The 124,447-nt window shown below is 50.7% G+C and overlaps 8 protein-coding genes across 10 annotated transcripts in view; 4 read left to right on the plus strand and 4 right to left on the minus strand.

Moving 5' to 3' along the window:
- The window catches only part of UBL7 (ubiquitin like 7), a 7,021-nt gene extending 1,589 nt beyond the window's left edge, over positions 1-5,432 (minus strand). For 2 of the 3 annotated variants that reach the window (XM_082489064.1, XM_082489062.1), the window contains exons 1-8: positions 5,385-5,432; positions 4,796-5,029; positions 3,512-3,631; positions 2,757-2,839; positions 2,551-2,635; positions 1,792-1,849; positions 1,124-1,257; positions 621-670 (exon numbers count right to left, since the gene is read on the minus strand). In XM_082489064.1, the coding sequence (XP_082345190.1) occupies positions 621-670; positions 1,124-1,257; positions 1,792-1,849; positions 2,551-2,635; positions 2,757-2,839; positions 3,512-3,631; positions 4,796-4,979 (714 nt within the window). In that variant the 5' untranslated portion in view covers positions 4,980-5,029; positions 5,385-5,432. Of the gene's footprint in view, positions 1-620; positions 671-1,123; positions 1,258-1,791; positions 1,850-2,550; positions 2,636-2,756; positions 2,840-3,511; positions 3,632-4,795; positions 5,030-5,287 lie in introns of all 3 variants that reach the window. The other variant, XM_082489063.1, reaches the window with a different exon arrangement.
- An 845-nt stretch (positions 5,433-6,277) lies between these two features.
- LOC309676398 (actin, alpha skeletal muscle-like) lies at positions 6,278-6,599 on the minus strand (the record flags this gene model as incomplete). Its single annotated transcript, XM_082488936.1, has 2 exons — positions 6,278-6,470; positions 6,526-6,599. The coding sequence occupies 2 exons, from the start codon at positions 6,597-6,599 to the stop codon at positions 6,278-6,280; spliced, it is 267 nt and encodes an 88-aa protein (XP_082345062.1).
- Positions 6,600-13,944: 7,345 nt separating this feature from the next.
- On the plus strand, positions 13,945-47,417 carry ARID3B (AT-rich interaction domain 3B). The gene is made up of 9 exons (XM_082488882.1): positions 13,945-14,062; positions 16,882-17,561; positions 26,787-26,858; positions 28,486-28,558; positions 41,367-41,550; positions 42,724-42,983; positions 43,203-43,460; positions 46,290-46,391; positions 47,134-47,417. The coding sequence occupies exons 2-9, from the start codon at positions 16,971-16,973 to the stop codon at positions 47,286-47,288; spliced, it is 1,695 nt and encodes a 564-aa protein (XP_082345008.1). The 5' UTR covers positions 13,945-14,062; positions 16,882-16,970; the 3' UTR covers positions 47,289-47,417.
- A 5,898-nt stretch (positions 47,418-53,315) lies between these two features.
- Positions 53,316-57,490, plus strand: LOC309676400 (synaptotagmin-5-like; the record flags this gene model as incomplete). Its single annotated transcript, XM_082488938.1, has 5 exons — positions 53,316-53,328; positions 54,898-55,730; positions 56,213-56,378; positions 56,917-57,083; positions 57,335-57,490. 5 exons carry the CDS (start codon positions 53,316-53,318, stop codon positions 57,488-57,490), a joined length of 1,335 nt encoding a protein of 444 aa, XP_082345064.1.
- Positions 57,491-59,146: 1,656 nt separating this feature from the next.
- On the plus strand, positions 59,147-69,515 carry CLK3 (CDC like kinase 3). Its single transcript, XM_082488515.1, has 13 exons — positions 59,147-59,227; positions 59,802-59,950; positions 62,278-62,485; positions 64,702-64,795; positions 65,071-65,137; positions 65,964-66,080; positions 66,617-66,783; positions 66,959-67,053; positions 67,438-67,567; positions 68,047-68,129; positions 68,504-68,583; positions 68,736-68,826; positions 69,110-69,515. Exons 2-13 carry the CDS (start codon positions 59,802-59,804, stop codon positions 69,293-69,295), a joined length of 1,467 nt encoding a protein of 488 aa, XP_082344641.1. The 5' UTR covers positions 59,147-59,227; the 3' UTR covers positions 69,296-69,515.
- Positions 69,516-73,056: 3,541 nt separating this feature from the next.
- Positions 73,057-98,792, minus strand: EDC3 (enhancer of mRNA decapping 3). The gene is made up of 7 exons (XM_082489065.1): positions 98,767-98,792; positions 96,124-96,305; positions 94,325-94,638; positions 85,752-86,087; positions 76,655-76,808; positions 74,770-74,987; positions 73,057-73,615 (listed from the first exon to the last, which is right to left on the minus strand). Exons 2-7 carry the CDS (start codon positions 96,285-96,287, stop codon positions 73,281-73,283), a joined length of 1,521 nt encoding a protein of 506 aa, XP_082345191.1. The 5' UTR covers positions 96,288-96,305; positions 98,767-98,792; the 3' UTR covers positions 73,057-73,280.
- A 3,231-nt stretch (positions 98,793-102,023) lies between these two features.
- Positions 102,024-105,753, minus strand: CYP1A1 (cytochrome P450 family 1 subfamily A member 1; the record flags this gene model as incomplete). Its single annotated transcript, XM_082488514.1, has 6 exons — positions 102,024-102,564; positions 103,274-103,360; positions 103,969-104,092; positions 104,181-104,270; positions 104,533-104,659; positions 104,896-105,753. The coding sequence occupies 6 exons, from the start codon at positions 105,751-105,753 to the stop codon at positions 102,258-102,260; spliced, it is 1,593 nt and encodes a 530-aa protein (XP_082344640.1). The 3' UTR covers positions 102,024-102,257.
- Positions 105,754-112,276: 6,523 nt separating this feature from the next.
- LOC309676401 (cytochrome P450 1A5-like) lies at positions 112,277-115,580 on the plus strand (the record flags this gene model as incomplete). Its single annotated transcript, XM_082488939.1, has 6 exons — positions 112,277-113,134; positions 113,586-113,712; positions 114,259-114,348; positions 114,437-114,560; positions 114,958-115,044; positions 115,274-115,580. The coding sequence occupies 6 exons, from the start codon at positions 112,277-112,279 to the stop codon at positions 115,578-115,580; spliced, it is 1,593 nt and encodes a 530-aa protein (XP_082345065.1).
- Between the last annotated feature and the right edge of the window lie 8,867 nt (positions 115,581-124,447).

A 124,447-nucleotide genomic window follows, 5' to 3' on the forward strand; every position in this document is an offset into this window, starting at 1 on the left:
ACTTGAAACTCACAAGTGCAGAACTTTTAAAAAATAAACAAGACAGAATGGGATCTGCTTTTTTCCCCCACAAACTCAGCTATTACAAAGCTGCGGAAATTGGCAGTAAACCTTTTAATATACCATCTATCAGCTTAAAACCAAAATGTTATTAGCCTATAACAAAACAATTAACTATTGACAGGCACTTTTTTTGCCTAAACGTGTAATTTCTCTTTACAAAATACTTTGTTCTTTGGAGAGGAAAACCTTCCCACATTACAGAAGATAGGCAGGGACTAACACTCCCATCCTTCTCAGCCATGCTCATCCGCACACAACTCTGGCTCTGCGTCAATTTGACTATGAAGGTGTTCGCTCCGAGGACAAGTGCTGTTGCGAGCCGTGCTTCTGCGTTCTTCTGTCATGACCCTACCTCAGCACTCAAGAAAATCCAAACATGAGCAGCATCCAAGCACGCCAAAATCAACATGTCTGTCTCCACAATACCCCTAGGAGCCAGAGCAGCTCACGCTGTTCATGAGACAGGAGGAAAGAAAACCTTTGGAGTCTTTAAGGGCTACAAGTTAAACCCACGCTGCAAGTCCAAAACAGCCATTCCACCCAAGCTGGCTGCTTACCTGGTGAAAGTCATCTTCATCATCAGAGAGACCTTCAAACAGAAAGCCACCTGCAATAGAAAGGCGAATCAACAGATGCAGAAAACCGGTTGCTGGCAGGAGGTAGGCACCAGAGGAGAATCCTGCGGAGCCCTGGGCCACGCAGCCAGGCTCAGCCCCAGCTAGCACCCTGGTTAGAACAGAGGCCTCAGCCCCAACAAGTCCACGTGCAGCGGGTCAGCGGAAGACAGGTCAGGCCCATCATTTGCACAAAACAGAGGCTACAGCATTCTGCTACCACCAGTCACACTTGGTTGGGAGAGGCCCTGAGGCTGAAGTGGACCAGATGAGTCTCACAAGCACAAAATCTTATCAAACCACAGCACATGTTCCTATCTCAGGAACCCAAACTTCTTTTCCTTCCAGTCTGACAAAGACTGTGTCAGTAGAGCACAGATTTGTCTGCAAATCCTACAGCGCATCATCTCTGCAGGTTCCCTACTCATCCGGGTGGCTGAACATACCTGGCATGTCCCGGTAGGAGCCAGAGGACATGCCTCGTGAGGAGGTCTCTGGGGCTGGGAGCGGGGTGCTGCCAGCCACTGAGTGCAGAACAAGGACAATGGCATTCACAAGTGCGGGGTGAGCTGGGATTAGCCTGGAGAGAAAGAGTGGAGGAAGGAATCATGTACACAGGGCAGCTAAGAAATCAGCAGCTCGATACCAGCAAAGAACTTATATCAGGAATGGCAGAGCCATCCTCGTTGGTTGCGCCAGCAGCACCTCAGATATTGCCTTTGGCTGTCCACCAACAAACGCCTCCCCACAGGCAGAGAAACTGGAGCTCCTTCATGATCCCATGTTGACCCCCCCATTGTATACATCTGCCATATGCTCTCATGGGAGCAACCCTCTGCTGTGAGCGACCAGATTGGGATTTGAACCCATGATCTGGATGCGATTATGACCCTGTCTCCCACTAAATATCCCCTGGTCTAATCCAACAGTGGAGGTAGATGTGTATCAAGCTATCGGTTCCCTCTTTCCTGCTGCCGAGGAAGAACAGTCCCATCCTGAATTTCTGTAATGGCAGGCAGGAGCAGAACTCTCTCTCCCACCTAGAGAGAAATGGTCTCATACAACAGCAAACAAAGGCATTGCTTAGTCACTGCATCAGCTTGTGTGAACTTACGTGTCCAGCATGTTGGGGTCTGCAAATACTGAAAAGAGATCCTTGTCCTGCAGGACTCCTGGGAGGGACCAGGAAACATGACGAGTAAAAGACAGGATACCAGAAACAGGAGCCAGTCAAACAAGAGCCATGAGAAAAACCAAAAGAATTAATTGTTTTTCAGGAACTGAGTCACTAGCAGACAACATAAATACTCTATTATTGTTCTCTCTGAAGACTTTTACGTCTTCCCAGAGAGACTCTCGATCACAGCCACGCACACCCAAGGGCTGGGGCTTTCCCAGCATGGGTTGTGCTCCAGCACAGACAGCTCCACCTGAAGGGCAGGATCCAATCTGGCACCCAGGTCAACCCAGCCAGCTGCTTGCTCTGAGAAGTTGCGACTGTATCCCATATTCCACCTGCCTCATAGCAATGTGCCAAAAGAGCTGCTAACATCCCAGGCCAGAACAAGCAAGCTAGATTTACTGAACATTTTTGTAACACTTTACAGCAGGGAAAAAGCATCCATCCCCACCCACTGCTTTCCTCTGGGCTCCACATTCCCTAATCCTTTCAAAGCGAGCGACCATCCCTAGACGTTCCCAACAGAGCACAACTCTGACACCTGAGCGGGCACTTACTCTTATGCTCCACCAAGGAACCAAAAAAGACACTTTCTCCAGAGAAGGGAAACTCTCCCTCCCTCGTTTCAGGAATTAAACACAGACTATCTTCATTTGGCTTTTCTGAGATCCTCTGGATCACATCTGGACTCACCCAAAGCAACAGGGTCACTGCTGAGGCCGGGAGTAGCTACGATGATCTGATCCAGCGACTCCTTGTTTCCCAGCATTTTGAAGACCTGCCAGAGAAATCAGAGCAGATCAGCAGCGTCGCAGAACGAGGAAGCACTCAAGGACTCTCTTCACAGAGAGGGGACAGACAAAAAACACCCAGACAGCAAAGTATGAAGCCCCACTCACTGCATCTCTGTAGGCAGGACTGCTGTGCAGGGCAGTGTGAAGGACCCGGAACTCTCGTACTGCTGCCACCTTATCCACAGGCTCTGAGGGAGGAAAAATAGCAGAACAGAACACGGTTCTCCCTCTGTCAGCTTTACTAGCCATTTTACATGCCACTGGGACTTCCACACTGTAATAGCGGGGGTGATTTTTTCATTCCCTTGGATTCGACTGACCAAGAGAGGAAGGGCACAGACTAATGACTGCGAATGTCTCAGTACATTTACCACAGCATAACAGGGAACTGCACTCTCAGCTTCCAGACGTATAAAAATATATAGATATATCCTGCTACACATACAAAAGGAGTTGTATTAAAGTAACAACTCTAAAGTAACACATCTTATTCTACAGTCAGGCAGACCAGGAACACACACAAGCCTGCTCATCCCTCGAGCTGAGTAATCAGTCACTTTGTTCCCAATTCTCTGGCAACACCCTAAAATTGGTCACGGTCAATTAAGGAAGGGATATTCACTCTCCACATTACATAGCTCATTCCTTAACTCTCCCATCAGCAAGAAAACATAACACCCATTTGCTGCTGTTAGAGGTGGAGAGTTCCCACACAAACACATCGATCAATTCCTCCTCCAAACCCCACATCAGCAACCCAGAAACAAATCACAAGAGAAGCTGTTCCTCTGTCACAAGGGACTCCCACCAAACACAACCCGAGGAGACCTAAGCGGTAACCCACGCTGTCTCCTCCTCACCTGGTTTCTGATCAGGCTCAGGCCAGGACTTGCGCAGGACATGAACAGTGGAGCCAGACTGGATGCCATAAAAATCCAGCGTCTGGTCATCTCTCAGCTTACGGCCACAGTAGATCAGATCTAGGAGAGAGAAACATCTAAAGATACGTATCTACTGCACGCTCAGAAATGGCCCGGGGTCTTTAAGAACTGAGGACTGTCTGGGGGTTATTGCTCTGCCTGTGTAGCTGCTTCATCTGGTCAGCAGCACAGGGACTCTGTAACACAAGGAAATCATGGAGCTGAGATTCAGGGAGGAAATCACGGAGTTGAGACTCACAGAACGTGACTTTGCCAACTCCTTTAGAATCGCAGAATGGTCAGGGTTGGAAGGGACCTCCGGAGATCATCTAGTCCAACCCCCCTGCCAAAACAGGTTCACCTAGAGCAGGTCAGACAGGATTGTGTCTAAGCAGGTTTGGAATATCTCCAGAGAAGGAGACTCCACAACCTCTCTGGGCAGCCTGTGCCAGTGCTCTGGCACCCTCAAAGCAAAGAAGCTTTTCTTCAGCTTGAGATGGAAGTTCCTGTGTTCCAGTTTGTGGCTGTTGCCCCTTGTCCTGTTGCTGGGCACCACTGAAAAGTCTGTCCCCATCCTCTTGACACCCACCCTTTAGGTATTGATAAGCATTGATGAGATCCCCACTCGGTCTTCTCTTCTCCAGGCTAAACAGACCAAGGTCTCAGCCTTTCCTCATAACAGAGATGCTCCAGGCCCCTGAGCATCTTTGTAGCCCTCCAATGGATTCTCTCCAGCAGTTCCTTGTCTTTCTTGAACTGCGGAGCCCAGAACTGGACACAGTGTTCCAGATACAGCCTCACCAGGGCAGAATAGAGGGGGACGATAAGGTCCCTTGACTTGCTCACCACACTCTTTTTTACACGCACCAAAATACCAGAAGGGCTGACCTCTCTCACAGTTCTCATACGAGAACTCCCAAGGACACACTGGCCTTAGCAAGTCAAAAGATTTCATAACAAGGGCACCAACACTGCAGGAGCACTGTGATCCCAAGCAATCACAGAACAAACTATCCAAATCACAAGGTACTAAGATTGCTGCAGCGTAGCAGGGTCTCTGGAGCAAGCTTTGAGCCCCAACGCCATGCTATCTGGTAATGCCAAGTCTCCCCCTCAAAGCCTGGCACCACTAACAGCAGGACGTTTGTGTCCCCACCACCACACAGAGAGAAGAGGATGGCCCCAAGTGGCAGGACTTTGACACGATCCACGCAGGGCACCTACCGATGAGCTCAGGGTCTGGGACGGACTCCTGAAGTTTGCCAGTGATGAGCTGCTTGAGGTAAGAGATGCTGCACCCTCCCAGCGGGCATTCTCCCAGCTCTGTCTCCGGCAAACGTAAGATGGATTTGGGAGCCAGCGGCTGATCTGCCAGCTTCACTGCAATGTGCCACTCCGGCAGGGACATGGCAGCCTTCTCACTGAACACAACCAAGCCACCTTAAGACCCACAAAGCTCTGGAAAGGGAGGAAAACAAACCAAAGTGAGATTCTCCCCCAACCAAACCATTAGTTATCAAACCCTTTCTGAGAAGCTGGAAGGAAACCCACAGGAGGCCTGGCCGACGCACAGCTATGCTTTTTAGGTTCCCACCTCAACTCTAAGCCACACCTGGAGCTACAGGGAAGGCAGAAACACCCCTACAGGCCTCAACACTCAGCTGAGGGAGAAGACACGCCGAGAGCAAGGCCCGGCCCGGTTCTCCTGGCACTTACGTGCCCCAGGCCAAGTTTCAGCCCCCGAAACCCCCATTTGCCCGGCACAGAGACGGTGGAGCTGAGAGGGAGTGTAGCCGCCGCCCGTGATCCGCACCTCCCGTCGCGCAGCCCCCCGCCGCCCCGCTTCACTCGCATCCCACGGGCCCACCGGAAGCGGAAGTGCCGCCCGGCCGCAGCGGTGCACCCTGGGAGACGGAGTCCGCCGCAGGAAGGCGGGGCGTAACGCTAAGAAAGCTGCCGATTGGCTGGCCCTACCAAGACGAGCCAATAGGCAGCCGGCCGGGGCTTTAAAAGCTGGAGCGCGGCGGAAGTTGGCAGTCGGGGCGGCGCGCCCCGGGCGTGGATTGGGACCTGCGCTCCCGAAAAAGCAGAAGCCACAGCTTTTTCCGACAAGGGCCTTTTGCATTGTAAAAATAGCCACTATATACAGCTGCCCCAGCCATATACCAACCACGCTTTCCTCCCCAACAGCTCTTAAAATGGTCTGCACAGCCCAAGGTAGCTTTAAAAGGTGCCGTTACATGGTTTAGTTGAGCATTTACCCCAAATTTTTGTTTTCTAAGTTTCAAGCAGGCCAGGTTGGACTCCCAAAACCATGTATTGCACAACAATTCTTTGCAGCAAGGAGATTGAGAGCCCACCCCCAAAAGAAAGCAAAATAACCTCTTACAGTTTTTACGTCTAAGAGAGTTTATCTGTTTTCCTACAAAAGACTCAGTTGTGACAAACCTAAAGGTGACAAGTCTAACAGGAGAAGCAGACAACCCTCTGGAGAGGCCAGAGGAGGAGGAGCAGCAGCAGCTAGCCAGCCCCAGGACAACTACAGCTTAACAGGCCATCAACACACACATGCCACTACTTGGTACCTCAACTCATCAGTTAAAAAAAAAAAAAAAAAAAAAGAAATAAGTAACACTCAAATGATTCGGGTCCAACATGGGAGAAAGAGGAGGAGATTGACTCCTCAGATGACTGCCAGGAATTCCTCTAGAAGCACTTGTGATGGACGATGGAGGGGCCAGACTCATCATACTCCCACTTGCTGATCCACATCTGCTGGAAGGTGGAGAGCAAGGCCAGGATGGAGCCCCCGATCCAGACGGAGTATTTACGCTCCAGCAGGGCGATGATCTTGATCTTCATGGTGCTGGGTGCCAGGGCGGTGATTTCCTTCTGCATCCTGTCAGCGATGCCAGGGTACATGGTGGTACCACCAGATAGCACGGTTGGCATACAAGTCCTTCCAGATATCCACGTCACAATTCATGATGGAATTGAAGATGGACTCATGGACGCCAGAGGACTCCATGCCCCGGAAAACTGAAAGATGGCCTCTGGGCATCAGAAACACTCAGGGGACACCTTCCGCTAGACCAGGTTGCTCCAAGCCCCATCCAACCTGGCCTTGAACACCTCCAGGGATGGGGCATCCACAGTTTCTCTGGTCAACCTGGGCCAGTGTAACACCACCCTCATAGTGAAAAATTTCTTCTCAACATTTAACCTAAAACTACCCTCTTCCAGTTTGAAGCCATTACGCCTCATCCTATTGTCACTGAAATCAGGAATGAACCTCTTTAACACCAATGTAGTCTTAAGAAGCAGGAATTCTCTTTATTTGGCACCAGGGACATGGAGGATCTCTTCACCCAACATGTCCACCAAGTGCCAGATCCACAGAGACTTACAACCATACAGAATACGAGTAGTCGTTACATTTCCCAGAACTCATTATAATATTTACATCACCCTGGCACATGCACATCAAGTCCATTAGGGGCTTCATGGAGGGTCTTGGGTGGTCCCTAGTGGTGTTCGGTGGTCACACAGGAGTGAACTCTGTGAAGTCCCGGTCATTCTTTCCACACAAGGCCTTGACTTGGAGTGTCCTTCTATTCGTCACGCTCTTTGACCACTATGGCTGGTTTGAGCTTATAATGGGGGAACTCTTCACATGGATTGGGGGAAGATAAACGCAAAAGCTTTTTCCAACTCCTCCATTTATTTTGCAAGCTTATAAACTAGTTCTTTCTGGTTCTTCGAGGCACTGTTTGTTCTCGCTCGTAATTGCAAAAGGTGCTTTTAATCCTTTAGTTACACATTTACATATCCACTAGACTCTCAGCTCCTGATTGTAACAATTACTCCTTTTGAGACTTCCAAAGTTCATCCTTTGAGAGTCTCGCTTAAATTGGACAGTTATAATATTTTTGACCTTCAGGGTTGCATAGATGAGCACAACAGGAGGTGATTCAATGTCTACCACTAATAATTATCATGTCTTGTCTAATGATGAAAACTATCATAATAATAGCAACAAACAGCTGTTCAGCTCATGCAAAGTTTAAAAGCCAGTTGGTTAACCAAGACCAATCAAGTTCTTCCCTTTAATTCCTGTGGTCAGATCATGTATCCGTTTAATTTTCCCTTCAACTATTTCGGACTTATCAGTTAAATTGAAACAACACATTCCTTGAAATTCTTCACATCCATGATTATATCTTAACAACAAATAGTCAATCACTGCCCTATTCTCCCAAGTGGCCTGTCTAAGCTGACCTAATTCTTCTTCTATCGCCGACAACGCTCGTGAAGTATAATTGATATTTTTCACTAAGGCACAGGCTAATCTCTTCATTGTCTGATAACTCATTTCAACTCCGACTCCCGGAGCTAAAAAAGCTGCTGCCGAGATCTCAGCTGGACTAAAAAGCGTTACTTCAGACTCACAAGCTTCATCCAGCTGATGGGCTGATCGTTTAACACGTTTGTCCTGGTTATCCTGGTCCTCGGGTTTATTAATATTTGGGACTAATCTTCCAATAGAACAAGGTCCCCCAGTACTATTTGCTGGGATGTAGGTATAAGCCATCCTTCCACACAATAAAAACCACCCCGAAGGTAATTTGGTGTGGACTAAACTAGAGTTTACATCAGAGGTGCTATTACAAGACAAACGTGGCACAGACTTAGATAAATTTCTACAAGATTGGGTACAATTGACAAATCTTACACAACTTTCTGCAGGAAAAGAGTTCCCAAATCTCACTTTAATCATCTTTCTATCTAACTGATTGCTGTTCGGCCCTAAATTTTCAAAATTAATATTACTATAGCTTGTAGAAAGATGACTGCTCCAGCACAGAGTTTCTCCAGTGGGGAGTAATGCGGTTTCCTGAGGACAAGCCTCATTACTAATTTCCCAACTAATGGTATTTCCATCCGGAAGTTTAATGCTATACTGGAAAGTATAATTTCTAAGAGTATCTAACGGAGTTGGTACTCCAACTAAACATGATGTGAACACATCAGTGACAGATTTCCCTGACTGTAGACAAAAGGTAGAAGTGTTGACTACTTTGGTAGCTAGTTGTTCCCATAGATTTGCCTCTGGGTTCCACAAGGGTAACTCTTGTGGATGCTGCCCTGATTCCAAATCCTCCCTCTTCCGGCGTTGCATCCCCAAAGTTCTATACTTTAACAGCTGAGAGTAATAAGGGTCCCCTGTTTGGTCCTCCCATTCTATTGCTCCTGAACTTTTCCGATCAATGAATCGCATAGTCCCTATTACCCATTCTTTTCCTTTGCTTTGGGCCGCAGAGACCAAAGTAGCATTCATGCATACAACCACGGCAATAACTACAGCCCAGGTCCTCATCTTCTCCAGAACCTCAGGTTTAATGGGTCTTCAGTTACAGTGGATGTCCACCTTACCAGGGCTGATGCTGGCTTTACTGGTGTGTAGTGGATCCAGGGTTCTATTCCTTCAACTTTAACAGCAGTATATGTTGTCAGGAGCACCTGGTAGGGTCCTTTCCATTTTTCTTGGAGACGTTCCGAGTTCCATGATTTTATGTACACCTAGTCTCCGGGCTGGTGCTGGTGAACCAGAGTGTCTAAGACGAGAGGTTCCACTAGTATGATGTGCTTTTGGAGAGCTGCAAGAGTTTTTCCTAAAGAAACCAAGTAAGATTTTAAGTCCATTTCCCCTTTTACATGGTCTTCTCCTGGGACTATTGGCATTTGATATCATCTTCCATATACTAGTTCATAGGGGCTAATATTATTAGACCCTGGTTGTATCCTAACCCTTAAATGTGCTAATGGGAGTACCTCTGGCCATTTCAAATAAGTCTCCTGGCATCTTGCTTATTTGTCATTTCAAAGTTTGATTCATCCTTTCTACCTTCCCACTCGATTGAGGTCTCCATGGTGTGTGTACACCCCATTGAATTCCTAGGACCTGGTTCAACTTACAGATTATTTCTGCTATAAAATGTGGACCCTGATCTGATGACATTCCTATTGGGACCCCAAACCTTGGAACTGTTTCCTTTAATAGTATCTTAATCACTTCCCTCGCCACCTTGGTGCGACAACAAAAAGCTTCTGGCCATCCTGAGAAGGTATCCACCAGGGCTAACAAGCCACTTTGCCTTGGTAATTCTGAAAAATCAGTTTGCCAGTAATCCCCTGGTACTTTTCCCCATTTGGTTACTCTGGGAGGAGGTCTCTTCCTGTTCACCGGGTTATTCTTCTGGCAAGTTACACACCTTTCAGTCACAGATTTTAGTCATTCTTACACTAATAACCTGATCACAGAGGCTATCAATCATGGCCTCACTTTCCCAATGTGTTTCTTTATGTTTTTCCTTTACCATCTCAATCATTACCTGTGGAGGTACTAAAACTTGCTTATCAGGGGTTATTAACCAACCCTTTTCGTTCACTGTTGCCTTCAGATGCAGTGCTAGATGCCCATCTGCCGTACTATAACTAAGCTCTGACACTAACAGTTCTATCTGCTTGGCTGGTACTAACGCGAGGATGCTTTGTTCTTGTTACCTCCTTAGCAGCTTTATCGGCCAAACGATTACCCACATCTACCAAAGCTGCATTTTGCATCCAGTTGCGGGACTCTCCCATTTGAAAGCAAATATCTCCTGGCTGCTTTTATCTAGCAGTATGCAGAAGAAAGCATCCTTAAGATCAAGAACCGTAAACCACTTATATTCCTCTCTTAAAGATGTTAACAGGGTATATAGGTTGGCTACTAGTGGATGTATTTCTTGGGTGATCTGATTTATAGTTCTTAAATCCTGAACTAACCTATAGCCTGTACTGTTCTGCTTTTTCACTGGCAAAATTGGAGCATTGTATTCTGACTCATTCTATCAGCAATCTGTAACTTAAGACTTTCTTAATTAACCCTTCTAAACCTTTTCTTGCCTCTGATTTAATAGGATATTGTTTTGCCTTACTGGTCTGGCTCCTGGTTTCACAATGATCTTTACTGGATCTGCCGGTTTTGATCGTCCTGGAACTTCACTGGCCCAGACCAGAGGTATTACTCCGTCCTTCATCTCCGTTAGAATTTCCTCCTCCTTTTGTTGCATATTCTGTAACATAAAAATTCTTGCTTTCACAGCCTTTGATTCTGGTATTAACAGTTTGACCTGTCCTTCCTTAAAAGTTATCTGTGCATCCCACTTACTCAACAAATCCCTCCCCATGATAGGCATTGGACATTCAGGCATGTATAGGAACTGGTGAACCACCCAGTGCTTTCCCAATTTAAGTTTTAGAGGTTTCAAAAAGGGCTGGTTTTCCTGTAGTACCAACAACTCTTACAGTCTCACAGTCAAGGCTCCCTTTACAAATATTAAGTATGGAATAAGTAGCTCCTGTGTCAATTAAAAATTCTATTTTATCATTCCCCAGCTCTAATGTAACCAGGGGTTCAGCTGGGGATGCCTCTTCCAGTCCTCCTCAGGACTCTAAACCCATCACCTTGACGGGCTGCAGGATTGAGCCTTGGTTATTGACTCTCGGACACTCACTTTTCCAATGCCCTCACTATTTCCAGATTCCACACTGATCTGCCAAACAAGTTCCCTTCCGCCTCCCAATCCCTCTGTAGCCTCCTCTACCTCCCCAGAGCAACTCCCATCAACACAGCAATTAGTCTCCCCTCTCTTTGATTCTCCCTGCGGACCTGGTGGATCTCCCTCTCTCTGTTATTATAGAGAGTCCAAGCCACCTCCAACAATCTTCCCGAATCCCTCAAATCTGCTCCTTCTAACTTTTGGAGTTTCTTTTGTATATCCAGGGCAGATTGTCCCATAAAAATAGAGGCTATTTGCACAGCCTCCTCCAGCTTCTCAGGGTCCAAGTTCATATATTTCCTAGCAGTATTCTTTAGCCATTCCATAAATGCAGACAGCAATTCTTTTGGTACTTGTTTAACCTCAATTAACAATTTTGACCAATTAATCAATTTTAGCATAGCACGTCTTATTCCGAATAGCAACCATGTCTGGTATCTGGTTAAGAGCCCCTGGGGTCCCAGTTGATTAGGATCCCACCCCAGGTCTGTAGTAGGAAAATACTGGTCTACTGTTCCCTGCAAGTCTCCATTAGCACATGCCCCCTCTATCTGTTTCCAGGCTACATTCAATACCATGACCTTTTCTGTACTGTCCAGTAGTGTTCCCAAAATCACCTGCAGATCATTCCAGTCAGGGTCTTGGGTTCTAATAACAGTCTCAAATACCTTAGCCACTTTCTCCAGATCCTCCCTGCAAACATCCACCGTTTCCTCCCATGACCACGGGTCCATTATTGAAAACAGTACTTTTACTCTTACCAGATCATTATTTCCAACTCCTTGTCTCGATGGCACCTGAACAACCCCCTCCTGCCTGCCCCTGGCTCTGCCTGCAATTGGGTTAAATCCCCCTGCCCCCTCAAACTGCCATTTACCCTCCCAGCTGTGGCTTCACCTTCCTCTTGCCCTTGCCCTGTCCTCATGGTCATCCTCCCAACCAAGTCTCCTTCTCTTCCCCTTTGTCTTGGGGCCACAATTAACTCTAAGTCATCCTCCTCCCTCTCACAGTTGAGGCATCTTTTCCCAATGCTACATGGCAAGCAACACCTCCTCAGGTTTTTATTCCCTCTTTCTTTTTCCAGTGCCAGGACCATAGGGTCCTGTGGAGTTCACCCACAATCCATCTGCCACTCTGGGTGGTTTCTTAAAGTAAAAAAGAAATCTACATACAGTACTTCATCCCATTTGTTTTCCCTTCTACAAAATTACATAAGCTGTAAAGTAGTATTATATTTTAAAGTCCCATTCCTTGGCCATTTTCATTGATCTTCTAAAGTATAGAACAGCCACCAATTATTACAATATTCAATCAGTTGAATATCAGGGGGCTCCCTCCTATTTGCTTCCAGTGCTTCAGTCCACAACCTAAAGGAGACTTTGTCAATAACCCCTCTTCCACCAAGGGCTTGTTGCCCATTATAAGATAGTACAAGTACAATCAATCAACACAAAACAAAAGGAAAAATTACACTGACTACACAAGACAATGACTTAACACTTAATACCAAGACGTTAGGGAGTCCAACCTTTTATACCATTATTCGTGTATTTCCAACCTACTGCCTTTTCGTGGGACTTTAACCCACTACCTTTTACCTGGGTTTCTCACAAACTTTTGTCCAGTGAGACCAAAGCCCTCTTTTCAGCACCGTTATAGCCCAACCCTGTGGGTCTTTCACCATGCCTTACAGGTATGGCAGCCCTTACCCTAGCTCTTGGTGTGGGCCTTTTCCCACCACAGCATTAAGAGCAAATACTCGGGATCATTCCTTTTAAGAAAAAGAACACCATTCTGCCATTTAAAAGAAAAGAAGGCCATTCTGTTTATCACGTTCTTTGACCACGATGGCTAGTTTGAACAGATAATGGGGGAACTCTGTGTGGATCGGGGGGGAAGATAAATACAGAAGCTTTTGCAACTCCTCCATTTATTTCAGAATCTTGCAAACTGGTTCTTTCTAATTCTTTGAGGCACTCTTTGTTCTTGCTCATAATTGTAAAAGGTGTTTTTAATCATTTAGTTAAACATTTACACATCCACTAGACTCTCAGCTCCTGGTTGTAACACTGTCACTACATACCCTTGTAAGAAGTCCCTCTCCAGCTTTCCTGTAGACCCTTTAGGGACTGGAAGGGCCTATAAGGTCTTCCCAGAGCCTTTTCTTCTCCAAACTGGACAATCCCAACTCTCTCAGCTTGTCTTTATGTATATATACATAAAGCCCTAAGGAGACACGGGGAAGACAAGCACTGATGCTTCCCAACCCCTTCCCAGCGACCTGAGAGGATCCCCACCACAGACACCCCCCCCCCACCCCAGACCTGAGGGAACAAAGGAGAATCAGGGCATTAAAACCTCCCTCGCCTTCCTCAGGAGGACCCGAAGGAGCAGCAGAGGCCCCTAATTCCACGCCAGGGGACAGAAGAAACAGTCACCGCCCCAGCGCTCACCTGCCCGCGCTTCCTCCTCCCACAACAACGCCTCCTCAGCGACTGCCCGCCTTGCGCCGGCGCTCCCCCTTTTATAACCTTCCTCAACCGGAAGTCGCGCCTACGCTACGCTATTTCATTGGCTTTCGGCCCCCAGTGGCCCCGCCTCATTCCCTCCTCAGTAGTTATTTCCGGGTGCTGGGCCGCCGCGCTCGCTTTCCGTTTGAGCTTGTAGGCCCAACCCGGAAGTAGGGCGGGCGCTTCCGTTGCTGGGCACCGCCTCCGCCGCCCCGTTTCCGGCTGGGTTGAGGAGGGGCGGAGGAGGAGGAGGGTTGAGGCGGCGGCGGCGGCGGGGGGGGGGGAGAGGAAAAGGAAAGGGAAGAGGTTGTGCTGCGGGCGGAGCCGAGGCGGCCGCGCACGGGCCGGCAGCGACCCGCTCCCGGGGCCCGCGGGAGGTAACGGCCCCGGTGGGGAGGGGGGGAGAGTTTGGGGCGGCTGTGGGTGGGTGGGTGGGAGGGAGGAGCTGAGGAGGGAGGGGGTGCCGCTGGGGGAATGGGAGTGGGGGGGTACTGGTGTTGGTGTCTAGGCCTGCACCGGGGGCCGGTACCGAAGCGGGAGGGGGTGGGCGGGAGCTCACCGGTTGCTTAGGCGGGGGGGGGGGCGGGGGAGCGGGGCTGGCTGCCGGTAACAGCCCCCTTGAGGGGGCAGTCGGTGCTTTAGTGGTGGTTACGGGGCATGGGAGGGCTCCGGTAAAACCGGGGAGGGGATGGGGTGGGGGGGGTTGATGGAGTTGTTTACCACCCCGGGAGACCTCTCCCCTCCCCGGGGCTGGGAGGCAGGCGGCTCATCTCACGCTTTTAACTCTTTCAGGTGGTTTCGACTTGGGGGGGAAAAAAAAAAATCCGCTTTCCAAGCGCCGTTGGGGCCGAGGCAGGCGTCGGCCCGATTCCGCCGCACGTAGAGCTTAGTTAAAAATTCAAATCGAGGGGCTTTTTAATTAAACTGCTCTCCCAGGGATTAAAAGCCGCACAAAAGGCTGGTGCGTGAGGACCTGAAGGTTAAACCGAATCCCTTCACTGCCTTAGCTGGGAGAGGCACAAAAAGTAAGCAAATATACACGCCGAGAGTAAAATGGGTGTTAAAACCAGGAAAGGTTTAATGTTGTGAGTCTAGTTGCAGCTCTTTTAAGCTCTTTTCGTGATGTCATGACTTAATTATTTGCTGTGAGCAACACATCTCCTCGTTGGCTGTAAAGCTGGCTGTAAAGTTGGCTGCCGCCCCACAGTAACACGAGGGTGTGTTTGCTGTGTTTGCTGTATCCAAAAATCCATCTTTTTTTGGGAGGCTCGCGAGGTTCGTGCTGGGTTCTGGTGAAAACCCTCGGCAGCCAAGCGGAAATCCTGCTGTAACCTGTCACATGCTATTGTACCTGATACTCCAGGAAATCCACGGGCACCCGCATACCTGGGTGCTGCTGCACCCAAGGTGTGTTTGCTCGGCGTGTTAACCCGTGTATTGGGTCATTTATTGTCGTTAATGTACCCGAGGCGTGTATTAACTGCACTGCCCTGCTGAATATCCCCCGGGCGGGAGAGGTGACACCTCACCGTGCCTCAGGTGCAACAATATACAGCAAGGTGTGGGCTGTAGGTTCTCTTTAACACCCAGCTTGGCTTATGGTTGTTGTTGCAACACCCGTACCAGTTCATTGTTGCTTTACTGGGTGAGTGTGTGTGTGTGGGAGCTAGGCCAGATGGTGTATTGTGCCTCCTGAACGGAGCCTAAGTCTCTTTTCAGCTGGCAGGTAATGTGTTATTGCTCCTGACATTCAAACCACTAATCCACTTTATATTGTTTCATTTGCAAGCTAAAGCGATGCCACTTGCCCGCTAGATAAAAACGCAAGCGCACAGGCTAGGCTTTTCATTTTGGCGCTGGGCTGTTATTTAGCGCGGGGAAGAGTTTGCAGAGAGAAAAACGATTTGGGCATCGGAGCTCACAAGCACTTTGTAGGAGAGAGGCGGTCTGACCACCTTAGAGGAAGACTCGGAGTTACAGTAAGGATGCTGGAAGTTGTCTTTTGCTTTTAAAAAACTGGTGTCTGGTAGGTTATTTGTTGTTTCAGAGCAGAATTGTGTCTGTTTTGAAAATGTGTGTTAGTAAAATAGTCTCTTCCCTCCTCCCCCCCCCCCCCAAGTATGTGGCTCAAATAGCTCAGTGCTGGTTGTAAACAGGGTGGTGGGAGGTGGCCAGGAGACTCGGTAGCTTGTTTGTAGTTGGCCTTTCCTTTGTTTCTCTGTATTTTGATATCAATGAACCTTGAAGGGTGGCAAGTGAGATCTGTTTAAGTGTCTTACGTTAAAAAAAAAAAAAAAGCTGAGGAGGACCGTCTTTGTCAGCAGGTCCAGTTTGTGACACACAGTCCAAAATGCACATGCAGATTTTAATGGTTGGGGATTAAAGGTGGTGTCATCGTCTTTCTAAGGCTTGCCGTAGATCCGAGCTGCGTTTCTGACTGTGGTCTGTTCTGTTGGTCTTTGCTCAAGAGGAGGCTAGTGCTGGCTCAGCATGGGCTTGCTGTGGGTCAAAATGGAGAGCTGGGAAGGCTGTCGGATCCTTCGGCTGGGAAAATCAAAGGGAGGCCACCACCAGGGCTTGAGATGCGCTGGCAACTCTGGGAACCGGAGGCAGGAGTTCCTCAGTGCTCAGCAGTCCGCTTCAGGCTACAGCCTTTGCTTTACTCACATCTCACTCTCTTTGGGAAAATGATGGCTGAATATGAAGTGTAAAGAGTTTAGTAACATAACGAAAGCATAAAAGAATTGAGACATAACCAGTGCGCGATAAATTCCTGCCCATTTTTTAATAGAAATATGGTCAAGCTTATCATGCCGACTATTTCCTTTTAAGGTAGTGGTTTGAGAAGCACCAAACCCTAGATGTTAAACCTAACATTTCAAAAGTGATTCTTTAGGAAGTGTGGAAGGATTCTGGCAAAAATGAACTGCTGGGACAGTGGACAAAGGCATTTCAGATGCTGTCTTTGGGGTATATGAAACTGAGGTTATAGCAAATGTGTTCAGCTTGAAAATACAATTAAACAGTCTGAAAATTGAATGCAAGTTTGAGCCTGAGGCTGTTAAACATGAAGCTGATTGTTTCACGGTCTCCTGCACAGGAAAGAGTATTGGCTTTGCACTCTATTTATCCTCTTCCTGGGGAAAAGATGAAAGCATTTTATATTCATACAGACAAATATTTGTCTATCTTTCAGATTCTGCCAATCTCCCAAGGTCGGGGCTTGAACCCTGCCAGATAAAGTCAAAAACGCCCCCCTCTCTTCCCAGCCATGCAAACTGCGGGATGAAGCTGGAAGCTGTGGTCGAGCAGCTGCAGAAGCAGCAGCAGAAGCAGCAAACGCCTCTGCAGATGGATTCCAGGGAGAGACAGCAGAGGCAGATGAGGGAAGCCCAGCTGCTCTACACTCAGCAGCTGGCCGTGCAGCAGGCTGTCCTAGCAGCCACATCTGGCAGGGCTTCGGGTGGCTCTGCTGTTGGTCCCTTGGCCAGAGGCCCACCTGCAGCCGGAGCTACGCGGGCTTTTGATCAGAGCAGCATGAATTCAGAGCCGGAAGAGGAAGAAGAGGATGAAGAAGAGGAGGAAGAAGAAGAGGAGGAGGAGGAGGAGGAAGAAGGGGGTTTGGAAGGCGGCGATCTTGAGGATGGCGCTGATGTGACTGGAAAAGAAACCTGCTCTGCTCTGAAATATTTTCATGCTCCCAAAGTTGCCCATCACAACCAAAGAGTGGCCTCTACCTCTAATCCTCTCCCAGCTTCGGGGCACCAGCGGGGACAGCAGGGCAAAGAAGAACAGGGTAAAGACACTACTAAGCAACCGTATTCCGGTTCTCCGTCTGGACGCCAGAACTGGCGGTTGGATGAGCAGCTCAAACAGGTCAGTGTTAACATTGCTTCTTTCTGAGTAAGAATGACCATATTCAGTCAGACCGAGGATTTCTTTAGCTCTGTGTCCTGTTACAAGCACTGTCTGTTTGCAAGTGCTTTGGGAGGAACGAGACGTGCAGAACGATGCTTTCCTGGTGTACTCTTCCAGGTTTATTCTTTTATAAAGAGATTTGCTTTACAGCTACAAATTTCCAGTTAATGATACAGAAACCCCGATCTGTGAGAACCTTTGTGTGGAGGTAGAGGTTTAATCTTTGGCTCATTTATCTTCTATGTCGCTGCTGCTGTGCCGTTCAGAATGGAACAGGCTGGTGTTATATTTACTTTTGGTGCAGACGCTTGCCTGCTAATGTCTCGCTCAAGTTATTTCGCGTATGACATCTGTAACCCCTTTTGTGTAAGACCTCCGGGATGCAGTGACTGTGGCTGGATTTCTGGTTGGTGGTGTGGTTAGGCGGGGAAGAGCACGTCCTGCCACCGATCCCGTGAGTAAGCACAGCCAACTTTATATTTCGTGGGTGGGAAGGAAGGATCTGACTTGCTACTGCTTGGTTTTGGTAGGAGGTTAATTCTGTGTTTGAATAAAGAATGACTACTCCTTCTAGATAAACGTCAGAGGATCAAGAATTCTTTTCTTTGTTGTAAGTGGGTATTTCAGTTAATGTCGCACTCCTGTGCTGTTTTGTTAGAGCTGACTTGAGCAGGCTTTCAGAGACATTCACAGCATTTCTGCGTATTGAACTTGAGCCAAAGGACTGCACGGTTTAAGTAAAGTGGGAGGGAAAAAAAAAAGTTGGAATTAATTGTCCTTTTCTTGCCTGAGTGTGGAGAGGGTTAGGTTTTGCTTCAGATAGGGTCCTTTGAACTAAGAAACCTTCTATGGACAAAACCAGAGCTGTTTTTTCCTTCCCTCCTGCAAACCCTATGAAGCAGAAAAGCTGGAGCTGCTTCGTGGTGACTTGAAGGCTTGCTGTGGGCGCTCAGGGCAGGCTCTCCCCTTAGCTGTTGGTTGCATGCAGGAGATGATGCGGTTTATGCTGTCAACAGGCAGTGGTTCGAGGACCAGTTGCTGCTGTGTTTTCTCCGTGCTCGCTTCTCAAGAGGGCTCGGGTTGAAGAAAAAGTGTTACTCAAGCTGTTGTAGGGAAATGAGGTGGGTACGTCGGTCAGGGGACGGTCGCTGGAGAAATTGCTTCAGAATTTACTGGGTTGGAGTGACTGGTGAAAACTTCCTCTTTCAGGTCTCTGGGTGGAGAATAGTAGGCGGGACTCTGGTGTTAGGGGGATCACTTTCTAAAAAAAAAACCACCCAATAAACTTAGCATTAGTCTTTGGCTGTTTTTATTTCTAGCTGGGCTGGTGCAAACAAGTGTGTCATTGTGCTTCATTGCAATACTTGCTTATCTTGTGAGAGTCCTGTGAATCTTACTGAATTAATAGGCTTGATTCCTAGGTCATTTGCCCTCTTCTGGGAAGACAAATGACCATAAGCATGCCAGATCTGGTCTTAGCTGATGTGGAATAGCAAGATAGAAGGAAAAAAAAAATACTGTTTACAATTGGTGTACTGTGCACTAATACTGCTCCAGTTACTTTGGCCCGTTTCAGCAGCAATCAAGTATTTTGGTAGTAGGTTGCAGCTTAGTCTGATTTCAGGCTGACTTATTCTGGAAGCCAAAGAGCACAAAGCTTCACCAGGAAGCAAAACGCAAAGAAAAACTCTTTTGCTGCTGTGTTGAAAGTACTCTGTTTCACTGCTGGGAGGCAGACAGTAAAAAAAAAAAAAAAAAAAAAAAAAAAAAAAGGAATTGGAGAAATTAATGGACATCAAGTTAAGGAGTGGATTCTAAAGGAATATCAGGCATGTGCTGTGCTACAACGCTTCTGGATGGTGGGAAAGTATGGCAGAAAGTGGGCAGGTTCATGTGTTGTCCCGAAATACTGTCTGCTGGTGGTGTCATTGAAGATGGAGTACTGGGCTAGATGGTCTGCCCCAGCAAGGCACGGCTTGTCTTCCGAACAGTGCTGGTGAATGGTGTTATTAAGGTGCTGCAGCGTGCTCGAAAGGCCACGTTGAAGTGCCCCAATATTAATGATGCTGGTGCCGTATATTCACCTTGAGTAGGGTAAATATTGCAGATCAACTTGTTTGCATTCGCCAGTGGAGTTTGCATACCAGGGAGTAAAAATTTAACTGGAGTATACTGGTTCAGAGCTGGTGAGCTGGGGGCTGCGTGGAGGTAGGAATAAATTGGGGAGGGAGGCAGACAAGATCTCTTAGCTGGGAGAAATGCGTGTGCAACTGCAGTCCATCCATGTAATTTGGTATGCTGAAAGGTAGTGCGCTGCCCCGGTGCCAGCCTTGCTTGGAATTTTTCATTTCAAAGGCGTGCTTTAAAGACACTGGGCTTTTTCTTTCGTCTTTGTCTAAAACTGTTGCGTTAAGCAGAAAAACCAGGCTCAAATGCAGAAGTGCCCGCGTTCTCCGGTTTGTTTTCGAAATGATTCCTGAACTTGTCTTGTTGTCTTTTTTTTTTTTTTTTTTAAGCTTCTGTTGAGATGGAGGCTAATAACCAGTCAGCATACACTGCTCCCAGCTAGCTCTGCTCTGGGAGTATTTGTGGTATGCATAATGGCTGGTGCTTGCGGAAGAGGAGGGGGGGGAAAAAGTCATTTCTATTTCTTCTTTCAAGTGTGGATTGTTCTTCTGAAAGTGACGCCCTTGGAGAAAAATGTATCTTGCAAGCGCAAGGCTAAGATTGCCTGCAGGGTACGTGGTGTGAAGATGGCCGAAAGATGGAAACTACCAGCAAGATGAAGCCCCGTTCTGTTCTGTCCCGCACAGCCAAGTAAATAATTGTAGAACAAGCCGGCAGACAAAAGAGCTGGCTCAGCTTATGACACAGGGGCGGTGGGAATCCTGTCAGCACAAAACAACAAGGGAGTGGAGTTGCTTGTAGGGGAGTTAGCTGCAGTCCCGAAAGAGGAGCCGGGGAGGGAGGGATGTGTGTGTGTGCGTTCAGGTCGCTCCTCCGACTTGCTCAAATCCCCTGCAAATCCATCACGGCTCCGACAGCTGAAGGCTCCCGCAGCCGTCCTCGAAAAGGGCGTTGTGGGCTGCCTGTCTTTGAAGAAAAATGAGTTTTTAATTCCGCGGGTGAAAATGTTGCTTTTAGCAGATGGTTGGGTGTGGGTCATCATCCCGTGGGTTCTGGCATTGCTTGGCGATGTCTCTGGTTACCAGGGAGAAACCGGCATAGGAAAGGCAGGACCGCAGCCGCCGTCTTGCTGGTGCTGCTTGCACCTTTTCTGCTCAAGGCTGGTGCGCAGCGCGAGCAATTTCGTCGGGCTGTTACTGCAGCACGCACATCAGTACACGCGTTCCTTCGGGGAACATAAAAAAATAAAGCCAAGGTTTTCAGGCATCAGCTGATACTTAAATGCCTTCTTAAACGCAGCGAGGTAAGTCTCCAGAAAGCGGCTGTCTGACTTTCAGAGAGTGGTTTGTGGTCCGGTTTTTGGGGGTGTCTCATGTTAGGGTCTCAGAAAATCACCAGTAGTCACTCCTGAAAATCCTGACCTAAACTTTTACAAAGGTCATGGCATTTACTAAGATAAGTCAGCTTAAAATAATTACTTTGCTTTTGCTCTAGGGTCTAGGAATGAGTGGCTGAGATTCCATAACCTTAAGTATGTGCCTCAAGTGGTGTGTGTATCGAGGTATTGCTCAGGAGATACTCATTAATCTGGAGGGGGTGAAGGTCCCAGGAATAAAAAAAAGTTGCATTTCACATGGTGCGCTTTTTGCCTACTAGTTATTTCAGATATCCGGGGCCCAAATCGAGGATTTTTAATTCCTTATGCAGGTCACTGGCTATTTTTATGATGTAGTGGGAGGAGAATTCTTCATTAATAGCTGATGTTAGATACTTGGTTTCTCTTTTACTGGAAGCTGTTTTCCATTTACCAGTTGCTGCTTCTCCTGATTTCATGGTTTAGGTTTGTTTTGATGAAGTCTTCATCCCCGTGACAGCCTGCTTCTGCTGTAACACCTAACCTGGAGTTCATGCTGACACGTAACTTAAAGTACAGCATCGGTGGCTGGAGCAGAGCAGGGTCTTGGTAACAATCTCCTTTTTGTTTAATATAACTAATAATGTATGGGAGAAGAGAAGCAAGAAACCGCTTGCGGTAGTGACTGTAGGCAGCAGCCTGCAAACAACTTGCATTAGGCATCAGAGAATTCCCCCAGATCTTCATCTCAAGGGGCGATTCATCAAGGTTATGATGCTATATTGCAGCGCCTGTGCTATATCTGGAGGCGCAGAGCAAAGGAGCAGAGCGAGGGGCTCATTTATATCCCAGGGAAGATAGGCTCATTTCAGGATTTGTTCGGGCACTAAATTTATCGTTAGGAATAGTTGCAGCTTGTCTCCTTCAGTGCCAATTTATAGAAATTCTAGCTAACACTGGAGAACGGTAGGTGGAAAGAGCTCCAATGTGTTGTGGTCTTACGCTTCTGTTTTTCTCACTTCAGGGTAAATCTGAGACTCTCGTGTGGCAGCGAGAATTTCTCTTCCCACAGCCATATAGCACTGAACAAATCTTCTTGTCACTTACGTTTTAGTTAATTCCTCTGAGTATTTGTGAATAGGAGTCATTCACAAAGAGTGCGACTTTTCCTTAAGGATAAGGAAGCGGATTCCTGTTTTGCAAGGAATTGTGTTGGTGCTGCAGTCACTAGGTCGTGGGAGCACATAAAAGACTTAATAAAAAAAGGTAATTAATCTGTTAACTTCAGGCCATTCTTTTTCTTGCCTTCCCCATCCTCCCTGCCATTCCTGAAATCACTAAAATGTTTTCAAAACCCGTCTTTGAAGCTTGCAGATATTGAATTGAGCTCTGTTATTAGTAAGACTGGGAAGGGTTTATTCCAATTTCAGCGGAGCTTTACCAGGCAGCTTGTGCACGCGGTAATTATAACTTGGTTCTCCATGCTTGAGAACTTACAGCTCAGGGCAGTAGTCCTGATCTTATCAGCGTTTTGTAGTACAACAGTTTTCTTTATAATAGCATCTGTTTCACTTCCTAAGGCTTAACTCTACCCACAAAAGGAATTTCTGTGGATTCTCTGATAATCCTGAAATTGCTGCCCCGGTACCTTTTCATTGACTCGGTGCTTTCAGTTAACCCATGGGGTAGGGGAGGAGCCGCCTTTTTCACTGAAACATTTAGCCTAGTCCCAAAGAGGGTATTTCAGCAGATTTCTGAGCTAAAAACTCTCTCAAAACTGCAGGGCTGGTGTGAAACTCGAAATCATTCTGCACCTCCCTGCTGCAGAAGGTTTTTTTCCCTCTTTTCTTTTACATACTACAGCTTTCCTGGGCTCTCTCCAGCTCAGAGTTTGCCATTTGAATGTGACGTTGTAGTCCAGGAAAACCTCATCGGGCTTTACCTGAGCCCCTCTCAAACAGCTGTATGAAACTGGGGTGGGGGAGAAGGGAAGGGACTGGAAAAGGAGCATTTCCAATTTCTCGGCAATGTCCCTCTTTGCACACTAACTTTAATTTGTGCAGGCAAAATTGGTGAAGGAGATAAGCTGCTGTTCTGTTTGCCTTAATACTTGGCTTTTTTTTATTGAGCACAGAAGTTTTGATGAGTTCTCTAGTTTCTGGGAGGGACAGACATGTGAGCTGGTAGTATTTGAGAGGTCGGTGTCCTGCAAGGGGAGGAGTTGAGTTTGCTTGTTTGTAAGGTTTTTGTCTTCAAAAGAATGGGCTGGACGAAGCAGGAAAGCGTTTGTCACCTCTTTTTCTGTCTGCTTGGCAACTCAGGGTTAACTCTGCCTTTTGAATGCGGGCTTGGAAACCAAAATTGCTCTGGACATCTGAGCTTCCCTCTAATAAGATATTCCAGGTGGTTAGGGAGTAATCCTAAAATAGCTCCAGATATAATTGCTTCTGAAGCCGGGGCCCACAGCCTCTCGGGGAGGGGGTGGTCCGGGAAGGGGGGCTGATGGCCTCCGAGGTGTCTGCGGCGCGGGGAAAGCTTCCCCGGCTCGTGAAGGTGGCCGTCCCTTCCCAACAGCCGCTCAGGGAAGCATCGGGGGCTCCAGCACAGCCGGTAGCACTTCTACCGCTTTTCTCCACAAGAAAGCGGAGAAACTCTTGCCTGTGGTAACGCAAGGGCTGTTTGTCAAACATCAGCAAATTCCCTTGATGCAAAGGGGTGGAGGGAGAGGCAGGACTCTCTCCCCAGAGAACGACCTGCCTCTCAACAGTGTTTTTTCCTTCCTCCTACTATTGCCTGACTTACACAAAGGTCTTTTAACGACTTGTGAGGATATATTGATTTCTCAGGTTCCTGCTGTTCATACGCAGGAGGGCTTCTCAGCATAGGGTAACTTTGTTTTCCGAGGAGGAATGGAAAAGGAAGCTCGATATCAAAGCTCCCGCCGAGCTCTCTTCGCTGTGCAAAATGTAGTTTATTCTGCGTACGGAGCACCTCCAGCTTCAGGAGCTTCGTGGGGCTCTTTACCGATTTACCTGTTCGGGTTGTGCTCGAGTCGCTGTTCCGACCGCTCCCCATGTTTGGGTGTCTTTGTCGTAGCCTTGGCACGGACCCAAAGGTTTCGGTGAGCGGAACAGTCCCTCAAGATCAAAGCTGAGGCCTGGGAAAGTGCCCGTCGGTGCTTGTGCTCTGTTCTCTGAATAAATAATGGCTTTATTCCCCGGCTGCTGAGCTGACATTTCACGCCAGCCCGAGACTTTGCTAACTCCGCTACCCAAAACAAACCTGGGCTCCGGCCTCGACGTCTCCGCCACCCACGTGTCGTTTTGGTGCGACAGCCCTTGCTGATTTACACCCTGGCGGCCGCTGCTCGCAGCAGGGCTGGATGAGAAGCCGCTCTCCTTATCTCTGCTGATAGCTTAACGTGGGGAGCGGTAAGTGGCTATAAACCTTTCCAGCTATCGCCGGAGGAAATGCTAGTGCTGTCGGCTGTCTCTCACCTCAGATCACTCCTGTGTCATGCCAGGTGATACCCAGCTCGCCATATGTCCAGAAAATTGGCAAAAACGCGGATGGCTTCAGCCAGCTTTAAGCTCCTTTTCACTAGCGAGGTGGGGGGGACCGTTACTTCTGTGCTCTCGTGCATCTCGGGATGTAGGGAGGGGGAAGTAGGGTGCATCCCTTCTGGTTTTTCCTCTGTATCAAACTTTAATCTTTATTTTTCCCCGATTACTCCTTTTTCTTCAAAGAAAACAAGTCAAACAGCTTCTAAAGAATCTTCAGTCTCACGGAAAGTTTTGTTCCGGGAAACTTTATCAAGTTCAAACCCACTAGCAGTAGAGCATTGTGTCTCCTTTAAGCCCTCTTCTCTTTCCTGTCCCTGTCCTCAAATGTAGCGGAATAAGCTCTCAGCGTGACCAAAGTTCCCTATGAAAGCAAGCGTTTTGCTTCTTGGAGCACCCAGTTTAACGCCACGAGCGGTTTTGCTCTCCGGATTTATAACCGAGTAAGTACGAACTGGGGAAGAAAGCGTCTCAGCCCTCTACGAATCGGAGTGTGTAAAGTTGAGAATGGGAAATAGCTGCTGCTTTCTGAAGAGCTGCTCTGTCTCTTATTCTGACTGTTCACAGAGGTTTGTTGAGCCGAATTAACTGTCAGTGGGGTTTTAGGAGCAGCTGGATGTTACCGTAATTAGCAAAAAAACCTGTGTTTTTAATCTCTGCGAGCAAAGGACACCCAGATGAATCCTCCTGTGAACAAAACCGGTCTTCAGATCTCTTCCTAGAGAGGGCTGGGAATTGATCTGCTGTAATAAACAGCTGACATAACAGAAGTGGCAATAATCCCCCATTAAATATCTTTCAGTTGATGGGACTCACTGGATAATTGACTTTCCAGCAGGAATTACTGGCTCAAACTAAATCAGCAGGCATTAGGGCAGCTCACTGCAGTGTTTTTTAAAGGGGGAAATGTAGCTTTGCCTGGCCTTGACAAGAGCTATTCATCTCTCTAATTCAATGTATGTGTCACAACCAGATGACTCCAAGATTTCAGATATTGGACCACCTCTCTAATTCGTGTGCTGCTTTTTTTTTTTTTTTTTTTTGTGCGGAAACCTCTTGCTATCTTCAGCGCTTTTCTAGCTGCGTTAGGATGCTGTGTGTTTATCGGGACAGGGTAGTCCGAGCTACCTCTCCGGGTAGATTTGGCTGTTCTCTTTCCTTTAGTGGCTCTGGAGCACTTGCTCTACCAGCCGGAGCTTTATGAAGTTTATGGTTTAAAGGTGCTTCAAACAGTTTTTCCAGAATCATTCTTCTGGTCCTGGTCCTGCCGTACAGCTGGTTTGCAGCCCCGGTGATCGCTTCAGGATGATGATTTACGAAGTAGAATAGGCCTAACTAGAGTAATCCTTTTAATGCCTAAGAAGAATGAACCTTTAATCCAGCAAAGCCGAGCTTTCCATTTCTTCGAGGAAAATCCAGATCCAGGAGCTTGCAGGAGTGTAAGGGTTCTGGGTTGGCCAGAAGCTTTCCAATGGGATTATTTCCCTCTCTCTTTGGCGTACTCTGTTTTGGGGTTTGTGGGCAAGCCGGGGGGAGGACAGACGCGTTTCCAAGTGTGTTTGGTGTCATCTGGTGAACAGAAAGGAAGGATGCCTGGGTGACACCTGCACCTTTCAGTAGGGGCTCTGGGATGTGCACTTGGTAAAAAGCTGGACATGGAGAGCAAAAGCAGCACCTCTTTGCTTAGGTGTTGGACCTCGTCACAGCAAAGCACCTGCTACAGGGAGGTTAGCGGGCTTCTGTTTAGCAGATGAAGGCAGGCGGCTGGTGAAGGTGTTGAGGACTTTCCACTAGAATAGTTTTCCCTGGTGTCAAGACAACTTTTTCTTTTTTTTTTTTTTTTTTTTTTGAGATAGATATCTGCAGGAAAAAGCTTAGAGCTGAAAAACTTCCCCTACTTTCAGCGGTTGCCTGGAAGGTGAAATGCCATGTCCCATTTTAGGCTGAGCGTCAGAGATTTCGGGAAAGAGTGCTGTGACAAATGGACAAATGTCCCCTGTCTTTCTAGTCGTCTTGGTCTAAGCCAGCAGCAGTTTTTGCGCACGTGTTTGTGCTGAAAATTGCATATTTGCAAGCTTTCCGGAATTGTCTACAAAGCTTTTCCCTGGCGATCTGTTCACCCTTTCATTTCTCTCTCCCTAGAACGGCAACGTGACCTGGAGCGATGAAGGTGATGGATGCCGAGGAAGAGAAATTTCACGAGACTTTGCCAAGGTCAGTCCGATCATGGGGATTTGGGGGAATGGGTAACTTTGGGGAATCCTTCCCCTGATCTGTGACAGACGGTGACTATGGAGCCCTCGCTATTCCTTAGTGAATTTGTAAGAAAACTGTTTGGTCCTGCAGCCCTCTGCCTGCAAACCTGTTGTTTTGTTGGGCTGTTTGGGGCTATTTTGTTGCCTTTGGTCGCTGGAATACAGTTTGGACTAAGACTTAATAACCAGACTTTTGACATTTTAAAATCTTGGTCAAGTTTCTCCAGCTGGGGGAAAGAGTATTTTGTTTCTTGAACCTGATTAGCATTGTGGTCGTGGATTTGAATGTGGCAGCTGTGTGTCACATCAGCCGGAGGAATTCATTTTAAACTAAGCTGGCCCTTTCTGAAAGGGTGCAGCTAATTGCTCTGCAAATACACTGCTGCGTTTTCTTCCCAGAGCTCAGTGTGTGAGAAAGCGGAGAGCTTCATAGGAAATGAGCCCAAAAAGCCCTTTTTTTTTTTTTTGTGAACTAGATGAATACCAAGTAGCTAGCAGCACCTACGGAGAGGCTGAAATAGATATTTCCCAGCGAATCTTTGCTTTTCCATTGAGCTGCTCCACAAGAGTAGCTACAGCCAGCAAAAAAATTCCCTGGAGTGATGCAGGATTCTCCCTCAATGCAAACGAGAGAAGGAATTGAATTCTTCATGTATAGCATCGTCTTCTGTCTTGTTCTGTATCCTCCTGTATCTCAGTGAGAGACTGACTTCAGCCCTTTCAGCCTGTCGTTCTGCGGCCCCGCAGGATTCTTGATAGGTGAAAATTGGATTTTTCTGTTCAAGAGGTAGTTGTAAGATGACACTCGTGCTTGTCCCTTCTGAAAAATTAGTGGATAAAACTAGAGTACAGTGCCTCTCCTTTGGAATAAGCTGCCTGTGGAACTTTATTTTAAATGCTTGGGTTTTTAAGACTTTTGGTAAAATGATTTCTGCAGCAAATTGGTTCCAGGCTGGTTTCTGATTATTTTTTTTTTTTAAGGTTTTTTTGGCTTAGTTTAGAGGACCCTTTCCTTCCAGGCATTAGTAGTTACAGGAAAGCTTTATCCTTTCATCTCCTCCTTCAAGGGGCTTGGAGTTTGTCACTTATGTGACAATCCCTGAAGGAGGGAATCATGAGGCTAGCAGAAGCTGCAGAGAAGTTTACCTCCCTGTTGCCTCAAAGGTACGGACCGCTAACCTGCCCTGAACCGCTAGGACCTTCCTTTTAGTTGTCTGCTCTTTCTTTCCAACTTGTCTTTATAGTTTCTCTCCCCTTTGCTCTCAGGTGGTTTCAAACCCTGCTCTGAAGCAGTACTGTTCGCTGAGTTGAATCCTGTTCCCTTCAGGGGACCAGTCTCTGCTGTGCCTGGATAAGTTACTGAGGGGCCGAGCAAGGCAAGCCATAACGAAGGTCCTCAAACCATCACCGCAGCCTTGTCCACCACCTCACTCAGGAATCCTTCCCTCTTTTGCCTCTCTGCCTGTAGCTGCCTTTCACCCCTCCAGTACAAACACCAGATCACCCATTGGAAGAAGCTGATATAATTATTGCTTTATTTACTGTCTCATTGTGGATTGTGCCTTCTTTTTTATCTTTTTCCCCAGCTCTATGAACTGGATAGTGACCCTGAACGGAAAGAGTTCCTGGATGACCTCTTTATCTTCATGCAGAAGAGGGGTGAGTGAGCATTTGTTTGAACTCGATAGGGTAAAATAGGGCAGAGGGGTGCTGCTGCCATTTGAATTCTTCCCTCCTGAGTCTGAAAGAACAAATCCGGCCCTTGAACTGGCAGGTCAGGTGGAAGAGCAGAGGTGGGGCTCGAGATATTTGCCTTGGGAGAGAAGGAGCGCAGTAGGAAAGAACTCTTCTGCCCTGTAACTTAATTTCACAACTATTTCTTTACCGTCCTACCTAATACTGATGTTGTCCGTGCACTGAAGAGCCCAAAAAGCCTGGATCCCCAAGGATTTTGGAACTAAAGCTGAGTACCGCTGGGGATTCTCTGGTCTCCTCTTCAGGTAGCATGATCACACATCTTGTGTTGGGTTTCAGTGGCATGTGGAAGCAGAGTATGAGTTGCCTTCACAGTCTGCATAAGGTGGTGGCACACAATCTGGGGACTGGGAAGATAGACACCGAGCCACGTTTTTCTGTAGATTTTTCACAATGTGTCAGCTTTCCGTTTAGTAATTTTGTGTAACCCAGTGCGGAAGCACACGGTTTCTCACATTCCTCCCTGTGGTGTCAGCAGCTTGCAGCTCTCCTTGCTACAGGAGCGGCGATGCATGTTGTGAAGTAGCTCAGCTGGGATGTCACGAAAGTCTCGGTGTCCCCTAGTTATCAAAGTTCAGGTCCCTCGTTGCAAACTATTCATAATAAAAACGCACGTATATGTGGTATTGTATAAAATCTCTGTTTCTGAACATCTGTGGTGCTTTCTTCTGCCCCTCTGAGCACGCCAGGCCAGACAGACTCTTGCGACAAAGACGCTTCTGACAAAAAGTGTGAAATTGTGCTATAGACCTTTTAATTGTTTCCAAAAACTCTGCTGAAGGTAGGTGTGAAGAGCCAGACATAAAAAAAGGACCTTTTGCTCCCTGGTGGCGTAACGCTCTCTGTGTGTGCTGGACCAAACAAGCCAGGTTGTGCTTATTTGGAAGGGGGACTGCCTTAGTGTCACCAGCAATATTGTGCCCGGAGAGTCTAATAAAGCATAAAGACTCACCAGTTCAATCGCCTCTATTAGAAAATGATCCGTTTGCTGGGTTGGAGTTAGAGCCTTATTTCCAGTGGTCTTTTGAACCCTGCATCTTCAGGTGCGTCCCCCTCTGGATGACTAGATCACAAGCAGAGGAAAGGCTGTCCAAAATGCAGCTATTGCAGTTGCTCTTCATATCCGTGCCCGTTCTTCCTGGCGTGGCTGGAGCTGACAGCTGACCTGTGTGAATTTTCCCTCTCCGGCAGTTTGAGGTTATGCTTCCAAGCCGGTTAAAAAAATTAAAGCTGGGTTTTGCTGATATTTTTGGCTTTCGTGTGCAGAGGCATAACTGGGCTTAATTAGTTTACTTGCAAATGTGAACCTGAGCTCGCCTGTTAATGTAAGGGCAGGGATGACTGACAGACAAGACAATCATCTGAAAGGTGTGATTGGCAGCAATGGAAACCTCCAGATACCTAGAGAGAAATCTGCTTAATACTTCAATGTCTCCTTCCTATTACCTTTTAATTATTTATAATTGACATGCTCCCCGTGCAGGGACTGAGCTGGTCACCAGCTGGTTGCTGTAGGAGTTTAGCTTTTAATCATCTGGGCGTTTCCAAGTGTATTTGTTTTCTGGAGACTCCCCTTGTTTCCTTGCTTGCTTAGAAGGCTGAAAATGAAATAGAAGAGTCCGGCATCCATGGGAGAGAGATGCCATGGACTGACAGCCCTCTGCCAGAGGGGCTGGAAATGTTTGGCCCTGCTTTCAGGAACTGGCTAGATTGCGGGTTACGAGACAGTTGGGGCTTGCTTTCTATTTTTGCACCCCCAAAAGAAATAAGCAGAAGGACTCTGGGAAGGTATGGTTCTTCAGGTTGACAGGAGAACTGAACAGCGTACGTTGAGCTGTAGGAGGCAGCTTCTCTCCTGTCGTTAATCTGAGCTGCCGTGCCTCACTGCAAAGGAGATCTGTTGGCTTGGCGCGGTTTTCCAGAAGCTGTACTGTCCACTTTTCCCACACCTGCTCTCCCCACCTCTATCTACAGCAGCGCTTTGGGTTTCTAGCGAGCCGATGGACTTGCCCGCTGTGTCTTGTTCTGGGATCGTCAAAAATCTGGGAGCTTCTACAGCAAAGTTACCATAGCGTACCATTCGGGCTTTCATTCCTCCTCCCCTCGCTTCATGTGCCAAATGAGCATCCTGAACCAAATGAGGCTGAACAGCTGCCTTGTTCTGAAAGGGTCTCCCGAAGATGGATACAACCGAGGGCTCATTGCACCTGAGAGCAAAGTGCTCTGTTTCTTAGCTTGTACATGTGAAAAGCTGGTTAATTTGCACCTCGTGTCTGAAGGGAATGGAAAGCAGCTCTGGTAATAAACGTTGCTAGTGTAAAAAAAAAAAAAAAAAAAAAAAAAAAAAAAAAAATGGGGATTTTGCTGTTGTCCAGCAGAAGCTGGAGAAGTGCCGACCCTTGTTTGGGGCTGATGGATTTGGGGCACAGATTACTAACGGATGCTGAACAAAAAAAAAAAAAGCCTGATGTGAAAGATAAATGCCAGATTTCACAGGAGCTACTGAGTAGTTGGAGGGATGAAAAGATTCGGTTGTTGGTGCTGCTGTTAGGAATGTACCTAGAAATGTGAAGCCATGAAGCGGGCTTAATGCAGATCAAATGTGCAGGTCTCATCTGCCTCTGAGCACAGCAGGTTGTCGCTGAATGACCACAGCTGCAAGTGATAAAATGGCCCTTCAGTGGCAATAATGATGGAAGAGGGAGATGAGAGGAAAGCTGTAACTCTTCCTTTGTTGGATGTTTTATTCCTTGTATGTGTTTAGGCGAATGGGTCCCACCATGGCTGTGATTGAAGGGGCAGATGGGGAGAGGAGGGGAGACCGGCCGATGAGAGCAATTAGTGCGCAGGACTAGCTTCGAACCAGGCCTACGATGGGACCGACCTGATGCAGCTCACCAGGGACGATGTATTACCGCTTCCACCTTCCCTTTTCTCAGCTCTTCTGCAGCCCTGAACCGAAGGTCATCTCCCCTCAAACCAAGCAGGGATAAGCAGCTTCAGCAGTGGCTTCCCTCCATCTCCACTGCTGATCTGGTGTCTAGTGACATGCTGAGCCTTGATGTCTTGAGGTCTTGTTTCTCAGAAGCTGTATTTTTAACCTCCTGCTGCATGAGGAGCTGCTCTTCGGGCAAGTTTGTGGCTCAGGGCATGGGCTGGGTGGGAGTGTTGATCTGCTTGAGGGTAAGAAGGTTCCACAGAGGGATGCGGACAGGCTGGATTGATGGGCTGAGGCCAACGGTGTGGGGTTCAACAAGGCCAAGTGCCGGGTCCTGCACTTGGGTCACACCAACCCCATGGATGCTACAGGCTTGGGGCAGGGTGGCTGGAGAGCTGCCCAGCAGAAAAGGACCTGGGGGTGTTGGTTGACAGTGGCTGAATGTGAGCCAGCAGTGGGCCCAGTGGCCCAGGTGGCCAACAGCATCCTAGCCTGTGTCAGGAATAGTGTGGTGAGCAGGACTAGGGGAGTGATTGTCCACCTGTACTCAGCACTGGTGAGGCCCTACCTTGAGTGCTGTGTTCAGTGTTGGGTCCCTCACAACAAAAAAAGACATTGAGGTGCTGGAGCGTGTCCAGAGAAGGGCAACGAAGCTGGTGAGGGGTCTGGAGAACTTATGAGGAGTGGCTGAGGGAGCTGGTTGTTCAGACTGGAGAAAAGGAGGCTGAGGAGAGAACTTATCACTCGCTACAACTACCTGAAAGGAGGGTGTGGAAAGGTGGGGGTTGGTCTCTTCTCCCAAGTTACAAGTGATGGGACAAGAGGAAATGGCCTCAAGTTATGCCGGGGAGGTTTAGATTGGATATTAGGAAAAATGTCTTCACCGAAAGGGTTGTTGAGCATTGGAACAGGCTGCCCAGGGAAGGGATGGAGTCACCATCCCTGGAGGTGTTTAATAGATGGATAGACGTGGTGCTGAGGGACATGGTTTAGTGGTGGTTTTGGAAGTGTTATGTTAACAGTTGGACTCAGTGATCTCAAAGGTCCCTTCCAACCTAGATGATCCTATGATTCTCCGCTAGTGTGCGGTGGAGTGGGCAGGAGGCTGGATTTGGTCTGCTGGCCGCTGAGGACACTGCAGGCAGGAGCAGTTTTCTACGTGCCCAGGCCAGGGCTGCGACCACTACCATAACTCTGGGTAATCTTGTGTTCCCCTGGCTTTTGTGTTACTGGAAAGAATCTCATTACAGAAATGTGCGTAGCCTGATGGGCAAGTTCCCTTACTCAGATCAGACTCAATGTTTGAGATGATGACGACATCTTCCACTTCTTTTGAGGTCCTTCTCATCCTGTGAACGTACCCTGAGGCTAAATTTTGGCTCCATCTTTTTTTTTTTTTTTTTTTTTTTTTTTGGTGAGTGCTAGAAAGGCATAGGTGTCATGACTAGTAGAAAAACGTAGCTATTAGCCCCGTAGCCTGTACTAGGTGGCATAGCTAGACTGCTTTTTGTCCCCAGATAGTGAAGGACCGTTAGCTGCGTGACTCTTGGAGCCACTAAGGCAGCCACCAATAACTGAGCTGATTGTATTCCACCAGCGCTGGGAAGGAGTAGTGGGACTGTTTCATCCCCGGGAAGGATCGGTAGTGTTCGTGCGAGACATTCCCCTTGAGAAAAGGTTCGATGGGGAAGAGATCTGACTGCGTGCTATGGTGTATTAGGGAAGGCTCCCTTCCAAGGGAAGCTGTTTTGTTCATTTTAAGTACTGCCTTTGTGAAGACCTCATAAAACGTCTCCAATTGTACAGCTCTACTAATTTTGTTCAAGGTTTCGGCGTGACCTTGGTTTTCCCAGATGGCTTGACCATTCTGGGTTTTTTTTTATGTGTATATACATAGAAGGAGCTTTGTACGTCTGACCGTGTGGTTTTAATGTTTTCCTGCTGTTGTATGCTCTGTCTGCGCATTTTGGATGTGGAAAAACAACAAATCCAGGGTATCGACAAAAGCATTTACTGATGGATTCTTTTATCTATAGGCCAAGTGGTGTTTATGAAATGTTTGTCCGGGGAATATGCTCCGTTCTTCTTCTGATTCAATTTTGCAGGTTTCTTCTTTTGATCCTCTGGAGATATTTTTGAATCTGAATTAAGCAGTGTAGTTCGCTAAATGAGACATCGATAGACATAAATTCGCAGCATCCTTTGCTCCTGCTACCTGCTTAATGCTGAGCCGCAGCAAATGCTTCCCGAAATAGCAGATGATGTTCTGCAGTGGAAAATTCTCACTCAAAGCACTGCAAAGGTCTGTTCTGGGTGGTCCAAATCAACCGGGCAAAGTCCCTTTCCCCGTTATAGGGCCTTGGATTTGTACACGGCTAAATCTCTGCCTCTTGTACCTCCTTTAAAGAACCTCTTTGGTCAACTGGTCCGACTTAGACTCGGGGAAAAATGGTGATTAGTGTTTTGTGTACACGGTAAGCAGTGGGGATCAGTGAAATATTTTAGGCTCTCTCTTTTATATTGTTAGAAAGACTGACTTTTCCTTAAGTTTTAGGGGGGGACCTGGCATTCTGGTATACATTCCTCTGTATTCTTTAAGTGGTTTGAGCCTTTCGGAACAGGGAACAGAGAAGGCGCTCGTCCGTATTCTTAAACCCTTTTAAGTGATGCTGGGATAAAAACAGGTGCAAAGCAAAGTGCTTGGGATCTCTCTTTGTTCAGGGAGTGACTCGCTCATCAGCCTTAGGTGCCAGATGACTAAAAGCCTTCCCCAGATATGTAAGTTGATAGTCTGTGAGAGTTTACCTTGGGTCAGCGTGGGATAACTTAGGAGTAGTTAAGAGCACATCCTTCCAATAAGAAACTTTCTCCCCCTTCTGTTTTCTCTAAATCAAAACATTAATTCTAGTAATGGAGGCAGGAGGGTTTTTTTTTTTCTCTAATTTGAAAAAAGCCTGGAAGTTTCCCTTTGGAAAGATCTAAAAAAAAAAAAAAAAAAAAAAAAAAAAAAAAAACTTTTCTGGGAAGATACCCAGCACAGTTAATTTTTTCAGTCCGAGTAATTAATATCCCTGGCTTTTAAGCAGCTGAAAAAAAAAATAATGGTGGTTTAGAGTGATTATCGCTTTAGCTCCAAAGATAAATCATATTGGAAGCTGCAGTTGTAATTAACGGGAAAATAGTATTAGGAGTTTATTTGGTTCTGTCTTACAGGAGGCTTGTTTTAAATTTAGCCAGCATGAAGAATGTTTTAGCAGCTTAAATCTTTTGTTATGAACAGAGTTGGCACCGGACAGAGTACAGAAGATGTTAATTTGAAGCGATTGGCTGGTTTTGCTTTGCATGAACCTTTCTCTAGCTTATTCACCTCATACCTCTCTGCTGTAGTGATTGCCAGCTGAGGATCTCTGAATCCCAGGTGCTCCTTCCTGGGTGTACAGACCTGAGGGATGGAGTCAGAGGGGGTTTTTTCCTCACTTCCCCTGAAGATTGAGATTGTTAAATCGTCACATGTTTCTCCAGCATCTCAAAGACTGGATGTTTGTCTCAAATCCTGGTTTTCTCAAGCTCTTTCGTACATTGGTACTTCCTCTTTGCTATCGCTGTTCTTGACTGCAGTGGAGGTGGCTCAGCATTGAAGAGACGACCCTGTAGATATCCAAGCAGAAGGTGGAACCATCTAACATGAAGATGCTCCAATTTTTGGCTTTGTGCGTGCAGCCTGCCTGACCTACCTTTATTTTTCCCCAGCTGCCCTTGTTCCTCTGCATTGCCTCCTGTATTTGTACCTCTCTTTGCCTAGAGAAGAAGAGTTTGTCCACTTGGTTCAGAGGTCATATACGTATGGAAACCCACCACCAGTTGCATGGCGCTTCAACATCTGGTGAAGACATTTGCAATAGCCAAATATATTAGAGCCAGCTGTGTTGGTGGCAGCCGAATGGTTGGACTGTTGTCGAGCTGGGTACAAGAGACCAAATCTCCGTGGGATCTCCCGTTTGGGGGGGATGGAGGAGCACCCTGTGCGGGGAGGTTAACGTGGCCGGAGCCTTGGTTAATATAAGCGGGGCACTGGGGTGCCAGTTAGGCTGCCTCCAGTTCAGCAGCCGAAATCTGATAAGGGGCTGCTGTCAGCCTCCCTTATTGAGGAGGGAAGCAGAAACCGATGGCGTTTTGAGGGGTGCAGATAAGAAGTGGGCCTCCTGTCAAATAGAGCATGATTAATTACCCTCCTATCCTGGCTCCCGCTTTGATAGGAGTGTCTTAATGGTCTGCAGGCTTGTGGATCAGGTGGTGACATTCCTGTTGGGAGGTGAGAATGCCTGCTGTGGAAATGCCCGTGCGTAGGGAGAGATTAGATCAGCTGTGGCACAGGCAGAGGGGAGAGGTTGTTTCCCTCCTGTATACCTTTTTATTTTAACATGGAGCACTTGGGACAGACTCAAACCAAATCAACAAATAAAACTTTCACGCCGAGAGCTGGGGCAGCTTCATGAGAAGCCAGCCAGGGTTTGTCCTGGGAGAGGAATTCAAGCAAACTGGGAACTGTGACAGCGCAGGGTTCAAGTTGATTTGCTCCTATCCAGCACTGCTGATTTGTTGTTGAACTGATTTTTTTTGAGCCCTGTTTAGCCCGGGAGAGCGGGGAGATTATTCGTACCAAGTAATTACGCTGTCTCCTTTCAAAGAAACATGAAGATCCCTTCAACACTTGGTTCAAAATTATTTTAAATTGCTGTGGACTTCCCCAGTCTCCTGGAGAAAACCTCTTCCTTTTGGCTGTCTGATACCATTTCTCTTCTGAACATATTTAGAGTGGAAGCTGGAAAGAGCAGCTCTTTCCTTATCTGTACAGGTTGTGGCTTAAAAATGCCCCCTCTATGCCTATTTTTCACTCCAGAGAGTGCTTTATTGCACTTTGAATGTTGCTCTGCAGAATAAGTGTTGGGGATTCTTGCCTCCTTTGTTCCGTACTCAAAAATGGACATTTCTGAAAGTAAATTGGATGGGGGGGGGGGGGGGGGGGGGAAGGAATGGGAGGTGATTGAAAAATGAGTGCTCCAGGCTGGGTATAATTAACTGCTCTTTGTCTCTTGCATGCAGGACAAGTTATGGCTTAGGCTGCTTGCTGGTGGGGAACTCCGTGCAGTGGGCACGGCTCAGCAGGAGGAGAGGAGAGAGCAGCTCTTGGTAGGGGATCCCCACCGTGGTGGACTTGCAAAGCTGAGCAAACCCCTGCAAAATGAGAGGGGACTATGATTTGGTTAAGAACTGTCTTAGGGGCGGTTTTCCTTGTTTACGTCTTCAGAGTTAGGTGTAAAGCTGAAGTCTGGCTAAGGTAGGATGAAGAGCAGGGAGAAACCCGTCTTGGGTGGGTGAGGAAGATGACGGTCCAAAGCTGAGGTCCCTTTTAACAAGCGGGATGGCTGAGCCCCAGCACCGAGCGAGTGGCTGTCGTAGCAGCGGAGCCTGGGGGTGCCGATGGCCCAGCCAGCACCCCCAAAATACTGGTTCCTTGCCAAAAGATGGAGAAACAGTCATTCGAAGAGTATCTGGAGTTTACAGCTTCCTCGGACCCTTCTTAAAGAGTTCTTGAAGGGTGAAAATCAAACAGTTGCTCCTTCAGCCTCTCCAGTGTTGGGGGGCATAAGGGACATTCAAGCCTATCCGTATAAGCCCTGTAGGCTTCTTTTTCGTCTGTGTGAAACAGAAGAGGCTTTTGAGCGGGGTGAACCAGCTTGGCAGAAGGGGGCTGCTTATTTCCCGTGAAGGACAGAGATGTTTATAGCCCCGGTCTGACTTCCTCCAGGGAAACACTTTATTCCAGAAATCTGAATTGTAGTTACAGCTGTCTTCAGAAAAGCAGGAGCCCATGGGTTATGGGATGATTCCTCCTTCTCCTTCCAGTGTCATTCTTGGGCTTTTTGTCCTCTTCATAACCCTTCTACTTGGCAAAAGGGGGAAGTAGGTTGTCTGGAGTCTTACAGCCTCTTACTCTTGGGCCGTACTCCCACCCTTGGGTCTTTGGCAGCAGGAGTTTGCCTGCCCTAGAGTTTGTCTTCTTGAGGTCTCCCACGCTCATCAACTATGCATCATCCCTTTTTCCAGTAGAAACAGACTCCTTGTCCCCCCTCCCTTTGGCTGATGCCTTGCGGGAATGGCTTGTACTGGGGTACAAGCTGTACTGTAGCTAGGATTATACTACAAGGAAGAAAAGTCCTTTACCAAGAAAACTGGGAGAGGAGCCAGGCGTCTTCCTCGCCCTCTTTTCAAGCCGGGCAAGGCTGCCGGCTCTTTGCAAGCACAGTAGGTACAGCATTTCTGAGAGCCGGCAGAATGGAGAGGCTTGAAAGTACAGTAAAATGAGTTTGCCATCAAAAGGCAACAAGTCTTATGCTGTGCCCCCGGCTGCTGACCTTTCCCTCTGGAATTCTCCCCTCTGACCTCCGGATCATTAATCCTGATGCTGCCAGATGACAGTAATCCATCATGGCCCCTGACAAGCCTTGCAGCCGCCTGTGAAAGGATCCGCTCGGCTTCAGCATCCAATCGTCCCATGATACTCGTTTTTCAGCCTTTCCTGTTCTGAGCGCTGGGGGTTTCCAATAAAGACTTTATCGCTTTTCCTCGGAGCGGGGCTGGGGGAGGAGAGGGCTGGGGGGAGCAGCCTTTCCGTGCTTCTCAGCTCCTACGAAACGTGCGGAGCCCTCTCTTGCTCTGAAAAGTACGCTTAATTTACCAGGTGCAAACCCCAAATCGCTCTTTGCTAGCTGTGGGGGCTCTCACTTGGCGTGGTACTCGGAGAAAGCACGGGAGGAAAATGATTTGCGTCTCCACGCTCAAGTGGTAGAAGGCTGGAAGTAGTTTTGTCCCTGCTGTAAAGTTTCTCAGCCTGCGGAAGGAAATTTTAAGGGGGAGGGAAAAAAATAAGCTATAGGATTTAGCTTAATTTGTAAAGGTACTAATTAAATTTCGGGGCACTTCGGTCTGTGGGTCTTGTTGAGAAGCAAACTTGAGGAAGGGAAGGTGTCAAAGGGGTAGTAACGGGAGGCAGGGAGGTCAGATCCGATTGCTGTTTTGGCTCCAGCTATGAGCAGGCTCCCTGGAAATATATTTAAGCCTTTATTTCCCACTGATGTAAATAACGTTTGTCCCTTTCACAGGAGCATTTGGATAAATATACTTGTGTACCTATTTGAATACTGAGATGGGAGAATCTAGAGAAGAGGAAAACTGCGTTTAGGATGAATGCAGGATATTAAAAAGGAGATGTTTCCTTATAGTTCTGCATTAGCGGCTTGTTTGCCTGAGGAGCCTTACCCATGACCCTTCCCTTTCACTCCCCATCTGGTCACTGTCCGAAGTGAGCTGGATGAAAGTCCCTTCTGGAGGAGTTAATGCCATTCCCTAAATTGGATTGGGGAGAAGTTGGGTGGCTTTGAGCGGCGGGGGGGTTGCTGGAGGAGTCGGGGAGAGGGTCTTCATCCTTTCCCGGCAGAGCAAAGGCTTTGTTGGCAACGCGGTGCTACTTAGGACACCCCGGCTTTCCTCGCCGCTGGGGCAGAAATGCTAAACTATTAACAAAGGGGCGTTTTGGGGTTGCAAAAAAATCACCCCTGGCTCTTCCTAGAGACCTCAGAGATATATATTTCTGCGCTTTTCATTTGGAGCGGGCTGGGTGTAACTGGTTCCCGTGGCTCAGCTGATGAATGATAACTTAAGGCTGGTAACATGATCGCTCCCGGCCCTCCGTGTGTCTGAAATGACGCTGTTAGTGTGTTCTTAATCTTTGCAATAACACAGGGAGACAAAATGGTGGCTGGGGCGGGGGGTGGGGGAAACAAACCCGAAGCTAAACCGAGGATGGCGTTTAGGCGAGCCGGCCTTTCGGGAGGGACCAGCTCCTGGCTTGTGGCAGCCGGTTGGGATGGATGGAGCTGCAGCGAGTTTTAAACCAGTTTGGAAACGTCTCTCTCTCTGCTCCCCGAGGGAACTGTCGTTTCTGAAATGCAGGAAGAGGATCTGATGCAGTTTGTGAAATTACTGCTTTGTGGACTTTTCTCTTGTGGGTAGGGAGGGGGTTGTTTAGACAAGGCGAGGAAAAGAGGATATGATAGATATAAAATGACGCGGCGTGCAGACCAAGCCCGTTCAGGTTGCTCTTTGTGTTTTCTTACGGTTTAAGAGTTAGTAACTTGGTGAAATTGAAGGTGACCCTTTTAAAGCTGGAAAAAGTTTACTTTTTTTATCTAACATCTCGTTAACCTGTGGGAATTGGTACCGTGAGCTAATGCGTAACAGGCTTCAAAAAGAAAAGTGAGACAAAAAGGGGGGGAAAAAAAAAAATTACACTTACACGTATAATGAGGACATCTGCAGAGCTGAGCTGAACTCCTTTTCACTAAACAGAATAAAACCCATTTATAAGGGCCATAAACCGCTGTGCTTCGGGGCATTAACCGAATGGCTGGCTGATGAGCAGTGGCAGAAGTCTCCCCTGTGGGTCGGGTATTCCATAATTGTCCATTACAGCGCTTCGCGGGCTTTCCTGTAAAGGCCGGTGCTGACCATTGTGGCAGACAGGATACTGACCTCAGATGGACGGCTCTTTGATCCACGACACTATTTCCTATGTGAAATAAAAGGTTTGCTACGTCAGCATATGTGGTTTTTTTTTTTTTTTTTCCCCCCCCCGTCTTCCTCTCCTTGCCTAAATCTCATTAGTTTGACCTATTCAAACCCCGCATGCTTTATCACTTTAAGATGCTGCTAAAAGGGCACTATCGGGTTAAAAATCCCTATTTTTCTTACCTGTTAACTCACAAGATGACAAAATTGAAGAGGAAGGATGGAGCTGTTTCCCTGCCTGCCCGGTCTATCCTCGTGAGGATAGAGCAGGACCTTGGTTTGGGCTCCAAAAAATGCTTGGATGCCTGGTGCTTCTCCCAGCAGCCGGTGAGGGATGCCTGGCTTTGCTGGCGTCTGCAATCAGGGACGCTGATGCTCTGTTAACGCCGCTCGTTTTTCGTTCGCCTCCACCATCGACACCATTTCTCTCACGACAAGTTACTGCTCTGGCATTGCAGTTGCTGCCAAAGTACACGTGTGGCCCATCGGTGTCTCGTTTTGGGAGTGTGTTTGGGGGGTGGGGAGGGAAGGAGTGGGAAGGTGAAAACACTTCGTGAGAGCAGATGCTGTAGCAAAACGTTACGCATGTGCGTGTGAGGGAGGACAGAGGTAAATGTGCGTGGGCAAGGGAGATGCTCTCAAGTGCCACGTATCCTTTTCTGTCACTGTTCCCGAGTGATATAGGATAGAAAATCCGGGGAAGCAAGGGAGCTGAATCCCAGCGTACGAGTCGCTGGCGCTGCCTGGCTGCTCAGCCCCTTCCTGAGCACGAGCGATACAGATTTTTATCTGAGATTGCCCTGGGAGCTCATAAAAGATGATTCCTCTGCGCTGCTCACTCACCCCTAGGATCAAATAGTCCCTACTTCCCCTCTTTCTATTTTAGAAGTTGCTTTTAGCTGCAGGTTATTATTTGTCTGATAATTGCTTTTGCCTACAGGAAAGGAGTTTTTCCATGAAAAGGACGTGCCATGTAGCTACACTTCTCTGGCTCATTTACTCACCCTTAGAGAGGCCTCAAGTCAGCCTACAAATAGTTGCCTGAATTTCCAATTGGAAAGAAGATCGATAGCCCCAACCTGCCGGTTTTCTTGGCCTCGTTTTCTCTCTGACTCCCCGTTTCCTTCCCTGCTGTTTCCCCTGCAGGAACTCCCATCAATCGGATCCCCATCATGGCAAAGCAGATCCTGGATCTCTACATGCTGTACAAGCTGGTGACTGAGAAAGGAGGGCTGGTGGAAATCATCAACAAGAAAATCTGGCGAGAGATCACCAAAGGCCTTAATCTGCCCACCTCCATCACCAGTGCCGCATTCACGCTTCGAACCCAGTAAGTCTAGAAGGTCTAAGAGCGTGGACGTGAATGCAGATTGCAAAGCAGGGACTGGGCTGGAAAAAGTGAGACCAAATTCTACTCTGTGGGCAGAGAGGAGCTGAGGAATTGCTTTATTTATCCCCCTCGCCCAAGGCTTGCCTGTTTTCTATTCCTTCTCTTATTTTTCTTAGCAGTGATCCTTCCTGAACTCGTTCCCCTTCCTTCCCTACGATCTCTGTGCCTCCCTCCGTCCTGTGCCTTTCTCCCCTCTTCGCAGCTTAAACTCCTCGGGGCAAGGAGGGTCTTGCTCTGTCTCTGAAGAGTACTTGGCACAGGGAGGAGGGAAGGAACATCAAGTATGAACTTGATCATTTAACGTCTGTTATCTCCACCGAAGTTGTGGAAACTTGCGCTTAGCACCTACTTACTGTGAGGATTGTTTTTCTGACCTGCAGTACCTCGGGTTGATTAGGCAAGTAAAAAAAAAAAAAAAAAAATAGAGGCAGAATAAGCAGAGGAGAAAGAATGGTTAAAGTAAACCTACTTTAAAATTTAAGCAGCGGGCTGAGGCTGCGCTTCAGCGAGCGGAGTGTGGAAGGGTGGGCTTTGGGAATCCGCACCCACCCAGCTCTTCTGCGGACTGGGTTTTCTTGAAAGTTATTAGAGCCCCTGAGTCCCAGAGAGGGAAGGTCCTTGCTATTTCTACAGCCTTTGGCACCGACAGGCTCTCTCCGCTGCAAACGTGCGTGCCAGAATTCAGGAGAAGCGGTAAAATTTGATGCTGCCCAACACAAATGACTTAGACAAGGGTAATTCCTCAGACTTCCTTCCTTGCGTGAAGCATTACAGCCCAAGATCTTAATTCTTACAATTTTAGATAGTATCTCAGTCGTAAAGGCATTCTGGAGGATTCTTTCCCGTGGGTGGAGCAGTATGTAACTCTGTTCTTCGCAATAAACATTGAGTAACCTCAGAGTTTCTTTGAGCGCGCTGTGCTTTGCATCCAAACTGCGCAATGCTTATCAAACCGAGCGCCACGGTGGTCATGATACGCAGACAGAGACTCCAGATCTGCAGAGGATCTCGGCCTGAAAGTCTTCCTGAATGTCACTCTTGTTGCTGTAGCCTGTAATTTCCCGTTCTATTGAGAAACCTACTTGACTTTCCCTGCGCTCGCCTCTCTCCCAGGTATATGAAGTACCTATATGCCTACGAATGCGAGAAGAAATCCCTCAGTTCTCCTGCTGAGCTCCAGGCTGCGATCGATGGCAACAGGCGGGAAGGCAGGCGGCCCAGCTACAGCTCCTCTTTGTTCAGCTACTCGCCCACCACCACGGGGCCTCCTTCCCTCCTATCTCCCCCAAAGATCCGCTTCCCCATCATCGGCGTCGCGCCGGGCAGCGGGACCAGCAATCCTCGGGTGTCTCCAGCAGCAGCTGTCAGAAAAGGTCAGCTACTTCTACCCGCGGCGGAGAGGGTGGCTGGGTTAAGAGGTCCAGGCACTGAAACACAATTATTTTTCCATTTGGTTCACCCAGACTAGACTTGAGAGTAGCAGAACTCGGGTGGCTCGGGGTTTGTAGAATATTCCGCCAGGGGTTTAAACCTTTGCGTGCTCGCTTTAGGAAAGGCTGTGGGAGGGACTAAGTGACTCTGTCCTTTTCTAGGTGACGGTGTGCCCTTGACCGTGTCTATGCCAAATCGTATTGCCGTGCCAGTGACCTTGGCGAGCCAGCAGGCGACTGTGGCGGCGAGAACAGCCACCCTGGAGCAGCTGAGGGAGAGACTGGAGTCGGGAGAGCCTCCGGAGAAGAAGGTCTCGCGGATGACGGAGGAGGAGCAGCGGCTTGTCCAGCAGGCTCTTCAGCGCAACCTGTTCAGCATGGCGCGGCAGATCCCCATGAAGATCAAAATCAACGGCAAGGGTAAGCAGCACCTCTAGATAACGCGAAAGGTCTCTGCAGACTGCAGCAGGGAGGGAACCGCTCCCAGTATAGCGTCTCAGACACCTCTTTACACACGGGCGTGATTGTCTCTCTGGATACCTGGCAGAGGTCACCATCAAGAAGCGGTTAAAATGGAGCACGGTAATGGCAAAGCTAAACTGTAGCAACATTTTGTTAGGTTTTACTTGCCGCTGCTGGTTTTGTTCTGTTCCTGTTGATGCATAATCCAGCCTGAATGCAGAAACACCCTAGCTGTGTTCCGAAAGCTCTGCATCGAAGCTGGTTAAACCCACTTGACCCGTACAACAAGACCCTCGCTCTGAGCTTATGCCCCTCCCGTGTCGATCACGGCGAGATGGCTTCAGGGATCAAGCTGTTACGTCTCCACCGAGCTTGCGCTGTGGGGAATCACCAGTTGCAGTTGTCGCTAGCTCAGTTGTCCTTGCATCCTTCCTTCATGGGGAGCACGTGGGTTGGCTGAAATTGCTTTGGGCCACATATCTGACCCTCTCACGTTTAATTTCTGGTGCGTACTTCAGATGCAAGAGAGTGGTTTAGCCCAGCCAAAGGCAGCCCTGTGGCTCTGCAGTCAATAAGGTGACTTTTGGAGGGGAAAGCTCATCATGTGCTGGATGCTCAGATTTCCCCTGCCCTGCTCTCATCTGAGCCTCACGCCAGCGTTGTGCTGCAGGGAATGCTTTTCTCTCCTTTCCTTGGCAGGAACCCTTTTAATTGATCATGGAGGTAACAGCTTTTTCCATACGGGTAGCAGACTGCAGGAGAGAGATGCTCAGCTTTTAGGAATCCTTTGTCAGGTGTGATGAGGAGGCCACAGAGACCCACGTATCTGCAGGGTGGCCCTACGCATCCCGGGGCTTTTAGCGAGTCAGGTGATTTCTACCAACATCTGCCGCAACCCTGCGCGCAGCCTCCGGGCAAAAAACTCCTGGCAAGGCTGGGTTAGAAGGTCACGTATAAGCAGCATTCATGGCCTGGAAAATGCACTCCTGAAATGCTTTGTAAAAGGGGAGTCACCCTGTAAAGGTCACATTGTCAAAATCAATACTGTTATATAGTGGCTTCAAAAGCTGATTAAGTGCCGTTGGCTCCTTTACCTGTCCTGGGGGCTGCACTTCACCGGACAGCAAAGCCTCAGAAAATGTTCAGTCCCAAACAGCTGCTTCCTCTAAACCTTTTGATCCGTTAAAATTAAAGGTCTCGGACCCCCTATTAATTGTACATTTGGATGCAGGTACAAGGCCAGGCAGGTTTGGCACGGCGTAGAAGAAAGGGAGGAGTTGTTCTTGAGACCTTTTGCTAGCAATGCTGGTAAACGCTTTATTGAGGTGCTTTGCCAGAAAAAAAAAAAATATATATATATGGCAAAGGGTCAAAGGGGGTTCCCCTTTGAAGGGGTAGCAGCTTGCTGCGGAGTTTAACGGGATTGGGACTTCACATCGCAGTTCCTGACAGCTATGTGTCCACCCAATTTTCACATTTACATAAAAACAAAACAAACCCAAAAATAGCGAGTAAAAGGGAATACAAATTTTATTGAGTAATGTTCATTCCCTCTCATCTCACTTTATTTTTTTTTTTTTTTTCCTCTCCACCCTGAACTTCCTAAATCAAAATGCCAGGAACAATTTTAGTCTCTACAAATAGTAACAGGCGGAGGGCTGAGCCCTAAAGATTCCATGATACTATTCCCACCTTCGTTAGCTGACTGCAGGCAAGTCTGTCCCGTCTTTCGTGCCCTAATTTTCCCAATTGCAAAATAAAAATACCAACTATGCTTTGTAAGAGGTGCTTTTGAAAAGCACCACGTGAGCTTCTTGTACCTTGATAGCAACGTTTAGGTTAAATGTTAACGATATCCTTTGCATTCTTTGCAGGGACAGCAGACTTGCTGTCCGAGCAGACTTGAAAGGAGCTAAAAACACGCACTTCACATGCAGTGTCAGAGCCTGAGTGGACAGTCTGCATAATCTCTCGCTCTGTTTTAATAGCCCAATGCCCCAAAACCAACATCGGCTGGGCTGGTAACCATGATACGGCTGTGCAAACTCTCACCGTGCATTCGTGAGCGGCAGAGAAGCAATCCTACAACCTGGGCTCACAGTTATGGGTTGCTTAGGTTGGAGTTTTGGAGGTCTCTGGAAGAGTTTGATGTTCAGCTCCCCTTAAACATCAGCGCAAACTGAACCCCTGCTCTGCGTTGGCACTTCCAGAGCTGCTTAGAAAGGAGTCTCTAGGCTGAGGACGCAGGGGGAAAAAAAAATCAGATTTCAGACTCGTTATAGGGGAAGCTAGGCGTAGCGCTCCTGGATTGGAGTCCTTGGTGCTGTGTCCCCTCCCTCCAGTGGCCGCGGGACCTGCTGCGGTGTCAGCCCTGCACAGGGAGTCCCACCAGCTCCCCGAGAACCTGCCACCCCTCAGCCCACGGGGGAGAGGACTGTGCGTGTGCTCCCGGTCTGCTGCAAATGTGACCGCAATCCAGCTGACGTAAATGGGGTCTTGTCTCTTCCGCTGGCGTCCTTTTCTTTGGATGGGATGTTAATTTGGCCCTCCAGCGGGCAAGTCTGGGAGAGGTTTGCTAATGCCAGTGGGCTCCCAGCCCATCCTCGGTTCACACCTGAGCACTTAAACACCTTTGTAGACTTAAAATAGGACTGGAAGTGGACATGGTGTGGGGATTTCCTCACCAAAGAGGAGACAAACGGAGGGCCGTGTACACCTTTTGATCTCTGGACAGTGCAGGGAATGGGGTGGTTACTCTCTAACACTGCGTCTTTTCTTTCTTGAAAGAAGATAAACCAGACTCGGCGGCGGCGGCAGCACTGAACTTGTCACCTAACGGCATTGGGAGTATTAACATGTCGGTGGAGATTAATGGCACAATTTACGCAGGTGAGAAAGAATCGCTGTCGGGGATGGGGAGAGAGCCGGGCTGGGGGCACGGAGCAGGAGGTGGAGGGGGTGGTGTGTTCCCAGGGGCTGGGCTTTCCCAAAAGCACCGCACGCACAGCCTGGCTGGCTTGGGAAGCTCAGCAGGAGATGATTTTTGTTCTCCTTTTTGGTGCTGGGCAGTCAAGGTGAATGAACGCCCTTTCCTTTTGGTGGTGGTGGTTGCTAGTGTGTTTAAAGCTTTAAGGGAAGAGACTTCTATGGAAGCGTTAATAGGAAGGAGTGTTATCCCTCTTCTCCTGAGGAGTGGCTTTACTCGGCTTTTCCTCAGGCATCTCTGGGAAGCACAAATTGGCCCCTGTGCTTGGCTCAAGCCGTTTCACTTCTTCAGGTCACACACGTGTGTCCCTGGGCAAAGCCCACGCGGGGAGCCTGGCACTGCCCTGCGATGAGAGTTGCTTCTCTCCTCCAAAGGCGTTGAAGCCCTTTGGGACCTCTCAGTCCTCTGTAAGCAAAACATCCCTGTGACAGAGGCTGCCAGAACAAGTCCCGGGGGATCCCTTCTTATATCCTGGTTGACCTTCTCATCTGTCTCCAAGCCTGCTTGTCTTGCGCTGAGCCCCTTTCTGTTAGGATGAGGTCTTTGGGGTTGCATAGACTACTCTTTGCTCTGTTGGCTGTCCCTCTCAGCCGTGCCGCCTCGTAGTCCCAGTAACCCTTCTCTTTCCCCCTCTGTGCCTTGCAGGAGTGCTCTTTGCCCAGAAGCCAGTCGTCCATCTCATTGCAGGCTCCAGCACCCAAAGCTCCTGCAGCAGCAGCAGCAGCTCCCACTGCTCTCCCAGCCCTACCTCATCCCGGGGAACCCCCAGCGCAGAGCCCTCCACCAGCTGGTCTCTCTGATGGACGGCCGAGCCTGCTGTCTCTCACACTGGCCTCCGGCAGCTCTTTCTCTCTGCTCTCGGCAGGGAGCGAGCCGGGAAGGAGTCGCACAGATTACCTCATCTCAAGGAACCTGCTTTTGTGGTTGGCCAACGGCAAGATGATGATGATGCTGAAACCTTTCCATGCCAGCGAGTTTTTCTTCATCGTCTGTTTGTCCAGCCTTTTTTCTTTGTTCTCCCCTTTCTTTCCTCCCTTTTGCTTTTTGGTTTCTTCCTCCTCCTCCTCCTCCTCCTCCCCCCAGGGTTTGCTGTGTTCCTGTTGGGGGGTGGGACATGGAGGTGTGTGTGGGGGGGGACACGATGGACACATGCCTGGCGTTTTTCAATCAGGGATCGTCTCTAGGAGCTGCGGGTTGAGATGGCTGAGACGTCACCAAGGCAGGTGGAAAGAGCTGGAGCAGGGAAAAGGGCCGGGGAGGGGGATGTTCTCCTCCAACCAGTAGCCACAGGACTCTTTCCACAAAACAACGTTGTTGTGTTGACAATCCCAAGAGCCGACGGGGTGCCTTGCCCCTGTCCTCCCGTGGCTTGTGCTGCAGAAGGCCGTGCGGCTGCAGAGCAGGCAAGCTTCCTCGCTTTCCTTCTGGCTCTGTCGTGGTCCGGTCTTGGTATGTCCTCCCCTAAAACACATGCTCTTGGCTTCTGAGCCTCCTTCCCTCCTCTCTGAGGTCTTGGCAAGAGGGGAAGGACTTTCTCACCGCTACATTTGACCCATAGACATGTTAAAAACCTCTCCATCAGCTGCTTCGTTCTCCTGGCTGGCGCTGCCCTCTCCCTTACTGTTGCCTTCTTCAAGCTTTCAGCCAAGTTTTAAATGCCCTCGACCTTGTCTTTCTCTCTCCTTGAGGAACTCATCCCACTACCATTTACCCTGACAGCCTCAACTTCTTTTGGCTCGTCGTTTTCATCCTCTGCCCCCTTGCCACAAAAGGGCTGTCGTTTAGGTTGATCTGGGCTTCCTGGAGCGACTTCCTTCTCCTAAGGTGTCTTTTGGTAGCCCCTGGAAGCGCTCCACGTCTGTGTGCTGAGAAAATAGGAGGCGATAAGTGAAACCTAATTCAGTGGGGCTGTGGGGTGTGTGTAGGTATTGCGGTTAATGTTACGGGCGCGTCTTTTCCTTGGTCTCTGAACAAGCCTACGGATGCCCCGTCCCCTTCAAATTGTACATGAGTAGAAAGAAAGCGGCGCCCGCTCAGTCGAGTAAGACCTTTTGCTCTCCTGGGTGGCAGCAGGGAACGGGAAATCGAGCCCTTCCTCCCTTTTTCCCCTCAAACCTCGTGTTGAAAGCAGCCACAGGCTGGCCACGGCTCTGACTTAGTGACTGCTGGAACTCAGCTCCTGCTCAGGTGGCCTCATTCTGTCCTCTCTCTCCTCCTGCTTGGCCTGTCCCCCGTGTGCTCTCCCCAGCCTGGAGATCAGGTCCAAGCACCGCTAGCACCATTTCATCCTGCCCTGGTGACGTCCTTCCCATCCTCCGGGCCCAAGTCAGGTTTTTTTGAGCAGATGAAATACCTCAGATATGTACTTGTTGTTGGGGTTTTATTTTTTTTTTGTTTGTTTTGGGTTGTTTTTTTTTTTTTTTTAACCTCTTCAGGAAGTATTGGCATATCTTATCGCTTGTTTTTTATATGTGGTTTTGCTGACATTGTGTTTATTTTTTTTAATTATTATTATTATTATTTTTAATTGTATCACCAAAGACAGAAAGAAAAGCTGAGCAAAGAGGCAGCGGCTTCCCCATCCTTTAGGCTAGCAGGGGACAAGCTGAGCAGCATCATCCCAGGACATGTGCACCGATGCCGGAGGATGGGTAGAGACGGGCAAAGAGGGCAAGAGCGGGTGCTGACTTAGTAGATCCTTCATTTTGGACATGAGGGTGTCTCCAAAGTCCCTTTTTTTTTTTTTTTTTTTTTTTTTCCCCAAGTTCCAGGATCTTTTTGCAAAGCTGTTTAGTGCAGTGGGGAGATGACGGCGCTGCTTGGGCTGCAGAGTGGCCGGACCTCTCCCCGGGGAAGTGGTGGCTGACAGCCGAAAGCACAGCGTGGTCTCGCAGTGCGGCACCCAGCCACCTCCTCGGCTGTGCTGGGACTCTATCCCAGACACGTCTCCTTCTGTCCGCGCTCCAAGACTAAGCCATGTTTGGGTGGCCTTTGTAAGAGGCACCAAAAGAAGTAATTCTAGTTTTTTCACCTGTGCGTAGGTCCCTACGTAACAACCACCTGAGCCAGCAGATATACGACAACCCAAACAAAAACCTCGTTACGCCTCCAGAGGTTCAGCCTCCTACAAACCAGTTTGCTGGCGTGTGGTGGGTGAGTTGCCGTGTGTCATCCCAGTATGAGAAGCAGAAGGTCCCCTTTTATCCGCTCCCGCGGGTGAGCCGAGCTGGCGGGAGCGTTTAGCTCTGCGTGGCAGGGGATGCTCGAGCTGCGTCTGCCTGTGCTGCTCAGCCCGGAGGGGTCTGTGTCTTCCCTGCCCGGATGTTTCTGCGACGTACTCTGAGCAACTTGAGCCTGTCCTGGCGCTCTGGGAGACTTACGAGCCCTCCTCTTAATACCTCTGCTCAGCCGTGGCACGGTCCCTGTGCTCCCAGGATGTCCTGCTCCCCGAAGCTCTTATTTTATACTACTGAAAAAGAGCATGGCTTAAAAATAAAAAAAAAATAATAAAAAAAAAAACCACCACACAAGCCCTGTTAGCAGCCTGAGGATGGGGCTTAAAAATGGACACAGAAAACAAAATGAATAATCTTTTAAACTCTCAAATGTCAGGTTCTCCTTTTCCATCTCCTCAGCTGCGCTGCTGCCCTGTCCTCGAGAGCCGAGTCCTCTCGTCTAAACCCTTTTAGTTGCGAGAGGCTCTGTGCTCTCTATACATTAGTTTATCCGTTATAGCCTGAGTTTGCCCCCTGCCCAACATCAGGAGGACCTGGTGGGAGGAAGAGGGCGAGTGGGTGAGAGGCACATGTCCCGAGATAGATGCTGCTCCACCGCGTCCCATCTCTGCCTGCTTTTGGCTGGAGGAAGGACCCCCCCCTCTTCCCCAAGCGTTTGCTTGGCAGATCCCGCAGGCCTCCACAGCATTTCATCCTCGCAGGCTCGGAGAGGGTTTTCCGGACTCCGGGGCTCATTCAGATTGGAATATTATATTTTTATTTTTCCCTTTTTTGTTTTCGGTTGTTTGTTGTTTTGGTTTTGTTGGTTTGTTGTTGGTTTTTGTTTTTTGTTTTTGTTTTTTTTTTTTATTATTATTTGGGGGTTGGGTTTGGGGGGCTGTTTCCTATGTGTGGGACTGGGGGACTTCTTGCTTTTTCCTTACGCTTTCTTCTCTGGTCCTGGGGAGCAGAGGTTAGTAATGGGGTGGGTTTGCTTATGTATCACATGCTAACATTGTGTTTTCTTGCACAGAAAGGCACTCGAATCACTGAACTGCTAAACAGCTTTGACACTACTAGAGTATTAATGTTTATAAGCTTTACACAACTAGACTGGAAATAGACAGGGACTAACAGATTGTTTTTGTATCCAATTCAGGGAAAGAATCAAGTCGGGATGTGTAACAGATACCTCAGTAAAAAAAAAAAAAAAAAAAAAAATAAGCTGCAACAATAAAACTGGTCCTTTCTCGGCGCGCGGTGACAAGGACCAGCTATTCAGACTGTGAAGAGTAACCCTTTTCCCTAAGCCCGGCTTTGATACTGGCGGTTGGCTTTAATTGCGTGGGTTTTGCTGAGCTCCAGGTCTCCTACTGAGCTGCCAGGTTTTTGGGGACAGGGTTACGGAAACCAGCAGCGGAGGCAGGGCGGAGGAGCCGGGGAAGGCTGAGCGAGGGTGGTGGATTCTTCCTGCCCACCCCCCCCCATCTATTTTCCCTGGCTCTGCTTCATTTCACTCGACCGTGTTCGATTGTATAGTTACTCAGGGGTTTTGATACTGCGGGTAGGACTGTTCCTCGTGTGAAGTGCTCCGCTTTGCAGTGTGGCTAATACTCTTTCAACTCCGGACCAGCGAAATGTTTCGCAGCGAGCAGCCAAAAAAAAAAAAAAAACCAAACAAGCAAACAAAAAAAAAAAAAGCCCCCAGCTTGCTTTTGTGCAGCCTCCATACTCCTGGGGTTGTTTTTTTTTGGGGGGGGGGGAGGGAGATTTGCCAGGTGGGTTTGATGCCCACCTCAGGGGAGAGGGGAGGGGGGGGAAAGAAACAAAACCGAACCTCTGTTCATCCTTTTCCAGCAGATCCCGGTTTACGCTGGGAAGGCACAAAGCTTGTGAGCTGGGAAAAGGGGAAGAGGTGAGGGGGAAGGCTGCGCGCCTGCTCCGCTCCCAAAGTGAATGTGAACGTGTCACACCAAGTCCTTTTGGCCGCTGCGTTGTGTGTGTGCGTGCGTGTGCTCCAAATGGGTTCAGATCCGATGTTTTCACCAAACAGCTGCAGCAGCCTTGCTACTAGTTTTCTTACCTATTTAAAAATAAAAAAAATAATAAAATAAAGAAATAGGAAAAAAAAAAAAAAGAAATGTGATAGCCTAGGCGGTGGATAAATACCTCAACGTCTCCTTCCAACAAGTGTCTGTATATGTTGTTGTTGGGTTTTTTCTATCTTACACGTTATCTGAATGTTTATATTCCAATAAACTTCTACCTCTTCACATGGTGACCCCGCACGCCTGATTTGTGACCCCCCCCCCCCCCCCCCCCCCCCCGCTGTTGTGCTAAATTGAGAGTCGAAAGATTTCTCGGCTCCTTCTTCATCCCTGGGACATTCCCTTCTTCATCCTGGCTCAGCCCTGGTGAGGTCCGTGTCCTTGCAGGTCTTCGTGCTCCCAGTTTGTATCTTCCTGGGAAGAACTGGGCTGTAAGCCTGGTCTGGCCTGATGCGGTTTTGCCCTCTGTGGGCAGAATGGTCGTTAAACAGCTGAGTGATGCTGGATCTCCTTTCCCAGGTGTCGCCCAGGGCTCGCAGTTGCCCCTCTACCTGCCTTTTGTCCCTCCTTTGTCACCTTCTCTGCATGGAAAGGACATTTAATGCTTCCCAGCGGTTTTGCTATTTACATAGCACCTGACGTTGTTTTTTCCAGTCATTCAACCAGTTTGGCGGTTGGAGTGGAACTGGTTTCCAGCCCTTTTCGTACCAGCGTTTCCGAGGCCCCGGTGTCTGCGTTTGTTTTGGCTGGCGGCCCCGTCTGTGGGTGCTGGGATGGAGCCCGGTGCGCGCCTGCAACTCACCCTGTCTCCGGCATCCCCACGGAAACCTTCTCCCCTCCTGCCCGCAGAGGCTCCTCCGTCAGCATCTGGCTGCCCTGGAGATGCGTGCGCGGCTGTGAAACGCCTATCCGAGGGGGATGGCTGTGCCAGGACTGCGGCACACGCCGGCACGCATCCACCCTGGGCTTCCTTGCCGTGCCCCGTGGCCGGGATGCTGTAAAACAGGTTGCGTGCTCTTTGAGCATCCCCGCTGCCCCTCTGCAGAGGACGGACAGAGCCTCTTGCTGCTCGATGGGTGTGGAGGAGCTGACGGGAAAACAGAGACGCTGAGAACCTGCTTGTTCCTCCTCTCTTCGCAAGGCAGGCGTGTCCCTGAGCTCGTGCCGCGGGTCCTGCCCGCTGGGTGCCCCCGCTGCAGGCAGGGCACGCGGTGCCCATCACCAGAGTGGCGAAATTCAGCTGCCCGCTGGCCTCTCCGGGGATTTCACTCTGTGCCGTGCGAGAAGAGCTGCTTCCTGGGTTTTAGGACCCTCCCCGCCACCCCGAGGATCCCGGTTATCGGAGGAGAGCGGGCTGGCAGAGCCGCTCGCCTGGCCTGGGCTCCGGTCCCAGCCTATCCCAGCAGCGGGCAGGTGAAGGCAGAGCTTTTTCCCCACCGCGTTCCCTCCCCTCCTGCCCACCGGTGGGTTTGGCTTTTCCCAGCTCCAATTTTTCCCCAGGTGAGCTCAGCTGATACGGCGCCTCAAGGACTCGCCTCCCCTCGCCGTTCACCTTAAAAGCCAGATGCCCGAAGCAGGTAAGGTGGGTTCTGGCAATGGGGAGGGGGAGCAAACACCCTCGGTGCGCGCTGCCATGGGGTTTATCCGCCAGCAACCTTAAAATCGGAGATAGGAAGGTGCCGGCCCCGGTGGTGGGCTGGAGGAGGGTCTCCCCCTGGATCTGGGGGTGCTCAGAGACCTGGTCTCATATGAGGGGGAAGCCCTGTGGTGGCCACCCTGACCTCATTGTGGGCCATCCCTGCAGCTCTCCCGGCCTCCAGCCCCCGTTACCTGCTTGGTGCAGCCTGTCCCTGCGCAGCATCCCCCGGCCCCGCTGCCCCAGCACCCAAAACCAGGCACCCAAAGGGATGCCATACACCTTCCCCGCTTCCTCCCCAGCCCTACGGACCAGTGGGGGTCCGTATGCCCTGGGTGGCCACGCTCCAGCCCTCCCAACTGGCTTTCCCAGGGCTGGATGGCCACGGCATTGGCAGCCGTTGTTTGGGATGGAATATAATCCTCCAGGCGCGTTCCCATCCCAACCCCCTTCCCTCCATCCCTCCCCTAAACGCCGCCATTCACCGCTTATCCCAGCCACAACCTGCCTTCCCTAACAAATAACAAAGGGCGAAAGAGAGCCCAGCGTGGATTAAAGCATCTGGGTCGGAAAGCTCAGCCCCGCGGTGTGAGACGCCGCTTGCTTTTCTCTCGCAAACATTAAGATCCCTTTAACGAACCCAGGTCAGGCTCCGGCAGAGCTTTGTCCAGACCCTGTTCTCCATAATCCCTCGCTGCAGGGCTGGAGGAGAAGCCAGCGCCGGGCACAGGGAGGCTTTGCACTGGCACAGCGATGTTTGCATCGCCGTTTGTTGCCCACTTCTGAAAGCCTAAAAAGTTTCCGAAGAAACTTCAGCCCCAATGTCCAGGATTTTGGTTCTCTGGTCCTTAAATTACCACTGTGCGGAGACGTCACCCTGCTCAGCTGCTGGGGAGCCCCAAACCCCGCGGGCATCCCCGCCGGGAGGGAAAAAGCCCAGCCCATTGCCTGCAGGACACCGGTCCTCTGGACACAGCTCGGGGAGAAGGCTCCCCCTCTTTTTGGGCCAGACTTGGGTATACAACACCTCAGGGACCGCTGCCACTTTGAATCCAGCTCGGACACCCCCCCTTGAAGGTGCCCCCGCTCCCCTCCAGCGGTACCGGTGCCTTCCTGTGCGTTTCGTGTCCCCGTCAAGCAAGCGGCTAATCGTCAGTGGTGCCCTACCTGCGTCAGCCCGGCAGTGGGGCTGATAAAAGCCGCTTTTTTCCATAACCCTTATCATCCCCGGGGGTGAGGCCGGGTTTGTTTTAGCCTCGCCAGAGCCAGACCGATGTCAGGCTGCCCGCGCCCACAGATGCCGAGCCTCCCAGCACTGTCCCGGCCCCGCCAGCTCCTCTCCCACCTTCTGGTTTTCGGATGCTCCAGTTCAATCCCGCCTTGCAAAGACGGCAGGGGAGGTGGGCAGCCAGGTTTTGCTCTTCTCCGTTGCTCCATTACCCATGGAGAGCCATGGCGGTGCAACCCTGGTGAGATCCGCCGTGCTCACAGTGCCTGTCTCTTTCTCCAGCGCATTTGCAGGTCTTCCTTGGTGCAGGACTGGCCGTGCTCTGCCTCAGCATCCTCCTGGGCTGCGCCATGTGCTGGCGGCACCGCTGGCGCCTGGGCCCCCACCTTGGCTGGAAGTGGGCGACGGTGGAGCTGGGACCCTCTCTGCCCGCCGGGACGGTGCCGGTGCCTATCCAGCAGCACTATGAGGAGGTGGCAGGAGAGGTGCTGGGTTCCCGGGCCGAGGAGGGTCCCCCAGTGTCACCTGTGTCTCACAGGGGTTTGCTCCACGGCAGAGCCTCCTTGCCCAGCCTCCCCTTCTCCACGAAGCTGGCAGGAGCATGGCAGCGCCACTATAGCATCTCTGGAACCAACCTCCTCTGCAACGAGGAAGGCCCGCTGGTCTACCCCGTCCTGGGACCCTCCACCCCGCTGTCCTCCGGCACCGGCCCCACACAGCGTCCCCGGCTCCACTGCGACTTGTTCTACTCGCCAGCCAAGGCCACGCTCACCGTGATGGTCCTCGGCATCACCCACCTGCCCAAGGGGCTGCGGGGTGGACGGGGCTCCTACGTCAAGGTGTACCTTCTGCCACGGTTCCCGGCGTCCCGGCACGTGGCATTGCAGCGCGGCAGCCTCCACCCTGGCTGCCGGGAGCCGTGCCGGTTCGGCCGGTACAGCCTGGAGGAGCTGAGGAGCTTCACCCTACGCTTTGCTGTCTACACCAAGTTTCACAGCCTCAAGGACTCCTTTGTGGGAGAGGTCCTCTTCCCCTGTGCTCAAGCCACCTGGGACCCCCAGGCACCTTCTAGCTACAGCTGGGAGCTGTCAAGCACCAAAACCAAGCTCAGAAAGGTCAGGAAGACAGTGGTCTCCAATGGGGGGGGGTTGCCCTCATGTTTTGGCTGAGGTCCGCTTGGTCTCAGAGCCTTAAAACTCCATGGCGAGAACCAGAGCCTCCTCCAAGAGTCACCCGGTGGGAGGCAGCAGGAGAGACTGAAGGTGCTGAGATGGCAGCCTCCTGTCCCCAGGGTGCTCTCCCTTCTGGTGCGGGTTCATGAGCTGCCCACAATTAATATCCATCAACCATAACAACTGGCAGCATCTCTGCTCGGGGCCTTCGCTGAAGGTGGGGGTGCTGGGGGTGGAAGGGTCAAATGCAGAGCTGGCACCATCCTCATGGTGATGGTAAGCATCCAATTCACCTTCTTGACTCATTTTTGCCTGTTCTTGACCCACCTATAGCATAGGTGGGAGACAAGGGTCCCTGAGCGGGCGGGGCTAGATGAGGTCGGAGGTGGTTGCAAAGCGTCTCCTGCTCTCTCATCTCATTGCAGTGTTCCAGCGCCCATGACATTCGCCGCAGTGTCCTCTCCTCGCCCCCCAAATCCCTTGGCCAGCTCTTCCTTCTCCTCCAGTACCAAGCTTTGGCCAGCCGTATCAAGGTGCTGGTCCGCAAGGCGGAGCACCTGGGCCGGCTCTCGCGCATGCCGGGCACACCAGGTAGGGCACGGGGCACAGAGCTGGGGGCAAGGAGATGCCCAGATGGGCACAGGGAATGGCTTCCCCTCCTTTTGCTTGGGAGATAGTCTTAATTCCTCTTGAACATCCCTTTTTCTAAGCAACACCAGTGCAGGTAGCACAGCTAGGATCTAGGTATCTCCAATACGGCCCCAAAATGCTCAAAATACACATATTTATGGTAAAAAAAAAATAGCACGTGGCTTTCTGTCCTGCTGACTATTGTCATCTCTGGCTCCCTCAGCCCATGCAAAGCCTGGGATGCAGGCAGGGATGGGAGCCGAGGACTTTGGAGGTCCTTGCTCCCAACCAAGGAAGGGTAGGTGCAACCAGGATGGACAGCATGTCTCCATCCTCTCCCCACAGCTCCGCAGAGCCCCGCGGAGAGCTTATAGGCCCCCAGGCACCCCAATTTGGCTGCCCACGCTCTGCAAGAACTTGGCTCGCGAACCTCCAGCCTCCCTCCCTGGTGTGTGTCCAGAGCAGGTCCCTCCCACCAAGGCTCTGTCTCCATTTCCAGGCCACTATGTCATCATCCACCTTTACCACAACGGCCATGTCATTGACACTAAGGAGACCAAGTCCATCACTGGCTACAACCCCGTCTGGAACATGCCATTCCTCTTCAACCTCCCCGCTGGGGACATCCAGCAGCAAGAGCTGTCCTTGGAGTTCACCGTCATGCAGGTGAGCAGAACGAAGGTGACCATGGCCAAGAAGTGGTCTGGATCGCCCATGCTCAGGAGCTTCTCCTGCAACCAGGGGTCTCAAGCCCCCACGTGCCGGAAGGGTACAGGCAAGCCTGGAGGAGCTATTCCTTGCTGCCCACAGGAGGCTGCTGGGGTGGGATTGCTCTTCTGGGGGCAATGGGTGTTTCTAGCTCTGCTTGAAGACCATCAACCATGTCCTGCACTGCTTCTGCCCCTCTCCTGCCACAGGCTCGCATCTACACCCGCAGCTCCCCACTGGGCCGCGTGCAGGTGGGTCCCCGCGCCCCTGGGGCCGGGCTGCTGCACTGGAGGGAGATGTGCAGCCGAGGCCAGCTGGAGTCAGCGCGGTGGCACCGGATCCAGCCCAACGTCCTCGGACCCTAATCTTGCCCGCAGCCCACCGGCAGGGCTTGCCTGGGACTCGGGCACCCATGGGAACAAGTGAAGGGGGATCTCTGAGCCTTGGAGAGGCAAGGTCTCAGTCTGCATGTTGTCATGGGCTCCATCTCCACGGCTGGAGATGGGTGGTGGCTGGCACAACCCTCCTTCTGAACAGAGGGGAACGAGGCCATCTGAGATGGCTTCAGCTGCGGGGAGAGAAGAGGAGCCTTTCTTTGCTATGTCCACTGGACACCGGCTCAGTGCCTTCACCCCGAGTGAGCCCCGACTGCCTGAAACATTGGCCATGGTAGGACATCGGTGGGAAAAGCACCCAGCTGGGAGACCAGCCCCGTGGCCACCACAGTAGTGGAATCTACTGCCCCTTCTAATCTACCATCACCAGTCCACCCTTGTGACCCAGTCCCACAGCAGCCAAGACCTTCACCAGACCCTTCCCCATCCCCACGGGCTGGGACACAGCCTGCTTTGTTCCCCCACGAGAAGAAACACAAGGACTCAGCGATATTGCCCCAAACCCCCCCCGCACTAGTGCTAAAGGTGGTCATCAGCGTTTTTAATTAATTGCTGGCCCAAACGAGTGGTTGATAAATAAACAAAGGGGATGAGCATGATTGCAAGCACAGAGTAATTGAAGCTCTTTCCTATCCTGGTGCTCTTTGCTTGGCTATGCCATGGCCCAGCAGCATCTGTGGTCCAGCTCTAGGAACAAGAACTGCCCTCCAAAGTGGTGGCCTGGGTGGGAGGGGATGGTCACCTACTCATGGGGCAGGAGGGAGCAAAGCCCCACTCACGTAACCCCTGCATGGTGCTAATTACTAAATAAACGGGGACCGAGGCCCTTTCTCCATGCAGATTAACTGGACAGTGAACCTCTTCCACCAGTTCCTTGCCCCCCTGGCCGTGACCCATCTCCAGTCCCAAGGGCTGGAGATCCCTGTGGGGACAACGGCAGCTCTCAGCCCTGTTTGGTGGAAGGAGAGAGAGACAAGAAGCTCTTGTCTGCAGAGCCCATGGGGAGAGAAGGTGCATGGGCCACAGTGATGTGGACCATGGCAAGGATCATCATGGTGAGGAGGGACACGGTGAGGATTGCCATGGTGAAGATCATCATGGTGAGGAGGGCCACGGGCAAGGAAAGCTGGGGTGAGGGTGGCCGTGGTGAGGATAGCTGTAGTGAGGAAGGCCCAATGGTGAAGAAGGCCATGGTGAAGATGGCCATGACGAGGCAGACCACAGGGAAGAAGGCCATGTTGAGGGTGAGGATGGCCATGGTGAGGATGGCCATGGTGAGGATGGCCATGGTGAGGAAGGCCATGGTGAGGCACTCCATGGAGAGGAAGGCCACATGGAGGGCGGGGATGGTGATGGTGAGGAAGGCCCGATGGTGAGGAAGGCCGCAGTGAGGTAGAACACAGGGAGGAAGGCCATGGCGAGGCAGACCACAGGGGAGGAAGGCCGTGCCGAGGCAGATCTCAGCTCCCCGCGTCGCGTCGTCCACCCCACCCCCCCCCCCCTTTGCCAGGCCGGCGCCGCAGGGGTTAACCGCGACCTCCGGGGGCAGCGAGAGGCGGCGGGAGCGCCCCTGGGCGGAGCCGCTCTGGCCGCGCGGGCGGCGCCGGAAGCGGAAGTAGGAGCAAGAACGACGGCTCTGCTGGTGGCCGGTTGGGGCCGGGGCGGGCCGCAGCCGCCGAGAGCGGCGTGGAGGGGCGCGGAGGGACGGTGAGTCAGCGGGGACGGACCCGGCGAGGGCGGAGCGGGGCTGGGGGTGCTCGGCGGCGGCGGCGGAGCGGGGCTGGGGGTGTTCGGCGCGGGGGGGGGGGCGTCGGGCCTAGGCCTAGGCCTAGGCCTAGGCCCGGGCCTCGGTCCGGGCTTGGGCCTAGGTCGCGGTCCGGCCCCAGCCGAATCGCCCTGCTGTGGTACGTGTAGTCCCGGAGGGGAATTGTGTCCCGGTACAGCGGTGCCCGAGCCCCGAGCTCTCTGGTATGGGTGGTTGGGGGCGGTGTAAGTGGTTTGTTAGGCAGGTGGTTGTAAGGGGCAGTGGGGAAATAACCTGTAATGTTGGTCTAAAGCCGAGGGGAGGCCTCCATCTTAATGGCTTTAATGCTGCTGGAGCTGGCAGAGGTCTCATCCTCACGGGGGGCACTGTGGCCATTACCACCAGGCTCCCTAACCCAAAGGGTGCGGGCAAAGCGCCCTTTAGGGTGGTCTCTGCCTGCACCCTTCGGGTTAGGGAGCAGGTGAAGCGCCCAGGAGTGACGATTTTTAAGAGTTGGAAACCTCTCCGTCTCCTCAGATGCATCACTGTAAGAGATACCGGTCCCCAGAGCAGGAGAGCTACCTGGGTCACAGGTGGAAGAGGAAGAGATCTCGTAGCAGAGACTATGAGGGGAGACTGCGCTACCCACCCCGGAGAGATCTCGCCAGGAGATCACGATCAAGAAGGTAAAGAGTGGGGGTTTGGGGGAGAGGGAGGCATGTCGGCCAGCAGCTTCTCTGGGAGCGGGGACGATTATCTAATAAAGCCTCGTCCTTGATTCTGGCCATGTTTCAGAGCGAGCACTGAGTGGCAGTAGCTTTCATTTCCTGACTGCGGATCAGCTTTAAACCTGTAAATCCCAGAGATGGAAGTCAAGGGCTTAATTGTGTGTTCCTTCCCTTACATGTTTCTGCCTCTGTATCTAGCCAAAAGTTCTTCCCAAAGCGATGTCTTTAATATTAATGAGGGAGAACAGCCTGCTCTGGAATCATGTTTCCCAGTTCTGATGCTGCAGAGGCATTAAAGTCCTTCTCTCCCAACAACCCATTTTGTTCTGAAATTATTACAAATCAGATTTAAAGTAACAATCCTTTTCCCTTACCTACGGTGTCGGAAAGGATCTGAGCATCGCTAACTGATCTTTTCTGCTTCAGCTCTGGATTTTACCTTTGATCCTCTCTTTGTTCAGCGTTTCCACAGGGACAATTAGGTACTGGAAGCGGGGTTGGTAAGGCCTCTGGTAACAGGAGCTGTGGCGAGGGTTCTGGAACAGAGAGGAGCCTCGTGCTGACACACTGTGGTGTGCAATTGAAATAGGCTGGCAGTCCTCAGCTCGGTGGTACCGGGGTTGGTGTGGTTCCACTGGTTGAACAGGGCAGGTGCAGCCAGAAGGGAGCTGAGTTCACTTTGAAATTCCTGAAATGTTCTACAAATTAATTTCTCTTCTGAGTCTGGCTTTTGTTTACTTCAAGGAAGTGGATTGTGAAATACAGCTGACGCACACAATAGGCTTTTCCATTCTTTCATCTGGTGGGTTATGTAGGACGGATTTGGATGAAAACAGGCTTTTGCCTTGTTGCCCCTTTGGTCTCAGACTGTGAGCCTCTCGCAGGTTCACTAGTTTCCTCTGTATTTCAGGTTGTTATTTCTGAATCCTCTGTATCTTAAAAGTACACACTGAAGTTTCGCAAAGGTGTGTTTGGAGTTGAGTATTGCTGTTGGAACAGAGCCGCTGAAGGTTTGTTTTGTGTTTTGGATAGTTCAGCGATGACCTAGAGCCGCTGCTCTCTTGGCAGACAGTCTGAAATTTTAGTCTTGATCCAAGATGAGATGAACCACCATATGCATACTTGTGTCCCGTTAAGCTGTCAGCAAGAAAGCTAATTGTTGCCAAAGCAGAGAGGCACAAACAACAAAATTTCCTGTTTCCAGACTGAAACAGCTGCAGTGAGGCCTTGGTTGGAGAAGCCGTTGCTCTTGCTGTCGGCTAGGTATATATGACAGTGTCAGCCTGGCCCAGCATGTGCCCAGAACACTGCTGTTTATCATTGGAAAGCCAACCCGCTGCTCTCATTTCTGAGTTGCAACACCTAAAACGCAGCTTCTCACTCAATGACGTGTGAAGCAAGGCTTGTAGCGGAAGCTGTGTTATTAGACCAACTGTAACAGCCGGGGTGGAGAAAACAGTTGTATTTTGGGGGGCAGGAGCAGGCCACTGCTAAGTGATACTATTTTTGCTGTGCAGTTTAAAAGGGTTGCTGCTAAGGGAGCACATGGGACCTGCAGAGCAAAAGGCAGGAGCTGCAGAATCGCAGCTTTGGCAGATAATCTATAATCAAGCATGGGGTGGGGAGAGCTGCTCTCATCATTACCTACAGCTGCGTGTGCGACTCCAGCTGATAAATACAGGGGAGCTTTGTCTGATGTCTTCTGGCCCTTCCCAATGCAGAGATGAGCTTGGCCGAAAGTCTTATTTACGTGCTTGCAGCCTTTGATTGTTGTGGAGACGAAATTTTCCTTCTGGTTCTCGCTAATGATCTGTTGAGCTGATGTGCGTGTGTACACCGAAGGCTTGGTGTTCAGGGGACTCCAGTTCCCCCTGGGGTGGTGACTAGGGCACCGCTGCTGCCTTCAGATCGCATTTGTTTAAGAACTAATGAGAGACTTTCCTGGGGGAGGAGAAATGATGGTAGAAAAACACTTGCGTGTGGTGGCCGAGGTGGCTCAGATGAGGTAGGCAGCTCGGATTGAGCTCTAAGTGGGTGGTTCCTCCCTCCCGGCTCCTTGAAACGTGGGAGTGCCACACCATTTTCTCATGCAAACTTTCTCCTTTTTCCTCTCTGAGAAACTTGGTGGAGAAGTGGTCAGCGTTTTAGCCATAGTGGTTTCAAGTTGGGACACTTGCTGTTGTTTCCCTGCTACCAGGGAGCAGGAGCAAGAGCACTTAGGTTCAGCAGGACTCTGCCTTTCGTGCTTTTCCAGGTTTATAAACGCGTTCTTGTTTGTGCTCCAGCCATGACAGGATGCCTTATCACAGGAGATACAGACGGGAGAGCGACGCCTACAGATTTGAAGACCGAAGTCCATCTTTTGGAGAGGACTATTACTCGACCCGCTCGCGAAACTGGCGGCGATCCAGAGGCAGAGAGCAGCACCGTCCGAAGAAGCATCAGCATCACTGCCGGAAACGCAGGACCAGGTCTTGTAGCAGTGCCTCCTCGGTGAGTAGCATCCAGAATGAGTTCAGGATTGTTCAGGGTTTTAACTGTTCTTACCTCCTTTCAGCTCTGAACACTCTGGGTGAGTACCTCTAATCCCATTTTTGTGTTTGTTTTCATTACGTGGAATGTATAGTCCAAAAATCTGTGTCTTGTTAAGTGGGAAGCGTTTGTAGCTATTGTGTTTTTTTTCTAGTCCAGCCCCTGTAGCCTTAATATGTGAGGAAACTAAGCTGTATTCTTTACGGCCGGGGAGGGGATCAGGGAAAGCTTCAAATGGCGCACACGTGATAGGCTAACGAGGGCGAGCCTTGGCTGCGGGCCAGCCTGGCTGCCGGGGATCGGTCATTGTTGAGGTTTATACACAGCCGGGGCCTCATTTCTGCACACAGCCGCTTCTAGGTGGCGGGGAGGGGGGGGTTGGTATGCAGCGGTGGTACGGAACGCTCCCGTGAAGGCACATCAATTTGACTTTGTGCCAGGATCCTGTAGCAGATGGGATGGGTCAGCCTGCTTCTCCTGTGGTGTTAGCCCTGTGGTTATTAGCCCCCCTGTCCCACTGTACTTAGAAGAAGACTTCCACCTTCTGAGGGCATGCAGGTGTCCTCTTTGCCTATTTCCACACAAGTGGCCTTGGACTTCAGCTTCTCTGAAAACTTGCCCGTTTTCTACGATGAAATGTAGTATTCCTTGCCCGAGATGTTTCAAGGATTAAGAGGGAATATTTGGCATTGGGTGGGGAGGCTGATCCTGGGACCGGGAACACCCTGGAAGTGTTGTGAGGTATCAGACCAAATGTCTCTGTTTCACTGCTTCTCTCCTGTGAGGAACGTTTCCATCTTTCACATGTTTGTTGCTTTTAAATGTTATAACAACTAAATGACCGAGTCCTGATCCCTGCAGTTATGGTGGATATCTGCATGGCTGGGAACTTCTGACGGTCTGTTGCTTTCCTCCTTCTATTTCTTTCCAGTTGACCTTTTAATTTTAGTTTTAGAAAGAGCCAGGGTTAGGATGAAAACGCTCCAGTGCGGTTTGCGTGTGTGCGTGCGGTGATAATGGTGTGCAGGTTTGGGCTGGCGTGATCTAAATCCTTTGAAGTCTCACAGCTGTCTCAACTGTCCTCTCTACCTTCTGACCTTTGGGGGTTCGATTCGATTGTAGCTCGCTTTTTGGACTAGCTGGGGGGCGAGGGGCACAGAAGAGAAGCCTGATAGAAGCTCAGACATGGAAATGTAGAGCTTTGTATTAATTTCTTTGGCTGTAGAGATTGTAACTATTTTTAAGGCTTACTAGAAAAAGATCAGGAACTAGGGCAGCTTGCTTTGTGGACCCTGGGTCCTTTCAGGAACATTCGGCTGGTTTTCCAGTAGAAGCCAGCAGTAGCAGGGGTGACCGTGACCTCGTACCTGTAGTGGATGCCTGGAGTGAAATGCTCCCTGGGGATTAATATAACTGTCCTGTTCCTAAAGTTCTCTCGGGCATAAAATTGCATCCTGAGGCTGATGCGCAACACCAGGTCTGTTTGCAGCCGGTTGGGCGTATGGATTTAGGATCAGTGGTGGTAGTTGCTTCTGTCAAGAAGGGCCAGTTCGTAGCCGGGGCAGGACACGGCTCTGGGTAGCTGGCGATCTATTAACCGACGTACAAAAAAGCAGGTTACACGGAGGGAGAACTGCTACTCTGGCTTCTACTGGACAGCTTGTCCAAACTGACAGCTTTGTATATACCCTTCGTCGCGTTTGCCAGCGGAGAAAATGACGTTCTTCTGGCAAAGCCCTCCTCCTTCTCGTGCCTCTGGCAGCATCCTCCGGTGCTGCGGAGGGAAGCTGCTCCTTTGTGGGGAACGGTGGTGCCAAGCCAAGCCACCTTAACACTGGAGCTTCCCGGCTGCTGCTTCTCTTCAGAGAAGAGGGGGGCATTTTCCTGCCTAAGAGGCGGCGGCCACCAGAGGCCATAGCTAACGAGAGAGTTTTCTTTACATACCTGTAGCTGTTGATTACTTTTCTGTTTTGAAGTTAGTTTGTGTCTTGACGTGTCCCTTGCAATATCCCTATCGTTATATATGCTGTGTGCCTTATGAAATGCTGGGATCTGGAAAATCCAACCACCGACGCACCGTCATCTCCAACCTTTGAATGACAACACAATCCTGCCACTCGGAACTGCCCGCTGTGCGCGCTTGGTCGTATGCCGTTTCGGGGTGGCGGTGTGTACAGAGAAGCCAACAGAGCAGTAAGCGCAGCAGGAGCGTGGAAGATGACAAGGAAGGCCACCTGGTGTGCAGGATCGGCGATTGGCTTCAAGAGCGATGTACAGCCACCTTTCGTAAAACTTTACCTCTCTACTTTCTATCCCCATGTTAGACAAGATCTCTCGTATTGTACTGGAGGGGTCTCTAGTGTTTTATTGCTTATAAATGGACTGACCAGTAAATTGCCTGAGGCAGACAATAGACACTTGAGTTTTAAAGAGTGTAGCAGTGAGAAACATTTTTTTGCTTTGTCATTTTATTGCTGTGAAATTGCAGGACCTCAGCTCTCGGCCAAGCCTCTGAAGTTCACGTCCGCTCCTGTTTTCTCTCCTAGATGAAATTGTCGGCAGTCTTGGCGAAGGCACTTTTGGCAAAGTGGTGGAGTGCGTGGACCATGCCAGGTGGGCACCTTTTTCCCTTCCAGATAACTTGCCTGGCCCTTGTGCTTCAAGCTCAGATACTCACAAGCGTGGCGGGATTAACGCTGCTGGTTTTGTGCTGGACCAAACTGTTGTCGCCTTCCACTTGTCGCTCTGGTAGGAGTTATTTCTTACAGCAAGTGGAAAGGGGCCTGGTTCATACCTCAGCCCCCCGAGTTTGCAAGCTGATGTGTTAAGGGAAGCAGGGGAGTTTGTTCAGTGGCTGAGGGCTTCGGCACAGGCTGTTCTACTGCAGTGAACTCCAGCTGAGGGATGGGCCAGGCAGCTGGGGAAAGTGACCCCTTAATCTGCCAGGGTACTTCTCTATTCTATTTTTTTTTTTAACCTCTCCTGTGATTACACTTGACCCCCGTTTCTTCCTGACCTTTTGTCTGGCTCTGAGCCGTGGGGTCAGCTTAGTAGAGGAGGCGCTGGGATGTCCTGCCTCCTGCGAAATCTCTCTGGCACAGTCGGAGAGGGGAGGTGGCTTCTGGAGGCATGGTGACCTTACGGACTGCTGTGTCAGGAAATGGTGTGCTTGCTGAGCTGCCTGCAGCTCTCTTGGGAGTGTTACCCAGCAGCAGTAGCCTTTCGCTTCCAATTTCCACGTGGGTACTTAACTACTGGTCGAGCAGCATAAATCTTTGGCAGACCTTGAGAGCTTTGTTGGGACCCAGAAATGACTAAGCCTCTTTTAACACATGAAAACATGACTGGAGTAACTGGGATGTGCTCTCTCTCTGTGGACTGAGGATGTTTCTGTGTAGGCTTTTCTTCTGACTCCATACTTTTGCCTCTTCCCTTACAGAGGCAAATCTCAGGTGGCACTGAAAATCATAAAAAATGTTGGAAAATACCGAGAAGCAGCCAGGCTGGAAATCAACGTCCTGAAAAAAATCAAAGAGAAGGACAAGGAGAACAAATTGTAAGTTCCTACAAGACTTCTGGGTAGTCGGTACTACATCCTTACAGACAAGTGGTCTGTTTGGGTGGTCTCCAAAGAAGGACAGGGCCGAGGACTGGAATACCTGCTACTTACAGAATCATAGAATTGTCTAGGTTGGAAGGGGCCTTTAAGATCATTGAGTCCAACCATGTAGGGGAAAACCTTTCTCGTTCCTCTGGGTTTTGGAAGAGCATCTGTCTCTAGTTCTACTGAACACCTGTTTACTTAAAGCTCTTAACTGTGCCAAGTCTTAGTGAGGAAAAATGAACAAAAACTGCTTCTCTAACAACCACCTGCTGCCTCGTCCCACTTGAATTGGATATCTCTATCTAAAGGTGGTTGAGTGAAGGGGGGAGACAGCGTCTCTCTGGTGTACATGGAGGGATTACTGTGCTTCTGAGTCAGCTGGCTCAGAGCTTTTGCTCACCAACCACTTCCGAAGTAGCCAGAAACAGGGAGAATGACTGTCGAGTGCCTGAATGATGGTTAATCCTCATGTCTTTCTCTCTGCACAGCTTGTGCGTCCTCATGTCAGACTGGTTCAACTTCCACGGCCACATGTGCATTGCCTTTGAGCTTCTGGGCAAGAACACTTTTGAGTTCCTGAAGGAGAACAACTTCCAGCCATACCCTCTCCCTCAGATCCGGCACATGGCCTACCAGCTCTGCCATGCCTTGAGATGTAAGTCACCCAGCGCCGGCCTTGCCAGGTGACAATGTCTCACCAGAATGGCTTGGGAGGCAGCTGAGAAGGACTTGGCTCGGCACTTTGATGGGCAGGGTTGTATGGGTGCTTTGGCGTGTGGTTCTTACGTATGTATTTTTTTTTCTCTCTCTCCTCTTCACCACCTGTGCAGTTTTACATGACAACCAGCTGACTCACACTGACCTCAAGCCAGAAAACATCTTGTTTGTCAACTCAGATTTTGACACTCTGTACAATGAGAAAAAGGTGGGTCATGGCCAAAAGAGAAGCGAATAGATCAGGAATAGCCTGCCTTTCCTTTCCTGCAGAAATTGGATCTTCCCTGTTATGTATGTGGCCCACAGGGCCTTAAAAGTCTGTCTAGTGGGAACAAACTGGAACAAACTGGCTGCTTCTTTCTCCCATGTCTTCTAAAAGCCTTAAAACTGCTTCACTAGCTCCAGTCCATGGAGTGGAGCATTCAGCGGCTTTCTTTAACGCTGACCTGAGATGTAAAGGGCTCAGAGCTTCAGTTGTAATCCTTCTGATTAGTGCAGAGATGGCAGTTCTGGGGCAGAGGGTTTCTCTCAAAGCCTAGCTTAATCCTGAACCAGCTATTAGAAGCACAGAGGGCTTCTTGTTTGCTTGCAGAGCTGTGAGGAGAAATCCATTCGGAACACGAGCATCCGTGTGGCGGACTTCGGAAGCGCCACCTTTGATCACGAGCACCACACCACCATCGTGGCTACCCGGCACTACCGTCCACCAGAAGTGATTCTGGGTGAGTACTACTGGGCTGTCGGGAGTCTTGGATGGGTGGAAGAGAACAGTTGTTCCAGGGATGCTGTAGGATGGTGAGGAAAACCACCTTGAGAGCGCTCCAGTTCTTGGGGACAACCTGGTCCACGCATTGCTGTGATGCTACCTCAGTGGTGCCAAGGTCCTGATGGTATGGAAGGTATTCGTGGATAGTGCAGGCCCTTGACACGGGGTGCAGAGAGCTGAGGAGAGCCTGGGAGACTTGGGAAGGGTTTGGACTGGCTCCAGGGGAACGTGGAGTCAGCATGAGTTGAAACAGAATCACCTAGGGGAGACATGGAAGTCCTCTTGCCAGTGTGCAGCACTAAAAAGTGCACAGATAACTTCTAGGTCTGTCTTTGTGTAACCCCTGAGGTTTCAACAAGGAACTTTTTGGAAAGGAAAAGTAGAAGTCTGGTGGGACTTGTTGGGAGTGCAAAGTTAACTTGATTCTCTTTGCAGAGCTGGGCTGGGCACAGCCATGCGATGTCTGGAGTACTGGCTGCATCCTGTTTGAGTATTATCGCGGCTTCACGCTCTTTCAGGTACGATTCTTGCAAGAGGCGCTGTACCCTAAGAGTCCTTAATGACTAAAAGGACTCAAACTTAGGTGAAAGGAATGGAAATGCAGACCAGGCACTGAAAATCAGAAGCTGAGTTTGAAAATAAGCCCAGGAAAACTCATGGTTTGAGGACGTGTGCCTTGCTGGTAGGACAAGGTCCAGATAACTTCTGGTTTCTTCACTGTGCCCGTGAAGAATGGAAAAATCCAAAGAGGAATTAGAGGTGGATACCTCTACATTCATTCCTGATGGAGGCTTGTCTCTTTTTTTTCCCCTGTATTTGTATAGGTGACAGAACTTTTGTTGTCGGATCTCCGAGTTCTGAATTAATGCACCATTGTTCTTTTCCTTTGCAGACACATGAGAATCGTGAGCATCTTGTCATGATGGAAAAAATCCTCGGGCCCATTCCGTCTCACATGATCCACAAAACTCGGTAAGAAGCTCTTCAACTGTTTGTGACTAATTACTCAGGATCCCAATTCTCTGCCCTCACACCGTGTCTCACCTCTATGGGTATAACTGTGGGAGATGTGCTGGAAGGACGTCCCATGAGTAGCTTTACTGAACACCGCCTTTCCTCCCCAGGAAGCAAAAATATTTCCACAATGGGAACCTGGTATGGGATGAGAACACGTCCGATGGGAGATACGTCCAAGAGAACTGCAAGCCCCTGCGGGTAGGTGCTGCTCCGTGGCTGGTGGTGGGGCTGGCCGTGTTCTGAGGTTCAACTGCGCCGTTCCCTTCCCCAGATCAGCAGCGTGGGGCTCAGGGATGGGAATATCCCTTAGAAAACGGCTTTTACAGAGCCCCAAGCTCTCCTCTCTGGTCACAGAAGTTTATTGGGCTGGTTGAATGCGGTACCTCGGGGTGGGAGACAGCCGTTGCCTCGCTGTGTATCACAAAACTGTCCTGTGGAGTGGTACACCCCTCTCTTTTCCCCCCTCACCCTTCTCTTTCAGACCTACATGCTGCACGACTCACTGGAACACGCACAGCTCTTTGACTTGATGAGGAGGATGTTAGAATTCGACCCTTCCCGCAGGATCACGTTCTCAGAAGCCCTCCTGCATCCTTTTTTCGCCGGCCTCTCCGCGGAGGAAAGGATGCTGTGCGGTCGAGGCACCAGCCGGGACCTGAGCAGATGACAGCCGGGGAGGGTGCGATACCTGCTGGATTCGTACATACAGGCTCGGTCGAACCTCTGCAGATCAACCCCACTCGCTCTCGTCTCTGAGCTCAGAGGCACTGGGGCACTGCCACAAGGACCCTGGGTTAGGGGAGGGGAAGAAAAGCTACGTTGGAAAGCACAGATTTGTCTATTTATATGTTGTAAAGTTAAAATAAAGTGTTTCTTATTGTTTGATACTTCCCTTGTAGGCAGGTGTAGGGTTCTCTTGGTCCCAGCTTTGCCTTTTCTACAAAGGAAGATGGAGATGTTGGAAAAATTAGCTGGAAACAAGGCAGCAGGAAACCTTTGCTTTACTGGAGGGTAAAAAACGTGCAGGTGAGCGGACTGGGCTCTGCCCGTGCTCCTCTGACCAGTGCAGAGCAGCAGGAAGGCTCGCTCCAGCTGGGGGTGTCAGGGTCTAGAACGAATAGCAGACAAATAAATAGCTGCACACAAATAGCACACATGAATAGTTGCACTTTATTTCAGGACATCCCCCAGCAGCGGCAGGAATTAGTCGTTACAAACATTAGGTCACAAATGGAATATCAAGCAGTGACGTAGTGCCGTGATCTTCACGTGTTAGTGACCAGAGCAGCGCTTGCGGGCAGTTCCTATGATGGTGGTGAAGGTTGTGGGTAGAAACTATCATCTCAAACACAGATTTAAAAAAAGCGTTCCATTCTTTGAATTAACTCTGGTAACGTGGGGGAAGGGGGAGAAGGAGGGACCCAGACCCCTTTCTGGGTCTCCAGCTGCTCCAGAAGAGCTCACACCTGCACGTAAAATGCATTTCATGTGGGTGAGGCCAATACTTCCTCAAGTAAGCCTTTGTCTGGCAGGGGAAGTAGGGCCAAATACCCAAATCTCCTCTTATCTCCAGAAAGTTGAGCACACTGTAAAAGTTTACAGCCCAAAGCTGTCTGCTGTGCCCTAAGCGCTTCTGCAGGTAGGGATTGGGATCCCCTTCCTTATGTTGAGGGTTTGTACCCTCCTGTTGTGCAACACTGCTCATTTTCTTTATAATTTTTTGCTTAAACATGGGGAACTGTATTGCTGCACAGGGCCTTAATGCTTCCAGGAGCTGTGCGGCAGCGAGTACGGACCTGATCCCAGCTGCCATCCCTGCAAAAAAAACATCTTGACCTGGTTCGGTACCCCTTTTGGGCACGTAACTTCGGCCAGCGGCACAGCAGCGGAGAGGGCAGGAAAAGGAGCCTGTGCTGAAGCCTTGAATGTTTCTACGCTGTCACTGCTCGGTGCACGCGATCTACGGTTTAATAAGCCAAACCCAGAAGAGGCGAGAAAAGCCTGCAGCCTGGTTCAAGTAAAGCAGAAATTGAAACAGCAACTTCTCTTAATCGAGCGTCTTGAGCAAGGAAAGTGAAAATAAGGAGGGGGGGGGGGCTAAAGCTAACACTGTACTACAGCAACATCCACCTTTTCAACCCAGCCGCTGCTCCTCTGCTCTGCTAAAGATTAGCTGAAACAGCTAAAGAGACGAGAAAGGCAGAGGGAAGCCTCACATTTGTATTATTTTAAATAACCAGCCACATTGCTAGCCCTTCCCAGCGCGGCCGAGTCAGAACCGCAGCTTGTAAAATGCCACGACAGTTCCAAGCTGAAACGCGGTTCACCTGAGGAATAGGTGCTTCGGCTTTGCCCTTCCTACGGGAGAGGAACCGCTTGAGGGCAGAGCTACACCCGTCACGGCACTGACAAGTCACCGAGCCTCCCCGTGCCAGCGCTAAGGCCACTCGGCGTAAGCGGTTCGGGTCACCCAACCCTCAGCGGGGAAAGCAGCTCGGGGGAGCCAGGGGTCCAGACACGGAGAGGCGCAGAGCCCTTCGTCCTGCTGAGGTAGATACGGCAAGGTGCGGGCGGTTTGGCAGGGGAAAGGACCTCAGGCGGTCACGGGGACAAGCCCAGCGCTCACTGGGATGCTGCCCGTACTGGGATCCCCTGTCACTCTGCACTTCCAGGCAGTATTAATTACTCAATTGCTTCTTTTCATCCGGGGGAAGTCTCTTCCCTCCTTTTGATACACTTGGCCTTTGTTCTAAGCAGATGAAAGACAAGTGCCTGAGCTGTAAATCCTCACCACGCCGAGCGTGAGTGGGTCAATAGGTTTGCTAAGCAGGACTCGACCCGGTCAGCAGAGCACAGCGACAGAGCAGCTGCAAAAGGAGGTGACCATTTCCACGTCCCTGCGCTTCTGCCTCAGAAGGGATCCAGCTCCCCTGGAGAAAAGGCACAGTTTGAAGCTCCGAAGCTCTCCCAGCTGCCAGAACAGGGTCTGTGCAAAGGTTTAGGTACTTGCAGGAGGCTCTGGGAACAGGTAAGGTACCAGAAGAGCAAGCAGAGCTTCAAGCGTTGCCCACACTCGCAGCACTGGGAGCAAGAAGAGGGCCCCTGCCTTGCATCTGCCCGGTTCCTCCGAAGGAACAGCTTGCCCTTACAGCACCTCCTGCACCGCTCCAGGTTCAGCCCTCCCCTGGACCAGCTACTGGGTGTGAAGCCTTCAGAGAGCACGCGCAGAGCCAGCACGGTGGATTCGCAAAGCCAGGTAACTGGCGGTTTCTCCGCTCATCCCTGCTCCAGGCACCGCACCGAGGCTCCATCGGGCCAACAAAATGAACGCAGGAAAAGATAACCCAATGCCTCCTGGCAGCGTGTGGGAAGGCAGTGCAGCGCAGGAGCGGTTAGCAGAGCAAACCAGGGCAGAGCCCCTACGGTAACTGAGATGAGAACCTCCTGCCATGCCCCTCCAGGAGGGCAGCAGCTCTCACCACATCATCTCCCGCGGGCAAACAGGACCCTGTGAGCTGAGGACCCGAGTCCTTCCCTCAAAGCTGGTTCCCAGCACATGGGTGCACACAGACACGCACGCAAGCCCACCCTATACAGGGGCTTCGAGCCCAAAGGGAATGAACGGATCCACGACCTACTTCCCAAACCACACTGAGTGTAGGAGGGATACTGGAAATACTGGGGGAAACTCACCCGAACATCACCTGCACCATACACCACGCAACAAACTCAGGAGTGACACCGCCCTGCTTCGCTACGCTTTCCCTGATTCAGCCACTCACCGTGCCAGAAAGAAGAAAGAAAAATAAAAAAACCAAACCCAACAAACTATCCTGGAAAAGTTCTTTTCCAAAACACGTTTTTCTCCCGTAGACCCGGGATTCACCTGCTAAGCAAACAAACAAAAAGCCAACAGAGTATATAAGCAAGTAAGGCCTAGCTGAGGGCATCAGTGTTCCCAGAGCATGTGCGACCTGAGAGCTTTCTGGCTCTTGACACAAGCTTTCCAGAGGGAACGCTCTCCTTGAGGGGCTGGTGGTGGGTCCAGGAAGGAGAACGAGCTACAGCTGCCTTCAGGAACATATAACAGGGAGGAGGGAGTCAAAAAGAACGACGGAATGAAACCAAATCCTCCCTCCCTCCCGGTACAACTGCAACAGAAGATATTTCTACACAATCAAAGGGTGTTGTTCCCACCAGGGCACCCCTGCTGGGTCTATCCGCCCAGAAGGACCAAGAAACACACCTCAAATCTCCAAACCACTCGTCACTTGTACCACCTCCACATACACCCCTCATTAAACAGCCTCCCGGCCGGGCCTGAGCAGCAATGGCCGCCTTCACCGGGGACGGACACCATCTTCCTGCGTGTTCCTTCATACAATGGCACAAGAGAATGCAAACAGCTTTGCAGGAACATTCGCTTCCTTCTTTTCTTTTTTTTTTTTTTTTTGTTTCGTTTTATGATTATTCTCTTTTTTTTTTTTAAATACACAATGTTTCTTCTGGAAGGAAAACTCTCCAGAACTGAATTCACATCCTTAAGGCGTCACGAGTTTACAAGTCAGGATCCACTGGACAGCTTATTTGACAGACCTCCTCCTTCTCTCTTCTCTCTTCTCTCCTTTCAGAGCCATACGGCCGGATGAGCTCTAAGTGGAGTGCAGGGGGATGACAAATTTGCAGCCGAAGGGCGAGTGGTAGTTTATTCCCACTTCTTGAAAGACCTTCTGGGGAATGCCAATGTCACAGAGGTACACACGGCCTGCCCTCTCGCCCAGGGGCAGGGGCAGGCCCAAGGCCAGCGACCACTTGGCGTCGATGCCTTGCTCCATTTCGTTTATCGGAGGGTCTATGCTGAGGACGGGTGCCCGGTTCTGGTTGGCCCAGTCCACAACTGCTTTGTACCAAGGCTGATCTCTCAAAAAGGCATTTTCATGACAATCCAGGCAGTTGATCACTAGGTCAACGGGGGTATCTGGGAGATCTGAAAGAAACACAAGACAGCAGCGAGCACTGAGGACCAACCTGAAATCACGAACTAAGGCTCAGTGCCTTCCCTCCCTCCGCTGCCAGCAGATTTGTCATTTTTGCCTCCAGCACCCTCAGTCTCACCGCATACAGTCTGGCCTTACCTGTTGTTACTGCCGTCCTTCTGCAAAAGACACCGACACCGATATTTAAAAGTTCTTTAGCACTCCGGAGAACGTTCACAGACTCTCAGGTACAAAATCTCACCAAGTGGTCAGCACTGGAGTATCCCCAGATGCCGCTGCTGAGCCGGCCCACTGGTTCAGGCGGCCCAGGGAAGCAGTGATGTTCTCGCTCCATTACAAAAGGATCATTTTATATTCCACAAGCTGAAACAAAGGCCTATTTTTCTAAAACGCGCTGACTACTTCTGCTATGGAAAGGCAGCTTGCGTGCTGCACTGCTACTGGCCGCACTGAGCTCCGTCGGTCTCACTGCAGTCACCTGCTCTGTACCTCATCTGCATTCCTCTTACCTGACGGACCACAAAGTCCTTGGAGCAAGGACTCCTCTTTTATGACAGGCAAGTAGCTCAGCAAGCGCAGCCCTCCACCCCCTGCCAAAGCACAAAACATTGTGCAGTGCCCTAATTCCCGGGTTTGCTCCCCCCGAGAAGTTTACGCGAACCAGGTTTGAAAGTACCGCTGGCGAAACGACAAACAGAAGCTAAGTGCTCTCACGGAAGACGGAGCATCAGTTTATTTTAGGGCATGCTAAAGAGATCTGAATTTTGACAGCTGCTGGGACTAGTTCAACAAAGCTGTCCGCTTGGTCGGAAGCAGCAGTTGGACGCTCATTTAATTGCAGTTTCGATATGCTGAACAAGGCAGGCCCTTATCCTAAGAGAACGGCTGGTCTGACTCAGATCCATACAGCAGCTCTTCCGTATTTGTTCGTACAGGAAACATCTGTACCAGCACAACTGCTCCACTGTTGAACCTCTCCAGTTTCTGCTGTACCGCCAGCCTCCCACCAGCCACCTTCCTATGACGGTGCCACTAGATGGTGCCACCGCACCGGGCAGGCACCGGGGAGCTGAGCGACACAGGTCTCCGCAAGGCACCAGGGCAGCGGAGAGAGGATTTGCTCCTCACTCACTCACTCACTCACCTCTGACGCTGGACACCTGCTGGCCTTGCGTCTTGCTGAAAAGGTTCAGCTCGTTGGTGATGGATTCCAGCATCTTGACAAAGTTGGGCAGGAAAAGGATGACGTGGACGTCATGGTTGGAGAGGTGTCGCCCGCAGCTGATCCCCTGGGCTCCCTTCACGTGGGGGCCGCACAGCAGGGCTACCGTGGGCCGCTGATGCACATTCTTCGGGTTCAGCCTAAAACACAGACAAAAGGCGACTTAATAAACCGAAGAATCTCTTACCTTCTTCCTGTAAGAGAAAAAAAATAAAATAATAATAATAATAAAAAAAAAAAATCAGTACCATGCAAATTTACAGGTGTTTTGCAAATCTTCCGTTGCCTTCAACAAGGAACCCACATCCTTTTCTAGCCCTGACACTAGAGAGCTGCTCTGCTTGCAGGTTCCCTTCAAGACTTCCTTGCACCCGCAGCAGAGGCTCCCAGTCTACCCTGGTTCATCACAAAGCCAACCCATACTTTCAAAGCAGGGGGGGACACACACTTTTTCGCTGCTCATATACCAAGCTTGAATACGGCGCAATTTCCTTTTTACGAAACTTTTTTTTCTCCGCCCCTCTGATTTTAGAAGCAAACTAACTATATAACCTTAAAAATATGGGGTGTTACCCCGTCAGCAAAGCCACAGTTAAAAGAAGAAAAATAATTTCTACTCCCCAAGCCTCATGAACCGCAAAATAAAAGTTGATTTCTTTAAAGGGCCTGCAAGCCATCAAGGGTGGCTTACAGTAGGATTTTCAGTGGATAGGGTCAGTGCTGCCTGGTACATCATCGCTTACTGCTCTCAATCAAACAATTAGGTCCTGGACTGCAGGTAAGTAATACTGCGTAAACAGATGGAGACTGTTAAGGCTTACCTTCCATTTCAACAGCAAATCATTTGGAGCACCTATCAACAACAGAAATATACACGTGTAATTGTCTGCCCGCATCAACAGCCATGGCAAGTGCAGGCACAGAGTGGACCGCTTCAAAAAAGTCAGCACATCTATACAGGCAAAGAGCAGTAAGCGCACTCCAAACCTGCTCTCAAATTGGGCGCTCCAAAAGAGCGGCATATTCTCAGTTTCGGTGTAGATACCTGAAAGCTCATTGTGAAAAGCTAAGCAGCACTTTGTTTTCACGAGTTGACTTTTGCTTTTATTGATGTCATTAAACTGTAACATGAAAAAAAACAACAAAGGAAAGGTTGGCTTATTTGCAAAAAGGAGTAGCTCGCCAGAGATTCTGCAAGGGTTTAATCTGCTTTGGGTTACACCTCTGCAAAGCTCAATTCCCTAAAAAAAAAATAAAATAAAATAAAATAAAATAAAAAATCCCAGTAAGCGGAGAGAAAAATCTCAGCTCTGTCTGCTTTGTCTTTGACTCAAGAGATACTTCTGCTTCTGGGACACAGGAGCCAAAAAGGAGCCCTCGGTAAGTCATTCATCCCAGATGGTGTGTTCAGCCAGCCCTTCTCTAGAGAGGAAAAAGAAAAAGCAGTACAAACATGGAAAGCTACTGTAAGGCTTCCCTCAACTTCAGGAGCCTGAGCCTCACACTTGTTTTCACGATTATTTGGAAAGACGCTGATACACGAGCTACAGCACAGGTCTGCGCAGAGTTGGGATGATTTTTTTTTTTTTTTTTCTTTTAGAGGCAAGGAAGGCAGAGAGGTGACATCTGCCTCCAGCTGCAGGACCACTGGGGGACTAGTGCATGCGGCAGCAGGCAGCCACATTACATTCACCTCAAAAATAACCTCTCAGTCTCTTTTACCTCAACCCCACTTGGCAGAAGAAGATAAGGCAAGTCCTGCTGAGAGGGGAAAAACTCACAGCAGAGTGAAAGGGAACGGCTTTACCTGTTGGGTCCCCCGAGGAGGCTCAGGGCCATCTGACTGGCGCACACTCCCGTCATCTCCAGCCTCCGCTCCAGAGTCAGCCCGTGCTTCTCAGCAACCGAGAGCAGCTTTTTGTGAAGCTCGTAAGACACGCTTGGAACGACCAGCCCGGAGTCTAGGGTTCAAAGAGAGCAGAGGGAAGAAGAAAGAAACGGGTATAATCAGAGACTTTTTTCAGAATGCTGCAGTCTGGTAAGGGTTTTATGCAACAGCACTTAGAAATTATGACAATGACAAGGCTTATGAGCTGTTACCAAGGGTCTACTTAACCCAGTAATCCAAGTTCCTTCCAAGACCATCAAATGAATCCAAACTAGTACGTCAGCGTCATCTTTCCCTGTTTGAGTGGTACTGAGAGCTAAACACAATTCCTGGGCTTGAAATAAGACACATTTCCATGAAAATCCACCAGGCAGCTGGCAATTTTAGGGACACGCAGACAGAGAAGGCCTTTTTGACTTACAGATTGAGTATTAAGTCCTTTCTTAGAGGCGTCCAGTGCTTTAACCCACACACTCACGCCTAAACACACACATATAAGTGTTCCCGATCGCTGTGAAAGTCAGAAGAGAAGCTGTGAACCGGATTTCCCACCAAAAAAAGCTTAGATGCATTATGCTTCCTGACATCGGTAGTGACCAGCCCCAAACTTCCAGCCCTCTAACCCACATATCACCGCAAAACAAGACGTCCCACATTTACGAGGTAGGTGTCCCCACCACCTGAGCTGTGGCGTGCCAGAAGGGCTGGCTTCAGACAAAAAAGCTGAATCCCAACGCACTGAGGCAGCAGGGGAGCGACGGGGCAGAAAGAATAAAGCCTGTAGAAAAATATTTCACAGACGTTTTTTTGACAGCCTGGTCTGCGAGCCAGGAAATGCTCCAGCATGCGGATCAAGGGAAAACAAACAAGAGAGGTTTTGTTAAGCGCCGAGAACAGCGCCGGCAGTAGGAAGCGATACAATCCTTCCCTCTCGCTTCTACAGCAAACTTGCCTGAAATCAGCAGGTAAGAAAAACACACAAACCTGAATAACTGTTCTGGCCAATTCTTTATACTTTCCTTCTCCAAGCAGGCCAAGCTGACACTGACTTCACAGAACTAAACCCTGCAGAAACATCTGCAAACTCTCCTGGAAATAAATACAGAGGATTCCTTACCACCAAAAGGCAGCTTGCTCCGAGGGGAGCCACAGCAATTTTTTGACGGCATGTTGAATAGTGGAGGACAAGGAAACTGAAAATAATTACTTATGGAAAGAGAGAAGTGCAAAACGTAAGTGACAGGCGAGAAAACTGCTGCAGCAGCCAGCCAGATACCCCTGAAATATATTCAGCCACAGAAATCAGCCTCTTTATTCTAACTTTTTTCCAAAATAATTCTGATATCCAAGCCCTTCCGCTCTGTGTTTGAGGATTTGCACCTATGTGGGATCAGAAACACGTGCTATCCTTCCCTTGAAACATCCTCCCGCAAGGTCTGGATGTCCTGAACTGTGTCCCAGCTAAGGAGCAGCACAGGTCAATTCCCTCCCCATATGGGATGGTCAGATAGAGCACAGCTGCCAGCAAGAAAAGCTCTCAGCTCCTTCTGTTCACATCATTCATAAGCGCTGCTCCGAGCTAAACAAGCAATCCCAGCAGAGTCTGGCTGCGCAAGGGCTCTGTGCATTTACTGTTAGTTAGTTCCTACTCCGAGGTGCACGGGAGTCAATGGGTCAAAAGGGTCCAGGACTCAGACCGATGCCTGCTACAGCTCAGGCACGACGCCAAACGTCAGGCCAATGCGTGAACTCGGTCCTTCCATCAGCACACTCTGCTTCCGCAGCATTCAGTGGCCAGCAGCCGAACTCAGGGCACCGGCAGCCACTCGGGTGCTGATCGCAGCCCAGCGCCGAGGAGGACGGCAGGGCTCGGACCGCCTGTGCTAACAGGGAAGAGTCATGGGAACGTGACACGGCCCAGTGAAAACGCTGTGCAGCGAGACAAGCTCAAAGGGGAACAGCCACAGCATACACATCCGCTCACAGAGGAAACCTAACAGTTACTCGTGAGCTCGGGCTCTTTTGCAGACGAAAAACATAACGAGAACCAGTCGTAACAAGCAAGTGCAATATTCAAATGAGAAAAGCAGCCTGTATTTTAATTGTGAGGAATTATTTGTACTGCTATATTTCCCCAGGGTGCCCCAGTCACAAACCACTGAGTCAAGCTACGGCGGAAATGGCAGGTTCTGTACATCTTGAGGTTTTCAGAGTCAAGTCGGAGGTATTCCTGCAAGGTAACAGTAAAATGGTGTGGAGTAGATGCTGCTAAACCCTTCTAGCCTTCATTTCTGAACTCACCGGCTAGCGCTTTGCAGATACAGAGGGCCCAAACGTGTTCAGACACTTGACCTTGCATGCTAACCGCCGATTAAGCTACCTCCGCTAATAGTCTTTCATTACATGCAGCACACATGCAAGCATGCACATTATCAAAGCCATTTCAGACTCCTGATAGCAGCCGCTGAACATTTGGAGTCATAAGCCACTAATAATCCTAAGCCTGTCGCACTAGTCACGCACCTGCCCGGTGTTCACACACCCTTCTCGGCCTCCGGAGTCACGCAAGGCTCGGCTCTGCCTCTTCCCCATTCATATTTTTTTTTTTTTTTTTTTTTTTTTTGCTATTTCATCAGGTCGCGTTTTTTGCAAGCTTGAGGGAGGACTTGGAATGAGTGACCTGAGGTCAGGATCTCTCCAAACAGTTTGACGGGACACGTCCTCTGCTAACCTGAAACAAGGGGGTTCCCAAACTGTACTTTTGCTCCTTCTGAACCGCAGGGCTGCAAATCCCCTGCTTAAATTTTGCAATTTAAGCAAACTAGAAGGGTGGAATGGTTGATCTATACTCTGTATCTACGCAATTTAGTACGACTGCTGCCGATGTGCTCTCTGTAACCGTTTACATCTTTCCCTCAATCCCTTCTCCCAGACCATGAGCGTGGTCATGAGATGGTAAAGCCACATTTACCATCAGCTCAACACAACTCAGTGCCCAGTGGGTTAATGCGAAGGGGGTTACTGGGAGGCAGTGGAGGCACGAGATGAACTTGCATTTAGCACGCCAGTGCTACACTTTGTCCTAATTGCTCCCTCTCAAGAGCAGGCTCAAATGCCAAGAGAACTTCCCTTCTTCGCACTCACGCAAGGTCCAACCAGTCAGACTGGCTTATCAAACCCAGGCTGAGGGAGTTAAATAAACTCTGGCAGAAAGCAATCAAGGAGGCGACCGTGTAAACCCACAAACAATAACACTACTGCAACAAAACTGAACTCCTGCCAACTTTAATTATGTTTGGGTTGGACAGGGCATCTTTATTGTTTGGTAATGAAGGTAATAAAATAAATTAGCTCAGGCCTTTTAATATTAAATAAATGTATTTTACAGCTGCCTGGAAAAAAAAAAAGGCAGATAAAGACTAAACAGTTTTGTGACACGCAGAGTATTGCTGAAGCCTGATTAAACACGAAGCATTCTCCGTTTATGAGGCACACACTGTCCCGAGCACTACAACTGCAAACGAGTTATCTCCTCAAGCTTCACTATGCATGTTACACGCATACTGGGTGGATTAAAACACCCTATGCTGGCAGAAGGACTGTGCGAACTCTCCAGAAGTTAACGAAATAGGAGTTTTTTCCCCCCAAGCAAGCCCAGAGCAACTTTGCTGTCAGAAGTCCAAACGCCTCCTGTGCTTGCAGTTACAGGAAAATGAAAAAAAAAAAAAAAAAAGAAAAAAAAGAAAAAAGAAAAAGAGAGGGCTGCTGTTAGAGTAGCTCAGTGCGCAAGCCCCACCTTTTCTCTTGACTATTTCAGCAGCTCTCTAGCTGCTGAAATACGTACAGGCAAGCTGCAGGAACGGATGAGATGGAACTAGAGGTAGGATCTCCTGAAGGATGTACCTAAAGCCATTAACTCTTTCCTTCAGCAACAAAACCCTCCAGTTTCCAGAGCTCACAGTCTAAGATGCAGTTACATGAAGTGGGTATAAAACTCTCATCCACTTTAGGCAAACGGGACATTCGTTACTTGCCGTCTTTGATGGTTGTAAAGCCGGAGCCACCTGCCTGCAGACTCAGCAAAACACAAGTTACTCGCCCCACAAACATGAACTATTTTCTCCACAACCTTAAGGGCTAGATTATTATTTTTTTTAATCATCATTATTTTTAATTAAGACAAATTCTATGGGAGTTTTGGCTGACGTTCCAATGTTAGCCTCTCCCAGCATTAGTGCACAGTTCACTATGGCTGAGCAAAACACTGTCTGAGGGACAAAGAGACTTTGCCCCGTGACCACTTTGTTTTCTCCTGCGGTTGGATACAGTGAACTTAATTTGCACTCGACTCAAAGATCCCAGGAACACTTCACACATTCAACATACACAATCGCTGTAAGGCAGTCATCCATAGACTGAAGAGCTAAAAATCTAGAGAGTAGAAAAGTCAGTCAAGGACATGGCATACACAAAAAAAAAAAAAAAAAAGCGCCATACTGTCGGCATCATCCTCGCAGAGCAGACTCAGCCTTAGTTTTGTAGTCCCACCATGGCACATAAGCTCTGCCTGCTGCATTGATTTACTTCTAAGCACACATTTTTCTTTCACTATCTCCTTACCACGGGGCAAAAAAGGTTCCCGAAGGACAGGCTTGAAGTCTGGTTAGGGGAAACAGAGAAATATCAACACTTAGTCCATTTTTTTTTTTTGAGCGCAGTCCTGCTTTCACTTGGCAAGTGGCTATCTCAAACTTCGACAGCAGCTGAGTTTGAAAAATCCCACTTATTTTCCTAGAAGAGACACTGGGATGGAAACTACACTAACAGCATTAATGAGAAAAGAACCTACTTTGGACAAAGCCTTAACGGTACATCAGGGAAAGAACTATGTACCTTACCTAGGTGGCATTCAGATCCCCTCTTTACTCACCTCAGTGTGCTCATCAAGACGCTTTCTTAGCAGAAACAAAGTTAAGAGGAAAGGGGAAATGAACTTTGAAAAAGAGAACAATTTGGAGAGTCTGGAACGCTTGAGATTACATTATACAGAGTCACTGATGATGAAGTGAGACACTCCATCCTACCGCAAACTCCTCTGAGCTCCAACACATCTGCAGAACATTGGATTTGCAGCTACTGCTAGAAGACCTGATCCCAAAACCACCATGCTGTTCAAACACAGATCGTTTCAATGCTGATAGCCAATAGAAGGAACAGACACAGACCTATGCCAACACACATTTCAAAGCTGGACAGCTTTGGAAGTAGAAAAAGACAGCTCACACCTCATAAAAAGGATCAGCCTTTCCAGGAAGGCAGATTTCTGTTAAACAGCTGTACTTCTCCTTTTAAGCATCATGTAATGGTAGAGAGATACATCAACAGCAGCCAGCCCCAAACGAGTAAAGACTAATTATATATTTGGGGGAGACTCATATGCAGAACCCCAGGGACGGACTCAGCTCAGTTATGATCAAAGACATAGTACGTCTTATTAGCTTCAAGTTTTTGTGTTCAGAACAGGTCCTCTTCTTCACTCCCTGCTTACTTCTAAAACACATGCTAGTACACCTCCAGGACAGCGCAGCTTCATAAAATTAGCTCTCAGAAAAGCGTCTTGGTGGACCGAAGTGTTTATCAAGCTTTGCTTACATCCTACATGGATTGATCAAGCTTTGCTTACATCCTACATGGATTGGCTTATTTTAGTCAGCAATAAAAACATGGACGGGAAGCCCTGCAGATTAGTCTTTTGGAGAATTGGCATCAGCAGTTTGCTGGTTTTGCCGCTGCACAATCCTGGCTATTTCCTAGCTCCATGGAAACGCAGCATAAAAGAGCATGCAAGGATTCACAGATTTCTTTACAGTGACAAGAGCTGGATATTAGCTCACTGTCAATCACCAGCATCACTTTGTTTGTGCTATTATAGCAGACAGAATAATTATTCTATCAGCCAGAGCTCTTTTAAGACAATCATCTTCAAGATCGGCCTAGGGGAAAAATTATGAAGCAGTTATTTTCTCCTGTAACTAGGAAATGCTTTTTGCAAGTAGAGCTCCCCTTAGGAGTCCACAGACAACTCCGTGGGGAGAATTCAGAAGCAGAAAGAGAACTCCTGCCACAGACATATCCAAAATCATGGCTTTCAGGGCAATTGGCTCTCATTTAATTTCAGCAGCTGCTGCTCTTTGCGCCTCTAAGAAAGGCAGGCTGCCTACAGCTTAGCATCCCCCTTCCAGTTGCTAAACAAAAGAAATCGGGATATTTATCAAGTGACAGTCCATCATTACTCCAAGCACACTGAATATCTTTCTGTCCCTCGGAGGGCTGACTCGCTACGAAAAGCGCGAGTCTGAATGCCAGAAACAGCAGGCGAGTTACAACTGTTTACAAGAGCTTTTGCTCGATAGCCATTAGCATTTCCCAAGCAAAAGTAAACTTCCTCAGCGGACACAAAGGAAGTCACCCTCTGTGGGAAAAACATCTAGAGAGACATCTAGGGAGACTTTTATCATCATTCACAGGACTGTGAATGCGCCCGGCTCAGCACAGCCGACGGGGAACTGTAGTTGTCAATCCCCTGCCCGTTGTGCGACACGACAGCTTTTCTTCCAAACAAATCCAGAATTCCATACGGGAGACTAATCACCCAACAGCGGCTAATGAGGCTAGCCAGAGCCTGCAACTACAGAGGGGAGTCGCTTACCACCCTCCCTGTGCAGGCTCGCCAAGAACAAAACAAGAAAACAGCAGTCCTTTCACAGGGCTGCTCCCTCCAGCACGCTGCAAACGGGGAGCCAAGGGTTTCCATAGTAAAGGACGATGGAGTTTAGCAAAACATGATTTCATTTTAACCCCCTCAATTTACTAACTGATGCTTGCTGCTTACTGCACGTCAGAGTTTTCCTTCCCAGAACCTGTCGTGCTAGAATACTGTATTAGCCATACTTCTCAAATTGGCAGCTAACAGGAGGTTAGCTTTTGTTTCAGATTAGACACACGTAGAGGCCCCGTCCTCTCAAACAAGCCATCTGGAAGATGAATTGACAAGTAGCAAATTTTTTAAGAATTAATAGTAAACCACACACAAAAACGAAGAGGTGCGTATTCAAACAGCACACAGGCAACCGGTGGAGCTTCTTGCCACAGGATGCTGTAGAGATATTGAAAGCTTGCACGGATTTAAAAAGCAATAGGTTAAATTAAGCAGAAAGGAAAAAAAAAGCCTCATCAAAAGCTATTAATACTGAAGTATCACTTCTGCTTCAGGAAGTCTTAAAATTGTGAAAGACAAAGCACTCGGGAAAGTCTCACTGCCCATTTACTCTGTTCTTTCACTTTTCCTTAAGTATCCTTGAAAACACAATGGTGAGCTGGACAAGTTCTGATAACACCCAGTACGTTTTTATCTCATTCAAGAGCAGAATAGATCAATAGGAAGACGGATGACACAAATGGAAACCTATGATATCGTTGTATAGCAGAACCATTAAAAGAAACACTTTTTTTAAAAAAATTGAAAAGCAGCAAACCATTGCAAATTAATCAGCTTCCTTCTTGTGAAGTGTTTCACACCTCAGATGGAGTTTCTGGGCAGAGAAATAATGACAGATCAAGGACCTGATCACCCTCCTGTTCAATGGCCAGACCACCAGGATATCAGCTATTTAGGGTCTCTCTACAAAAAGATCTGAAGTTTAATTTTATTCAGATGTGGAAAAGAAATGTTCCTGGAATGCCAAAGTTCCTACATTTTGCAAGTGCTAGAAAGCATGCGAACCAAACCACAACTGGGCTCAAGTTACAGGGAATCTGCACCCAAATATGGCACTAAGGACATATGCTACCCTTTCTAGCATGCGTACGTATAGAAAGAAAATGATTTCTTACAGTAAAATCCATCAGCATACAGAACTGCTCCTGGTGAAAGCACCATTACCTGGTGCTTGGGCAAAAATAAATAAAAATACTACCGAGCCATGAAATGAAACCAATTCTACCTTTCCCCAGAGCCATGGACCAAGAGCTGAATAATCACTCTCTGCATTTAGATTTTAGGAACGCTGCCTCCCTGGAGCCAGGCAGCTCATTGATCCACCCCGTTACCTTCACCTCCATCCAAGAAGCTACTTAGCAGAGGCAAGGACGAGAAATCAGACTTGCAGGAGAACATCTGCACAGCAGCTGGCACCTGCATGCTGCGCTAGTTTCCCCTCATGATACACTTGATGAATACTTTGCTTCAAACGTCTGCCTAAAATTTTTTTCTTTCCTTTTATAATTAAGGATAAAGTAAAGCAAAGGAGAGAAAGATATTCTTTACACACACGTGAATGATGGGGCTCGATCTTTCACACAGCAGCAGCGGACAGTAAGCTGCAGGGGGAGTGCCCGACGTAAAAAGCCTTTTGTATGATGAATGCTTGGAATTAAGGATGGGAAGAGCCAGAATGGTGTTTGTTTTGTTTTGTTGTTTTTGGTTTTTTTTTGTTTTTTTTTTTTTTTTTTTAACACCAACAACATTTAAAGTTATGCAAAACCACGCAGATATATATAACTACCACCCAAGGAGTATGAGAAACACATGACATCTCCTGCCTTTTACCAAGAAAGCACAAATTACGACTTGCTACCATGTACCAGAATCCCAAGAGCATCCCTCCATCTCAAGAGCGCCAGCAATCAAGTCCACACAGGTTTGTCGTATTATTCAAATCAAAGCAAGGATTCAAACGGCTCCGATTCCATTTCCGTTCTCGTTATCCAACCATCAGTTTTGCTAACTACTGCAAAAACACTTACCTTGTTGCCCTATCTGAGTGTTTTTCATCTTGGAAATATCACAAATACAGGTTGTACGTAGCTACAAGGCAGAGATCCAATCTTACATAAAAGAACGCCCTTGCTCGTACCGCACTAAGCTGACAGACACCCCTTGGGGAAAACTATCCACCACATGCGCCCCGGGAAAGCAGCAGAGTTTGCTTCCTTATCAGTAAGGGACGTGGCATACCCGTGCAGAATTCTTTGTTAGCATTCTGGGGTACTACAATCCTTCTGTAGACTATGGGCTCCGATTCCAAGATGTTCTCATCGTGCCGATAGCGAGCTGGTTTCTCATTTGGGGTCCCCCGGGAACGAGTACCACTCCTCCTCTCATAAGTTTCAATCTCTTCAAACACAGCTGCCTTGTCAAAAAGGGCCAGGTTCCCTTCAAAATCAAAATCTGTGTCTGGGATTTCGTCAATGTCATCCCCAAAGCACTCGTCGTCTTTGCTCTTCATTTGCCCATTTTTCAGGCCACTCTTCTTTGGAGTCACTTGGTTCGGATGACGGCTACTGGATGACCCTAAACAAAAATAAAAGCAAGTTGAAAGTGTGTCATAAATGGAGAAAAAACGTGTTTGCTCATACACTTTCTCTGCAAGTTTTGTAAGAGAGGGGAGATCACGCTTGCTGTCCACAGACTCAAGGGATACTCGCTTTCCAAAGAAGCTGCAGACCTCATTTTTGGCATACTCATTGTAACATAAGCTAACAGAAAATAGAACGTGAGCACCAGGAGAGACTTTCAGGGACTCTCCATTGGCAAGGTTAGAAAAACAAGCTTGACTCCTGTAGCAAAATAAGCGTTTCTCCACATTTTATTTAATTCAACCTAGTGTCACATTAGCGATAAGATAATATGCTAGCTGTGATGTAAGACAATTTTCGTCCTATACTGAGCTCATGTTCATGCAAGCATGACGCCCGAGACCTTCTTTGGAATCTCCCTAAATTTCAGAGGCTAATGTAGGTGTTTTCTTCCATAACAGGCTGGCCACCTATTAATGATCTTTAAGGGAACCCTGAATATAAAGCATTTCTTTTTCCTTGTACTTGTTATCAATAGGTAGACATTTCTATACCGATATCAAGTTATTTTCCTTATTCCTATTGCATTATTCCACTTATTCATCGGTTTGCATGTTTAAATACTCTTCTTTCCAACCACAAGTAATTGTGAAAGCCTGATTTCTCTGGAGTGAGAGGGATGAAAGTCTCCTCGTTCCCAACTTATGGCTGGAGCTCAAGGACTGATAAAAAACCACACGCAATTATGAGGTCAACACATCTCTCTACTCACTATTCAGGTCACCCATGCAAACTCAGGTCCAGACAACATCAATCCGTTTGTTACATCCATTGTTAAATTTGCAATTACTAGAAAATATTTCAAGCCAATTCCAGCAATTACAGGTATCGCCTCCGTGTCCAACAGATGGAGTAAGAGTTATCACACCAAAACTGCTTGTTCTACTGAAATATTTCTCATAGTTTAAGGTATCACCTTTGTGAGTAATTTATACAAACGAGTTATTGACAGAACCCATTTGATAACACAGGAACAAATTACCATGATGATCTGTGCTCTTTATATACCTCTTCGATAAATGAAAAAGCAGCATTTTTTTTTTGTCTTTACACATTATCGCCAATCAGTGAGAGAAGACAGGAAGAATTTTAAGTCATCTAAGGATACTAAGAAAACATTCCCAAAAGATCTGCAATAGGCACTACCTTCACGGCCTCCCATAAAGTTACTTGTCACCTTCAGAAGTGCAGACAAGTCTAGCTTGGTCTTGGCAAATCCCTCCTTCTCCCTGCCTGGAAAGGCTGATTTGTAACCTTGAGTCAGACCAGTGGAGCAGCGGCAAGCTGCCTGACAAACCTAAGCTCTAATTTCCCCCATTTCCAACGTGTGAAATCCTCCACTCCATCTACAGGAGCAGCACTTCACCTAGAAAGCAAAGGACCCTCCTCCTGCCAGCTGTTTCTACAGGAGCATTCATTCATTTCAGGCTCAGGAACCAGCACATTCTAGATCAACGTGCCAATTTCGATCAAGTTAATAAACAGAACTCATCTCTCTACAGCAAAGTTATTCAGTAGCTCAATTACACAACTTAAATTCCAGCCATTAACTCCAGAACACCCTTATGATTACCTGGAAGCCTTTATAGAAAACACTGTGAGAACAGAGCGGAGCAGAGGGTGCTTTCCAGGAAGATGCAGCCAGGCTCGCCTGCAGTTCTCAGGGCTTATCAAGCACTTTGTAAGCTCTGGCAAAATTGTTTTACAGTGTGATATTGACTTCACCTCACACCGCGTCTAACTTACGCCATGCTGAAAGATGGCTCGCTAAGGATACGTACTTGGTTTTATTCTCAATTAAGAATGCATTGTCTCAGCAAGGATTTTCCCCTGGTTATTTTTCCCCATATTTTAGACAGCATGTCACTTGGTTTTCTTCTAGAGAACCGTTTAAGTGACTAATGTGAAAGCTTTCCCAGCCCCCACAGCAAGGAAGCTCTTTGAAATGCTCAGCAGCTCCTTCTCTGGCGTCTTAAATACTTAAGCTAAACAAAACAGAGCTGAACACACTAAAATACTCCCTCTCAAGGCTGCTGCAGCAGTCTCCCATTATGCCATAATTCACAAGTCCAGCACCAGCAAAAAAGCGCACAAGGAGCCAGAGTCCAGTATTTCCCACCTTGAAAAGCAGGAGATAAGACCCCAAATCTTCAAGGTTTTGTGGAATCATCAAGCAAACCCCCCCACCAATGATCATTTTCCTAACGTGAGTAATTTGTTGTTCTGGTGGGTGGTTTTTTGTTTTAAACATGAGCTTGAGTGCTCGAGTTATACCAGTTTAAAAACAGTTTTGCCCAAACATCCCTAGCAAGTATGAAAGAGACTGAAAGAATCGACTTCCCCCAGTTTTATCATCTGGCCTAACGAAAGATGGCAGCAACGCAGCTACCCTGCCCACTGGGTTTACTCTAACCTCACTGCATCACAAAAAAAATCCACTGACCGCAGCATAAAGCCACTTACCTCTTCAAAACAGCAGCATCAGTACAACAGCCAGCATGTACTGGAGCAACTGAAAGTAGCCACACAGTGTCGTGTGGTCAGTGTCACCACATTTTGACAATACTCCCTATTTATAGAGTCTCTATTTATAATAATTTGAAATTACTACAATGTACAGCAGGTAGTTCATTTTCAGACACAGTGATTTTCAAGCTGCTGGAGACGTCAAGGAGTTTTTATAAAGAACTGGGTGAGAACAGACTACTGTAATACACCTTTTGCCAAGAAGCCACTGAAGGACAGACAGCAGAATTCAAGAATTGCTGGTGATAGAACACGATATAGGAGAGAGAAAAGGCAAGGCTTTCTAGCAAGGAAAATCCCAGTATACAAGCTACAACCAGTCATTTAACGTATATAGCTTTGAGAGAAAGGGAAAGCTTTTTACTAAAACAACTTTCGCTCTCTGCCCTAGATGAAGGATTCCCAAGCCAAAGATGACATATGAACCGCTCCAAAGTTGTACACAGCTTGGTATGGAGCTGGCAACTGCCACTACTGACATGGGAATTGCATCCAATGCTGCTGCTATCAGCTGCACAAGAAATGAAAACCCAGACCAACACAATGGGCCGGTTTCTCCAAACGTTCACAAAACTCCAGGTCGAAGCAATAGCCAAGGGACTCTCAGATGAATAAGCTACAGCCTACAACGAACACAATGGCAAAACAAGCCTGCTTCTTGTGTCAATTCCAAGTGTTATGGCAACTCGGATCATTCCTGTTACCCAACAAGAGGTTGGTTTTTTTTTTTTTTTTTGTTTGTTTTTTTTTTTTTTTTTACACTCATCACCAAATTCTTCTGCAAACAACTCCACGCCACCCTCAGCTGACCCAAAAAGCAAAATGTGGGGATAGATGCACTGCCGTGCAACAGATCCAGGGGACAGAAGCAGCTGATGTGAGCGGTGTGTAAATGCTGACGGAATAAAAAGCTGCACTAGAAAAGCTGTGAGAACAATGGCTGGAAAGCTCCCCGGGCTCCCCTGCAGACACAATGAACGGGAGCCAAGACCGTACCTCATCAAAACGAGACATGCCGGCATTGTCGTGGGCAGCTCTCTAATCCATATCGATGGATGCCAACTCTGAAATACTGCTGACCCACACAACCGGTTGTCTTTTCACGGACTGTGTTACAACCCCGCAACAGAAGTTGCACAGAACGTGGCAGAGGCCTCCTACGAACTCCGAGCAAAGTTACGCGGTGTTCCTCTTCAAGCATCTCCACTTAGGCAGGCAAGAAGACTGGCAGCTGACGGTGTTCAGGGAAAGGAGGAGAAGAGCCTAAAAAGAAGGCAGGGGGAGGGAAGGGGAAAAACTCAGGCAAAAGAACCTGAGATAAGGCTAATAGGAGAAGTGAGCACTGCCTTCCAATGACACACCAGACGAAGCTGTTGCCTGAAAGCTGCTATTCACAGCTGTACTCGCTTCCACGGCCTGATCCAGTCCTCTGCCAAGCAGCTAAAGAAATCCAGACCTCCTAGTCCAGCTCCTTTCAGAGCGCAACTTTGAGTGCCTCTGCCCCGTGCGTCTATGTGGGAAGCTTATTAAGGAGAACAGCACATGGCTCCACGTCAAGTTGGCAGCTTGACGCCACACAGAAAAGTGCCTCCCTCAAAAGACAAACAATACTTCCCAGGCTTTTTTTTGTTTCTTAGGAATAAAACCTTTCACGTACAGCACACAAGCAAATGTAAAGTCTCCTGCGAGCTGGCCGCCTTCCTGCGAGATCCCTGTGGGAGCTTTTGCTGCCAGCCCTGGCATGAACAAGCCCGGTGCCAGCACGGCACAGAAGCCATTGTTGTGAAACCTGCGCTGATATTTGTTGTTTATTGATTCCTGCCACACAAGTACTTGGAATGGGGGAACTTTGTCCCTGACTTAGCACGCTAAAGGGCATCAGGAGGTCAACTTTCAGCTGTACTAAACCCTGTATGACTTCAGTTCTAGATGACATCTCAGCTCGTTCTTCTCTGGATGCCTGTGCACACCATCTCCACAGAGCCAGGATCTCTTCCGTACCCCTTCCGAGATTCACACATCATTTACCCTACTCTCCAAACACACACATTTTGGAGGGCAAGAGTTCACTCTTCTACCTCATTTATCCTAAAAATAATCCAAGCTAACAATAATCTACACCTAGCACCTTGCTCAACTTGTTTCAAACAAAGTCTGTAAAAGAAAATCCAACCTGCTGTTGTGCTTATGTAAAACTGACACAAACTATTTGTGGGTTGAAGCACTCACTGCTTACCCCAGACCTAGCAGACACTGGCACAACAGCATTACGTGAGTTAATCCTCCTACACGCTCCAGCCAGCCAGAATAAAGCAAAGCAGGAGTTACTTTAGACATTTTGGTCACTGATGTTGAAGTTCGAAAGTTTTCCTAAAGCCAACCAAAGTTAACATACTCAAACAATTAACGGGCATTTAGGAAGAGTTAAGGAATTAAGAAAAATAAAATTAACCTTAAAAGAACCACAGCTGTCTTCCTACAGCAAGCACTATGCCATGTTTGGGCCTGGGTAGAAGTAAAACACAAAACCAGAGAGGCTTGAAGATGGTTTGATCACCAAGGAGTGCACGCATCCCCCACCACCTCGTTCTGGCCTTCGTCCTGCCATCAAGCCTGTTTGGCAATCATTTAAATAAATAAGTGAATCCGAAAAGAGTTACAACCCTTTCCGAAAATATTACAGCTGGGTTTTTTTTTTGGGGGGGGGGGGGCGAAGACTTCCAGAGGTCCAGGAACTTCTCCACATAAATACAGCCTTTGATGTCCCCGTTTAACTGGCCTTGCCCCCCTTGGTTTTGTTTGTTTTCTAAACACAAAAGCAAGGGAAAAAATGAAGTCATGGAATTACGCTGGATAGATACTGATGCTTCAACAATTAAGTCATGGAAATATGCTGGATATACACTGACGTTTCAATAATTGCACAACGAAGATCTGGAAAGAAGCATAGCCTAGGGGGCTCTACGGAGAAAAAAAAAAAAAAAAAAAAAGAACATACCCAATTTCGGCACAGCGTGAGAGCTGGCTGAAGATTTGATGAAGAGAAATAAAAATAACACATGCTTGACTTTGAGATGCACTGATTGTATCTTTACATCATTCTCATTAGAGCCCGTTAATTTGTATTTTCAACAACACAGCAAAAAACATTTGTAAGTACTTGTAGGGTGATTTTGTAATAGGTTATGGTTATACGGGCTTTAAACAGAAAAGCTTTATAATGTTGCAATTTGATTCCAGTTTCTTTCAGAGGAAAAATGGAGGTTGGCAATTGGGCAACTTTCAAATAGGAAAGATAGCAAGAACAAGGAAATAATTGTAACTGGTATTATCCAGCTTTGCATTTTCTAACATTTGATGCTGGTGAAGCAGAATAATACACAGGGTGGGACAGGGAGGATCTCCACTAATTAAATATGAATATTCACATTAACAAATAAATTGTTGAAGAACTATTTCCTCTGTACGTCAACCACGCTTCTCAGAAATGCCGCTGTAAAAACACCAGTGTGTTGTTTTTTGCATACTCAAACAGGGCTGTTCTTTGGGAGACTGAAAGAGGGATGGGCAAAAAGATGTATATAACAGAAATGTATGGCACAATTGTAGTGCGACTGAGAAAATTATCTCTTTCTATTTGTATTCTAGCTCACGTCCCACCATATCGTTTGTCTTTGCAGCCATATACGGCCCCAGTCCCTCCACTTCCATCATCACCAGCGTAACACAGCATCTTCCTAAGAGCTCCCAAATATCACCCGTGCCCCTCCAAACACCAGTCCACATAGCTGGAGGCTGTAAGGAGAGGCAGCTGCTTCCTTCAGCACCTTTGCTGGCCCCTCCACACCCGGTTCATACACATCTTTTCCCTGTTACATCCCAAATTCCTGTAGTGTTCACCCCTACTATTCTCAACCCAAGCTCTAAGCTCAGGTCAGCAGTGACAGAAGAACCCGGCAAGAGATCACAACAGGATGTTGGGTGGGGGGAGAACATGGAGAGCGTTTTTCTTCTTAAATGTTGTCTTATGTGTCCTAAAACTAAATAAAGTAACACACCGTGAAGATAAAGGCTGGTATTTCTCAGCAACGGGAACGCGAATTTGCAGTTCGCATCCCAATTCATTTTGGAAGTACTTGTCCTGAACAAGCAATAGGACAGCTTTTGTCACCATTCCTCTTTATACGGCCATGTCCATAAGAGACACACAGAACAGTCTGCAGCATTTTAAAGTTCAGAGAGACTAATTTCATTTAATGGGCTTCAAGAGAAAAAAAAAAAAAAACAAACAAACAAAAAAACCCCAAAACTTCAAATCAGGTTTTGGCATGGGAAGCTTGCCAAATTCCCACAACACAGCCAACGTCCCATCAAAAACGGCCCTGAACCTGATCAATAAACCCATCCACGCAGCCCCTTCTTACCCACACGATTCTGAAGGTTACTCTGGACAGGCTGATTTCTGAAATGGTGAGTACGTGGCCGCGAGGCACCTAAGTAACACCAGCCTTTACGGGCAATGACATCATAAATTCTGCTACAACCTTCCCAAGCTGTTAATTCAGCTGGCTACAGGACTGCACTGCGCAAACAACGTGCTCAAGCACTGCCTTAGGCGCCCACCTAGAATACCCTGTAGAAGCCAGGGCAACAATCGTGTACTTGATTTTCAGCTGATAAAACACTATGATAAATAATAAACACTATGAGAAATAAATAATCCGGCCTCCGCTGGAACCAGCTGCTTTCTGCTGTGCCTCCACATTGGTTCAGGAGAAAGCACAAAGAGCAGATGCAAGTTAAGGTTCTCACCGTAATCTACTCTCCAGTTATTCAGCTGAACAGCACTAACTTCTCTGCATTAATTTTTCCAGCCTGTGTCTAGCAAGGGAAGGTATTTCATTGGGAATCAAAAGGAATGAAAAGTAGTGTGAAATTTGCCTCCAAAGAACTCTAGTGATAAAGTCTCCCCACGGATGAAAAGGACCTAGAATTTACGGTGTGCATTGGCATGACGGCAAGATGGCAATGGAGACATCAGTGAAGCAACCCTGTGTCCAACATACCCTGAACACATTTCTGTAAGGTAGCCAGAAGCCTAGAGAAACAGAATGTATTCTTCTAGAAAAATAAAAAACCCAAACAAAATAAAACCCAAACAAAGAAACAAACAAACCCACACACAACAAACCCAAAACAAACAAAAAAACCCATACAGAAGTTGCAGACCAGGTCAAACAACCCACTTCACCTGACTATTCTTACCCAATAAAACCATTTTATCTCTCTGCATAAGGGCATTTTATGCAAATGTACACATATATCCTTATAAGCCCAGGCCTGCAAGCTTTAATGAACACTCACACCAGATTATGGATGAGATTATATCATCATAAAAAAATTTAAAGAGAAGTGCCAGACATTTGGAAGACCTATATTATAATAATTTGAGGCAGAGCTTGCAAAGTTTTCCTCCTCACCATTCATCTTCCTCTTCTCCAGACCTTGAGGTGGCAACACAAGCATAAAGGCAAACAAAAAAAAAGTTTCCAGCACCCTTTGAAATGTTCTCGCTGAAAAAGGAAGATGTTGCAGCAGTAATTCAGGTAAGCAAAACGAAAGTTGCACGATAACACGTATACTCACAGGAATTGTGTCTACGACGGAAGCCTTTGGATTGAGTCAGTGTTTCCACATGTCGATCCATGTAGCTCTTGGAGCACTGCTGCTGTGGAGAGATGATGATATCCTGATTCTTCATGTCCGTTCTCCTTGGGATACTCTGCGGGGCACTGCTGGAAATGGGCTTCTTTAACACTTTCCCAGTGCCATTCTGACTGGGACCCACTTGGCATCCGACACCAGGGATGCCCATTTCTGTCTGCTGCAGGTCCCCACATTGTCTGCTGTCCCCTGGCCCTGGGATCTCTAGAATTTTCAGCTCAGTAATGTCACCTGCCCTAAAAACAGGAAAAGAAAACCAGAAATTGAGGAATTTAGCACCTGAGGTACCTTTACAAAAAAAAAAACTCCTAAAGAAAAACATGCAACATTGTACAGTGTTTTTTTTCTGATACTATTATCAATAGAAACAAGAAAAAAACTTTAATACACAAACACAGAGGATATTTCCACAGACATCAAAATATTCAACTGAAATGGTACAAATCTTCAAAATAACAACTCATATATTTCTATACTGCACCTGTGTGGATTGTGTTTGAAAGGTTCTGTTCCTAGGTGAAACAGGAATCAGTCAAGCAGAAAATGGAAGCAACTGACACAGACCTTTGCAGAAATCTGCATTAATTTAACTGTTTCTAGATAATATAATTAATCTCAGCCTTGAGGCTACTATTACTTTTAATCCATTTCTCCAGAAAGCTACCCTTAGATTAGCACAATTCGTGCTCAGACAAGGATGGTACTTCCTGTTTCCTCAGAAAAAGGATAAAGAAAACTAACACAGCACTGGGCAAGAGCCAAAACAAAACAAAGAAGTGGTGACAAAGACCTCCATTTGCACTGATTGCAAGAAATACATCATAAGTCAGGGTCTTCTATGTTAAACTTAGTAAGTATCTGTCCGACCGGGACATAAAAGTAGCAAGAGCTTGCTATGCACTTCCACACGTTTCCTGGAAGAGTATGGTCATCGCCTTTCCCCACACTCTCTTCAAAATTCAAGAAAAAAAAAAATAAAATAAAAGAGTATTGAAACAGTATTGGCTTCAGGGAATCAATCTTATTTAAAAATCAGTGACTCAGAGTCACAACTATTGTAATGTTCCAGGTTACAGGAAAATGTCCAGTGACAAGTGACTCTCATTTATTCTTTTTAAGCACAGTGTTACCAGGAGCTGATGGGAAAGAACTCCTGAGAGCTACAATACTGCTGCATCAATTCAGCTTCTTGGTTCAAAACCCTCTCCTGCTTACACAGAGGAAAGAATGTGGTGGGGGACAGAGGAGATGGAGTTGCATTTAATGGCAGCACTTAATTTCGTTGTATTGGGGCAATAATTTTAATTGATCTACCACTCTGCTTTCTCTTCTTTCACACTTTAATGACATATAGTGCACATGCTGAGGGTAAAGCTTTAAGAGAGTATGCCAGTCCCCTCAACTACCCAAAAACTAAACAGCAGAATGTATACACACAATATACATGTGTGTATATATATACACACACAGTCTCACCCACAAATAACCTCTAAGTGTGAGCTATGCCACTTCTAACACTAGGATCACAGAGCCAGAAAATAACCTCCTGCACACAAACTAACAGAACCACGAGAGGCCCTTCTCATCCAAAGACACTCAGTACCAGTAGGGAGATTTAAGGCAACGAGGCCATTTCTTGGGGGCGGGGGAGGAAAAAAAACATCCAAACCACCACAGAGCTTGCCTGGAAAAAGGCAGGAGGAAAAAAGACAGACACCAACCTGAAGGTGACTTCTGGCACGAGGCACTTGACCCCATTATGGAAGGGCCGTGTCAGGGAAATGGTCTGGCTGACCTGATCCACAGCAGACACTCGTCCTTGGTAGACTCCCAAGCTTTCTCCACAATTAATTGACACAATGCTGCCGAGCCAGTCCGTAGCCATATTTCCGGCACACAGTTGCTGTAAAGAGACACAGGCCTGGCTGTAACGAAATGCAGACGCTGACAACCCAAATCAGCATCAATGGCATCCCCCCGGCCCAGAACCCTGGCTCCAACCCAGGCTCCAGCTTTGTCAGCTTCTCTCTTCTTTGTGGGGTGGAAATAACATCCGTACAGACACTGAGGATCACAGCGAGCGCGTAAATCCCTGGACGGGGCTTTGCCTATACAACTGTTTGTAACGCGGATCACTGTTTGCATCATTAGGGAAATAATTTTCTAACTGAGTTTGAGACTGACAACTTCCAACGGCAATATTTAGTATTTAGTTCTCCCTGTAATTTCTAACAGGGAATTTATCTTGAGTTCCCTTTCTAAAATTTTGTCATGTGAACACTGGGGCAGAACAGCTTTTGTGAATACTCAGACTGATCTTGCCCATAAAAATGAAAACTCACACCTTTAAGGGAACAAACGGATAGAGAGGGGAGGGGGAAACCCAACACTGGAGTCCAGGACAACAGTCTTCACACTCTCCAGAGCCAGCAGTAGTATTACTGCCACAATTGGATAAACTAAAAAAGAAAGTTGCACTCCTTCCCAGCAACAAGTTCTACCAGAATAGAGAGGGGAAAAAAACCACCACACTGTTTTGTCAGACGTTCAGTCCCACGTAATTCCCTCAGTTTTGAAGCTTGACTTAGCAGCTTCAAAGTGTGCTGATACAAGTTAAGTACATCTTTTGATCTGAGATTTCTTCCTCCAGACAAAGAACACAGGAAGATGACAGGCTCACCAGCATCACGGTAGCGTGAAAGAGCTGACAAGCTCATAAATGAAAATGACTACTGTATATATTTGCCTTTCATGCTTCAATCAACAGTAAGAGGGAGAAGGCTTGATATTTACTATAAGGAACACAAAACCAGAATGCACAGATAACTCACAAACATTAATGTCAACATATAAACCATGTTTCTGTAAGAGTCATTTTAACTTTCTTCAAGCCCTTCCCGTGCTGATCTTCTTGGAAAAAGATGCAAGGGAAAAAAAACCCTGGAAATTACTAGGACACATGCATGCTACCAGAAAAATCTTACTTCCTCCAACTTTCAGGGGACTGTAAACAGGGGATGCTTCAAAGGGAAGAATATACTAAATTTGGTCACTAAGCCATAAATTCTTCAGGAACAGCCTGCTTGCTTTCCTGTTTCTGTGTATTTATATTAACCCATTATAACAATGTCTGGATTCCAAGATGATGGCTGATAAAAAGCACTTTCAAAACACATATATTCCCGAGGATCTCCAGTAAAATTAAAATTTAGTGGCTTTCCTGCTTTTTGTACCTCTTTTTGAAACCAATGAAGAAAGTCAGTACACATCACCATCTTACAAGGATCCTTTTAAAAAATAAGAGCCTCCTTTTACCAAGGGAAAAAAAAAAAAATCAACATAAAATCTGTTTGTGTGCAAATATAAACCAAAGCAAGGGAAACTTGTCTCAAAGGATCGCACCCTACTACTTTATGTGCAAACCCTTCAGACGGGGGAATGAACTACACATGCAGTGAATGATTTACTACATCACATGTGACAAACATGAGTGCATTTGTTTGTATACATACACCTGGAAAGGCAAACCTCCTGTCTAATATTCCGCCGCATATTCCAAGGTTTTGTCATACAACTCACAGCTATCTTACATTACTGATATTCCTGCAAGTTTTAAAAGAAACTCAAGTCACAGAGCTTACTCAAACATGCGTGCAGCACTTAATAAACCAAGTTTGGCAGTGATAACTCAGCATGTGATGGGTCAATACCTTTGCACACCAGGCACTGCTGCTTGAGAAGAAAGATGCCACAGTGCATGCTCACTCTATCTAAAAGATGAGTTGGTTTCACTCATTTACGAAGAGAGCTACGCACTCTGTACCAGAGAGACAAGCTGGCAGAGGACATATGCTCCTTGCACGGCTCATCTTGCCGGGTTGGATCAGGGTGGGCTGCCTCAAGCCTGATCCCCAGAGGTAAACACAGCCCCGCCCCCTCCCCAAGAGGTAAACACTGCCCCCCCCCCCCCCCGAGGTAAACACAGCCCCCCCCAGAGGTAAACACTGCCCCCCCAAAAGTAAATACTTTCCCCCTCTACAGAGGTAAACACAACCCCACCCCTGAGGCAAACACAGGGGCCCCCACAGCCCGCGCCTGCCTGGACCCCAGCAAGAAGCGGCCCGCGGAGGCTTGGAGCCCGGGGCGGGGAGGCGCTCAGCCCTGCCTCCGCAGGCCTTCCCCTCCCCAGCCGCTCCCCCGGCCTCCCCACAACGGCCCCGGGCAGGCCGGGGAGGGCCTGGCGCCACGGCCGCGCCTCACAGGAGGGCCGGACGAGGCCCAACCCCCTACCGAGGGCCCCGGCTCGCCCCCGCCGACACCCCCCGTGGCGAGGGAACGGAGAGGGGGGGTCACCCCCACCTCACCTGCACCCGCCGCTCGCTCCCCGCCTCACCCGCGGCCCCTCCGCCTCAGCGACGCTCGGCGCTGCCGTCACTTCCTGCCTCGCTCTCCGCCCGGGAGCGGCGCTCAAGCCACCGGCGGGAGACCATAGAGAGGGGCGGAGGACTGGACGCGTTGGCGCATGCGTGGTAACGCGGCACGGCGGTGCGGCGGCAGACGCCGGCTGCGCTCTACGCATGCGCGGCGGGGAACACGGCACCCCGCGTGCGGCGCCGGGCGCATGCGCAGTGCGGCGGGGCGGTGGGGCAGCTCTGCTGCCGGCGCCGGTGTGTGTCACCGCTCCGCCGCCTCCGTGAGCTCTGTCACCGCCGTCACGGGGCCGCCACCGCCAACTGCTGACCACCCCCGGCACCGCCCGCTGCCGAATGTCCTCACCTCCCTCACACCTCTGTCGCCTCCTACACCTCCATCGCACTTCCATCACACCTCCATCACCTCCATCACACCTCCATCGCCTCCATCACCTCCATCGCCTCCATCACCTCCATCACCTCCATCACACCTCCACCACCTCCATCGCCTCCATCACCTCCATCGCCTCCATCACCTCCATCACCTCCATCACACCTCCATCGCACCTCCATCGCCTCCATCACCTCCATCACACCTCCATCGCCTCCATCACACCTCCATCGCCTCCATCACCTCCATTACCTCCATTACACCTCCATCATACCTCCATCACCTCCATCACACCTCCATCACCTCCATCACCTCTCCATCACCTCTCCATCACACCTCCATCACCTCCATCACACCTCCATCACACCTCCATCACCCCTCGATCACCTCCATCACCTCCATCACACCTCCATCGCACCTCCATCATCTCCATCACACCTCCATCATCTCCATCACACCTCCATCACCTCCATCACATCTCCATCACCTTCATCACACCTCCATCACCTCCAACACACCGTCATCACACCTCCAACACACTGCCATCACACCTCCATCACACCTTCATCACCTCCGTCACATCTCCGTCACACCTCCACAACATGTACGTCACCTCCATCACCCCTCCATCACATTCATCACCTCCATCACACCTCTGTCACACCTCCAGCACCTCCAGCACACCTCCAGCACCTCCCTCCGACTCACCAGCAGAGGCATCATCACATCCATCTCCCGCTTTCTCCTCAGCTCCATTAAAACCAGCTTTTCCCCGCTCTGAAACCCGAGGCTGTTTTGCTCGTTACTCGGAGGAAGGAGCGGGTGGAGCGCTGGATCCCTACGCCGCCTGACCTTCCCGAGCTAAACGGCAGGCTGCGCCGGGGAAGCTAATTAAAAACTAATTCATTACGATAGCAGTCGGTAACAATAACGCGAAGGCGAGCAAGGTCACGGCGGGAGGAAGGCTCCTCTTCCAGAGAGCAGCCTTTCCACGGCACAGCCACGAAATGAAAAATAACTCCGTGATACGCCGCATGTGGCACTCGGGTGGCAGTTAATGGGCGGCCATTAAAAAAGCCACTGAATTATTAATCTATCCTTTATGTGCCGGTGATGGGTGGAGTCAAATATTAACCTTTCTGCACTCATTTTGATTTTTCTCCCTAAACGGGGCAAGAGAGGAGCTCGTGCCGCAGAGCATCCCGGGGCAGGGATTTGTGTAGGAGCATGATGTTCAGCAGAAGACTTAATTTTGCCCCAAATCCCGAGGTTACACCCCTATTTGAAGGCTCGGCTGAATATTCGTGCCTGAGGAAAACGTGCCTGTGGGGCAAGAGTGGTTTCCTACCCCACCAAGCTGGAAACCCCGCAGGGATGCCGCTTCAGGTATGCACACAGCCCAATTTTCCATAAGCTCCTTTATTATTTGCGTGGAAATTTAATGCTTATTGCCTTTTTTTTTTCTTTTTTTTTTAAGGGAGGTCATGCAAAGCCTTGGAAATAAACATGCTCTGAGATGGGGAAGCGCGGAGCAGGGGATGGCCTGAAGCATCCCTCCGTGGATCACCACCTTAAGGGTCACGAAAAGCTGTTTTCAAGCGATTGAACGGGGTTTGGGTTGTTTTTTTTTTTTTCAGGGATAGTCACGATTTTTAGGGAAATCCGGGACTGAGCCGGAGCTCCGCATCGCCTCCGCGCAAATCACAGCTGAGGATTTCCCTTCGCCGCATACACGGGGAGGGGACCAGGCGCAGCACCCGTGAGGATTAAAAACTCCCCCCTAATGCCACTGGTGGCACAGCCCCGCGGTAAAGGAACAACCAACACCCGTTCCCATAGGAAAAACCCAGATCCAACACACCCAAGTCAAATTTTTCAAGGGTGAAAAAGAGGTGCGGGGTTGGTTTCCCCCCTCCCCCCACCCCGAATCCTTTCCCGGTGGAATAAAACCGGCAAGAAACTTCCCTGTAAGTATTTATTGGGTTAGAAACACCGGGCGGTTTATATCGCAGCGTTAGGGGGAGGGAATTCGCCTTCTCGCTGGCTAAAGCAGACCGCGACCCGAAGCGGCGCGTCTCCTGCGGTTCCCAAACCTTTGCTCCTTTTACTAGCCTGAATAGAGAAATCTATTGCTGGGTCGCTAAAAAAAAAAAATAAAATAAAATAAAAAAATGAAAAAAACAACCCTGAAAGCCAGAAATATTCTGCTGTACTTTTTACTGCTTCTGGTCCCTTATTCTCAATATGTTGATGTTTTCCAGGAGGCTTCTTGTTAGGAGTTCGGCTAACGATCTCTCAATTTGTGAGCAGCACTACTTATGGATATATGTAATTTATTTATTTTTTTCCTAGCAATCAGGCTGTCACCAAGGATTGGGAGAAACACTCGGGGATTCATTTAATTAAAACACATTTTGGGGAATTTAGCTGTGCGAGGGCGCGTCCGGGACGAGCCCACTCGGGACAGGCACCGGCGCAAGTCTGGTCTCTACATCGCCTGGAGAGCCCTTCAGCAGCGGGGAAGATCCCGAGACCCTCGGCACGAGGAGCCGAAGGGTTGGCAAACCGCTCTACCTAACGAGCTGGAAAGACCTTCACCCCGTGGGAAAAGGCCGGCCGGTTTTCCCAGGAAGGAACCCGCCGGTTCATTCCTCTTTGGAGGATGGAAGCCGGCAGCTCCAGCTCCGCCTGCGGCACCGGGCAGGGGGAGGACAACCCCTACCGACATCCCACACCGCTTTCTCCCAGCCTGAAGCATCCTTCTCCCCACCGCAGGGCTGCGGTCCCCCTTGGACCTCCCCAAGAGGGATGAGCGGGTTGGACCTCCGGGGAGCTCTTCTGAGGGCGATGGAGCTGGCACAGGGGCTGCGAGGAGCCCGACAAAGCCGCCTTTATCCTTCCCCTCTCGCGTTTACGAGAGATGAACAGGCCTGCAGTGAAGCAACACAACGCGGGGCCTGTGGTGGCTTCTAGAGCGCGTTAGCGAAAGCAGGCTGAGCGTCCGACGCCAAGGAATGGCTTTCTTCTGCGAAGCGACGCTTCCTCCCGCAGCTTACGGAGAGCTCTTCGCGGGGGAACGCTTCTTAATCTGGAAGCACTCGCATTTCTTGTATTTCATCGTCAGTCCGTACTGAGGAGTGATGTCCACCTCCACCCCGGGGCGGAGGCTGAACTCCAACTGCTGCAGCATGGTGGTCAAGAAGAGGAAGACCTCCCACCGGCCGATGGTCTCCCCGATGCATCGCCTCTTCCCCAAGCCGAAAGTCAGCACTTTGTCGCTCTCCGTCCTGCTTATTTCCGTCCCTGCAGCGTTGAGGAACCGCTCGGGCTTGAAGGCTGAGGGATCCTTCCAAAGCTTCCTGGAGCAGAAAAGAGAGACACCTGAGGAAGCCGTTTTCGCCCACCGTGATGGGGAGAGCGGTCAAAAAAACCCCCAAAACTCCTCATAGAGAGCCGCATTGCAGTGCTTTCCCATTCCACCATTGGGGGTCTCTACCGGAGAGCAGTGGAGGGATGAGATGGAGTTTTGGTTTCCAGATCCCCAAAGCTGATTATCAGCAATCACGACACGAGCCTGTTGAGTTTAACGAGAGTCACGGCGGGACATTTTCCTCCCCGAAAGAGGGAACCAGGCGGTTCCCGTCGGGCGCACGCAGAGCCGTCAACCCGGATCACAAGGGCTGCTCGGCAGGAGGATCTAACCGACTCCTGATTATTCAGCAGCCCTCGCGCGGACGTGGAAAAGTCCGGGGCACTGAGGACATCACCACGTTACTGCCCATAAACCGGGCAAGCCCTGGTGTTGAGGAGTTGCTCAACCGGCGATCGAGTCAACCCAGAGCATCTCCACCCCCAGCAGACCTGAGGCTGGGCTTAGCATGGAACCCACGCAATTTTTGGTCCCGTTTTGCCCCCCCCCTTTTTTTTTTTTCCTCCTGCCTTTTTTGACCCATTTGGCTTTTGGCACGTTGCTGTAAAGGATTGGGGCGATCTCAACACCGAGCAAAACCACCGCAGCCTGGCTGAGCACGGGAAGGGGGGGGGGAGGGTGGATAATGGGATACTCACTCATCGTGATTCACTTGCCACTGGTTGACAAACACGCAGGTGTCCTTGGGGATGTAATAGCCGTTCAACTCCGTCGCTTTTGTCGTACTGAAAGAAATACGGGTGGAGGGGAAGGGGAGTTAAGAGGAGACCCGCAGCTTCGCAGCGAAACAAAGCTTGGCAAGTCCTGGCGTCCTGGTTTGGGAAAATTGGTTCCGTTTTACCTCCAACCAGGACAACTAAGGGCGTTTCCTTCTCAATGCCCTATCCGCACCCTTAGGGTTGGCTAGGAAACATCCCAATTTGTATTTGGGAGACTAAATAGTCTTGGTTAACACTTTTCCTCCAGCAGGAAGATACCAGTTTCGGGAAGCTGGATGAGTTGCGATGTGCTTTCTCCCAAGGCAGGGGGAAATATAAACCCACGGATGCCTGCCATCCCTCCGTTAGCAAAGGCTTTGGAGTAAAACGACCCTCAGAGTGAAGGATTTGACCCCAGGAAAGCAGCAAGCCAGGCAGCTGCTGGCCCCGAGGCAAGCATGACAGCCATGGGGAGCTTTAACATGAGTAATTCGGGCTGTGCACCGGAGATTTTCCCCATAGCAAAGATCGATCCCCAGGCAATTAGCTGCCTAAACGACACCTCCCAGAAAACCACTCCAAAAAAAACCAAAACCCACCACCCTAAATAACGTGTCAGGTCCTCCAGCCCATACCTGTGCGGGATGGTGAAGGGCAGGAAGGAGGAGTGCCTGAACGTCTCCAGGATAAAGGCTTCTGTGTAGGGCAGCGTGCCCCGGTCCGACAGCCTCGGTCTCCTCTCCCGGCCGATGGTCTGGTCTGCGGGAGGTCAAGAAGAGGGAGTGGGTTGGGGTCAGCCCTCACCAGAGAGGTTTTGGCCCCGACGGAAGCAGGATCATGGACTCACCCAGTTCTTCCTGGATCTTCTTCTGGATGTCGGGGTACAAGGCAGCGTACATGAGGCTCCAGGATAAGGCGGTTGTCACGGTGTCAAAGCCTGGATGGACACAAAAAAGGCATTTAGTTACCAAAAGACGACAGGTGAGCAGGTATTTACAGACCCCATCGCTCCAGGTGTTTTCCATGGAGAAGTTCCTCATCAGCTATCACTGAAAAAGTCTGATCACCACTCAGGAGAGCACCCATGAGCCCAACAGCACCTCCAAACACCCAAGCATGGCCAAGGTCTTACCCCGACAGCCCCAGTTCCCCCACCCAGCGTCCCAGCAGCAAGGCTTTGCTCTCAGAAATGTTCTCACCTGCCCCAAAGAGGTCATTGACGATGCTGATGATCTTCTCATTGGAGAGTGGGACATGGGCATCCTCCCCTACACTGTTCTCCTGGCAGTGCTCGATCAACGAGTCTGTGACATCCCGGATGTGCTCCTGGGGAAGAGCCAGTGGGTCAGGGACATCATGGACACCCAGGGCTGGGAAAACATCTCCTCCCCCAGCAGTGCTCCTGGGGGGGAGTTAACTGCAGATTGGAGAGCTCCAAGGAGCTTTCCTGGGCAGAGGTAAAGGGACAAGGGAGTACCTTCTTCCCCTCATTGCCAGGCAGACAGCACACCTGGCAGTTGTAGGCATCTCTACCCACATCCAAAAAGCATCCAAGCTCTTACCTTATCAAAGCTGGTGTAATGCTCCTGGACAATTTTTTGCACAAAGAAGTTGAAACGCATGTTGATGTCCTTAAAGAGCTGCATGGTGCGGCTGGGAAGATACTGGAGCACGGGGATGAAGTCAGCGGGGTTGCCAGTAGCAGCCGCGTCACCAAATTCATTGCTGAGGTTCACTATATTGAGCAGCTCTTGGTCGTTGTGGTCGTAGCGCTTGCCGAAGCAGATGGCGCAGATGACGTTGGCCACAGAGACCACCAGGTACCGGTTAAGGTCAAAGCTCTTCTCCTCATCCATCAGCTGCAGGAATTTGGTGACCAGGTAGTCGGCCTCTTTGGAGACGTGCTCCTCCAGGAGGCAGGTGGAAGAGGAAGTGGGGCTGGGGGCGATGGAGAAGGTCTTCAGGGCATTCTGGGCCAGCTTTCTGCGGGCTTTCCACACCTCCCCTGAGTCGGGGCTGAAGGCCAGGCTCTGCCCGTTCGAAATGTATTGGAAGCTGTGGAGGCCAGGGCGCCCCATGAAGTCTTCTCCTTGCTTCACCAATGCTTGCCGGATGGTCTCCAGCCCGCTCAGCACCAGCACGGGCCGGGTGCCGATCCTGATCTCCATCACGTTCCCGTACTTCTGGCTCAGCTTGGTCAGGGCCAAGTGCGGGTCCTTCCTCAGCTCCAGCACGTTGCCGAGGATGGGGTAACCTCTGGGACCTGGGGGGCTCTTCAGCCCCTTGGGCACGTGCTGCCGGAGGGACTGGATGAGCAGGAAGACCAGGCAGAAGACGGCAGCTGCGAGGAGGACCTCGGTGGCCGAGACAACGCCTTGGCTTCCCACCAGCGACATCGCAGCACCCATCGCTGCCGGCATGCGGGAACCTTAGTAATAAATCAAAGAGGCATTATGAAGGAGAGAAGGTCCATGGAGGACCTCTAGTTTGAGATGCTCTCAGTAGCGACGGTGGGCAGGAAAGCTGGGCTTCACTTCTGATCCAGACCTGCATCGTTTTCTGCGCTTTAGGAAAACTGCTTACACTTAAAAGCAGGTTATTTTGCTAGCCGGGATTGAAAGGAACGGGTCCCGTGGTTTTTTGCCCTGTGTGCCAGGGGTTGGAAACGTACTCTTTTGACTACAGGACCTCTCTTTTTATACTGCAAAGTCTTTTCCAGAGCGCTTGGCTATAGGAGAGCTGAGTCCTCCTGATTTGAGTCATCCGGTTGCTCGCGCTGAGCCACCGCTCACCCGCAAACTAAATACAGCATTGCCATGAATCTTCCTAAAGATCGATGACCAGGAAAGCTTACTGGGGCTGTAGCGTGGGGCCGGGCAGCTGTGGGCACCCTGCTCCCAGCTCCGTCTGAAATCCCTCAGAAAACCCCAAGCCAGGGGTAGGGAGAAGTTGGGTCTGAAATCCCCCACCCTCCCCTTGGGTTTGGGAAGGTGGGACACCCAGATCCCATGGGGTGAGGAGTCTGGGGAGCTGCTGGGTCCCGGCTAGGACCCCCTTCCCAGCCCAGGGCTGTGGCAAGAGGGGCTGTGGGACAATAATTACCCCCAGAAACCATCTTCTGACGGCTCCGGGAAGGATGCTCCGGGAGATTTGGGGAGCCAGAGAGGGGAGACGCCCCACAAAGGGGCACCCCCACGGGCTTTCCATGCCTCGAGGGTCTCCTGGGGGAGCTGGTACTGTCCCCCCCATACCTCTCCATCCTCCGGGCAGAGCCGTGTCCCGCGGTACTCACCTCCGGAGCGGAGCGGTTGTGGGCCCGATCCTCCCGGCAGGTACCCCGCTCGCCCTTCGCTCCTGCTTTATATGCATCGCCGCTCGCCCTGATTGGCCCGGCAACCTCCCGTCACGTGACCGAAGCCTAATCAAAGCTGACGTGAGTCCAAACTCCCAAATAACTAAGCCGCCCCCCCCGCACCCCCACCCCCTTCCCCGCGGTGACACCCGCGTAGGGTGCGGGACCCCCTTTCCCCGACGTGTCCCCGGTGCAAAGCGGCGGGCGAAGGACCGGTGGGAGGTCCCGACGGGTCGAGAGGAGGGGGGGGGGGGGGGGGGGATTGCCAGTGCCTCCCGTAGGTCCCAGATCGGGGAGGGGGGGGGACACACATCGCGTGCGAAGCGGGCGGGATGTTTGGGCAACCCGCGCCGCCCCGGTCACTCCAGTCACGCTACCGGCAGGATCTTAAAGGCGCCGGTTCCGCGCCCCGGTTGCACCCCCGACCCTCCCGGGCAGTGCCCCGGCTCCGCTGCTTTCCCCCCCCGCAGCCTTCGTTGCGGGCAGCCGGCTCCATCCAGCCCCCCCCTCCGCCGCCGGTGCCCGCAGCCCCGGGACGTCCCCGGTGTCCGGAGCCGCGGGGCGAGCGGCAGCGTGGGAAAATAGCCCCGGTGAGCGCCGTGCCGGGCAGGAGGGGGGTCCCCCCCACACTTCCCCCTCCCACGGGGCTCCGCGAACACGCGGGGATGAGCGTGGACCACCCCACCGCGGTGCTTTAGCCAATCCGCCCCCTCTCCGCGGGGGGTTGCGCGTCCCTCCGCCGGTGGTCCCCGGTAAAACGGAAGGAGGAGAAGCGGGGGGATTCACCGGGGCCACGCGTGTGTGCGTCCCCCCTCCCTGCCACGCTGCGGGGCCGCTCTGCTGACCCACGGCCCGGATCGGGTCCCCGTGGGGCAGGGGGCGGCGGGGCAGCCCCGGGGGTCACGGTCCTCTCTGCCCCGGCCCGGTTAAAGATTGTCCAGGTTCGCGTGAGAAGCCACCGTGCCCTCTGTCACCTCCTGTCCCCTGGGGACAGAGCAGCCAGGGGGAGGCGAGGTGGCTCGGGGATGGGGCAGAGGTTGCTGCGGGAGATGGGGGGGGGGGGTCTCAGGCAGAGTTTGCAGCTCCAGCCCCCCCCTCTCCATCCCCAGTCCCCATGAAGTGACAGGTCAGGACCTCAAGGAGGACGAGGAGGACCAGCCCGCATCCCAAATCTCACCCCCTCCACCTGCACCCCTGTTCCCGGCCCGGCCACAACGGGATGGGAGAGTAGCCCGGGGGGGGTGGTGGTGGGGGTGGTGGTGGTGTCCCGCCCCACTGGGGGGGTCTCAGGGGTGGCATTGGGGCCATCGCGTGCGAAGGGACTCCGGACCGACCCGGGAGGGCCGCCCCGGTCACTCGCAGTCACGCTATGGGTGGGTGGGGGGGAAATGCCTTTTAAAGGACCAGGGCGGTGGCCCCACGTCCAGGAGCCTGGCCCGGGGTCAAGGCGGCGCCGGAGCAGTTCAGGATCGGTCCCCCGTTCCTCCCCCCCGGGCTGGCTGGGGTGGAGGGGGGGGCTCCCCAGCAGCGGGTACACCGTCAGGGGTAACGGGGCTTGGTCCCCTCTGCCGTGGGACGCTGCCATCACCTGCAAGGGGACAGCATCCCCCCCTGCCACTTGTGTCCCCCACTATAGGGCACAGAGGTCCCACAAGATTCGGGGCGGGGGGGGGGGGGGAGAGGGTGGTTTCCCACTGTGCAAAGAGAGGGGGTGTGCGTGTCTCAGTCGTGCCACGTGAATGTCCCCTTGGGAGTCCAGGGGACACTGAACGGTGTCCCCCCGGCTGCTCCGACGACCCCAGGCAGGGCTGTCCGTCCCCAGGGGTGCAAAACGCCCCCCCACACGCACGCTGCCCTCGGGAGCGGGACCGTTCGGGGACGCACAGGACACATCGCCATGTCCGTAAACGCCGAGTGGACATGTCTCGCACCCACCATGGCACCTCGTAAAACACACGAAGGCACCTACACCCACAGCTCCCGGCGAAGCCGTGTCCCCCATGTCACTCGTGGCGGGGGGCAGTGCGTGTGCATTCGCCCCATCTATACGTACACCTATACGGGCGCGCTGCTGCGCACAGGGACGGAGGTCGCGCGGGCAGGTCGCACGGACCGAGCTTGAGGCGCAGCCGTGCTCCCCTGCGGGACACACGCGTTGCCGCGTTCGGACACGGGACCCGCTCGCCCACCCTCTCGGCGCGCCTTCCACCGGCGTAAATAACGCGCAGCGCGCTTGGGCTCTCGCACGTCCGTCTTCGCGTACGCACACGCTCCGCCACACGTGCCCGCGCCTGCAGGCACCGTCGTCCTCTACGCTCACGTCTAACCTCGCACACGCGCGCCGGCACGACCCTATAAGCTAACAAGCCCCCCCGCCCCCCCACGGCGCGGTGACCCACGGGGGGGAAGCAAGGTGCGCCGGCAAGGGGTGCCAGCCCTGCCAAGGGCAGGGGACAGCCAGCGGCCCCTCCGGCTGTCCCCTCGGCCATCTCCGAGGGCTCAGCGTGGGGCGGTGGCCGGGGTGGGAGCCCGGCCCTGGGTGAGGATGTGTTTGGGGCGTGAGGCTGCCTGGCACGCGAGGCGGCAGCTCTTAACGCTGTTCACATCAGGAGGCAGCCTGCCCTCGCCAGGGTTCGGCGGAGGCTGGGGAAGGAAGGGGGGGAGGGCGGGGGGGTGTGGGGGGGAGGGAAAGGGGTGGAAGGGGGGTGGAAGAAGGGCAGGTGGGTCCTGTGCACCCCTCTGTGCAACCCCAGCTTCTCCAGCGCTTCGGGATATGACGGATCAGGAGATGCTGGAAGCGCATCACTGCATGGTCCGAAATGCTCGGTGGGGGTGGGGTGGGGTGTCAATCTGCACCCCCTTCTCCCCTCTTGACCCCCCCCCCCCCCATCAAGCAGTGGAACTGGGTAGATCCGTGGGGATGGGAGATGCCAGCTGGATCCAGCCCACGAGACGTCGCCCCTGCGCCTGTGGAACCCCATCCTGCCTCCCCAAAAACGCTCTTCCTGACTGGGAGGCATGGGCAGGCGAAGCCGGGGGTGTCGGGGGGGGGGGGGGGGGGGGGGGGGGCGGGAGGTCCGCGGAGGTGCCTGCTGGCAATTATGGGAATGAATATTAGCAGCCGGGGTTTGGTAACTGTTCTTGCCAAGCGTTAATGAAGAGCGTCACTGCTATTAATGAGCCCGATCGGACCAGATGTTGAAAGCCTTTATTAAATATTAGCTCAGCTTTTCACCTGGGCCAAATTCCCACTGTACTTTTCAAAGACTGAATGAAACTTAGGGCCGAACCCCAAAGCTCTGGCTCATCCCTTACGGCTAATCAACCTTCCCAGCTCACCCCGGCGGCGCTTCCCAAATCCCCCGGTGGCTCAGAGCGGCAGCCCCCCTCCCTCCCGGCACCGTTGGGTTTTCGGAGGGGGTCAACTGCCCCGGCCTTGCCCTTCGCTGCCCCTTTCCACCTCTCCTATCGCTCCGGTTCACCTCCCTCCCCTCTGCCCCGCCACTCCTCTCCCTCGCTGCCTGTTTGCCACCACCGAGGGCGCCGGGGGAAGCGAGCCAGCCGCCTTCTCACGCGAACCTGGGCAATCGTTAACCTGAGCCTGGCTCTTGCCGCTGGGCTCAGAAGGTCTGGTCGGCACCGCTCTCACCGGGGAGCAGGGACCTGCCGGATTGATTCCCCCCCCGGGGGATGGAGAGGGCTCCTTGAGGCTCCCGGCGCCTCCAGAGCCACCGGGGAGGTGACAGCCATCTCCGCGCGGTGGGAAGAGTTGTTACAGTGTGAGAGAAGCCGCAATAATTTATTGGCAATCGTTCTGTCAGCCCCATGACCCCCTCCCCACCCGGGAAGGGGAATCGGGGACAAACAAGGAAACCCCGAGGGTTGAAACGTAAACAGATTTCATAGAATAAGACTAGGTAATTAACATTAATAATACTAAAGAGCCAATATTGGTCCTGATAGCAATGTAAAATACACGAGGATCATACTCAGCCCATTCTACCCATAGCAGCTGCGCACTCCCAGCAGGGGGACAGCAAACGGGGGATGCTGCCAGCGCTGCGGCTTCGGGAGGAAGGGAAGGGCTGAGGGCTCCGGCACCGGGGCGAGGAGTTCTCAGGATGGCAGCCATCAAAGGAGAGACAGAACTCCTCAGCAAACTTCCTAATTTATATCAAACGTGTCGTTCGTGGTATGAAATAACCCTGTTGGGCGGCTTGGGTCAAGCGGCCGGCTCTCGCTCCTCCTCATCCCCGCGCCTGGCGAGCTGGAAAACCCCGAGACCTTGAAACACGCACACCATAGCTGGCTGGAAAGTACGTATTTTCACCAATTCAGACACTAGAGTCTTCTAAAAGTGCAGTTTTCCCAAGTATTAGAAGAGAAATTAGTCCCTGGGTTCCTCAAACCAGGACAACAGTCTAGTCAGCCCAGGAAAGGTCTTTGGGGGAAACGCTGGCGACCACGTCCCACGGGGCAGCGATGCTGGGAACGCGTCCCCCATCCTCCCCAGGGCGGAGCTCAGGGACCCCCTTCCGCCTCCCCAACTTGAACTCTGGGGCAGGTACAGGCCCTGGGCAGGAGGAGTCAACGTTCATCTCTCGGAGCTTGCTGGAACGGAGGAACTATCTGCCCCGGTTTCCTGGGCTGGCTCCAGCCAGGCTCAGCCCCGGTTGTTAATGGGTAGCTATTCCCCAGGGCTTTTGTGTCGTGACCCCCCCGAAGAGATAAGCACCCGGCCATGCGACGAGGGGAGCGCATATAAAGCCATGGCCTGAGGTCCAGGCAGCAGGAGAAGAAGGTCCAGGAGGCAGGAGAAGAAGGTCCAGGCGGCAGGAGAAGAAGGTCCAGGCGGCAGGAGAAGAAGGTCCAGGAGGCAGGAGAAGAAGGTCCCTCTGCCGGACACCCTCTGCCTATCTTTGCAGGAAAACCAGCCCGGTCTGTCTCAAGGACCTGCAGGTAGGAGATGACACGTGTGTGTGTGTGTGTGTTTTCAAGCACGGGTATAGGACCAGGAAGGTCCTGTTTGAGTCTGAAAGAGAAATTCATGCACCAGGTTGTCCCCCTCCCTCCCCTGCCATGCGTTCCCGCGGGGTGGCCCCATGGCATTCCCGCTCTCCGTGACCCCACGCACCGGTGGCCGCCCAGCTGGATCTTCAGCCCGCTGGCTGTAAATCCTCACAGGTTTGGTGAAGATGGTGCCAGCTTCGTCGAGGAGTTACTGTTCCTCCCCTCCTGCCTCCTGGCGCTTTTTTGAGCTGCAGTTCTCCGTGCCTTGTCTCCCCTGGGCAGGAGCCATGGCTGTCCCGGAGGGTGCTGGGGTCTTCTTCAGGGGAAAGGGTGCCATTACAGGCTTGGGGGGAGGGGGGGGTTGAGGTCCCTCTTAAGCGACGGGTGTGTTTGGAGTCCTTCCAGGTCTCCAGCTTTTGCTCCTTGAAAACCCCCAAGTGCTGCTCAGGCAGCTCCATCAGCTTGAACTGCTTAAGGGCACTTGGTGCCCTTTCTCGCCACGAGGGATGTCTGCGGGACTCAACCTCTTGCTAATCCTGGCTCTTCGCCACGCTTCTGCTTCACTCCTGTAGGGTTCCCGCATGCCGGCAGCGATGAGTGCTGCGATGTCGCTGGTGGGAAGCCAAGGCGTTGTCTCGGCCACCGAGGTCCTCCTCGCAGCTGCCGTCTTCTGCCTGGTCTTCCTGCTCATCCAGTCCCTCCGGCAGCACGTGCCCAAGGGGCTGAAGAGCCCCCCAGGTCCCAGAGGTTACCCCATCCTCGGCAACGTGCTGGAGCTGAGGAAGGACACACACCTGGCCCTGACCAAGCTGAGCCGGAAGTACGGGGACGTGATGGAGATCAGGATCGGCACCCGGCCCGTGCTGGTGCTGAGCGGGCTGGAGACCATCTGGCAAGCGTTGGTGAAGCAAGGAGAAGACTTCATGGGGCGCCCTGACCTCTACACCTTCCGCAATGTTGCAGATGGGCAGAGCCTGGCCTTCAGCCCCGACTCAGGGGAGGTGTGGAAAGCCCGCAGAAAGCTGGCCCAGAATGCCCTGAAGACCTTCTCCATCGCCCCCAGCCCCACTTCCTCTTCCACCTGCCTCCTGGAGGAGCACGTCTCCAAAGAGGCCGACTACCTGGTCACCAAATTCCTGCAGCAGATGGATGAGGAGAAGAGCTTCGACCCTTATCGGTACCTGGTGGTCTCTGTGGCCAACGTCATCTGTGCCATCTGCTTCGGCAAGCGCTACGACCACAACGACCAAGAGCTGCTCAATATAGTGAACGTAAGCGAGCAGTTTAGCAACGCGACTGCTACCGGCAACCCCGCTGACTTCATCCCCGTGCTCCAGTATCTTCCCAGCCGCACCATGAGTTTATTTAAAGATTTCAACAAGCGGTTCCTCCATTTCCTGCAGAAGATTGTCAAAGAGCACTACGAGACCTATGACAAGGTAAGAGCTTGCAGGACCCTTACCTGCACCGGAGATGTGTTCCTGCTCTGTGTCCCTCTCTGTGAGCGAGTTGGTTTTCTTCTTGCAGCCAAGTGTCCGTGGACATCTACGTTCTTGCAGGTAGCGCTGCGAGTCCAGCTGTAGTGTCACTCATCCGTAGTCTCTTCGTGCAGCGCAGTACTGCAGTCCTCCTTCTCCTCCACGGCCCTGTGTGATAGGGGGTTTGTTGGTTGAACACCTGATCTGTCAGCAGAGCCACGTGCCACAGGTTCCCTGGAGAACCATCTCCTTCTTTTCATAGGTTGCAAAAGCAGTAGGGACCACGGAGGATGAAAGACGAGGTTCTCCAGAGCTCGTATGACCCGGGGCTCCCCGAGCAGCAGATTGTTGCTCAGTAACTCTCCTTCCTCTGCTGGTTCTGCTGCCATGCCTTCTCTTCTCTTCCTCTCAGAACAACATCCGAGACATCACTGACTCCCTCATCGAGCAGTGCATGGAGAAAAAAGTGGAAGCAAATGGTGGCACGCAGATCCCTAAGGAGAAGATCGTCAACCTTGTGAATGACCTCTTTGGAGCAGGTATCTTTTCCCACCAGTCTCTCAGCTCCTGCAGATTTTCTCAGGTTCCCGGCATTAGTGCTCCTTCTGACCCATCTTTGTCCAGCACCAGGCAGCCAGTTTGAGTCTAAGCACTCGCTCTCCTGCTCATTGATCTTCCTGGACCTTCCAAGGTCCCTGGAGACCAGCATGGGACATTAGCGCTGGAAAGAGGCTTCAGGGAAAAGCAAAGGGTACAGCTTATAGCTCAGTCAAGCTTCGCAAGCCAGGGTGGCTTTTCCTGGTTGAGGGAGATGTCTGTTGACTGATTCACCTTCGAGTTACTCTGGAAACTCCCCCGATTCCGAAGAAATTATACAAACCTGACATAACCCAAGGGTGAATCAGGATGAACGAGGGCAGAATACTTCAGCAACGGGACAGAAACCCCAGTCTTACCGTGTGCCTAGCACGTCTTCTGCCTTCTCAGCCGTCCAAGACCGCTCCACGTGATGGTTAGGCAGCAAGCCCAGACACGTACCCTGCGTGTTGTGCAGACCTCATCTACATACTTTCTGCTTTGACCAGGCTTTGACACCGTGACAACTGGCCTGTCCTGGAGCCTCATGTATCTCGTGACGTACCCCCACATCCAGAAGAAGATCCAGGAAGAACTGGGTGAGTCCATGAACCCGCTTCCGTCGGGGCTAAAACCTCTCTGGCGAGGGCTGACCCCAACCCGCTCCCTCTTCTTGACCTCCCGCAGACCAGACCATCGGCCGGGAGAGGAGACCGAGGCTGTCGGACCGGGGCACGCTGCCCTACACAGAAGCCTTTATCCTGGAGATGTTCAGGCACTCCTCCTTCCTGCCCTTCACCGTCCCGCACAGGCAAGTGCTGAGGCTGTGAAGGAAGTGGAGGGACAAGGTGGACTTGAGGCACCTCGCTACAGCCAGCCCCACGGCGGCGTGGTGAGAGGCAAGGAGGTTATGATTGACTTGCGGAATGGTCACGGTGGGCACGGGGAGCTCACAGCTCTCGTGCAGGGCAATGTGGGAGCTCCCAAAGAGCAACCCTTGCTTTCTGCTGACTTCACCTGAAGTTACTCCACCCAGCTCAGGGAGGGCTTGCCCAGTCCAGCTCATGGACAATGCAACAGCCCCTCATGGAGCCATCTCTTTGGGCTGCATCCTTACTTCAGCAGCAGCAGGAGCACACTAATAGTCCCCTGAGGAGGCAGAAGAACCTCTTTGCTTCCCAAACTCTCAGAGTCTTTTCCCTCTCCAGCACAACCAGGGACACGGTGCTGAACGGCTACTACATCCCAAAGGACCGCTGCGTGTTTGTCAACCAGTGGCAAGTGAATCATGACGAGTAAGTACCTTCTGGGGCAGAAAGCCTCCTGCAGCAACATGCAGGCCCCTTCCTGGACAGTTATCTTCCTGGGCAGAAGTGGGGTCAACCTGCTTTAGGTGAAAAGGGAGCAGGTGAGGTACCTACTAAATTCAGGGATGTTCTTACTGACAGCTTCCACCTTCCAATGCTCCCCCCTACACCCGTGGCCAGGAGCCACCATCTCAGCATCTGATGTTCTCTCTTCCAGGAGACTTTGGAAGGATCCACATGCCTTCAACCCGGAGCGTTTCCTCAATGCTGAAGGGACCGAAGTGAACAAAGTGGATGGGGAGAAGGTGCTGATTTTCAGCTTGGGGAAAAGGAGGTGCATTGGGGAACCCATTGCCAGGTGGCAGATCTTCCTTTTCCTGTCCACCTTGCTCCAGCAGCTGGAGTTCAGTGTCTGCGATGGCAAGAAGGCCGACCTAACACCCCTGTACGGCCTGTCCCTGAAGCACAAAAGATGTAAGCACTTCCAGGTCAAGCAGCGCTTCCCCATGAAGAGCGTGGACTGAGCAGTGGGCTTACACATTGCCCAGACATCGCCAGGAGGCAAAGACCTGAGTGTCCTTGTAGCGAAGCTCGGTCTAGTACAACTTTACAGAATGATACAATAAAGTTTCCATAAAGCCATGGAAACTCCTGTCTTACCTTGTTCGCGTTGTGGCATTCCTTGCCTTTTTCATTTTCCAGCGTTCCTAGCGTTGGATATTCCATCAAGTGTTGGATATTCCATCACGTCTCATCTCAGTAACACAAAGCACATTTACGGGGTGTGCGAACTGTCTTTTGCTAGAGGGGAAGGGAGCGTGCCCAAAACCGGACCATCCGAACACCATCGGGCTGTGTCCTTTTAGAATCACTCCTTGATAGCTGAAGGGCGGCCAACCCATGCCATAACCCCACGGTCTCCATCGATGTCTGAGATCTTGGCTGAACCGATGCCCAAAGCCTGGGTGGAGATGAGGATGACGTTATTGAGGTCCAGCCAGTATCACTATTTCTGGACCGCTCGAGGGACAGATTTTCACTGGTTGAAATTTACCTTCACTTGTAGGTGCGCCTGCAGGGAAAAAAAAAATCTTGGAAATCTTGGAAAAGCGCAAATACTTCTCCAAGTCCTCTAAGGACAGCCCGTTCCCTTGTTTCTATGCTGTGGTTTTAATTGCCTAGCTGACTTGTCGTGTCACTCTAAGAACCCACGCAGGAGAGGTTTATCTTTGGCCGTGGAGGAGCTCAAAGCACTTTGGTGCTTCTTTGAGAATCTATCAGACAACCTGGCACCAGGGCTTCTCCTGCTGCTGGGATTGCTTTCGTCAGAAAAATGAGAGGGATCCTTCAAATTAACTGAGCTGAAGGAAAGCCCCTCTGGACCAACGTGTCGGAGGACCTGAGCCACCCTAAGCCTTGCTCGCCATAGTCACTGCTGGCCCTGAAGGACAGAAGGAAGGACACTTTTACCCCTTGTGGTTGAGAAAGTGAGGGGGCTGGTATTCGGGGCTGGAGCGAGGGTGTTTTCACAGTGAGGCAGAGATGGAGAACAGGACTCTCTCCACCTCAAACCCAAGAGTTTACACTGGCTGCCAGTCAACCCATGCCGGCAGAGCCAGGTGCCTCCTTTTCTTCAACTTGCACGCAAAGACGTCTTAGCCAGCCCAGTAGCTGGCAAGCAACGATACAGGAACAAGCGTAACCATCCGGTGCAACACACACCGCTCTTGAATCCGTTCCCATGGGTGGCATCTGCTCAGCCATAGCCCCGGACCCCGACCAATGAGAGCTCCTTTCGCGTCCAAATACCAATCACTCGTCAGGCATTGCACAAAAAACTTCCAAGAAGAGGCAGAAACAAAAGAGCATGTTGGGGAAGAAAATGGGGAAGCCGATTGCTCAAGACCTCAGGGAGATTCCAGCAAGAGCGGGGAGGTGTTCAGACCCGCTAAACAAGCCTGAATGAAAAGGAGTAACTCTTTGTCTCCGTATGTCCAAGTCCTGCCTGGTCACCAATTTGGGGAGAAACGTCGAGAGGGTACAGCCTCAGAGCCGCCTGAATTCATTGAACAAGCCCAAGCGGCTCCGTGTCAGACCAGTCTTGTCTTCACCACTTAATTATGACATTAATTATGACAATCCCAATATTGCAGGAAAGGCAAGGGTGAGGACCGGGAGGTCCAAACTGTGGTTTGAGCTGCAGGCTCTCGGAGGCCTTGGAGGAAAAGTGGAAGGGTGGTTTAAGGCAACCTTAAACCACCCACGGTGTCCACCAGCCAAATAACATCTCCCCCACCTACGACAAGGGCCACAGGTCAAGCCAATAAGAGTCATGGACCACCTTTCCACAAGGGACATCCCAAAGCCGGCGTTCAGGGGAAGGTGGGATCATCCTGGACCTGGGTGTGGATCTCTCAGTGCCTAACTCAGTGATTCAGAAGAGCACGGGGACCGCCTGGGACTCGGCAGCGCTGCGTCACGCCATCCCCGTGGGCTGGAGGAGCTCTCATGGACTTGGCCCCGTGACTCCGGCTGCAGTGGGAATACGCCATGCTGATGCTGGTGCAGGACCAGAGGCCCCGTTCGCTGGAGCCGTTGCGTGACTCTCTTGCCCCGAAGCCTGGATGAGTTTGCTGATAAGGCCCGCAATAAGCAAAGGCAGATATAAAGAACGAACAGTGGGAAATTTTTTTTTTTTCCCTTTGGAGATGAGTGTTTTACAGCCCCGGGGCAGATAAGCAGATTAATATTAACATTACTGAGGTGAAACAGCCCCTTGCTGGTGGAAGGTCTCCCCCAGATGCGTTTGTCAAGGGCTGACTGCCTCCCCCGGGGCTTCCAGTCTGCAGCGGGCAGAGCCTGGCCACAGGAGGCCAAAGACCTAGGAGAAAAAGTCATCCCGGTGGCAGGGTGGAGAAGGGGAAGGAAAGAGGCTTGAGGGGAGAGAAATGGGCAGGCGGGTATCCTTCCCCACACGGCCCTCCTCTTCATGGCGTCGGAGGCGAACCCCCCCACTTTATAAAGCCCCATCCTCATTTGGCATCTCTCCCTCCCTCCCCTTGATGCCAGCGGAGACATCCCACGCAGCTGCGGGACACCTTTCCAGGCAGCTTGCACAGGCAGGAGGACCCCCTGAGACCTTGGTCTGATATCCCTGCGTGCACACATCTCCTTGGACACCCTGGCCCGTTCAACAGACTGGTGACCCCACCTGAGGTCCCACTTTTCGTGCTGGGGATGCTGTGATCAAACCGCTCCTTCAGCCCGGCCACCCCCATCCCAGACTCAGACATCCTGCCTGCCCCTGGACAACACGCTTGGAACATCGAAGCTTAGAGGGTTCCTTCACCAGATGTTTTCTCCGCCGGCTGCCTTGGCTGCCCCCGGCGTGCAAGGAGGACAGCAGCAAGCACGGCCCGAGCATCAAACGAGGTACCCCAGCTCCGCACCGCTCTTTGCTCCGGAGCGGAGCCGTAGCCCGAATTTCCCCCCACCCTCTGGGGGGACCCTCCGCGAGGAAGCGACGGGGGCTTAGTGCTTCACCTCCTCCTCTTCCCTGTTGCCTCCCGATAAACAAATCCATCCATCATTGCCACGAAAGCCCCGGTTGCTCACAGTAGGTAAGCGACTCGGCTCCCCTATCTTTGTCTTCCCCCTAACGATCTTCCTCAATTAAACCCTCCAATTACTTCCCAGGTAGCTTGCAAAGTGGCGTGATTTCGTTACTGGAACCAGGGAGGGGGGCACACGGTGATAAGCCAGGGAGCTTTTATCACCCCGCGGCCAAACGCTTTTATTGTCGGTTTTAAAATGAGTCAGCAGCCCAGCCACGGCAGCTGGGCTCCGGCTCCTCTTCCAAAGGGGAAAACATTCCTGCAGGGAAAGGTCCAGGCAGCCATACGCCTTCTCCTTCCAGCTGCGACAGCCGCCCGGTGTCAGCGGTCGGGGTGGCGGCATCTCCTCGCCAGCCCTGAAACGGGTTAGAGGAACCACCACTTGTGGCTCTTCCTCCCGGACGGAAGGAAGAGGGGGAGTTGCTCCAGCGCTTAATGACCCTCCTCATTAAAAGCACATCCTGTATTTCTAACTTCTTTCCTTCGGCTGTTTGTTTATTCTCTCCCGTGAGGTCTGTTATCAGGAACCGGCTCCCCATGGGGATTAACTCTTGGGGGTCTTGCTTTCGCTGCTCGTCCCCAACACTGGTGGGGCATCAAAAATATCACCCCTTGATGCCCTGGAGCTTAAAATTAAGCTCGGAACTGTACCTTCAACTTTCTTTCTGAGCCACCTGTGCTTGCTTTCTGCAGTGGTTTCGGGGACACCTCCCTCTGAGCTGGTGGCAGCTCAGCCTCTAAGCGCGGTGGGCTTCGCCCCGGCGTCCTGCTTGCCCTGCTGCACCATCAGGCCCTGGCAGCTCCTTCCTATGGAGAAGGAAACCCCTAAACACCATGTTTCTTTTTGCGGCTTCACTCCTGGGACAGAGTCGGGCTCTCCCATGCCTTGAACCCCAGGAGAAGTCCCTTCACAGTGGGGATAATGTCTGGTTTCTGCCTTTTGGGGGAGAAAACCTCTGCTCGCTCCCCAAGATTGAGCAGCTTCTGGAGTGCCGGAGCTGGTGGGACCTTCCTCTGGCGAAGTTTCCTTCTGCTGTGGGTTGGAGAAGATGCCGGTCCTCTGCTCAACCCAGGCTGGACCTGTGGATGGAGGAGAGCTTGAGCCAACAGAGCCAAACAGGCTCAACCTGGCCCGTGGCTCTGCTCTGAGGGCTCCCAAATGAGTACGAACCCTTCTTCCTCCTCCCACCCGTCAACTCCCTCTTCCCTCTGGAAAGGAGACAGCGTTTGGGCTGATCGATCGCCCCGCGTCGTTAGAGGTACAAGGTACCTCTTAATCAGAGAACATGAAAGCGGGTAAGGATGGAGTTTGGCCCCCGGGGTTAAGAAGGGAACAACGGAGATGCAGAGATAACCGCTCCCGACATGCAAAGCGCCGCCGGAGAAAAGCTCCAGGCGCTCCTGGGAATGGCCTCAAACCTGGCTGTCCCCCCACCCCGGCATGATTTTCCATAGGGGGAAGGAAAAGAGGGAAGAGGTGGGGAGCAGCTCCGGAGACACGTCCCCGCGGAGCTGGGGGCCACCTGGTCCCACAAGCGCTGGCAGCGGGAGCCGAAAACTTGTGGGATTTTGGGTGCTCCTCAAACCCGACCTCAAGCAGCAGGACACGGGGCTGGATGGCCGGGATGCATCCAGGGCTGGCAGTCACCTCTATGTCCCCAAAGGCGAGTCTGCCGGTGGCAGGGTAGCACCAGCTCCAGCAAAGCAAGGGTAGATCTGGGATGGGGGGGGGGGGGTGTCACACAGAGGGATGGACTCTCATCTCCCCAGGCTTTAATTAAAACCACCCTGGAAATGAACCTGGAAAAAATAAATAAATAAAAAACAAGAAACATAGGAAAAAAAAAAAAAAACAAACAAACACAAAAAAAAACCCAAACCAGCCTAAATGAGCCTGCCCTCCGCACCCAAGAGGGTTTTTGGGACTGGGACGGGGTGGAGGGGGGGAGAACCCCCCGCCCCCGCCGAGAGCGGCTGCCAGCGCTGGGAGGGGTGGGGGTGGGGGAGCAGGATCCTAATTCCCCGGAGCATTTTTGTCCCCTCTCGTCGGGGTTTGGGACGTGAACGCCCTCCCGTGGCATCTGCCACACCAGCGCCGCCAGTGCCTTCGGCTGCTGCTGGGCACGGAGGAGCTCGGAGGGGTTTTTTTTGGAGGGGGGGGAGGCACATTTAGGGAAGGGGGATCTATAGGAGGCTGACACCCCCCCCGCCCCCCTGCAGAGCATCCCGCGTCCCCCATCGCCCCTGGAGCCTCTGGGAGCCGCGAGAACCGGCCCAACCTGGTTCCCTTCAGGGTTTTTTTTCGGCTCGAAAGCGAATTTTCCAGGATCGGATGAGCCGGGAGCTTTCACGCCGGCTTTCCTCTCATGTTCCCAGCCACCGCCTGCGGATTCTCCGCTGTCTACTACATCCAAGGTCAACCACCTTCCCCTTCTCCCTGCCCACCGCTTCTCATCCAGAATCCCTCGGAAGCACCAAAGCTGCTGCCCAGCAGGGACTAAACCAGCCGGGGGGCGCAGAGACGGATCGACAGGGTGGATGGTCCGTGCTCTGCTCCCTCGAGCATGGAAATATCGCCCAGTCGGGATTTTATTCTCAGCTCTTCCTCTGTCGCATTCTTTTGTATTATTTTCCCTTTTCCCGCTGATTCCCACCGGCTGAAGGGCCCCCTCTCCTGGTGCAAGTCATGGAGGTGGCCATCCACGTCTCCTCCTGCTGTGGCCAACTCCATCCTTCCTTTCCAGCCCAGGGGATCATCCACCCTCAAGCCAAGACCCTTCCCAGGATAAATCCCAGCTGGGATATTGCAGCGAGCTGCCCCCAGAGGATTCCCCTCGGGGTCTCCTGCATGGCCCAGCCTCGGCCACCATCACCTGTGTGACCCTTCCAGTCGTCCCCAGGGATGCTGATGGTTTGGAGCTTCAGGGACGGACCTCCAGAAGGGAGAAAAAAACCCCAACATTGGCTCTGAGCATTCATGGCTGCGCATTTGTTGGGGTATTTCCATACTCCCAGGTCTGATGGACTGGGAAAACCTGGGACTGGGCACGATTCCCCACCAAGTTGGGTTCATGCCTGATCTTTTGATCCCAGAGCCGAGACCCACCAGCCTCGTGCTGCTCTCCAGCCCCGGGGAGGGGGGACTCCCGGATCCGGCGGTGCAAGAAAGGGTCTTTCTGGCCTTTTAGTTACTGCCGCACGGAAAAAAAGAAAAATAAAATCCGCTCCAAATTCCCACCCGCTGATGGAAACACCCGGAGGGAAAAACTTGTCCCTCTGCCTCTGGTCCCCGGGGCTGTGTCACCCCTGGGTGCAGCCCACCCGGCTGGGGGTCTGCGCTGCAGTTTCGGTGACGGTGGGCGAGATCCGTCGAGGAGAGCGCCGGCGGGAGCTGGCAGCGCTCCACGGGGGGCGCACGGCCCTTCGCACGCGGCGACGCGTGTGCAAGGCCGGGTGGGTGCGCTGGTGCGTGCGTGGGTGGGTTCGGGCTCTCTGCCTCTGCGGCTGCATTTTTTGGTGCGAACAGACGCACCGAACTGGTTTCGTTTCCTCCCGGGACCCCGCTCTGCATAGGGGGGGGGGGAGGGGAGGGGAGGGGGGCTGTGCGAGGGGGAGCGCATCCCCTGCATCCCCGACGCCGCACCGGGGAAAACTTGGGGCTGCGAAGGGTGCCCGACCCCAGGCTTTTTCCCACGCGGAGCGAGGATATGCTCCCAAAAAATAAGCCGGTGATGCCGAAGGATGGGGAGAAGCGAGGGGTAGCCAAAAAGCGGAGGGAGGCCGGTGCCCGGGCTTCCTGCTTTGCCGTACATGGCCGCGGCAGCGCCGGGGCAGGAAGTGACAACTACCACGGTGTCGGCGAGGAGGCAGAGCTGGACGCTTCGGTGGCCCACGGCTAGCGTGGCCTCTTGGTGGAAAGATTGGGGGGGTCTCTAGTCCTTGTTGGACCCACTGGCCGGGAAGCGCCACCCTACCCCGGCACCCTTCCGCGGGGGATGGGTGTGCCGGGGGTTGAGCTGGCCAACCCAAGGGCCATCAAAAGTAGCGTGGCCAGCAGCACGGCCAGCAGGGCCAGGGAGGTGGTTCTGCCCCTCTTGCTCTGCTCTTCGGAGACCCACCTGTGGTGCTGCTTCCAGTTCTGGGGTCCTCAACATCAGAAGGACATGGAGCTGGTGGAGCGGGGCCAGAGGAGGCCCCGGGAGATGCTGTGGGGGGGCTGGAGCCCCTCTGCTGGGAGGACAGGCTGGGAGAGTTGGGGGGGTTCAGCCTGGAGAAGAGAAGGCTCTGGGGAGACCTTAGAGCCCCCTCCAGTCCCTAAAGGGACTCCAGGAGAGCTGGAGAGGGACTCTGGATCAGGGAGGGAAGCGATGGAACAAGGGCGATGGCTATAAACTGAAAGAGGGGAGATTTAGATGAGATATCAGGAAGAAGTTCTTTACTGTGAGGGTGGTGAGACACTGGCCCAGGTTGCCCAGAGAGGTGGGAGATGCCCCATCCCTGGGAACATTCCAGGTCAGGTTGGACGGGGCTCGGAGCAACCTGATGTAGCTGAAGATGTCCCTGCTCATGGCAGGAGGGTTGGACCCAGATGGCCTTTAGGTCCCTTCCCACCCAAACCATTCTATAAGGGACCGGCATGGTGGTGGGTAAGGAAACGTTCCAGGATGCTCACACGCTGGTTCCCCCCCTCCCACCCTCCTTCCACCCCCTTCGCCCACTGGAACAGCCCCCAACACCAAAACCATCTTTGAGACCAGCCAAGGAGGAAGACGGTGGGGGCGGGGGCTGCCCAAACCAGGGCCACCCCCGCTCTGTGACCACTGTGCTATAGCCCAACACCCCCCCCCCAACTCCCTCTCCCATCATCCTCATCGTCATCATCATCGTCATCGCCGGTGGTGACAGTGTATTATAGAGTCATGGAACGGTTTGGGTGGGAAGCGAAATCAGAGATGATCTAGGTATGATGTGATATGATGTGATATAGGATGATACAGGATGTGATATGCTGTGATATATTAAATTATGTTGTATATTGTGTTATATATTACCTTGTCTATTACGTTATATATTCTGTTGTCTATTCTATTGTTATATATTGTATTATGTCATATATTATAAATTATGTTATAGATTGCGCTACGTATTCTATTATGTTGTATATAGTGTTTATATATTATGCTATATATTATGTTACCTATCGTGTTACATATTGTTATATATTACATTATGATACATATTAGGCCATATAGTATATTATGTCATATATGGGGGTCCCAGTGGGGGTGGGGGGTCCCGATGGGGGTCCCGGTGGGGGGGTCTCGATGGGGGTCTCGGTGGTAGTCCGGGTGGGGGGTCCTGGTAGGGGTGTGGGTGGGGGGTCCCGGTGGGGATCCTGATGGGGGTCCCAGTGTGGGTCCGGGTGGGGGTTCCAGTGGCGGTCCTGATGGGTGTCCCAGTAGGGGGCCCCGGTGGGGGGTCCGGGTGGGGGTGTGGGTGTGGGGTCCCGATGGGGGTCCCGGTGGGGGGTCTCGATGGGGGTCTCGGTGGTAGTCCGGGTCCCGGTGGGGGTCCCAGTGTGGGTCCGGGTGGGGGTTCCAGTGGCGGTCCCGATGGGGGTCCCAGTAGGGGGCCCCGGTGGGGGGTCCCGGTGGGATGTGGGTGTGGGGTTTCCGATGGGGGTCCCCGGTGGGGGGGTCCCGATGGGGGTCCCAGTGTGGGTCCGGGTGGGGGTCCCGGTGGGGTCCCGGTGGCGGTCCCGATGGGGTTCCCAGTAG

Source organism: Vanellus vanellus (assembly GCF_965231255.1).
Source record: "Vanellus vanellus genome assembly, chromosome: 11".
NCBI classification, from domain to species: domain Eukaryota; kingdom Metazoa; phylum Chordata; class Aves; order Charadriiformes; family Charadriidae; genus Vanellus; species Vanellus vanellus.

Excerpts from the sequence above, each read along its gene's own strand:
- ARID3B (XM_082488882.1), top strand. The coding sequence starts at position 16,971 with ATGAAGCTGGAAGCTGTGGTCGAGCAGCTGCAGAAGCAGCAGCAGAAG. Across the intron at positions 28,559-41,366 it reads TATCTTCATGCAGAAGAGGG|GAACTCCCATCAATCGGATC; the intron begins GTGAGTGAGCAT and ends TTTCCCCTGCAG. Across the intron at positions 46,392-47,133 it reads TAATGGCACAATTTACGCAG|GAGTGCTCTTTGCCCAGAAG; the intron begins GTGAGAAAGAAT and ends TGTGCCTTGCAG.
- CLK3 (XM_082488515.1), top strand. The coding sequence starts at position 59,802 with ATGCATCACTGTAAGAGATACCGGTCCCCAGAGCAGGAGAGCTACCTG. Across the intron at positions 65,138-65,963 it reads GAGTGCGTGGACCATGCCAG|AGGCAAATCTCAGGTGGCAC; the intron begins GTGGGCACCTTT and ends CTTCCCTTACAG. Across the intron at positions 68,130-68,503 it reads GCGGCTTCACGCTCTTTCAG|ACACATGAGAATCGTGAGCA; the intron begins GTACGATTCTTG and ends TTTCCTTTGCAG.
- EDC3 (XM_082489065.1), bottom strand. The coding sequence starts at position 96,287 with ATGGCTACGGACTGGCTCGGCAGCATTGTGTCAATTAATTGTGGAGAA. Across the intron at positions 74,988-76,654 it reads CTCCTCGGGGGACCCAACAG|GCTGAACCCGAAGAATGTGC; the intron begins GTAAAGCCGTTC and ends TCTGTGTTTTAG. Across the intron at positions 73,616-74,769 it reads GCAGGTGTCCAGCGTCAGAG|ATCTCCCAGATACCCCCGTT; the intron begins GTGAGTGAGTGA and ends TGTTTCTTTCAG.